The following is a 107376-nucleotide window of genomic DNA, read 5'->3' on the forward strand; positions in this document are numbered from 1 at the left end:
ATACAAAAGCTTCCTCATGTGGGAGTGGTACACCCATTCCCACAATTACCGGTATTCCCGAATGTTCGTTATCCCGAAGGTTCGTTATTCCGAAGGTACGTTAATCCAAGAGTGAAATAAGGTAATTCAAATTCCGAAGATTCGTTAATTCTATAATGAAAAGAGGTTCGTTATTCCGAAGGCTCGTTAGTCCGGAAAAAGGGAGAAGGTTCCTTGATAATGAATAATGGTATGGCAAGATATAGCTGTTAGTCTTGATCAATTGTGGAGCGAGAAATCTGGTACGTTAACTAAATCCCGCATATATAGGCGCATACATACTTCTCGACTTTCGCGTATACAGGCCCATGTGTTGTTCTTGCATTTGCAAGCGACTTTTCCTATCGTACGGGCTCAACGCCATCAAAAAGTGACAGGATTTCCGAAAACAGTAATGCTTGAATACACCGCTTCCCACATCCCTGGGATACACCCAGGGTTCATGTAGAAAAGAGGAGAAATCTCTCCAAACATCTGTGGATGCGAGATGATGGTAAGTGGGTATGAATTCCAGTGCACCATGCCACTGCGGTATGACAGAGACCTTAAGGAAATAGACCTTTGCGTCACAAAGACAAATTCAAACTCACAAAACATTTCAGGCTTATATACCTAAAGATATTATGCTGATGAGCAAACGGACCGGCAGGGTCAATTACGACACTTGCTTTCTTGAAAATTTCTTGTGGAATGACATTATGGGAGATGTCGCAAAATAAAAAGATACACATCAGCCACAGAAAGAAAAAAAACACGCTTCTGTTTCTCGAAAAATCGACCGTCACTTCATAAAGAAGTTTTAGCTAGCTACCAGTGCCAAGTATCATCAACATACAGGAAGTAGACATCATAACCAGTGACATGACCCAAGTGTAAATCATTCTAACCCGCTGCGTGTCAAACCTGGTGATTAATGAACTGAGGAAGAGGCGTAAATGTGTCTTCTCGTTGTTACCGTTCCACTTCCCAAAGTGCATTCAGACAGTATTTGACTTTTCCGGACTTCTCGGTGTTTCTCGACATCAGCCACTCCGGTGACTCAGAAGCCTGCATGTGTATCCAGGGTAAGCGTGTGGTATTTCGGTGAATGCACTTTCAGTCTATGCTCTCTTGAGATCCTTGCTCTCATCAATCTTTTTTTTAAAAGAAAAACATCATATAGCAGATGGTTTTCACATTGTTTGTGTTACATAGTGTGATATACTCGCAGTCATTATATGCACGTGGTACCACTTAGTACCATATAGGGTCATTTCATTGAAGTTTCTCGCAAGGATTATCTAGACGTAAACTATTGAGTTGCTATTGCGTCTGACACCAGTGATGATGGTTGAACTGTCAGTTGTGGAAATGGTGCGGAACGGAAATAGGAAATTTGATGTCTACAGTGGTTACCGATGGAAATCATGAAAAGTGGAGATCCTGCTGAGTGGTGTTAGTCATGCGATGTCATTTTTAAATGTGGTCCTTTTGTCGACCACGTAGGCCTCATGTCTTGAAGCACCCCTCGAGATGTCATCCGTTCACTATAAGTGACATCCTGATGCTTTCAGGGCACATGGGGTCCTCGTTGCCGATCGTTCGTTGCCGTTGCCGATGCGAACTTTTTTCGAACGACAAATATACGTGATGATGACTAGGTGACTGTACGCAGAAGGGTTGGCAGGTGGTCGGCAACTAGTTGGCGACTACTCGGCGACATCGTAAGACCACGAGCAATTGGTCGCCGATTGCATGGTTACTCAAGTCCGTTTGGGGCTCGGCAGCCATTTAAAGATTACTACGATGATACACTTTATTTTGGTGTATAATGCTGGCTGCACAAGTGCAGAAGAAAATACAGGCAGTGTAGATTAGATGTTTCAGAAGAGTGTTGGTATATCTCATACGTAGACCATGTGAGAAACGTAGTAAGAGAAAGGAAACTTCAGTGGTATGGACATGTAACAAGAACTTGCAGACTCTCAAAGACGCTTCTCCAAGGTTATAGTACAGGCGAGTATTTCATGAAGCGGTTTATCCGACAAATTTGACAAATGTGCTCTCAGTCAATCAGATGCAAGGATTTCAGCAACTTATAATGGTTTGTCAGAAAAACAAAATCTGACAAAACGCTCCTTAAAATACCCCCCCCCCCCCCCCCCCGGGAGAAAGAGAGGTAGACGGTGAGAAAGGATGGGCAGATAACATTGCCGAATGTACAGGGAAGAGGGAAGGACAGGGAATGGACAGTCCCTGGCTCGTGACCAAGCCAGAGGTGGAGACAGTTGGTGAATGAGGTCATCAAGGCAGTGTCCCTACGACCCTGAAAAGGGCTACAGGACCAAGGCAAGGTAAAACACAGGATGTTAAATATAGGCCTGCTCAGTAGTATCGGTATTCCACCAGCAGCTGTCAGTAAGAAAACAAGAATCGAAGTAGACAATTGCAGATCATGGATGGAATGTTTGATCAGGAAGATTGTGGTGTAGAGTACTCACTCATCTCTTAAGTCGAAGGAGGTGGAGGTTGAGGAGGAGGCATCATAAGTCAGTAGTGGGTGAATCCATGGATCTCAGGAGGGTGTTCTCATGGCAAAGCTGGGAAGGAAACCAAGGGGAGACTTTGCTGCGTACCTTAGAAGAACGGTACCGACCATGTTCCAGAAGCAGCTGGAGAGGCTAGACTTTATTCGTGATGATATCCATTTGCAGGGAAGTGCTATGCATGTTCGTCGCTTTCTTAGGTATTATCGGTTGCCTTCTGCGGTACATTGTACAGGGAAGGTGCAATTCCTGCCCAGCCAATCCCATCTTATGAAGCACAAAATACGATATCCTACTTATCGTTTTGTAAAGCTAGTCGTATCGTGAATGAAAGTCGATATCTGTGCAGTAATGCAGGAACAATATTTTACTCATCTGGCACTAAGGACCAAAGTTCGAACTTGAAAATAAGAAAATATCGAAAGAAAGTGATTTCATAGAAAAAAAGGTAAATACATGAAAGATAGCTGTCAAAGTTTATTTGGCAATGTCTTAATGTTCATACTTTTGTGGCATACTTTAATAGTGTGCATTTTCTCTTCCATGTGCTTAAAACAGGTTGATACCTAGGATCAGGAAGCGAGATTCAGCATGGGGGGGAAAGCATTGGACCCTGGACCGAAACTAATACCTTCCGGCTGGGCTTCCACTAGACGCAGTGGCTGTTGATTCCGTGGTTGTGCACTTGTCTATTGCAGTGGTAGACACTGGGGTTTTTGAATATGCGACTGGACAGAGTAATAAAGCGGTCCATATGTTTCGATGTTTGCCTCTTCTCTCTCCCTCATTCTCAGAGGGAAAAGTTTGCTTGGTCATGTATATGAGGTTGCGGTGACTTTCGTTTGGCGTTGATCTTCCAATTCCCTCACCATTTCCCTTCCTCTTCACTGATATTTTTTTTAAACATTTCTTAACAGTATTGTAGTAATCATTTTGTGTGTTTATCAAATGGAGAATGAATGAAAGTGGACTGCATCAGGAACGTAGGCCATAATATTTTGGCACGTAGACGTGTTGTACATGTTATGACCTGGTTGGCGACCAATGGGTAAATGGTTGGCTAGCAGTCTTTACAAATATCATGTCAGCAATTAGTCGGTAATGTGTGTCCGACCAAAATTCGAAAGGGTCCGATATCAGTGAAGGCCAGTCTGGATGGCAACCACTTGGCGACCGGTTGCCGACTTTTTTTGCGACCAATCATAGAAAAAGTATGGGGAAACCTTTTGCCTGGTCGGCAAATGCTTTTCGATGCAGCATCTACAAAATCTAGCGTGTAACGCTGGCTATCATTTAGCCTTGTTTTTCCCCAATCAGGCTTAATACTGCCGACTAGTAATTTCAGTGTTCGTAGAATGCAGTAGTGGCCGACCGGTCTGCGATTATGTGCGATCGGTGCCCTAGACACGATAACTGATTCAGGTCACTTGTGGAAGGTCGTCAATATGTTAGTGTCCAAGTAAAAAACTATGATTTTTTATTCGTTTATTTGTCTATTTATTTGTTCATTTATTTATCTATTTATTCACTTAGTACCCTTTTTTTGGTATTCTCGTCTCAATGTGATGACTATTTCCGAACATCATGGACTTGTCTTTGCAGACAGTCCTTTTACCAGAGCGCCAGCTTACGTCAAGTATCACATTGTTACCCTTTGTGACTCAAGCCTGTAAATGATCCTCCACATACACAAGTGTAAACAATAAAAACAAGAGCATGCACTACTATACTCTAGATTTCCAGGCAGATGCGATGTATTTCGTGTTTCATATCTAAGAAAATCAACCCGTTTCACTTCACTCCTAAAATTTGCAAAAAAAAAAAAAGAAGAGTTTTTCAGCTCCAATGATTAATCAAATCGTATCGAGAAGGCAGCACTTGTACATTGTATGCAGTTACTGCGACTAATCCCTACAATGTCTGACGGATTCAAGCGTGCAGTAGTAAAGGCCGGGATGGTATAGTATTGGTGGAGATGGAAATTGGGCTTCTAACTTTTTCGGAGATACCAAGAAACCACTTATGAAATAGTACAGAGCATACCATGTTAAGAGGAACTCAAAGTTTATTTGATGAAAATCAGATGAAAATTGGTTGAGACATTTTATTAGGATCGTTCTGATTTGGATATCTCAGCCATTTCAAAACCAATTTTCATCAAATATACGTTGAATTACCTTGGAATTACATGCTCTTCAATATTTCATACGAGGTTCTCATTATCTCACCACAAAATTTAGAAACCTGACGTTAGGCCTCAACCAAAACCATAGGATCCCTTCACTTCTTGCAATAGGCCTATATCATACATGCAATGAGAGAAAGGACAAAAAAACGCAATTTAGGATGGCCGCCAAAAAAATGAATTTCAATACAAGTTAAATTCCATGTACTGTGTATGTTGGTGCTAACTGCTGATAATTATGGTCATTGAAGGAAAACAGCATGTCATCCATGCATCGACCACATGGAATATTAATATTCAATGGTTCTTTTTGTGAAAGTGCTGAAACGGTTCATTGTTTGTCATGTTTCTATTTTAATTGTCAATAGTAAAAATTTTCAACATAAAAAATTACTAATTTCTATATTGATATTAATTCTTTTTTGTGAAAGTGCAGAATCGGTTTATTGTTTATTATGTTTCTAATTTGTGTTTAATAACGATGCATTTAAAATGTATCCAAATGCATGGAGAGAAATAACAATAAGCAAATTGTTATATGAAAACAGCAACAAACAAACAAACAAACAAACAAACAAACAAAGCTAGCCTGCGTGCATACATTTCACTCACCTGGAGCACAAAATCGTCTATATAGAATTGCTCATATTCAAACACTCCCGAGGGGAAATGTGTTAGATAAGATTTGTGTGTGTCCCACATTTTTCAAAGGATAACAGTAAATGGGAGAAAAAAATGGAAAATGAAAAAAGCTATATTCACTGATAAAATGTGAATTGCACCAAGGGGAAATATTAAAGACAGTGATATACCTCCTTTGACCGGATTCCACAAGAAATCATATACATCATTATCTCCGCAGAACGCATAAATCCTTCATCCCTCCCCACCTGTGGTCTACTCGCAAAGTAATCGCATTTCGGGTTGGCTTTCAGCACGGTATACCACTATTGAAGAGAAGACGAGAATCGCTCAATATGGGGAATACTGGGGATGATTAACTATTTTTGAGAAGCGGTTCGGTTTTCAATATTTCAAATCCCACCAAGGTTCTGCTTATACAAGAAGATAGTACTCAGGGACCTCAGGGTGCAGAACGTGTTCCAATGTACAATGTATGTGTTTGTGATGGGGGGGGGGGGGGGGAGGGGTTGTCAGGTATAGTGCTTCGTGGTTGGTACAAACGTCAATGCCTCCCCGCCCCCTTGATTGACCTCTTTTTCTTGTGACCTGTTTTTAGTTGTTTTTCGATCTTTTCCATTTTTTCAGAGCAAGAAGTGCGCACAGGTGGGGGGGGGGGGGGGGGGGGGGGGCTACAGGCTCATGGAACTAACCGCCTTCCAATGTCAATAAATGTTTAATCGTCATGACAACAGACGTCCGTGAAGTGAAATCTCGTAGGATACGGTAAATATCACCACTGTGCTAGCAAAATGAAATCTAAGAATCAATTGACCTTTTTTTTATCATTTGGAGACGTCACAAACTTGTCTGAGTGTCACAACATCTATTTTTTTATAGTGTCTTGTTTTTCACCTGACCTCGAGTGATGATATGCTACTGTTACATACCAGTTTGTTTAAAGCCAAAATGCATTTATTTATATTTCAGACAAACTTGCATTCCCTCGGCTCTCACGCAAACTTAAAAAACAACAACAGTTATTGCGACAAACACGACAATAATGATGACCTAGTTATATGTCGCGTGCACATGCCAAAGAAGACACCGATGGCGTATACAATCAATAAAGGAAATGCTAATGTATTTGACACACATCTTATTACTACTAAATAAGTCGTGCCAACAGGCAGTGTTTAAAAGACATCGAAATAGTCCACTGCTTTGAAATCATGTGACAGATAGATATCTTATCACATGTGAAAGCCAGGTTATTTTCAGAATATCGCTTTGAAATACATATCTGCACGAGAATATCGAAATAAAAAGAAATTGTCTTCGCGACCTTTAAAAAAATGCACCTGTTTTAAATTCAAATATTATGAATATAGTAGTCTGCTTTAATGGTATTCAAGAATTTCATCCTTTTATGGTTGTATTCAGTGCTTGTTCCAGTGACTCTTTTACAAGGAACTAGACAGAAAGACTAGTGATCATACAGGCACATTTATATTAGGCGCCTACATGAATATAAAATACAAATAATATTTTTTTTTTTAACAATTTGGTGGACCTTCACAAATGTTTATTGGCCCCGGGCAACAGGGCCAACAGCTTCTGTCGAGCCATGGATGATATTCATAATAGTCATTACTGCTTATTCACATTATTTTACCAGGTTATAGATTCAATGTTTTATTTCATTTTTCGACAAGAACATATAAACATCACCTTTTTGGGTAACAGAAAATCAAGTGCGTAGAACTATGTAGGATGAAAAGAATGTACAATGATTGTAGCACCTTATACTATAATCATACATTATCATAAAACTCAAATGATTAGAAGTAAGTAAACAATATGCAAAATTCGAAAAATAGAGGGACCCACTAAAAAGACAAAGCTTGTAAGATGCGGGCCCCTCGAAGAAAAACATCAATTGTGACCCTGCACCTCAAAACAAATAAAAAATTGCCAGACATGAATTTTTAGTTAAGACCATATTCTGAAAGAGCAGACTTTAAGCTTTAAAATGATGTATAACTCAAAACAAATGGACTCTCCTAACCTATCTAAATATTGGAAAGAAAGCACAAACTCAGGAAAAGTGTGAACTGAGAAAAGAGGCTTTGAAGTACAGTATCTATTCAAGCGCTTAATCTTTACCAAACCGTGCTGGCTGTGCGATGAATGGGACAAAAAACAGGAAGTAAACCACCAGAGTAACAACAATGAAGAGATTATCAGATTAAACTGAAATTAAGCATGCCTCATTAACACATTCTGTCCATAATCAATGCCAACTTTCAAAGCAGTAGCACTATCCTTTCAAAAGTTATTAGAGTTGAAAGTGAAGAGTGTGAGCAAGGTTTTTCAGAAATGAAAAAGGGATTCTAAAGACACACCTAATCACACTATTCTACCAAAAATGTTAGAAATAAACTGCTAAAAAAACACACTTTCCTGCCCGTTTTATGATACCGAATTTTAGCATACTGTAAAGGAAGACCCGCTCTTTCAGAAAATATGAAAAAGTCAAGTTCGGCTAGGTTGACCCATTTCACTTATTTTCAGTCCTCACGCAAAATCAGTGTGTGCGACTTTATGTTCGTTGTGAGGTGCACGGTCACAATTGATAACAAAGGAAAAGTCTGGAAGCCCACTATAGAGACATCAACAAAAACAGGCAGATATACACACAAATAAACATGAAACGGGACTGAAATAGGTGTATCAGTACAACGACGTGACAAAATGAGACAAAACTAACATAATAGTTAAAGAACAGTACAGAACAGATAGAGTGAAACAAAACAAACAGAACAAAAAAAAAATTCACTTTAAAAAGCCATTGAAGACCAGAGTTTATCATGTTTTTTACTAACTTTGATAAATCAGCTAGTAGTCCACTATGATTAAGGGGTGACGATCACCAAAGTCCCTAGAAATGTCACGTTACATAAGTGTTTGCAGGAATAAACACTGCAACTTCGAACTGAATTCTCAGTTAACGTTTATGTAGATGTCGAAGCTATGTGAAAATGAGTGTGACTTTATTAGGGATATATAGATGTGATAGGTCTACAGGGTTACTTTTGCGTCATCGTTGCCATAGTGAACAAAAAGAAAACAAAACATAACGCATGTCACACTGCATCCCTTGAGCACGGTAGTTAAGTGGCTTGGGTCTGGAATAAGAGTCGCTGAAGGTTCGAATCCTACTTGGAGCGCTTTTCCTTCGACAAATTGTTTTAGACACATCATTGTCAGTAGTCATGACAGCACCTTCGTGGAGAGCGTTACCTACACTAAAGATGCCTCGCAGGGAATAAAACCGCGCCGCGCTATTACTATCTATACCGTGATTCCATGGGTGAAAGGTAGAAGTATGTGCGGGTAATTATTTAGTCATCGACTCATTCGAGTGCGTCAAGTTACCTGTGTAATGCGTGTTGTATAAGGCAAAAAAAAATATTTGTTTGTTTGCCCTTAATGTCAAAACCCAAGAGGGTCGGTAGGTCGTTTCGTTGGTTTTTTTTTATATCCTTTTTACCCATGTAACTTTGTAACTTTGGCAGGGCATCTCGTAATACACTCATCCTTCTGGCAATGCTTCGAGTTCTAGTTCAACTTTGTACAGGATGTGGCCCAAGTTTAATGCACTCGAAACTCCAAGGGATTCATTCACATTTACGTCTTGCCAGGGCCCGGTAACCGTAGGCGAGGCAGAAACACTCACTGACAAACACTTATAACGTTCATCTTTGTTAAATTTTGCAAACAGCTCCAAAAAAAAAGTACCTTCCAGTGAGATGCTGGCAACTGAACTCCAAACAGTTTCGGTGCCATGACAGCTGGTAACGGATACTGCAAAAGTAGCCATCTTGGCAGTCGCGCTGCGCTGCGCCGCGGCCGGTACGGTAGCTAGCTAGCTAGCGCACTACCTATATGCACGTGAATCAAAAAGGTACGACGGGTCGATGAAATGAAAAAAACATAGCTTAAAATGGATAATTTTGGGTTTAAAAACCGTTCAAAAATTTGCAGAAGATGAAATTTGTGGAAAAAATAAATTTGAAAGAGCGAAAAAAATAAATTTGAAAGAGCAAAAAAAAAAAAATAAATGAATAAAAAACCCGAAATTTCCGTGATTTTCGGTCGGTCGCGAAGGGCAAACAAACCATTTCTTTTTTTGACCTAATTGTGCAAACAAACCATTTCTTTTTTTGGCCTAATTATGACACAAAGGTAGCACAATGTTCGGGTTTCGCGAGTCTTAGTGTTATATAGTTTTTATTAGGTTGGGTTTTTCTTTTATAACCGACATTATTTTGCTTTTCACTTTAAAATGTAGCATGATGAAAGCAAATGAGCAAATAAAGAAATTGATAATAGTGTTTTGTAATCATCTTGCTTTTTCCTTTTTGATGCGTTCCATGCTCTATAATCACATCATTTCTTTTTCTCATTATTCAAATGTAAAAACTCATGCTTAAGTTGCAGGTCATTTGTCTCTTTTTCTAAAATGTGAATCAGGTTTGTGTCGTCACTGAATTCTGAAATTAATTGTATTTTCTTTCCTTATGGAAACTTGAATGAGTGATATCATGCACATTGCCAATTACAATTCAATTTGTCTATATTCAATATCTTTACTGTGTGTGTGTGTGTGTGTGTGCGCGCGCGCGCGCGTGTACTGCTTCTATATAAGCTTTGATCTAGCATGAAAGATAGCTGAATGATGATACCTATAGCGATTTATGCATATATACTATGACGTTAACTCTTTAGTACCCAACACGCGTTTCTGTCTTTCTGTAAAATGACGCAAGAAATCAATAGCGTCATTTTCTATTTCTGTAATCTGTCCTGGCTTTAACCACAATGAGGGGACGTCTAATGAGAGAGGACGTTACCAAAGAAGGGCTGAAAATTAAAGGTAGAAATAATCCTGCTAGCATCGTCATTACCGGATTCGTTTCAGATATGACTCTTGTGGAAAGCAAAGTTCAACGATGATGCCACCGATGTGTTTGTTTTGCAAATCTTTTGTGATAAGCTCTGACAAGGTGTCTCCGAATCATCGAGGTTGTAGATTAAGTTGGGATGAATGAAATTGTACATAAATCCACCACAATGTTAACAACTTCCAGACCACAATTCATTTCGCTGCTATACGTATACATGGTGACATATGCGGTGGTTGATATAGTCGTAACGGTTATATCTTGCACATGCACTTTTTAAAAAGAATAACAGTAATTAGAATATCAAGAGCTTCTGGATGTCAAAGATTTAGAGCTCACGGAGCATAATTATGCACATTCATAGTCAGCTTTAAAGAACCAACAAACAGTCATATCAGCGGGGGCGAAACTTATTCACATATACAAGAGAGAGAGAAACTTATTCACCTAAGAGAGAGAAAAAAAAATGCACTCTAGAATTTGAATTTCCTTCCTGTCATTGGCCAGAAATTGTTAACATTATTTGTGCCAATCAGTCATACTTGCTCATATTTCAGACACATACCCATGGACAGGAAATTAATATAGTACGCAGAGGGTTAAACTGATCTCCATGATTTCTTCCATGTGTAATAGTTATCCACTAACCCGGACTGTATACGCTTACCGAACTGCTTCCGCTTCCTGCAACAGCTATAGTGTTCCGGCATCATAGTGGAAACGTTCACATCTGCATTGTCATAAACCGCGCTTTGTGTGACTTAACCAATTATTACCCCGTTGCAAAAACATTAATCGCTTCCTTTGTAACAGATACTGAAATAAAATAAAATATTAAAAACCCACGAACGAAGGTAGTGGCGAATTTCAGCGCCTCACGCTCGATGAAAATAGCACAATTACATATCAGGGGATAATCTTCATAATATGCGGAGTTCCACGAAAAGTTGACATCGATCATAGCTTCTGTTTCGGAAGAAGAAAGCATCACACCCGTCATCGCGGAAGTTGTCATAACGCCTCTTTCGCGAACCAAGTGTTCATTCTTCGAGCCATATTATGCTTATTGATTCAGTCCACTTGTTGCAGAATATCGAATGCAGTCCCCCCCCCCCCCAAAAAAAAAAAAAAATGAACGAAATGGAGAAGAAAATAGCATTTACCCTTTCCTGATTTTTTTCATACTTGATTTAAGATTTTTAGTGTCTATACATCATCCCATGATAACGCACGTCAAGTTAACATACAAAATATAATTTTATCAGCATGCATATTTCTAACGGTCACCAGATAATGGTTGATATAACATTATGTATTTTATCAGCATGCATATTCCTAATGGTCACCAGATATTAATGGTTAATATAACTTGCGTCCAGTTCGTCAAGATTTTCACATATTGCACCTGTTCTGATGAAGTTACATTGGTTGCCACTAAGGCAGAGAATTGCATTTAAGATTTTGTTACTTACTTACAAAGTACTGCATGGTCAAGTACCTGGTTATTTATTAGAATTAATATCACTAAAATCGTATTCATATTCGCGTGATTTGCGAAGTACACATGATAAGTTGCTTCTAAAGCAACCTCACTTAAAAACAAAAGTAACTTTGGGGGATTGTGCCTTCAGTTGTGCTGCTCCAAGACTTTGGAATAAATTACCTGAGAAAATGAGGAAGGCCCCATCACTTGCTGTCTTCAAATCTTTGTTGAAGACTTACCTTCTTTCAGAAGCCTTTGATTAATTTGTTATTCATTTTTTGTGTGTCTAATCAGTAACAATGTCAGAAGCCCTTTTACATCACGGCGCAGTAGAGTATATTTACATAGTATAGCTGCGCTATACAAATTTGTCTAATTATTATTATTATCATTATTATTGTTATTATCATTATCATTGTTGTTATTATTATTATCATTATTATTATCGTTATTATTATCATCATTATTATTATACTGTAGGAAGAATTACATTGCCATACATTTTGTCTATAAAATTTTTGTAAAACATTTACAATCTTTTTGACCTAGTCCCTCCATAAGGGTCTCTGTAGATAAAGTACACCAGCCGAGTTCCATCACTAAGTCTTTGTCTCTTTTTTTTTTTTGCGAGGAAATTAAGACATTGAAATATAAACTGAAAAAAAGAATATAAGGAATTATCCACACGAACCTGTTAAGAGGAAAAAAATGTTACATGCAGTTGATGAGGGTGAGTCCCTACACCATACAAATTTCATTTCGAGGCTGGACATCCTTTTTTTTTTCATAGGGCACTACATTTTTTTTTGCTCCTATAGAGATTCAGAAGACGTGTGTAAGTTTTTTTTTTTTTTTTTTGATGGTATGGTTTGGTTTATTTCTGCATTCAATCAAATACAAACTCAACGCAAATATTAACAAAAACCCACGAAGAATAGCAAATGCAATGATTAAAAATTATAATAAAGTATTACAATAAATAAGCATTATAAATAGTACTGTGCAATAAATATACGCAAGAGATGTGAATAGGATATAGTAGTTATTTTTACATTCAATATAAGAGAGGATTGAACATTGTGAGCGGTTAAGATGGGAATGGATGGGGCCTGAGTGTTGAAACTGTATTCTTTCTTTAAGGACCTCTGACATGTCTGAGAGGAGCTTGAGTTCAGAAAAAAATAATAATTATAAGTTGGTCTACTTAAAGGGGCATTCCAGACGATTTTCATGATTTCACATCAGGTGGTACATAAACCGACAGCTCTATGTACAGATTTTTGGAGTATATTGTGGTCCTTGAGCACAGATACGATACTCTGAAAAATCTGAAACAAATTACGCTGAACACTGTTGATGACATAGGAACCTCACATATTTCAGAAATGTAGCAGTGTATAATTCCATTACAATACCACTTGCTTAACAAGTTCACCTGTGTAGAATGTATGCATGCCATCTTCTTTTGTTCTGCTTCCTTGAGCCCCAACTCATGCATTCTTATGGTGAGGCTGCCATGTCATCATCCTGGGGGTGTTTCATCAACGCTGACAATCACCATAGTAACAGTCAGTGACCAGAGCATCTCATCCAATCAAAACCAAGGATTTTGCAGAAATTGTCAGCGAAACACCCCCCTGTTCATTGCAATTCGTTGTGAATTTTAAAAACATTCTTATTTTCTTCAACCCAATCACTATAAGTTATGAAATTCTGTACTCGGTATAACTAATGTATAATTTTTCAATTGTAAAAATCTGAAATCATCCGCAGGTCCCTTTTAAACATGAAACATGGAGGGCACTGCATTTATGAGTGTTTGTATCGTGTTTATTTATTTTTATCCGTAACACGACGTGTCCATTGATAATACGGGTGTGAAACATGAGTAATTGCTTTTCTCCCACCCACTTTTATCAGTCCTTCTGCACAATGATAAGCCTTCCAGCAATCTTTGGTAACATTCAGTAAATCTTATAAAACTTTTTAAAGGTATTGTCATTTAAGAAAAAGGGTGACTTTATTTCGGAGACCGTTGTTTCGTAAATCCACCAAACAGTTGCCAGTTTGCGAGATATCTTTGCAAAGCCGATATAAGATGATGAAAACCTAATATGAAATGTGTAATAAAGCGTGATATGTGCTGTGCATCAGACGTCATTAATCCATCGATACTATATTCAACGAAGTCGTTTGAAGTATTCAAGTGTTTCGCGAAATTAGTGTCACGCAAGCAGGGATACTCGCAAAGCACATTGACAAACCATTGATGTGAAAATACGTGAACATCAAATGAAAAACGGAAACTGATCATCATTATGATGTCATTTTGCAGAGTGTAGAAAGGGAAACCATTTGAATCCATCTCTTGGTTTTTGTGTTTGTTCCAGATAAACCCACTACTACAATATTAGAAGCGAACGTGCCATGCATCTCACCGGTAGTCATATTTTTAGTCTACTCGTCAGCTCGTAGAAAAAGATATCGTCGGAACACTTTTGCATTGTTCTTGATCCATGCACTCCTGCCCTTACACAGTGTTTTTTGTTTCTTATGTGTGCGTATGTGTGTGTGTGTGTGTGTGTGTGCGCGTGTGTGTGTGTGTTGTTGTTGTTGTTGTTTTTGTTGCTGCTGGTTTTTTATTCGCTGATCAGAATAACAACAATTCCGTCCATCCAATGTTTTTACGTATAGCTGACCTTCCGGGTTGAAAACAATGACAGTCAATGTCCCAGTAACCCATATTTACCGACCAGCTATAGTAGTCGGTAAATTGAATACGATGGAGAGTGATTGAGTGCATTGCTTACCCAAAGATATATGGAACATGTTAGGGGAGCTGAGAACATTCAACTCTTTGAGAAATATTTCTTAGAATTGTTTCGCCTTGATGGTAGCTCTCCAGATAAGTTGTTTCAGAGAAATTTAAATTGAAAAAAACAAAAAACTGATATTGTCATGGAAACCATTCTGTGAGCTACAGTAAATGAAAAGTGTTTGATTTTTGATTCACAGTTATGATTTATTACAAGATTTTCTCTCGATTGTTCAGTTTTCAGAATTTTGCGATATAACTTCAGTAAATTTTTCTTCCTTATTCTCTTTTTTTAGTACTGAAACCTAAATATATTTTTCCCTCCCACGTTGAAATAGCAATCCTTGTTACGTTATACGTAGAAACATATAGAATTATGACTATTTTGTGTGTGTGTGTGTGTGTGTGTGTGTGTGTGTGTGTGTGTGTGTGTGTGTGATTGTGGCCCTGGTTTGATTCCTAAGCCCAACTGTTTTGCTTACTTGATGGACAAGATTCCTGAGCGAGTTCACGTGACATGATACCTTATCGAAGTACTCCCATAATAAGCGAGCTTCTAAATGTAGAGCTTGATTAATTTACGGGGGTTTCACCGATTCTGGGCGTTCTGTTTGCGACGTGATCTACGAGAACAAATGGGGTCATTTGACGTCATCTCGATGTGGAGACCTTTTTTTTTTCTTCAAAATTTCCATACAGGAGTTATTTATGGCTGCCTTCTGTGAAACAGAACATCCTAGAGCAAAAACCAAAGGGGAGCAGAGAAATATAGAGATGAAGTTAGTATCCGGCATTTGATCCAAGTGTATGGTTAATATGCAAGTGTTTGTGTTTTACACTCCTTTGTTTCGTTCTTGTTTTTGTTTTTTACATGATAAGGATGTGAATGTGTATATATTATGATTAAATGGAGCTTGATAGTTCCATAATACTATATTCCTTGGAGGGTAACGGGTAACCACTCCATAAGACTGTCGACAATCATACGTTCTCCTTGGATTTGAGACATAATCATTCTGCTATAGTGATGACTGTATACACCTGTCTGAAGGGGTTTCTTCCTGGTAAGTAGCTCACACAATCTGCAGCAGGCCCAGTTAATGCGGCTCGTCCAAGCTCTCTCAAATTCTTCCCAAACATAAATTTCGTTTTTTTATATTCCATCTGAGGAGATGGCTGGGTAGCCCATATTCAGCTGGTATTTTATGGGGTCCAGTTGGATGTGACCCCTTCACTGTGTTGGGCGCCCTGCTCTTTCCGATGAATGAAACAAGGTGGCTGTTTTATGTGTAATCGGGTAATAGGAGTCGAGACTCTCTCACAGGGGACCTCGCATTGAACACTATGTTGTGTGTATGGTTACACACAATATTGCTCAGCTAGACTCGGGAATTGTTGATACAGTACTTGAATGTTCACTTTGCCGATAAGTGCATGCCCGGGAAAGGTTACAGGTGACCTTTCAATATCTATCTGCGCGCAGTCGCCTGTCATGATTGGATAATATCTCAACTTGAACATGATGGTTATAGATGTCGCCTGCATGCTGTTGACAGTAGAGGACTGTCTATAACAGTTTTCTCCGTCACGTCGTTCTGTGGGTTGGTTTTTATAAATGTATACAATTATAATTGCGATCATTCTACTGTCATGAGTCACGTAGGTAGCATGAGAAATTCATCAATTTCTCTGTGATTCCGTTATTTGTCTGTTTGTTTTTGGTCTTTCCGAGTTGAATGCGAATGAACACCGCGAAGCAAAATGTGTGCGTCAAGCTAGACCATAGTGAATGTGATCAAAGCAATTTTAACAGATATAGGGGACGTGTATCCCCCCCGCCCCCACACTCAACATGCGATATGGTTACTTACATGACGTTGTACTATATATGGTCACGTCACCCCCAGCAATCTATAGGAAATCTATAGGATTGGTGACCTATACTTTACAACATTGTCACTGTCGTGACGTCATGCACCGCTTGTTGTCCTAAATTCCTTGCTGCTCTCTTGTTTTCATGTCACAGAAATCGTTTTCATATTACTCACACCATACCCAGGTGTGACACATGACTAAAATGTAGAACGATGCAGAATCGTTAATCCCACTTAATGACTTTTCTGATATAAAGCAGTGTAGACCTGTCTGTGTATTCTCCCGGTACGTTCAGTATCTAGGTCTTTGGCTCTGGTCCAATTAAGGTATTGCGATCTTTTTTTCTTGCCTATGGGGGGAAGGGAGAGCAACAGAACAAACAAACCCGAAATGACAAAAATGTAAAAACAAACAAATAAAAGCAAACAAAGAAATGGGTTTGTTAACGGTAACCCAGGAGCGTATCACCATTTCAAACCCTGAAGGCACGAAAATATTTCATACACGAGCAAAATAAACTTTGACGGATTCAATGAAATCGCAGGTCAGTCATATATAGATTCAATTCATCATCTTGCGTGCCTGGCTTCATTGTTGAGGTATAGGCACTCATCATTCAATATCGGCCCTGATCACTGTTTCATTGTTATTTTTTTCAACGCTGTTTTCTTCCTGCTTGTTGCGCGGGAATAGCTGATATTGGGGAAATGCAAACAAATAATGCTATAACAAACTATCAGCTCATTGTGAGGCAATGGCACTGTCATCTAGATTTCTCCAAGAACCTTGTTGATGTAGATGGCGTTGCTCTTTTTTTCCCCCTTTTCAACTTCAATTTGCTGAGCTGCCTGAGACAGGAATTCCTATTTTACAAATCTTACTATTTCACGAAAAAGTGTCGTCAAACTTTGATGTAGCTTTCAGTGTTATTTTATTTGTTTAAAATTGAAGTGTACTTTAACGTTCTTTTTTAAGGTAAACATTCTCTATACCCTCCGAGGATCGACCTCTCAAATCGAACGGGCTAGGCATCGATATGCAGTTACATCATGACCTTAAGCCACGCCTTTTGTAATTTTTAGGCTACACACACACACACACGAACACACACAGATATGCATATATGTAATATTATGATTATGTGTGCGTGTGTGTGTGTGTGAATGTGTGTATTTGCTTAAAGCTACTTTTTTGAATCTCTTCCTATTGCAAGCCCAAACTATCTTCATATATTGTTCATGTCCTTCAGTATAGTGAAAATTTCAGACCTTTTCCATACATCCCTGTTATATTTTTAAGTGCGAATGGAATGATTTCGAAGACACCCCCTCAATTCTTACTATACAGGCAACTGCCTGACTGCAGAAATTTTAATTACACGTAGACCTACAGTAACAATAAGATCCTCTGTTGAATATTTTTTCCTCATTTTTCATTATGTATCCTATTTTTATCTATTTCTTTATGTGCCTGTTTGTCATTAATCTTTTTATTACAATTTGAATAAAAATGAGAATAAGAAATAACTTAAGATAGAATACCTGTGCCAGAAAAAGAAAATTTAAAGCACTTGCAAACCCTCAAAATTAAAAGTGTATCCATCTCTTGGCATCAGCAGGCCATGTTATACGTTTGAGCGGCAAAAACATGTTTCCATTGTAAAGTGGCATCATAAAATCAAGCAACTTAGTGAAGATAATGGTAATCATGGTATACAAATACCGGCTGCTTCGAGGGTCACGGTTAAAACCGTTTGCCCACAGGTGATGTCTCAACAGTGCTATGCCCAGTAGGTTACTGTTCGTTATTCCAAAGTTTCGTTAATCCGAAAATGAAATTAGGTTTGTTATTTCAAAGTTTCGTTATCCGAAAGTGAAATAAGGTTTGTTATTCCAAAGGTTTGTTAATCCGAAAATGAAATAAGGTTTGTTATTCCAAAGGTTCGTTATCCGAAAGCGAAATAAGGTTCGTCATTCAGAAGGTTCGTTTTTCCGAATGTTTGTTAATACGAAAATGAAAAGAGGCCCCTTCTTTTGAAGGTTTGATATACATGTAGTACGTATACCACTTTGCATTTTCGGATAAACGAACCTCTAGGTATACGAATTTATGTGTTTCGGAATAACGAACCTCGGGAATAACGCTCGTCACCCTGCTCTGGATACTGTTGAGAAATCACCGAGGGTAAATATATATAAAAACGTCGATACTTGTTTTATATACCGCATCCCACTAAATCTAAGATATTCATGCTAAATTGAGGAATTTCAAAATGAAGTTGTCGTGCTACCGGTCAGAGAAATTACGTAAAATATCATTTCAAAATGCGCAAACATAGATATGCGCGCAAGATGTAGGGGCCTAATCCCAACATCTTGAAAAGCTGTTAGCTGACTGCTGGGCAGTATAGCGAAAATTATTAAAATGGTTATATGGATCCTCAATCAAATATATTGGTTAAGAGCAATCACGTAACCGGTCTTTCATTTTGCTTATCATGCCCAGCGGGCATTCGATTTTACCAGTGACTAATGGTTGATATGGACTAACGACCGCACAGAGATATGCGCATGACTGTGGCTTGATGTACTAGTAATCACTCTCACTGACGTCACAATTGCATACTTAAGCAAAGCGCATTCAATCAAGTACAATCTAACACTTATTTACCGTGAACAAGTTCAACGTTCAGAGTCTTAGAAACATTTCTTCGGACATCTTGGCTATTGAGAAAGTTCTATAGGCCTATACATGTAGTTGATTGATATTTACCCACGAAGGTAAATGAAAAAATAGTTCATAGAACCTTTTTATAAAGCAGATAATGCACAGGTTAAAGTTCGTGGCGTTAATGGAGATGAACGTCACTCTCGGGTTTTCACAATGTTGTGCAACATGCATGCTTGTGCATGTTACACCGTTATACATACCCTCGAGTGCTGCATGTCCACTATCAAACGTCGTCTCACCTGTACATTATTTGTAAACTTGTGGCTGCAATGTTTGAATAATAAGAATCGAGGATTCCATCAAGATTCCATCACCGAACGAAAACGTTGAGTCCACCTTCGGCGCTGCATTTCGCAATAACGTCGTGATAAACAAACCGCCAAGCCTGTCTCCGGATCTGGTTAGATGGGCGCTGTCGGAAATCCTCTGGAAGCAGTTTGCAAGCTTGGTTTGTCTAACTACACTTTTTACGTCACCTCAAGGGAGATCCCCCTGTTGGTATCAGCATGACTTTTGACCACGTCATGTAATTTAATCGGAAGAACGTGAGGAACGCAAACACTCCTTTACTTCATTAAGTTTGCGAGATCTCACGTATCGACGGGGCACTAGCACTTCCGATATCGTCCGCCGAGTCATGTATTGCTCTCTGATCCCTAAATCAGTATAAGATCCTTGGAGCAACCTGCAGGACCGGTGTGAATGCGGTGTCTTTTGCACAGCATGCACGTGAGTTTGGAATACATGTACCTGCTGAAAGATATACGAGCAGGTGTTTGAGTTCGCTTTATATCTGTGAGATCAAAAATGAGGAATGAGAATCGCCCACGTTTTAAAAGTCTGGGAGTAATAATGCATGGTAAATGTTATGTGCAATTGGTCATGTACCTAAGTGGCATGAGTGAAACACAAAAATATGGTTTGAGATTATGTCAGCATGAGCGTTGGGAAAGCTGTTTTCAAAACTTGACTCCGAAATTCGGTAATTCCCCGTATATAGACTGAATACAATCGGTCATGTTAATCACGTTAATGTCAATTTCGGTAAGGAAGAGACAAACAACCTACATATTTCAGGTTGTCCTTGAACATTCTTGTCTCTCGAGTATGCACACATATTTTACAGTGGTTTGTTTGTACAGAGCGACTAATGTCAACGTTGAAATACGCCTGAATTCTGTGGAGCAAAACGTGCGTTCATTGGTCATTATTACAAGAACAGTTTGTCATGTTCCCTCACTTGAGCTTAGCGTCCTGTCTATTGAGACCTCCTTAGCCAAACAGTCGCAAGTAAAGGTAAATGTTCTGTTATACAGGGGGAACGGCGCACTGATTAACTCCATTTGTATTCATGATGCATTCACGGAGGTCTCGTGGTCATGTGGAACCTTGCACTGTGCTTTCAGTCGATAGGTTCAGAGTTGATAGGGTCCCGCCATATAGCAGCATGTCCAGTTGAGTGAGGTGCAGTCTGCAACGCTGCTCTGTAGCCACGTGTATTATGAGTGCCAAATAGCATGAATATAATGGTGTGCTATGTTGGATTTTGAGAAATGAGGCAACCTGCTCGGTGAAAAATCTTAAGGAAAGTGTGTTTCATTGCACTATAGATACGTGCTGGTTTGTGCTATTCACGTGTGAGTGTCTCAATTTGTTCCCCTTCTCCCATCTCTCAGTAGCTACAGATGAACGATTCCATGGCAAATGCAAAACGCTTTCAAAAAGTCTTGTTTGTGTTTTATGATCCCATCAGTCGCAGTGGGTCAGGTGAAGGTCATTGTCACTGCTATTCAACCGAGCGTGAGAAGGAAGAAATTATTACACTCAGGAAAGCCTACATTTGTTCAAGCTTTATCGGAAATTTTACCAACCAACCTAAATCCTTCCTTATCATGTCCTACTTTGCATCCTCGTGCACATTCTCATAATTATGTGCACCACTTCTTTTCTTCTTTTTTTTTTCCATTGAGTCTGTAAAAGCCCTAACCCATGATCAGTTCGCCTGCAGGACGTCTAATGAGCTGCTCATCACGTTGTGTCTTTTTTCCCTCACTACAGTTGTAATGGTACTGTGCTCAAACTGCACCAGCCTTGTGACAGCATTCCCTGCCTCTAGCTCTTCTTCGTCTTCTTCTTCCTCCTCTTCCTCGACAATCGACGCGGAACAGCTTCAACTGACAGCAAGACGGCTCCGCAACGAGTCGACGAGAATCTGTAGAGACTTCGTGAGTGTTTTTTTTTTTTCACTTTTGTCGCTCATAGTGGTAACGCGGTTAATGAACATTATTGAACATTATCCGGCCCTCACTTATCCGGACTCCAAGCACTGGAAACGAAAATAATGAGTGTTTTCAAACGCAATTAAAATTCCTGAAATCTCCTGCAATTTACCTATAATATTCCCCTCTTTTCCTTTGTGCTCTTCTCTCTAATTCTTCGTCCAGCTTGTATCACCTGTGTTTGCCTGGTCTCTGCCTTCTACTATCTCGACTCCCTGATATGATTGAACATAAAAGACGCTGTGTGTCATCCGATTCCCCTCCTCCGAGTCCTTTTCCTCTTCTTTTTTTTTTACGTTCCTCCTCCCCTCCCCCATGATATTATCTTATCCCTCTTGCTCGGCAAATTAAAGGCATGGTACCAGTTCGGTTTAGATAGAGGATTCAGATTTTAACTTTTTGTAAGATAATTAGAAACTACTTATTTTCGGAAGTAATAAAAAGCATGCAATTCTAAGAGGAACTCAAAGTTTATTTGATGAAAATCGGTTTTGAGATGGCTAAGATATAAAAATACAAATACAAATAGTAATAAAGATAATAATACCAAATTCTTATATAGCGCATTTCAGACCTAAGAAGAGTTTCAATGCGCTTTATAAACAAATAATAACATAATACAAAATATAGCAACAAAAATTACAATTTACCAAATACAATATATTACTTTACAATAATTATTTCTTATACATACATAAAGGGTCAAGCAAGGGGTTAAAGTTAAACAAAGTGGCCCTAGATAAAAGGTGGGCCCCACCTTTTATTAGGACCACTTTGTTTTTAGACATCTCAGCCATTTCAAAACCAATCTTTATCAAATGAATTTTGGATCCCTCTTAGAACTGTATGCTCTTTCATATTTCATAAGAGGTATCTCTTTACCTCTCTCACACACACAAAAAAAATGGAAACTACAACAACTACAAAACTACATTGAAAACTACAACATCCCTTTAATCTCGAATGTTCCCTTTTCTTCATATGGACATTATGTCTACTATCACCTCTGAAGGTTGTCCACAAAGGATGTTACGTAATAGATTCCGTCTACCCTCCAAACCTGGTCCGGTGTGCGTGGTTTCGCCTGTCTCCACGCAGCACAGTGAATTGTGCAGTGCTCGCGTCGATTAATTATGAAGAGGATATTCCAGACCAGTTGAAAGATATAGTATAAATGATAAGAAAGAGAAAAATTTTCTAAGCACAGCAATGAAAATTTGATCAAAATCAGATGAAAATAAAGGAAGTTAAGAAATTACGAAGTTTTGGTTATTTTCAGTTCTTGAACAGTAAATATGAATATGCAAATAATGAGTCGATGATGTTATCCCCTCACCACTTGCTGAGCAGTTTCTCCAAAGAAATTTTGAAATTTCTAGTTTTTCTTTCAAATGTTATTATGCCCGATCAATTTAAAATCCGGGTATATCTGACTGGTCATTAGTTCGAAGTTATTCAGCCACGAATAACACGATGTTTTACACTTTTACAGCAGAAAGTTGAATTTTCGTCTTTTTTTACATGATTGATGAGAAATTATGAGATGATGACATTAGCAAGTCATCCGCAAGTCATTCATTTGCATATTCATATCACCTGTTCAAGAACTATTTTGCAAAAATTGTTAACAGTTTCCGTTGTTCTGCAAAGGACAAGTCCACCATGAAAATCCGTCTCTCCAAAATAGAAACTGGACAATTAGAGGATCAGGATTGTGAACGTTTAAGCAAATTCTGATCTATAGTATGCTAAGGAAGTCATGATTTTTTGAAGTTGTGATCAATAGAACACAAATTGGCCATTGCGTGGTGTCACACATTTGCTCACCCCTTATTTGCTTTGTAATAAAGAATAAGAAACTTTCATTTACTCATCAAGTAACATTCCAATCGTACATGAGTCCTTGATATAAGCAGTGTAAATATTTTCCACACAACCCCTGCACGAAAGAACATATATTCTGTCATCAATAACGGGAAAAAAGAAAGATTTTATGGAATTTTATGCACAAGGCAAGTGAAAGATATGCGTACATACGTTCCCTTTACGACCATTATGAAATGAATTTAAAACCATGCAGGGCTCAAAAAACCAAAGCTCAAAAACTTATAAGAAGAGCTCAAAAGAGCTCAAAAACCTCAAGGTTTTTAGTGGGCAGGTGCTTTGTTTTCATTTTTCTGTTCTAAAAGCTTCGCATAATAATGCATGCAGTGGGTGGTGCAGAGAAGAAGAGGTTTCCATGATCATTTTGAAGGCAATAAAGACGTAAATCCAGGGGGGCTCATACACATTCCATGAACAGCAAGGAGAGCACCACAACACGGTGTAAAAACTTTGAATACTCACCCTGGTCTCCTGCGTTTCCGCTAGCCCTCCCACGGCAAGTCTACAGTTCCACTTTAACAAAAGCAAGTTTCTGAAAGTGCAACATCTCTCCTATATAGTTCACGCTGATTTTTTTTTTTTTTTTTTACAAGAGTGAAATGAACCAGACGGTTTGGTAAAAGTTTCATAAGAATCGGACCTTTATGATATGCATATGCCACCTCCTCGCAACTCCCCCACTGACCTTTGCACAAACCTCCACTTAAAATTCCCTTTCTTCAATGGAATATGAAAGAATAGCACTTTCAGCAAATTATGGTTAAGTAGCAATGATGAATGTAAGTTTAAAGGGTTAGGAGTTGTAGGGCACGGTGCAATGTACAATAATATGGCCTTGTGCGCTTCTGAATGTTCTACAGATAAATGGCAGAAGTGATTTCTTTGTTCCCCTGCTATCACAATAATATAATATGCATATGACTATTCAGTCAAACCTGCCTGTTTATTAACGGCCACCTGCCGTATACGGCCACTAAAAACAATTCCCCCGAGAAAGAAAAAAAACCATATTAAAGACCCTGTCTACAGCAGCCATCTGTCTACAACGGCCACCTTTCCTTTTCTCCCTTGGGTGGCCGCTATAGACAGGTTTGACTGTATGCACACACCATGATGGTTAACCTGTTTCGTCTACGTATTACTTCCTGACAGGAAAATATTCGCATGGAAGGTGACATGCCTACTGACCGTGCGTGCCGAACGAGACCCGGGACTATTGCGGAAGTATCTCTTCCAGTACTCGTTCGAATGACGGTAAGTAGAAGCTGCACCAAGTTATATTTGTGAGCACAAACACACACTCCCTCTATCCCTCTCCTAATTCTCTCTCCCTCCCTCTCTTTCTCTACCAAATTTCCAGTAAGATGAGATAGAACAGACGAATCTGACATTGATAGTATACCTAGCTCCATCCAAAGAAGGAAATTATCTTTCTGTGTCCTTTAGAAGATACAAACCAAGCAAGTCGATAAAGCATCTATGAAGACACGTCTTATTTCATGAATACAATATATTTCTATCCCCTTTATACGTACCTGCTGTATTACCATTTGAATCACAGTTCTTTCATTTCAATTCAATCACTTTACCTTCACTGAACAAAAGGAATACATAACACAAAGTGCATACAGGTTAAAATGTAAAGAAGTAGAAGTTAAATATATAGCACATGGAATACTTTATAAAAACATGTTTCTTTGTTTGCTATGTTGTATTTTGAAGAACTTCACTATGATGACACTTGTGGGGAAAGGCGAACTTCAGTGTCGTTTCCTTATGCGTGTTTATAGTCATGTATTTTCCTCGTATTCTCTTGTCAGAAATCAGACATCTTGGACACATTACGGACAAACCTGGCAAGACTCACGGACCCTCTGAGCGAGATGAGGACCAATGAGATGACGTGGCCAGGACTAAATCGCTTCTACAGAATGGCGAACAACCTGCCCGGTTTCGAGCATCTTGAAAGAACAACAGAAGTACTTATCAACCAAACGACAGCTATGGTATGTTTGTTTCACGGTCGCTATTAGCGAGCTTTAGATTTTGACGCGCGGATGTTTGGGACGACGCTTGCGCTGGACGTTCTCCTCTCCCCTGCGTCGTGCTGAAAAGTAGCTTTAGATTACGCTGGGACGCAACGTATAAAAAGATAAAATGGCTTCCCCATATGATCGACACATGAAGTAGCTCCCTACGTCGTGAACTGAGCGGACGTAAAAATAGCCCAGAACGCATTGTGAAAACTCAGGCACGCGAGCTATAATAGATCGACTTTGATACGCGATTCTGCGCATTCTCATACCAGGTTTTTTCCCCTCTGCACGTCCCCGTCGCGAAAATCTAAAGCTCCCTATAAATGTCTGTGCGTGCTAAGACTAAAAATTTTCCCTTCTGTTGCACCTCTTTTGCACTCTTGTGTGGCGGTGAGTTAGCTCAGTCAGTGGCGCGTCTGCCTTGCGATCCTAAGGACCCCGGTTCGATACCCGGCTACCACTGAGCAATGTTGTGTGTAATCATATCGTCCTCTCTAGTTAGAGGCAAAACACTCTGTCCCTTGGATAGGACATAAAATGGAGGTCCCGTGTGTGAGAGAGTCACAACTCATGCACGTAAAAGATCCCACTTCATTTATTCATCGCTAAAAGCAGGGTGTTTAACCCGCGGTGAAGTGGTGCTGCCTTACATCCAACTGGACCCCAGCATGTAAGACCAGCTACTGCAGCTGAATATGGGCTATCCAGCCATCTTCTTGGATGGAAAATTAAACAAACAAACAAACTCTTTTGATACAGCAGGGTGTATGATACATCAAACCCACGAATGTTTACACACTTAGATCACACACAAAACACCAGATATGTCACTCGATTTTGAAGATGTTCTTCATGAGTAGATTGAAGTCAAAGGAAAAAAAACCCCAGAACGATGGGAGTTTCGCTGATTAGGAAGTGAGATTAGAAAGTTATTGAATTTTATCTTTTTCCACATGCTCCCATGGTCAAAATCATGGTGTGCGAGTTAGATTGGTTCAAATTGTGACGTAATTCTCTCCATACAAATGTCCTATTTGCTTTCGGCAAAAATATTTTTCTAAATTCCTGCAAATATCTGATGACGAGATATTGATAACGTTTGACAGCAAGGAGTTTGCAGTTTAGCTCAGCATAAAAAAACATCCTGCGTATAACAATGTAGGCCTATTTACTTGTTATGTGGTATCATTGTATCGATGATATGTAAGGTATCATTGTATCCTTTAGATCACAAGTGTGGTTGCGGTCGATATCAGCACTCTGATAAAACGGGAAACTGAATTGATATTTTGATTCTTGTCGTGTGGCTTGCAATTAATGACAGTTTAGCTTCTACCGTTCCGTTTCCCTTGATTTCACTTTCTTGATCGAAGTCGCCAAGAAGACGCAGAAGGGTTCCACTTCAGGGCTCGACATTAGCGGTGACCCGGTGGCCTAGGGCCACTAAAAGTTCGTGTCGGGCCACCAAATTAAAAAAAAAAAAGAGAGAAGGTTATCTTTGGTGGCCCGATTCTCCAACTAAGAATCAAAATGGATCGTTACGTTTGATTTTTGTTTCAGGCCACCACATATCTTTTTTTCGGGCCACAAAAATATCAGATTCAATAATTTTAGTGGCCTGAACGAGCCATCAGATAAAATTTAAAGAAAAAAATCTTTTGGTGGCCCGATTCTCAAACTAAGATTCAAAATGGATCGTTACGTTCAGGTGACGTTTGCTTTTGTTTCGGGCCACTACGTATCTTTTTTGGGCGACGAAAAACTCAAGATTTAATGATTTACATGGCCCGAACAGGCCTTCAGAGAAAAACAAACAAACAAACAAACAAAAACAAAGTGTCGAGCCCTACATTTTGAAATATCATTGATACTCACTTCCTTTTTTTTTCGGTACAAAGGCAACGAAACTACAATGGATCCAAATTGGATCCAATACTGAATGTTACAGAGCATCTGTACCTCATGTTGTGAGGATCGTACAGTGAAAATCATTCTAAGCAATTATTGCTTGGAAAGATTTTGATAATCTTTGGATGTCACTTCCTCCTCACCTATCTATTGGATGAGAAAGGACCGCGTAGAAAGAAGCAGATCGCTTTGCACAGTTCATGATTTGTGAACCGCCAATATCGTTACCCGGATATGATCGCAGACGTGCTGAAGCCTTGAAATTTGCAAATTTGGTGGTATCTGTAGCAGGATAAAAAAAAATAAAGTTGTTTGTCAGAACTTTATCTTAATCTATGATGAATATCTAAACTAACCCCGGCAAAAGTTCCGAAGTCTAACTAGGCCTATGTGTCCTGCGAGGAGACTTGCAATGTAAGTTTGCTGAGACACGTTGTATATACATTGGTCAGTCTCTATTTACATGTAAAAGGAATACAAAAAGAACGATACCAATTATTCTTATTATAAAGATTTTGTGAATATTAGAACATTAGCATGAAACAAAGAACCTTTGTCCGAAACGTATTTTTCTTTTGATTGTTCTGGTCTGCATGTAAAATTTTGCGCGGTGTCGTATTCAAACTCAAGAAGTAAAAGCCTGCAAACTATGCTTATTTTGTGGCTGGCCTTCTATCCGTTTGCGAGACAAGTTAATATTTCAAAGATATTTCATTTGAAAAAAAAAAATGTTATAAGTAACATATCAAATTCAGAAATAAAATCATGTTTGATGCTTTTAGCAGGCTGTCGTGGTAAAAGGTCACATTATAGCAGAAAAGAACATATTTGTATTGATTAGTGATTAGAATGCATTTCTCTACTGTTCTCTTCTATTTCTAGCTCGAAAAAGTCGGCCAGCCGAGCAGACCTTCGCGCCAGATTGTCACCACAAGCGCCCTCTATAGTCCGGCCAGCAGTTCAGCTGTTGATACAGACATTGCAAAACACCAGCTTCTCAGAACTTTAAGACATTTCTCACACCAAGTGTGGATTCTAGCGAGAACGTATTACATCCTCTGCCAGCGGTCAACGTGACATTTGGGCCTGTAATGGACTTTGCACCGGTGAGGAAACATGGTTCCCTTTTTCATGCGTTGACGACAAAAGGAAGAACTACTGGACTGTTGCTCATTCACTGGTGCGCAGATATATTTATTGCTTTACTTCAGATACTTCTGAAACTATATGACCCCGTCCACAGTGATCGCTATGTTCATCGTAAATATTTCATCAGCAACATCGTACGTGTTTTTGTTGTTTTAATGTATTCACTCGTGGGAGAAGAATGGCAGAAGGCTGGAGTTGTGTGAAAGTTACCGCATCGTTATGGGGGACTGTGATCGGAGGAAACTAGAGCTCATCAAGACCATAGTTTCCACTGGTAAGCCGGACGGACGTCAAACGGGAGTTTTCTTCATGCTGAACAACTTGAACGCGAACCTTTCAATAACTACAATGTACTAGTATCATGTGGAACATCTCTAAGGTTCATCTGATGAGGGCGCACTTACTCTTCCACTCCCATCCATCGATGTAACCCGATTCCCAGTATTTTGCAATTGTTGTTGTTGCATTTGTTTGCATCATGTCGAATGAGGGGAAAGCCAGCAACCATTGAGAAGCTTTAAATTCCCTCTGGGTATGCTGGATGCTAGCGACTTTGTTATAGTAGGTTCTGTGTGCTTGAAAATGATGGAAATATTGTGTTAAAAATGAAATCAGTGGTATGGCGTATGATCATTGCTGCCTAATTGTATTCATCCCTCCAAACTAACCGTCTTTCTTTTTTCCTCATTCTTTCTTTTTTCTTCTTTTCCGCTTTTGTTCTGAGTGCAAGTTTACTATCTCCTCTCCCTTTCTTTCGTGAATCTTCCTCTTATCTGTCTGTCAATTTTCATCCTATTTGTGGTTTATTAGCTTTCGTTGTATAGGTAAATCCTGGTGCATTATTTAAGCTTCTGTTGAATGACTGCTCGGCCGTAATAAGGCAAAACAACGTAACTCAGAATATCATGTTCTGAGAAAAACGAGTTTGAAAATTCAGTTGGTTCCCATTTTTCCGTCATACGAGTAAAACACTCTTGAAGCAGCGAAGTCTCTTAGGCATTAATAAAGAATATCTCGGGAAAATTTCAGTAAAATAGGACTTCCCGTTTTAGAGTAATTGCTATGTTTAGAATAGATACAGCACTTTACCGAATCACAGCACTGTGCTGATGAGTAATTCTAGTTTGCCAAAAGAGCGTATCCTCACTTACGTTGTGCGAGAATCCTTACGCGGCAACATATCAATTAGGCAAAAGAACGTATCCTGACTTACGGCGCGTAAGCATTCTCCCGCGAAGCCACTTCAGTATGCCAAAAGAACGTATCTTGACTTACAAATGTCTGCGCCTCAATCCTTTCATCAATGTAATTAGGCAGAATGACGTATCCCGACTCAATGGCAACAATATCTATCATTTATTTACTCTGACAATTTTGTTAACTGGATGATAAAAGTCGCGTTATGTTTTTAAATATATATTACGAATAGTAAAACACAGTAGCTTGCAAAATTATCGATGCAATTGAACATTTTCAGTTTTTTTTTCTTTTCTGGAAACTTACCGAGTATATACTAAAATGTAATTAGTTGTTATGTACCAATTACCGTATTTTTTTTTATTTTACTTCATTTGCATAATACAGTTTACAGTTTATTGAGATGTCCATTCTTTTTTATTATCTTTAAGTGTATTTATTTTTATCCCTTAATGCAAGATTTTTCATTGGGAACATAATTGTATTTGGTTTATCATTCATGCTGATTTAACAAAAACATGGATTTGGATTAATATTCACAACTAAACTACGAGTTTGGGTAAAGTCTGTAAAATGGATTTCATTACACTTCTTATGCCATGTGATACAATCAAGATGAACTTGAAACAATATTATGTATAATTTTTAGCAAGACAATGCATGAGTGGCAACTATTATGACTGTATGAGAAGTGGCAAAAAAATGGTATAAAAAAGAATTGTATAGACATCTGTACATACGCTTCGTTTCAAAGACACATACACGCATTTAATGTGTTAATATTGAGACTCCTATTTTAATTTCTATCTTTTCTTTTATTTACTTAACGATTTTCATTGAGATGAAAGGATTTGAACAGAAAGAATAATATTGTGTACTTTGTTTATCGCTATAAGTTGTTAATGTTTGGTTGATTGCATGAATTGTATCCGTAAGGTTAAAACTTCTAATGATAATATGGCTCAATTCTTTGAACAACAATGATAACAATGATTTATCAGGTAATTATGAATCCAGGTTTTAATGTTGTTAAGTGTAACTTGACCACACATACACACACACACACACACATGCACACACACAACCAAGCAAGTACAAAAACACACAAAACACACACACACACACACACACCGCAGACTTGTCAGAGGTGTAAGCATTCTCTCAGTAGAATAACTTTGAGATAGACATGACAGAAACGTAGATACAGAGACTAATTTACATCTTCTGAAAGGTTTATAAGGAAAAATGTGTGTACATCTGTTTCTCAAAGACAACAGCATTACATAAATCATTCGATTATTTGCAAGTCTTAAAAATATGAAAGAGATATCTACGCTTTCTTTTTACAATTAAAGAGAGAGTTTGATATGCCATTATGTTTTTATCACATTGAAAGCAAATCAGCAGTAACTAAACATTATCATGATGGTAAATAAGAAATAGAAGAAAAAAATGTAATATACTTCCCGAGTAAAGTAGCTTACATACGTACCACAGTTGAACAAAACCCTGAGAACAACATTTTCAATTTCAATAGAACAGAACAAAATTGTGTTTGTCTTTTTTCTGGAGATTAGCTATACTATTACCATATCAGACCTTCGCATCAATTTTTAACATAACATAACATAACATAACATAACATTTTAATCCTTACTGTTGTTGAAGAGTAGTAATAAGTACATACTTGGGTAACGAACAATTATTAGGCAGCTGAAATGAAGGGAAAATTTGCAACAGTATTCACTTTAAACATATTTCAATAAACGTCTTATCACAACAGTGATTTGCTGTGCTGCAACACATCTGCGTTGTCTGAGAGCTCCCGGAGGGATTAGGCCCAAAATAAATCAAAATTACGCAGGAAATCAGGTTTCTATTTCCCTGGTTTTCTGAAATATGTTGACATGTTTCAATCGACATGATATTGATTTTGAGGGAAAGCATTTACAACAATATTTGATATGAACAAGTGATAGTTTTACCTAAGTTGATAGTCATCATTTCAAAGGGCAATGAGCCCTCATCATATTTTGTTTCGAAATAGAATCTTTAGTTTCAAATTAATATTTAAAAAAATCTTTCTTGTGCCTTCATAACGTGAGAATAGTCATTAACACTTCACAGTTGAGTTTTGCGAGTTCTTAATTTAACTGTGAAAAAATTACCTGATCCTATATAAACAATCCAAGTATTATTATTTTTCTTCTAGAGTTGACTGATCTAGTGCACATTCCACTCCATCTTTCATGAGATTCTAATGGGCGTGCACAGCTGTTCTGAAATTTGTTCAGTTGCTCTTTTCTCTGCTTTTGAACCGCTCGGTAGACCACTGCAGGAAAATGTAAAAGAAACGGAAGAGAATAATTAACACAAAATAAGGCACTCTGCATTTTCCATAAAAGAGAGCTAGTGAATTTCAACTCTGTTTAAGTTATTATTATATCTGATTAAATTCTTCATTAGACATGGTTGTGTGTAACACATTATCTCTCACAGACCCCCCCCCCCCCCCTCCAAAAAAAGCAAAGAAAAAATAATGAGAATGAGTATTTATGAAACACACTCACAATATATATTATTCAATATCATACAAATAACCCCTTGAGGATGTACAAAGCTGTGTGTTTGTTTTGAGAGAGAATGGTGATTATTTCATCAGTTTTCATTTAATATTATTATTTTTTTATCGCTAAGGAATAAACTGTGAAATGCGGTATTCTCAAATTATCAGAAAGTCATCATCATGGATTCTGCCTTCTTTTTTTTTAGTAATTTTTCCAAATGCCGGCTTGTGTCGCAGTGATAATGACAAAGGTGGGGTTCATTTCTTGCCCCTTCTTCTACTTTTTTTTTAATGAATTAATAGGAGATTATTCAACTTGTACCTTTTATTGTACTTGATACACTGCATTCCTTTTCTGTGCTTGTCTAGGCTGGCGGTTGGTGTGGACACTGAAAAGAGAGACAAGGAAATATGTATTTCTACACGAATGTTAATATCATCTGAAGTAGACGATTGGGTCTTAATATTTGAACTTTCCATAGTATTTAAAACCACCTAACTTAAGAATAAATGTTTGAATTCCATGAGCTTTTGCCCTCAACATTTTTATGGGGGAGGGGTAGAACTTATAGCATGTATAGGATCTACCATGGCTACAATGCATTATATTGTATCGAAATGAGAAAAAAAAATAAATGTTTTAAAGAATATGTACAGCTGACTAAAGTTGCACAAAGAGTAAAAAAATAAATAAATCAGGCCTCCGTAGTGAGCAGGTACAGAGTACCATTAAATATGACTTTATTTTTTAGGCTAATTTTAAGTGGGTAGATTCATGTATGTATGAAAACGCCACAATCACATTCTTCATCCTTTCAAGAAATAACAAACGAAGATCTTAAGACTACTTGTGTTTAACCAAAGATGTAGACCAAACATTATTGTTTGTCCTTACTTTTCTTGCCAAAGTAATGATGTTAATGACATTATCAGAATATATCGTCTGTCATCAGTTCAGGTTGCCACTGAAGACTAAATGGAATTCATCAGTACAATGTATCAAGCTTTACTGTCATTAGCTTGAAGTCGAGTCTACTGTTTACTATAAGGCTGTTACTTTTTTATACTTTTAGACGAAAACTGAATTTGAGGAAGACGACGTCAAGTCGAATGATGTCGATGATTATAAAAGTATATTGGGGTCCACTTAATTTATTTGCGCTAGGTAAATTTCTTTTGAGAGTCACTACTTGATCTACTAGACCACTAGTATAGTACGAGTATCCTACATTTACATACTACATAGTCCTTATTACATTAGTAGAACCGCAACCACAACCACACCAATGAGCCACGTTTTGCTAAGCCCAACGAAAAGAAAAGGCTGTCATACTCTTAGCTCTAAGTTTGCTCTTTATTTTCATAGCTTGCTGTATTTTGTTTATTTTTTTTTTTTACTCATCGTTTTCTTAAATGTTAGTGAAAACTATTATCGAAAGTACTGGACCCTACACTATCATAGCGTACTGTCATCCACTCTGTACAGCCCAATCGCCGTACTTCGCACGGCGTCTGGTCGGGCTAGATCAAACTTAGAACTGACAAAAAAAATAGATACAACGTACCGGTGTTACCGCTGATTTTCTTTGTGGTGGCATTAACTGGTCAGGAGAATGTCCATTCCATGACTGCAAAACAGAACAATGGGCATGACCTCATGGTTCACACTGCAGCAAAGCTTGCCTGCCCGTCAACCAGAGAGTACTTTGCTGCACCCAGCTACCCGCTGTTGTCGCAACCGGCGCGGCAGCAGCGGCGGAACTACATTCACTGCCGCGGCTGAAATGGATCTGCAGCACGTAGCCGTTGGTATTACACATAGAGTTATGCAGCGTAGCGTGTGTTGTGATGGCCACGATGTTGATACGTTGTTTTGCCGTGCTGACTGTAGCGCGCATGGCCCTGATTTTATACAGCAAAGCGCTGTATGATGACATACGTTCTTTTGGCGTCGCAATTTCTTTCTTTTTTCTTTAGAAACCACCATGAAAAAACAGTGTATGTAAAGATACGTTCATTTGCCGTAACAGCGAAAATGCTTTCTTTGTCATTTCTATACGTATCTCAGGTTACGTTGTTTTGCCTAGCTGGAAATGGTAAAGTTGTGAAAAAGGTGTGTGAGATACGCTTTTTATCTCTGAAATGGTAAACATTTAAGAATTGAGACTTTCACCATTAAAAAGAGCGCATTTTATTTAGGAGCCATATGCTCATAACTCAAAATGCCCAAATTTTGAGTTACGTTCCTTTGCCTTATCACGGCCGTGCTCGTATACTGTGTAGTGTTGTGGCGCTTAGAGCTTCAAGACTGATAAGCGTTTCTGCGGAAGAAATCTGACAAAATCGATGCTAAATGATAATACAGATAATGACATAAATACTTAGGATGACAGTAACAATTATGCTAAGGATAACGTTGAGTGATAAGAAAGCTCTCTCATCGGTCTCATTTTTGTCCTTGGTTGTCTAGGTAATGCAAATATTGTAAGGGAAGATGGCTTTTAATTCCGCCACCAGGGCCCCATTTCATAAAAAAAGTTGATATGAGAGCAACTCTTGCTGAAATCGCAATTGTCATGGTAACGACAAGAATTTAGCTTCCTGATTGGCTGTTGCCATGCGAAGATGCAATCCAGCAAGAGTTGCTATCCTAACATATTCTGTAATGAAAAGGGGCCCAGGAGTCAAAGTCTTCCAGGAACTCTCTTTGAATGACATTATCTAAGTGTGGGGGCGCTGTGGCATAGTGGATAAGACTCCCTACTCCCTGATCGGAGGGCCCGAGTTCGAATGTCGCCCAGTGCTCACGTCCTTGGACAAGATGTTTTACCCACCATGTCCCTCTCGACCCAGGTGTATAAATGGATACCTGGCAACGCCTAGTAGGGTAATACTAATGGCAGGGCCCTCTGGTAGAGCAGTGGCAACAAGAGGCTACCCTTGGTAAATAAGACCTCATTATAATTATCATTATTATCATTATTATTACTATCCATTTATTGCCCTCTACGTTCCTTGTCTGATTGTTTAATTGAGATTCTCACTTACAATCGTCATGTATTATCTTTGCCCATTGACCTGCGTCTAGAAAAGGACGCATGCGCCAGGAAAGTCCAGGTGTTACAGGCAAGCATGATTATGACGTCGAGGAAAAATGGGCCATACAAATACCTCAGTAGATTGCGTACCCTCGTATGTATATATATATATATATATATATATATATATATATATATATATGGACTTTTTCATCGAGAGAAGTGTTGGAGGATGACTGAAGTTTTAATGACGTAGAGGGACTGTGTTTGCACCGTATATATTGAAATACTTTTTACGTGTCATCTTCTTGCCAGTACGTAAGAAAACTTACATTATTGTTGAAGGAATCTATGATGCATGCAAATATACGTGAATGTTTTATCCCCCTTCTCTTCATCATTTTTCTCGAAAGATACAGATTATATTCATACATAATATCACACCCGCAGAGGCATGTCAGCATATATTCAGACGAAAATATATGCTTGCAAATAATATCGCATGGCCATAGCTACATACAACGTAATGAAATGTTTATTGAAACTAAGATATAATAGCGTTTTATTAGAAGTCAATCAAGTATTCTTCCTTGCGTATTCCCTGTCGGTCTTGAATCCGTAGACTGGCAGGTTAGTGCGCATAATATTGTAAAGCAGTCACGAGCGCTGCAGTTTTTCCCGTCACCGTATATAGTACTACAGAAGACAGTGTCCGAAACGTGATGACGGAAAATGCTATGTAAAAGCAGACAGGCTTTGAATTTCGTCATAATTTCTTAATCATTTTCGACATCATTTTTGTGTTCTTGTACGTGGATGTGCCTTTCTCTTACTTAATACTGATCAGGGTGCACAAAGCTATGTATTACGAAAACAGTATGATATATGTGACAAATTTTTGCTGTAATTAGCTAATCTTCATTATTTATTTATTGTCGTCTATTGTATTCCATTTTAGAATATTGATATTTGTAATTTCGGCGTAAGTTTGTAAATGTTGAGCAGATGAAAGTGTCACAGTATCTCTCCTTTTCCGTTTTCCCATCTTTTCGTGTGATTCGTGTGCACCTTCACTATGCGAAAGTCCATTGTTTTTTGTCGCAAATGCAGAATGTGAATAAGTTATATGATGAACCATGAATGTATGTGAACTATGAATCTTGTAAAGATGAATATATCTTTTCTATATATTTATACCTAATATAATTAAGGAGAAACTCTACCGCAATCATAGAATAAAGGACAGGGGTATTAACATGCCGTGATTTTGTTCGGTCTGTTTTACTTCTGTGTGCGCAGAGGAGAGTGCAGAATTCCGTGAATGTGTTGCAGTGAGTGATTTCGTTTAACGAGGAGTTTGTTCATACCGATTTCTTTACCAGAATCACAATGGAATGCCATCTGATGTTCGAATTGACTATATATATATATATATATATATATATATATATATATATATATATATATCACAATAATAGTAATATGATAATAATGATAATATTAACAATAATAATAGTGCTACTTTTATATCGCACAGGTCCACCTTTGAGTGCTCATGGCGCTTCAAAAATGAAAAGATAGATGTACATATAGCACATTACTCAAATGGGATGGTGGAGATTTCAACGAAATCGGACGTAAAAATGAGAAAATTCTAGAAATTCTAAAATATGTATCGTATTCTTATGTAGATTTGGTGTTCATATACTACTTCTTAGATTATGCAAATTACATGACGTCACAATGTCGACATAGCATCATTTTTTTTTTTTGTTATTGGAATTTATATGCTAAAAACGTGTTTCTGGCTAATAAGTTTGCGACATTCAACCAGCCCCTCCTTAGATGCCACAATTGGTATATTACAACGGTTTTACAGTAGTTTATGTGAATTAAACCAAAAAATCTTTTGAATTAATTTAATGAAAATTTGTAAAGATGTCAATGAGAAATGGATTGATGATAGCCACATCTAACCTGCACGATAATAATGATAAATTGGCCTAACGCTATTTTTTAGATCATGTGAAAATTCAGAATTGAGTAAATTGCCTGTGAAGTATCATACGTTTTTAACAAACCTATCGTACTATTCATTTGATTTATTCTATCCTTCAAAGTCATTTCAACGAGTGACATTTCAGATAGATATATTTAAAAAGATTAACTTGAAATTTTATCCGTACCCTGAAATTACATCGCGTTCTAATGATATTTCTACCAATGTGTTTTTTTCTTCAATTTCACCTTGATATTATCAAAGTCAAGTATACAACGTCAGCGTCATTTCCAAACACGCAAACAGACACACCACCGAAAAAGCTTGACACGTAAACAGACAGATTGTTGAAGAGATGATTTCCAATTATGAAAGCTTTCACCATGAATCAAAACCTGATGCTGAGATACAACGAAAACCTGTGTGGCATCAACTATATAAGTATAAAAATATAAATGTAAATATATATATAGTACATATTGCAGTTTATGTAAATATATAATGCGCGTAATTATAGACCATAACACACAGATTACATGATTATATTTGTATTTGTATTTCAGTATTACAGGTGAATGCATTTCCTTATTATAAAACATCTACTCATTTACACATACACATACACACACACACACACACATATATATATATATATATATATATATATATATATATATATATATAGTATATATATATACAAGTTTTATTCGACTCTTATATAAAGACAGCTAATTTGTATACAACACAGTCACTGATAACATATATTATAATATAACATTATGACCATAGGTTCTCTATTATGACTCACTACACACGTCATATCTATTTTGATATCCAGTTTTACAATATCCTGCGAAGAAGCTTGACTGCAATTTTAATCAATTTATTGAAAACGATAATATTTTGAATGTTATTGCATTACTTTTGAATGTGTCGATAACTTCGTCTGTAAATGCATTTCATGCATTGTTATTACGTACTAAACACAAACACCGAAATTTATGAGTGTTCTGGAGACATCATCGTTTTCATAGAGTGTATTCTTTTATTATTGCATCATTCACACGGCTATCTGCAGATACGTACAGTGTATTATACATAATGTGTAAATATATACAATCACAATGCACTTATATCTTTTTTTTTACAGTACTCTTTTTCAAAGAGTATTTTCTTTTATCATTACATCTTTCACGCATATACCTGAGTGCGGTGGTGCAAAACTCGACTTTGAGCCTGTCATGGGAGCAAATGTACATGGATGACGTCAGAGGGTGCTATCCAAAACTTTTCGACAATAATAGTGCACTTTCAAAAGCTGCAGCGTGCAACATTACATTTTAGTCACGTGACCAATCGAGCGGCAAGGATCGTTTTGGATGTTGTATAGCAAGTCATAACTTTCCCAACGTCTTGCACACATAAAAGAATGACCAAAAGGGCAGGAGGTAATCTCCTGACGAAGAATGCAGAGTTCAATAAACAGAAACGTTTTAACTTGTTATCCACACCCCCGTCTTTAAAATTATATGATAAACTCATATTTCGAATCGTCTACGCCACTGTATAAACTCATAAGGAAAGGTGGCGTGAATTGAAACTGTCAGTTCACAGGAATGGTGACACAGCGGGAACAGCCGAAATGTGTAATGCACTTGGGGAATGTGAGAAGATTAACGCCACACTTTTGACAAGGAAATGACCTCAGAGTGACTCCAGTGCAAACCTGCTGGCCCCTGTGTACCTTAGAACCATGTCCCTCTCCCCTTCCCTCCCCTCCCCCGCCTCCGTCTCAACCAACGATGTCCACGGATTTAACACTCACTGTTTTGCCGCTGATTTGTTTGTTGTTGTTTTTTCGTTCTTTCTTGTTGAACAGTAATCTAAATGTATGAAACACGAAGGCAGTGAACAGAAGAGTCATACACTATGATATAACCGGATAATGATATTTGCTGCAGGAGGAGTGTGCCAAAACTTGTTGGTAATCGTTCAACTTTTCTAAATTCGTTGTGGACAAACTGTGCGGGAATGTTATACATCCCGTTCATCTGGGAAGGACGCCCTCTTGTCTTTATAACTGACAGGGAAAAAATACATATATGTACACAGCACACAGTTTTGCTTGTTTTATCTTCTCATTCGTACTAAGTCCGACAGAATAATGTGCAAAATGTCCAATTTCTTCTTCTTTTTGTCTCAGCTATTCGTCAACAAAAATCCAAAAGAGGGGCAATATTTTATGACGTGCTGATGAGAACAAACTCTAGTCTAGTACCAAGTACAGAAATATCACACTGTATTGCATAACATAATGAATTTCAGTATGAAATCCCACATAAGAGAAGTTTAAAAGCACACAGGCCCGGTTACTTTAGACAACAATGCCGTATAAATGCCGAGATTCTGACCTTAATATAGACTTTAAAAAAAATACATTTCTTTATGCTATTGTTTGTCTGTCTGAGTGTTTGCTGTTGTTGGTTTACTTGTTTGTTCGTTTGTTTGTTTTTGTGTGGGGGAGGTCAACTTTGCGATGGGTAAAAAACAAACAAACAAACAGACCGATTCAGTATTGTTTGCCAGTGCCCCAAATTACACAATACGTTCTTCCACTCAAACTGTGACCTGTCTAGGTTTATCACCATCACATTTCATGTAACAGCGTTGTGATCAACAGAACAGTACTGATCATAACAATGATAAATAATTCGTTTCGATTGCACAATAAATATTCATGTTATGATATGATATGCTGTAATATGATATGATATGATAGGGTGTGATATAACATGATAATATACAAGTATATTTGTGTACGTGTACACTTATAAACACTGTCTTACAGTTACACTGGTGTATACACATATATACACGATTTTGTTCTCGGTGGCTCAGTCCATATACTTGGCATTGATGACTCCTTTGTCTGTTTTTTTTTTGTGTGTGTGTGTGTCTTTTGTTGTCTTTTTCGTTGTCTTTCGCGCGTCTTCCATTGACTTGAGGTCTCAGTTGACTGACTCGTAGGTATCTTCGTTCAAATATTCCAGGAAATCCACCGGATGCAGTACGAGGGCAATGTGCGGCTTGGCCCGATCCAGCTTCAGCCAAACCTGTTTTGAGGAATGCAAGAAAGACGCCAATGTTACCCCCGGTTAGTTGCCGATGTGACCTTTTCATTGCTTTCAATTTCCCTATGTCTCTATAGTTTTGCAAAAATCAGCCCTCACATCAATTCGGCAAAGCCTTACTTGACAAGACATTGTATAGTGTGTCGTGTTGATGATCAAGAGATTGATTTCCTTGAGTGTAGGGGGCGCTGTGACATTGTGGATAAGACTCCCGACTCCCAATCGGAGGACCCGGGTTCGATTCCCACCCGGTGCTTACGTCCTCGGACAAAATGTTTGTACCCACCCTGTCCCTCTCGATCCAGGTATATAAATGGAGAATACCTGGCAACGCTAGGGTAATATTAATGGCGGGACCCTCTGGTAGAGCAGCCTGGAAATACTTAAGAGGCTACCCTGGACAAAGAAGACCTTGTTTAATTATTGAAGAAGGATTTCTATTGTATATTGTGCACCATATTCCTTTCTGTTTTGGTATATACATTGTTCAGTGGATACTGTTCGCTGCAAGATACAACTGCTTGTCTGAAATTTTGCTGTTTTTCATGATATCGAAACATAGAAGGTGGGAACTCAATCCTGGTATAAATCAACCATTTGGAACCGTCCCTAGACAGCTTACCCTCTGGAAAAAATGTGTAGACCACTCGCAATATTACCATACAAGTGTACTTGCCCTTAAGCACTTACGAATGGTGACAATAAATTGACGCGAACAGAGTTTTGATTTCAATGACTTAAAATTTGCCATCTCCGTCCTTTGAAATGCGGTGCACTGTCTAATCTACCATATAAGTCCATTCATCATTTTTTCAAGCATCCATGTTTAAAGCAGTGCAAAAACGAGCAGTTTGCAGAGTTAATCCTCAGAATAGGAATGAAGGCAAATACGTAGGCTATAATTAATGGTATGCTTGTAACATAGGTCGTTGACAAGGGCTGATTTCACACAAAGTTAGATATGGTACTAGATCTGTTACTATATCATTATGACGATTGTATCGTTATACTAGTATACAAGTCATATAAAACGAAGTGACAGCCGATTGTCGATTCCTTAACCTAGAGGTGCCGGTTCGAGCCCAAGGCAGCTGCGTTAGTGCCGTACGGCACGACATTTAGAGGGATGGTACAGTTTCGGCGGAGAAAGGGCTTCAGGTTTCCATTTTTTAAATGATGATTCTTTTTGTTTTAGATAATTAGACACCTCTTGTGAAATATGAAAGAACATACAATTCTAAGAGGAATCAAAGTTTATTTGATGAAAATCGGTCTTAAAATGGCTGAAATATCCAAAACAAAGCAATCCTAAAAAGAGGTGGGGCCCAATTTTTATTAGGATCGCTTTGTTTTACTTTGTGTTTGGATAAATCAGCCGTTTCAAAACCGATTTTCATCAAATAAACTTTGAATGCCTCTTAGAATTGCATGCTCTTTGATATTTCATAATGCCATTTCTAAGTATCTCGATATCACATCTGTCCACTTACTTCTTCTGTGGAAGAGCGCGCATCCACAGGGTCGAAGTTGATTTCGGTTATGGCAAAATTGCATCTGACTCCCGCCGTGGTCAGTCCCGCGGTATCATTGGATTGCAGACCGTGGGATGCCTCAAAGAACCTGGTACTCATCTCAGTTATCTGAGTGAAGAGGGGAGTCAGGTAGGGAGAGGTTTAGCGGTAGGTTCAAATCTAATTCAGGCTCTTGAGCTGGAATTGTTGTTCGTGATAACTGTTATACTGCTTGTCGTATATTTCTCTTTTTTGTTTTTGTATTTGTTTTTTCAAAGACTCTTACGTCTATTCAACACTAACGCATTCCGATGTTTGTGTTATTGGACTGTTGTTGAAATTATGCATGCGTGAAATGACATCAAACAAACGATTAATAAGATGACGCGTATAAAAACCATTTATGATTTGGACATTGACGTTAGCAACCAGCATGCATGCCCACTTCTTATAAAGACTGTGCACAGCGTCCTTACAGACATACATGAAGTTGATACACACATACATTATATACATACTGTACATAAGCACATACTGCATATCATATTTTTCTATGAATATCTTGTTTTCTATTAATTGATTTTGTTAATCATTCTATGATCAAAGGTCCCTAATGAAGATATTTGTCGTGAATTGTGACATCTTAAAAAGGAATTTGTATATTCATATTCTTAATTTTGATTGTTTGTTTTGATTTTGATCAAACTTCCCCGCTCTGGCTGGTAAGATTTTACTCTTTCTTTTTACTCTACTTTTATTTTCCCAGATTTCCCCTTTAATTTCTGCTCAGATATATTTTTACCTCGGGACCCTTGAGTTTAAGACCCACGTCTATCCTGTTCTTGGTCTTCCAGTCAAATTCGCACACTGTTCCATTAGGAATGCGTTTCACGGTCAATTTCACGTTAGCCTGAAAGAACAGGAAGAAATGGAAATGTTCAGATGTTATGATTAGGTATGTTTAGGTATATCATGAACGCATGGATACAAATAAAAATTCATGAGTTATATTTGAATACACGCACACGTACAGACTTAAGTATATATACATTATATACACCTACACATCTACATAGGTATGCAGAATTATGGACATGCACACGTACATCATACATGGGGATACATACCTACATACAAACATACATACGTACATAATTCATGCACACAAGATATCCTTGCCATCATGTGTGGAATTCACAGTTTATATCACCGTAACAATACCAAAATGTAGTGTAACCACGTTCTAAAATCTACAGCGAGTTCACTTGACTTCGTCGGAAAATTCCGCTTGTGGCTGTCGCGTCGGTGACGTTCGTTATTCCGAAGGTTCGTTAACCCGACAATGGAGTATAAGGCTTGTCATTCCGAAAGTTCGTTAATCCGAAATTCACAGACGGTGGGTACGATTTTTTTTTTCCGATTAACGAATCTTCGAAATGACAAACCTCATTCTGTTTCCGGATTATTGACGAACCTTTGGAATGATGAACTGTATAAAATCCTTAACGATCAAGCTCCGAAATATTTAGACGCCTGTTTGACTTTATATACACCTACTAGAAATTTGAGGTCATCTAGTGATCCGCTTCGTCTCACATACTCTGTTACTTCGCACCTTAGCCGGTGATAGGACATTTACTGTGTCTGCTTCAAAGCACTGGAACAATTTACCACTTACCGTTAGACAGTCTCCATCAGTCAGTGTGTTCAAAAAAGCCTTGAAAAACACATTTTTTCAGTAGCAACTAGTTCGTAGCTGTATATATAACATTTATCCAATTATACATACTGTCGTACATGTTTTGAATTGATTGTAAGCGCTTTGGGCCTTGTGGGAAAAGCGCACTATAAATAATAGTAATAATGATAATAATAATAATATAAACCCTCGAACCTTGAAACTTTTATCATTAACCATCGTGCAGTCGTTGTGGTTATTCTACATCGCAGTGTTTAAAGCGGATACAAATGGGAAAGAAATACAGAAGATTAGTTATCAGAGTGCTACAGTTGCTTAGAATTTCTGACATCCGAATATCCACGGCATTGATAATATTTGTCGTCTTTGAATGCGAACTGCAAAAAAAGAACCTGCATACGTTATAGTAACTCATGCAGTTCTATGAAGTTGTCGCCACACGTACTTAGTAGGCTTAAATTTAAGTAAACACTCACATTTCTGGCTTGCGACATATTGATGCATTCTCTGCGAACTCCACACCGTCCAGCATTTGGTCATTAACCATCACCAACTGATCGCCAACCGAACAGATGAGATTTCAGCGCCGGTGGAACAGCTGTTACTCTGGGAGGGGGGAGGGGGAGGAATGCGGTTACAAGTTGTATTGAAGTGACATTACGTGTCACCTTCACATCTTCAATTCACTCCTTCGTATAGTATTCATATTGATTGTTCAAGAGCTGTTTTGATGAAACTTAAAAAATAATTTCATAACTTCTTTATTTCTTATCCTATTTTGATCAAAGTTTCCTTGTTATGCTTTTGAAATATTGCTCGTTCCTTATTGGACAAACTTATGATTACTTGTAACTGGTCCAGAATGACCCTTTTAATCAGTAATTGACTACGTCATAGGTGGCAGCGCAGTGATATCGTATTTAGAGGGTTACATCATCCTGAAAAGGCAGTGTTTATTGGCTTATATACAATGAACATGGGTCTGTAAGTGTAAGAGCGACGTAAGCACAACGTTTTGTAATGATGGAAGTAGGCCTATACTTCACGGCTGACATGAAGTAACGTGGTACGTATTTTTTGTCTATCCAGGCAAATCTCTTTACTTGTAGCGATAAACTATGAACAGAATATTGCTTGAAACAGTTAAAATCTCTCATGAGACATCTATTTGATTTTACTTTTTATTTGCCGTTGCAATCATCTCGTATGAACTCTGAAGCGTTATGTTTCGTATGTAATGTCGATTATCTTTTTCATGCAATCATTGGGAGCTTGTCACAATGTGAGTCTTCGAGGGCGCCATCTCTAGGTTTCTGACATCCTAGTTTCTTGATCGAAATAGCATGGTGCTTACAGGATGCTGTCGTTGACAGCTCTCAGACCTAGGCCGTGCCTCATCATTGCTTCCTTCGGGATGCCCATCTCGACCGAATCCTGCCTCTTCTCTTTCAACAGTTTCCTAGGAATGAGATCAACAAGATTATTATTTCCATCTGAACAGACACTTTCCGGAAAATGAAAAACTGTTACTTTCGAAAAGGGTATTGTTATCATCATTATTGTTATCATTATCATTATAATAGTTGCCTTATCACTTTCAAAGCTTAATTGATCATCACCGTTATCATCTTGTCATCATTATCATCATCATCACCATCGTCATCATCGGCGCAATGCTTGTTGTAATGTTGGCCTACCAAAGCCTTATAATTGCTGTTGTTAATGTAAACTTGGCTTACTTCGCTTTGCGTTCACTTTCAGATGCCTGTCTCGGGCGAGGGAGCGGGGGAGGTGGCTGTCTCTTCGACGGGAGCGCGTTTGCGCGCCTCAACCTTGACGTAGGCCTACTCGGCAGGTTCTGGTAGACAGCTTCCATGGTCGTAGGATCTCTATAGCTCTCGTCCACGCGGCCCTCCTCCGGACTAGGCAAACAAAGACTCGCTTCGGGCTCGGGCACAGTACACTGCGGCAGGCCCGTCGACAGTCTCCTGCTGTTCAGTTTCCCCTCCAGTTCGAGTCTGAAAGCATTGCTACATGCGCTGCTGGGCTCCTGCTCTTCAGAAGGGGACCCGGGTTCGGACGGGGGCCATGATTGCTCAACGGGTACCTTGCGTGGCTCGAGGGAGCGCAAGGGCAAAGGCCCTTCTTGCGAGTCCTCTTCCGAATTGACACTGACGCCGGAAAATCGCTGTTCCAGACTCTGTTCTGCGCCAGGAGGTTTTCCATAATAAACAGGTTCATACTCGTCTTCCTCGGGTACCTGAGACTGCAAGAGACAGACATATAGGCTTGAAATTTTCCGAAGCATTATCTACTTGGTACTTTTCGATGTAGGCTATCATCATGATTATGCTTAGCTTCAGTTGTTTGTCATCATAATTTAGCTCAGTGCAAAAACTGGGTTTGGTATCAAAGTGGAAAAACTGATGTCTTATCAATACCTATTAGGAATGCAAAATAGGACAAGCTGTATCTAGCATGTTTTCGGCACATAAAGTCTTGTCAAGGTTTTCATTATTGCAAACTAAAACTTTTCATCTCGAAGGAGTAACCTTTTTTCTTTCATAGTACAACTGTAGTATCAAAGAGAATAATGCACTCAATTTAGCAAAATTATATTGCAGTGTTAAGAGAACTTGCATGCAATCAATTACTATCCTACAAGCTGGTTTATTGCCAAACCCGGTTTGCCCGCGTAATGTGACAATCTAGTAGAGCAATGAAAGGCGACAATTATTACTATATCCCGATCTTTTTCGGAAAATGACAATCCACATCATTATACCCAAGTTGATTTTATTTCTTTTGTACACAGAGTATTATACAGCGAACAGAAATGTGACTGGAATTGGATGATCATGAAATCCGTATAAAGGTTGGCAGGATGGGGGAGGGGGGGGGGGGGGAGGAACGGCGAGTTGTGTTTCTACCATGTCTACCAGATTGACTCTTCAGACTAACCACACAGGGGTGGAGGAGAGAGGTCTTGTCGCCTCTTACCTGTAGGCTGGCGATCCTGTGAAAGTCGTTGTAGAGGTCCGCACTCTGCTTCAGCGCCTCCCTAGAAGTGTTACTGTCCCGATGGAACTGCTGCAAGTCTTTTACCCAATGGATGTTCTGGTATACTGGCTCCTGCCCGTCATGACCTAATACCAATAATCACGTGCAACAGCAATACCAGTTTTGTTGTTTTTTTTTATTCCGTTGATAACCAAGAATTAAAATGTAATAAATGTTGATTCGCTCTCCCCGCATTCTCTCTCTCTCTTTATTATGTATATGTATATGTATATGTATATGTATATATATATATATATATATATATATATATACAGTACAATATATATAAGTACAGTATTTCCACCTCTCTTCTACCAAAAAGATGTACAAACTTATTCACGATTCAAACTCAGATTAAATCTGCATGATAAAGATGATATTATGGTATTAATTCGCCGAGCACAGCAAATTGGGTCATAGATATACGTTGATCATCCTGCATAGTAGTGATGAGATAGGTTTCTATGCGGTTCGTTTTCAAATGTAATGTTAAACTCTGATGAAATGGCTAAAACTTACCAATTTCCCTGTGGTGACATGGGCAACACTTGTGTTCCGAGTCCGCGATTTGTTCCAGTTTGCTATTTCTTACACTCTGCGTACAAGAAAAATGATTGAAAAACCGGATCTTATCAAAGGAATTCCTGTCCCATAGAATCAAGCATAGCTTTAGTTATACAGTACTGTGCTCGGATGGCATTTCATATAATTTATTGAAACAGTAGGAGTATTAACAGCAAGCAGACTTTGTGAGCAAAATGAGGCCACGACGTTTTCGACAGCTTTTCTCACAGCTCGCACAGAAAAATGCATATTACAAATCTTTTAATTTGCACAATCATGTTGCTCTAATGGACTCTGTATACTCGTGAAAACCTGTATATCTATACAATTCTATATACCAAATTGCAATGACTTTATTTATGCACGTAACAATTACTGATCCAGTGATGAAGTACTGAGATATTCAATTTACTTTTATCATGAACATGTCTATCTATCTATCCATCCATCTATCTATCTATCCACCTATTTATCTCTATCTATCTATCTATCTATCTATCTATCTATCTATCTATCTATCTATCTATGATATCTATGATATCTATCTATCAATGTATCTATCTATCTGTCCATCTGTAATTATACCCATTGCCTCATTAAGACAGAGGGAGGAAGAGGGGGAAACGCTTGAGATGTAGAACAGATCGCTCACCTGTACTTTCTGCTCAAGTTCTTGTTTGAAGATACCCTGAGCTGAAGCAGGAGAACTCTTCACTGACCCCTTTCCTCTCGGGTCTGTCCTCGGTGGCGGCCTCGATTGGGCGTTTTCAGTGTTGCGCCTGGTGCGTGATAATTCCACGTACCTTCCAGCTTGGGAGTGGTCCAGAAGACGCTGAAGTTGATCGAACCACTCATCTCTCTGCTGCCTGTTTATGGCGGTGGGAAAGGTCGGGAATATTACAAACATGAAGCCTTTCAAGAAGAGAAGGTTGACTTGGCGTTATGGAAAATCAGTAATGATGGACTTGTCCTAGTTTTTCAATTCAATTCAATTCAATTCAATTCAATTCAATTCAATTCAATTCAATCCAATTCAATTCAATTCGATTCGATTCAATTCGATTTAATTAAAATCAATTCAACTGCTTTTAATCAACAAAATGTTTTCCTTTTTAAAGTCCGTTTAGCTCTTACGGTGAGCAAGTGAGTGTATATCACTTTATCAATATCAATGTATCGTAACGTCGGATACAAGCTCAGTGAGGGATGCCAACTCATATCAGACATACTTTTTTTTTAAACAACACATGACGCTGATAAAAAAATGTACACACAAAAATGATAACGCTGCATTCCAAATCTGTGCCTTACTTTTTGTTTTAATACAGGCACATACACTCAACTCAGATCAGAAAAAACTAAAATCAAACTGAACAAAAAAAACAAACAAAACACACACACACACACAAGACAAAAAAGTTGTTTATACATAATCAAATTATTGAGCCGACTTGACAGTTTGTAATTTATTTCTAGATGTAAAGAGTGAATCATCATTCAGAGAACACTTGCCTGGTTTCTGTGCGCAAGTACATCTCTTGTCCTCCCACGCCGCGCACGAGGAGGTAGTTCTCGTATCTCGCTTTTACCACCTTGGGGACTTGGTTGTGCTTCTCCACGCAAGACAGCGACTTTACCTTCAGAACGGACTCAGGCTCGGTGGACTTTTGTTTCTCGAAGCAGTGAATCTGTGGAGGCTCGCCTGCCATACCATGGTATAACTTGCAGTAGACACTCGACTCAGTAAATTTCTGCCAGTCGCCGGAAGGAGAATTGAATGATGAAAATGTATATTATATCCAGCATATCCTCAGAAACATACGATAAGACTATTCGCAGTTATGACTCAATTTTATTACCATCTCTGTAAGGATTTCTTGTTTTCATCATCACATCGACATCAGAATAACATTATTCTTTAATACGTAAACATTTAAGTTCCTATACATCGCTATTTTAGTTTCCTACTATTCTTCTTCATAAAAGAATTGCGATTTCCATGCCAAATGACCTCAAGTGATTTCCTCGGTCATAACATATTCTTTTTGCGTAGTGTCATAACTTTATATCCATGACAATAATTGATTACAAAAAATACCAGAAAAAAAGATCTAATTGAGCATCACAGTTTGAATTTTTTACATTTTTAAACCTCATTCGGTTTTAAAGAATGGTTCGATTTCTTGATCTGTTTGTCACTGGCATTATAAGTCAAGCTGATTATGATAATGTCATCGATCAACCATCAAGCTGTAGAAGAAATATTCTAGCTGAAAGAAAAAAAAAATGAAATGATGTATGAGGGGGAAAATGACGAAAGGCAATAGGCAAATTACCGTGAATTTCCCCTGCTTCAGCTTCAGCATGTTCATCTGTAGAACTGGCTCCATTGTGCTTTTTCCTGTCAACATGAAGAATTTTAAACACATTTCATAAAAAATGTTTCCTGTTATACGTATAGGCCTTTTCTGTCGGACGTTATCGTAATTCGTTCCTTACGAAAATAACGCACACACACACACACACACACACACACACACACACATATATATATATATATATATATATATACACATATATATATACATATACATATATATTATTATTATTATTATACATTCATGTACATCTGTAAATTTGTAACAGAGGCAACCAGGGTTCTGCTATTTTTCTTCAAAATTCAGAGCAATAATGTAAACTATTTATGTCAGTGTCGCAAATGTGTCGTCTGCAACGGTCTTTTAAGTCCTTCTCAACTTGCCTGCATCTAAGAACCAACTGATTTATAAAAGACAGAGAGCCAGTAAAGGGCATACGCGTATTTGCTGGCCATCATCACTGCGAAGGTACATTGATTTGTTATAACTGATAAAGGTGGCTAATACATAATAGGCGTTTTCACATCAGCCCGATAAAAATCCAAGCTCGAGATATTTTTTCATTTCCCAAGTCAGAAAATAGCGCGCTATTTCGAAACATCGGGCTGATGTGAAAACGCCTAATGAAAGCACGGGGACCAAGAGTGAAAAAAAAAAAACTCTCGACAAAACAAAGCAAAACTAAACATTCAGAAATGTCGCATAAAAACCAATGGCACTCCTCTTCATTTTAAACTTGCTCATACTAAAGAATTGCTGCGTGATCTATTCAATCTATACAATGACTTGTACAAAGGTCGAGTTACGGCTGGCTGCATTACAATTCGACATTCATGGGGGCGTGGGCGGGGGAGCCCTGAAATAAGAGGTACCCAGAAGGGGATTTTTCTGATCTAAAAGGAGAAAGAACATTGAGTGAGGATTATTGAAAATTGTAGATGTATTTGTTTGTAATTGAATACACTCTGGAAACTTCATTATTATAGGTCACTTGGCACAGAGAAATGCTCTACCTACTCGCTTTGGTTGACTATAAGTATACTTATGTATGTATGTATGTAGGTAGGTAGGTATGTATGTGTGTGTGTGTGTGTGTGTGTGTGTGTATGTGTGTATGTGTGTGTGCGTGTGTGCGCTTGTGCGTATTTGTGCGTGTTTGTGTGTCCTTGTTCGTATTTGAGTGTATGTGTGCGTGTGCATACTGCATACTTCAACTGATGTACCTCCACTGATGTGATTGCATTTCGTTAATAGGCAGACGCTGAAAATTTCCCGTATTTAAGTATTCAACAAACTTTAGCAAGAACTGTTTAGCTGTAGTACCCTCGCGCCCCTGAACACAAAGAGACCGAAAAAAAAAAAACTGGTTCAAAGAAGAATTAACGACCGTGCCATAGAAGTCGCCTCAAAGAATCACTTCCTCTTTTGTTCCGCTACGTCATCTACGATGTCTGTAGAATTTCGTAATACTTCCTGAGTGGAATCACTTTTTGAAGGGGGGGGGGGGGGGGGAAGCTGAAGACGTCATGATATGAACTCTTTGCGGTCTTCTCAGCACAGATTTTTGGAAAGTACCACTTCAGTTCCCCTATTACGAAACCTACTAAGTTAGTAAAAGAGGGTATCCATGGATGACCCTTGTTCAACAACTATAAACACTAACATATGCCAGTTTGTACATGTTTGTATACATCTTATCTCCGTTATCCGCAGACGTAAATATTACGCCTCCTTGTCTACATTAACACCGAACAATCTTAGAAACTCAAAGGTTACAATTTCAAAAGTTTGATCGCAATTATGGCAGAAAAATGTTCATGTTTTAAAGTGTCATTGCTGTTAATGATCGTTGAAAGTAATCGCGGTAATATAGCTTTGAGATATCTTCCACTGATTTTGCTGAGAATCATGTGCATTTATGGAATCCGAAGCATGGGGGAAAAAAAGATTTTTTTTTTTTCCGGCAATTTTCTGTGTACTTGCAATAACGAACTCACCCTGTGGGCCTCTCCTCATACAATTCGTTTAAACTCCCATTTAAGTCCAAATAGAATCAATAGCTTTATCCATCTGATTTCTCGACCACGTCATCGACACCACCTATAAATAGCCTTACTCTCCGCCATTTTTCGTTAGTCTGATCTTGAGTTTGATTTTCTCACGACCTCCTCAGAGAGTCAAATAAGTCGGCTGTCACGATGACAATTGGCGCGAGAGTGCGTTGCGTGATATTCCCCGATTTCGTTTGAAAACAACTACTAGTATCACTTTCTTTAATCATTTAACTTCGACATTTCTATTGTGATCTCCTTTTTAATTAAGCTTGCGGATGCACGTCAAAGCGTAATGTGAGAACTGAGTTTTCCAATTAGCGAGTTAAACAAAAGGGCTACTTATAAAGCCGAAACTACTAATTCTCTTGGAAAGCCAACATGAAAGGAAACTTGTGCAGACACAGGGGTAATTATACGCACGCCAATCACTTGTAATTAACGTATTATTATTTGGAAAGTAATTACCGTCATCACAACACTGCGCAAAGGAAGAGCTCCAGTATACATTCATATTTATATTAATGAAATCGAAAGAGTCAGTAAGGACATACTATAAAAACTTTTGTCAACACTAATATTGCAAATTAACATGTTTATTATTCATATATGTGATTGAGTCACAACCCATGCACGCAAAAGATCCTTCTGACTCTTCTCTGCTATAAGTCCAGGGTACTGCGGAAAAAAATCTTCGAGGTTGAGCGTATTATGTACGCACATTCCAACTCTTCGAGAAGGAAGGTTTTTTTTTTTTTTCTTCAATAAGTTCAGATATTGATGACACATCCCCAGATAAACTTTGGTAATCATATCATTATTTTTTTTTGCCTTGTATACAGAGAAATCGTGCCGTCTAAAAGTTGACGTAAGATGCCATTTTGTGTTCAATGTAGAGGTTATAGAAGCAACAAAACTTTTACAAGGACAAACAAAAAAGAGATGGAAACTTATAGCATTCTGATAAGACATGATAATACCGAGATAAGATATCCAGGTTGTCTTTTCTAATGTTCGTCAATTGAAGTTGAATCTTGAATCTTGAAAAATTGCAATGTCACATACATAGAATCATCTGAGTTGAATATGTCGTTTATATTTGACCTGCACACAAAATTCTGCAAGTAAAGTCAGTCTGAAATGAAAATGAAAGGAATAAATTGTGCCGGAGTCACATTGTATTTCATCTATAGTAATTGTACCAGATTAAGTCTTTCTGTGCCACAGGGACTTCGGACAGCTTGTACAATGCTAAGACAATCGGCACTCATAGGGTTAGAACGCCAAAAACCTTGATTGTGATATTGTGTAGGCAAACCATCACGAATATATATATACAGTGTATATATATATATATATATATATATATATATATATACATATTCCTTTATCATGTAAAGCAAAATTGTTCACCTCTGTTCCGTTCATTTGATTTTATGTTATTCATCAAATCGAACTGATATTATTCATATCACGGTTTTTACTCAAAAATATTTGCCCTTGAGTCGTCTGGACATAATCTACATTTATCTGTGGGCGGGTACATGCAATGGTCTTGTACTCAAGGAACTTGTATAAGCCCCAGTTGTATCCTTTGGTTAGAATTGGCCTTGTTTGGAATAAGGATATGAATCAGAATGGTTTCCTGACTATTTTTCTTTTCAATACTCTCCAATAAATTGATGTCATCATTTTTTTAAATTCATTAATGCACCGTATATTGAATCATTTGCGTGTGTGTGTGTGTGTGTGTGTGTGTGTGTGTGTGCAGGTTTCCGCTGACAGTTTGCCTTGTGCCAGGACATTTGAGATGGCCTACCAGTTTCCTAGTCTATAACACTTGAAATGTATTGATACGAAAGTTTCTGCTCCTAATTCTCATCCAATACCATGAAAACATAGTAGTACCTTCTGTCTCATGTATGGCAGAATGGTTTCATTTGGACCTGCTGAGGACCGCTTTGCTATAATCACGTCCGTACATCACATTATTATACATTTTATTCCTGTATATGGGATCGAGGGTTCATAAAGTGGGACATACTCCAAGCAGTGTCAATAGTAATACCTCGTATAAAAAAATAATCCTACCAACTACAAAAACATCAGTATTAAGTGCGACAAAAAACAACAACAAAACTTTAAACCTCTCCAGGTTTCGTTTATAACCCATGAAGGCATATTTGTACAATCTGTTGTGACTATCATACAAGGCATTTGTTACACTTTGACCCGTTTTTCATGCACCATAATTATAGCTTCTGTAGTGTTGATTGATTAGATAAGAATCGACTAAATGATATAGATTATCAAACATAGACATTATAAAATCTGCATAGATCTCAGCCAAACAACATGTAATAAGAGATTATGGACAAATATTATTGTCAGTTGAAAGTTGAATTGCATGATGTCAAACCAAGATATAAATAAAGGAGGCTAAGTTTGATAACTTCAACTTCTTATTTTGTTTGTTTGGTTGATTGTTTGTTCGTTTATTTCTTTCTAGATCTCTCTCTCTCTCTCTTTCTCTTTCCCCTTTTCTCTCTTGGCGAGTGCAAGCTTAAAATGAGTAGTTTTTTTTTTAACCTATAAAAGAGGAATTCCAGTCCTGTTATTCTGATAAGTTAAGTTAGTCTGATAAGAAATCAAAATCGTATATATACGAGTACAACTGTGAAATTTTGATCAAAATTGGATAGAAATTAGGGAAATTATGAAATTATGAAGTCTCGCTAATTTCTGCAGAACAATTTATATGAAAATGCAAATGAGTGAGCTTATGATATCATGACCTCGCAAATTTCCATTGATCGTGAAAAAAAAATGAGGAAAATTAAATGTTTCTATTACTAAAGTGTACAACATAATAATTAGTGCTCCTGGCTGAATAACATCAAAATAATGTCAATAGATACAGTAGATAAAATATACAATCCAATACAGAAGATACAGTATACTTAACTCCGTTTGAATATAACATTATAACATTCTCTACTTGCACATAAAGCATATTGAACTTCATTTTCTACACATAATAAGGCAAAGGAGCATGAATCCCATCCTGCTATCAAGTTAATTCGTCATAAAGTTGACATGATGGTGCAATTAATTTTGAAAGGGAAGAACGGGGGGGGGGGGGGGTAAATATTATCCTATGGATTATGTTCGCCATAATCTGTCCAGGGGGTGTTTCATAAAGTTGTTCGTAAAGTTACGAACAACTTACGAGCGACTGGTGATCAGTTCTTGTGCTGAATTATTGAAATTCTGATAAGTATAGCACATCAGAACTGATCACCAATCGCTCGTAAGTTGCTCGTAACTTTACGAACAGCTTTATGAAACACCCCTGGAATATAATACGAGAGTTGTGGAATTACAGCATCATCTCCTCATCTTGCACAGGGTGAATGTGACTTACATTACCCTTTTTGGCAAATATAATGAAGTTTCAACTTGCCATTTCCACCCAATTTTGATAAAAAAATTCACAATTCTGTTTGTTTGACTCCGTGTAGTTTTCTCTCTCCTCACTTGTTTAATCTTAATATTCTGAACAAACGAAGCGGTGTAGGGGCTTGGGATTTGCTGGAAATAGACATGCATAATACCATGTATACATAATAACACGTTTGGATACAAGTATAACATAAGTAATGTGCATATAGGCGAGATATACTATGGTCAATTAGCCCTTCAGAAAGGACCTTCAGAGGCTCCAATCACAAAGCTAGGTGATGAATCGAACGATCGATCGTACGAGGGAATCTACATGCACATCAGAGCCCCTGCGCCGTTCAGAAAACGAAATCTTTTGAGAAACTGCTACCACTAGCATTTATAGCATTTAGCTGGCAGCTTGATTTAGCTTTGACGAGGTTCGCGTTTTAACGTTATGAACCTATATACTTCTTTCAGTTCGAGCCAAAATCATAATAAGGGGAAGTTTGAGAAAAACTTTGACATGTTGACATGCACTACAGCAGCATGCTTGACTGCCCCAGGTCAAGCATCCAAAGTGGGTACACTGAAATGGCGCAATACAAGTCTCCGACTCCCATGCACCATGGATCTATGCTTGCACATACACAGACACAAAAGTCACACGCATGAACAACATTATCACGCACAGAGACGTTTTCACGAGCTTTTGTGATATCAAACACGTAGCGTGTGGGGCATGATACTATCGTGATGGTGAAGGCAAACCACGCAAACTTGATAGAAGTTTCCACTAACCTGTTCGTGCCGACCTGAGGAGATACTGAAGCAAGATGAGCTGCTTTCAATGTGATTCAAGTCACACTAGCAAGTTATATGCGCTTCATGCATGTAGTTAAGTCAAGCAGTAAAGTTGTCCGTAATGCTGCCTACACAAAGTTGTGTCTTCTATATAAATGAGATAGTTTTACCAAACTTTTTTTTTCGACTTCTGTACTTCCTCGTAGCAATCAGCCAATGAGAATTGGAGAATCCACAACTCAGGGAATTACCCACTTGTGGGCTATTATAGTATGTGACGTAATGCACCCCTTTGTCATATTTAGCTACGTCCCTCATTCTTTTCGCACTGATTTTTTCTTCTTGATTTTAGCGACGTTGTGGTGGCAACTGATTAACAAATTGGCCTAAATTGCTTGTGGTTGCTGGGTATGGATGGAACTTTCAATTTTCAAACAACTCACTTACTGATTTGCCAAGCTGAGGTTTAATGTTAAAATGTGACATCAAACGTCTCACCCAAAATTTGGAAAAAAAATACTGTCTCTTTCAAGATTTTTTTTTCTTCTAAATAGGTTTTATTGCATGCATGGCATGTGACATAGGCCCCTATGTTTTTTAGTTGCAAATTCTTAACTTTATAACGTTATTCTCGAATAAGATTCTGCTTTTCTTTCTCATGTAGGAATCATTGCGGATTGGCTCCCACCGACTAGAATTGAAACACGTGGACGTAATTTACGGAGTAAAAATTTGTTCAGTGAGCTAAGTGCAGAACAAACAGGTACCGTAACAGCACTCTTCCATATGTAATACAACTTTTGAATAGTAACTTGTGATTATAGTTTTTGTATCGTCAGAGTAGGGTAAGGGAGGTGTTGAAAGTGAAGGTGTTTTATAGTCGTCATCCTGGATGACATTGGCGATGACGGCAATGTTAGTGTTTAATCATCCATCCAGTTTTGAATGTTTCATTTGAGTTTTTGATATTTGAAAGGTACATGTGAGCACTTTGATATTTGGATACTCACAGTAAATTTTTCAGGTATTGATAGTGTGTTGTTATGATGGCACAGAACAGATATGGATTGCATATGCTTTCTCGGTTTATAAGTTTGTGGCTAGGAATTCAGGGCATGTGCCAGACAGCCAGAAAGCTCTTTGTCACTAAAGTGAAAAACCATTTAAAGAACATGACAAAAAGAAGTACAGTGGTTCTAATCTTTTCTCTCTCTCCCTTCATCCCCCCTCTCATTCTTTCTCTCGATGATTTATCGTTATAGATACTATGGACATTATACATCCAGTGTTTCATTTGAGTTTTTGAGATATTTTAATTTTGATATGTATATTTGAGCACTGTGATATTTGAAAGTGTGTTGTTATGATAGTATTTTTTTTTTGATAAGGGGCAAACAGATATGGATTACTTGTTTTTTCTCGGTTTATAAGTTTGTGAATAGGGATTCAACGCATATGACTGTTATAGCAGATTGGGTGTGCGGGGTTCATCTTCTGTCGTTGCTGGAGGTATGAAGCCTATAGCAGTTTTTGGGATAGATCTGGCTCACTAAGAGGTTGAGCATTTGATTTGAGTTTTGACATATTATGGTTACTATGGGGCGTTGATGTGTTTTGCCGTTTCTCACCACTGAAAGATGTGTTGTTATGATATTTTTATATAGTAAAAATGATATGAAATGGTAGCTGATTCGGCTGACTCCCCGATATTTTTGAGCAGTTTATTCAAAGTTTTGCGTGGAGGATTTGCATAGTTTATTGTTTCCTCTTTTTTGTGTGAAAAAGTTATCAAATATTAGCTGATAGTAAAGTAAAAGGTAGATAAGTATATTGTTAATTTATGTAGTGTTTGAGTATTCGATTCGAAATTTGGTAAGAGTTATTATTATTGTCAACGTGGCACATTTATGTCATGTATATGTACGGGTATAAATTGCAGGTCTATTTGTATCTTTTGATATTCTAAATCAATTGCTTTTATTTTCTGTTGTAATTATTTATGTGTAATTAGTTGTTAATGGAATATTGTATTTTGAAAGAGAATTGTATTTGTAGTATATGTACATGTGGGGTATAAGGCTCGTTTTTGCATTTGTTTAATGTGAATGATTATTGTATCGTATTGTTTTGTTTCGTTTGTATATTTACATCAAGAACACGCAATTCAGCCCCTGCGCTGCTATGTATTTTCCTTTTGATAAAATAAACCAATATCTATCTATCTATCTATCTTTCTTTCTTTCTTTCTTCTTCTTGTTTTTGTATTACTTGGTAATTGAATGAGAGATAATTATTACAAGCAGCTGGAGTGAATACGTTGGCAAACTACATTGTATCTTGTTTTGTTTGGATATGTATTGTGTAGCGTCCTATACAGGGAGGACTTGAATTTTTACAGCTGATCTGACGCCCTCTCCCCATACCTCGATATTCATGGGTCTAACTCTTATTATGTTTCAACTTACACTAACATTCTTTTATGAATCTGGCACTGAAAGTTATGTATGTTGAATTTGATGACAGAGTTCCTGCTCTGTACCAGAAGGACGATACTAATCGAGTGATAATATATTTACATGATTTTTTTTTAGCCTAATGCTTTTATTTGTCTTCATAAACATGTCTCTGTGTATACTATGCCTGTGTGTATCATATCATGTAATAATAGTAATAATAAACCATTTTTCTAGAGCACAACTTACATTTAAGTCTCTATGCGCTTTTTTAGAAACGAGAAAAGACACATACATGTATAAGAACACACACACAAAAAACCCCACCAATACATCAACCTAAAACACATCATTAAACAATTTCAAAACAATGACAGTTATTTTACAAACAAATAAGACTTCAATAAGGACTTGAACTGATCTAATGATGAACATTCTCTGATCGTAATAATAAACCATTTTTATAGAGCGCAAATTACATTTGAGTCTCTAAGCGCTTTTTTAGAAAAGAGAAAAGACACATACATGTAATAGAACACACACACAAAACCCCCCACAGATATATCAACCTAAAACACGTCATTAAACAATTTCAGAACAATGACAGTTATACTTTACAAACAAATAAGACTTCAATAAAGACTTGAATTGATCTAATGATGAACATTCTCTGATTTAGGGAGCTGATTCCAAAGTTGATGTATTAAATATTGAAAAGATCGTTGACCAAAATTATGACTGAGCGCAATGTAGTGCTGTAGTCTTTGACAGGGGTAACTTTATTTTCGAAAATAGATCATCTAAAATTTCTTTAACAAAGGCAAGTTCTCAAGTTCTTATATGAGAAAAAAAATTATGATTTGGCAGCTTAAATCTTACATAATTATAGGATAAAGTCGTGGCTTAGTATATCGTATTCCAGTAAGTATTTCTCACAACGGTTCACGTTTCACATGCTTTTGCTAAACAGTATAGTAATAGTAGTTACAATCATGCATGCAAAAGATGCAGGATGATAATTACCATTATCTTTGCAAGTCTCTTATTGCGAGCAACCCTTCACAAAATTTATAACACAACTGAAATTAAATGAAATTTATTAAATCAATACGCTAAGTGACAATAACAGTATATTCATAGTACTTTCAATGGCAGGGGATTATCCCTATCGAAGGGGGGGGGGGGGGGGGGGTTAAGGGTTTTTAACCATTTCGCCGATGAGAATAGCCCTTCATCGTCTATTACAAAGTTGGATAATAACACGTAAGATGGCACCTGTTTGATGCATGGAGTCACGGATGAAGTTGCAAGAGCCAGCAAAACGAATTTTACAAAGTTTGAAAACTTCGAACACTTGTCAACTGCTGTGTTTTCAGTCTCCGATGAGAGAAATCTTTTATTTTTGATGTGTATTTATATGCCATCTAAATATTCAGTGGTCATTTCACTTTGCTTTGATGCAGGATCGTGTTTTAACATAGTATTATATCGACACAAACGTCTCCTGCCTTTGCGACAAGATAGGATGTTGGAGTAGTGTCAGTGTGCAGTTTGCCCCACTAAAACTTTTGATGTAGGCCTTTCTGTACAATACACTGTAATGGCTTAGACACAAACACACGCCCAAACGCATTGCCCACACTTCATCTACAGACACGTATTTTTGTACATACATACATACGTGACGTATAGACGATCTCGATACCAAACATTACGACAGAGCGTAATCACAACAATTAGGCAGAGGCAAACTTAATCATCCAGTTATGCTTACCTTGTTTTCGACCAGGTGAGCTTGAAGAGATAATGAAGCATGCAGAGACTGAGCTGAAGTCAGCTTTATAAGTCAAAATAACGATTAAACCTTCTTAGTGGTGTTTTGGCTTGCAGTATAAGCTCTCTGCAAGGTATCAGTAAACTACAACATTGCCGATACCATGCACGTTCTGCAATCGATCTACAAATCTACCGAAAAAAAAACATTACTTTTCATAACTTCCTCCTTGCAATCGGCCAATGAGAATTGAGAATGTCACGTGGGGAATTACGTATAGTAGCTGTGGGCTATATTGTGTGAGATACTGCACCCCTTGTTTATTTCTGTTTGTGCGTCCTATTATTTTTTTTCAGCAACAACAGGCCTGTATGCATTATACGCACCACAGATGTGTTTAGATCTCATGTGTCAGATGTGTTAAAAAAACAGAAATACCAATAACACACTAGACGTATTGCACAAGGAAAAAAAATCTTTCCAGACTTCTCAACATAATGTTTATTATCAGAGGTCATCACCCCTCAGTGTGCCATATTAAATCCCTGACCATAGATATGACAATGTGTGTGTAAAATTAGTGCATACATGTATTTCACTCACTGGCACAAAAAGGGTTGATAGCGGCATTAGTCTTTCTCAGAACAGGCCATACACTGAAAGGAACCACACCATTCTTAACTCTCTGTCACCGAGACACGTACACACGATGTGCACACGTGGCTCTGTACAAAATAATGCTATTTATATACGTATAGGCATTAACACCATCTTCCAACCAAACACAGTGCATACAATAATGGCGAAGAAGGCAAACAGAGGCACGCTCATATATACCAATCTGGTCCAGCCAACGATGAGAGAGGTTATAGGCAAGAGGGGCGCAAACTTACTTTTTCGCTTCTTCACTTCCTCATAGCTCGATCGACCAATGAGAGCCGCCGACGGGTCTTGTGGGAAGTCCCTAGAAATCACTGTGGCAGCATGATAGTTATTGTGATATTATCCACCCCCTCTTAACTTGTTTACATTCACTCATGGCCTGTATTCTTTGCCCTCTTACATTTTCAATGTCAGCAGCATATTGATGTTAAAGAGATGTCATAAATTTTGACCCAGTTTTGGTACTGAAGGATCATTTTCTTTTTTGTGTTATTTTCGTTTGAAAAAAAAGATTTCATTCCTGTTGTAACGAATTTTCAGTGTGTAACCTATGTATATATGTATGTATGTATGTATGTATGTACGTATGCTTGTGTATGCGTGCGGTTTTTTTTTTTTTTGGGGGGGGGGGGGGAATCCACGTAAGACAATGTGATTTTCAAGTAATTTTTATCTGAATTTCCTGCCATATCGGAAAGTGTTTGCGTGCGTGTGTACTTTGTTTCATCTATTTTAACGAATCTTGCTTTCGTATATATATATATATATATATATATATATGTGTGTGTGTGTGTGTGATATCAAGTCACTCCTTGTGCCTCTAGATATTAAAGTTTGTTTCCGTTGTTTGTTGCAAGCCAACTTATAAGCTCAAGAAAAGTTTCAATCCTCATAGATGTAACGAATGACATCGCGGGAATCTTATTTGTTTGTGTTTAATGGATTGGGATATGGGTTTCTGTCCAAGTTGATACACGCCTGCTGTTGCTTTTGGATTTAGCACAACGCTGAATCTGAACCTTGGTTACAATCAAAATATCAGGAAGTCCGTGGTAATTATCATCAGATCATAGCCTTTGGACATCCGAATTGTTGCGTGTTTATAGATTTGTTTGTATTTTTCAGTTTGATTTCATTTCAGCATTTTCCTAATTAAAAGTCATACATTAAATACATAATTCATAGATTTGTACAAAAAATCACAAAATAAATAAGCAGCTTGCGGTGCAGGTCACTATAATTATTGTCAAAATATTTGAACAAAATATATTGAAGAAATCAGAGAGAAAAAGAAACCAATGGAGGATATAGAATGGGAATAGACACAATAACCTCGAAATTGTGGCAGCGAAACTATAGTTGGTGGAACAGTTACATTAAGAGCGCAACGAAAAAACACGAGTGGGACAGTACCCATAACATGTAAAAGATGATACAAAATATTGTAAGAGTGAAGGATAGGTACATTGTAAGAGGGCATATACGTAGGTGAGAAGGTATACCGTCTTGCATTCGAAATGTATACACAGAATATTACTAATCTTTGTACCTATACGTTATGATTTTTCTTAAAATTTTCTTCTATTTTCTCTCTCATTGCTAAGATCGGGTTCCCTTTTCGATATGATTAAAATTTCATTTTGCTAGGATAACTTTGTGGTTTTGTCTTCAAGCCACCAATCAGTTTATCAATATGGTTTCTATTCTGCATTCATAAAACATACCGACTATCTATACTCAACCCAGCCATAAAACCAATGAAAACGGCAAACTATAAAAGTGTAAAAAATGGACTGAGGGAAAAATCTCTAAGACAATGCTCGTCATGTAGACGAGTGTGGTAGGTCTGTAAATGTTGACTGATTACCCTTTGTTTGCTTTTCAAACTCACCATCCCATCGAAATAAAAAAAAAAGAATGAAAAATCCTAAACGTTCAAGTTCGACAACATGCGCGGTTAGAGCCACTGATCTTCTTAGCTGCAAACTGTGAATGACTGGCTCCTTGAGAGCTACTAATATCAAGAGATTGAAGCATGTTTTTGTTTGTTTGTTTGTTTGTTTGTTCATTTCCATCTGAGAAGATGGCTGGATAGCCCATATTCAGCTACGTTAAGCTGGTCTTCCATGGGGTCCAGTTGGATGTGAGGTGGGACCACTTCACCGGGTTAAACACCCTGCTCTTTGCGATGAATGAATGAAGCGGGATCTTTTTCGTGCTTGAGTTGTTACTCTCTCATACACGGGACCTCCATTTTATGTCATATCCGAGGGACAGAGTGTTTTGCCTCTTGATAGAGGGGACGGTATGCTTCACACAACATTGCTCAGTCCAGACTCGGGTTCGAACCCGGGCCCTTAGGATCGTCAGGCAGACGCGCTACCGACTGAGCCAACTCACCGCTCATGTTGACGATCTAGACTACGTCATGTGGGAATTATTTCTAACAGCCAAGTCAGCTGCTGCCTGCTACTATGTACCTACAGCAGGACAAGTTTCCTCTCCAATTTTGAGCAGTGGTGTAGAGATTCTTGCATTCAACTGAACACTCTTAAATGCAAAGTCCTCCTGCTTATTCAAATTCCAAATCAAATTCTTTCAAACGCAATTAACACCTCGAGTCACAACTTAACTTCGAAGACGCAGCTAATACCTGAGTGCCAACAAGTAAAACTATTGCATGGGAGTAATCACCAGGGTCGACTTTAAGTGGACAGTTTAGTGTATCACATAACCGGTAACACATCACAAAAGTCGAATATCCTTGTTTCATGAGATTTGAAATATATGCTCCGGACCTAATTGTATTAAAGCGTTTGTGTCAAATACATTTACCGAAGCTTATACAGTAAGTGCCATCGACTGACAGAGAAGACGAGATAATTCCTCACTTTTTACGTTTTCAGGTCCGAGAAGGCGACCAGGCGAGATCCACAATGTCGTCTTCTAGACTTCTCGGGTCCGAGAAGGCAAGAAGGTGAGGTATGAAAGCTCGTCTCCTCAACCTCCTGGGGTCCGAGGAGGCAAGAATACAAAGAACCTCATATTTATGCCTGGCTTTTTTGTCTTCTTGGACACGAAGAGTCGAAAGACAAGATCTCAGGTCGGCTTCTGAGATTATCAAGTCGAAAAGGTAAGATAGTTATCTTGCCTTTATTATCCCACCCGAGATGTCTAGAATACGAGATCTACAATAGCTTGCCTTCTCACTTTCTCGGACCGAGAAGTCGGGAAGATGAGATCTCAGATCTTGCCTTTTCACTTTCTGTAACCCGAAAAAGCGAAAAATTATTTCGGCCTCTCGGTGGCACTTATAGCAGTTCCGTTCACAGTTCTTCCCATACTATATTGAGTACTGCTGCATTATTTGGCATTATTGTATAACCCAACAGCAATCGTCGGTGCGACGGATGCGGGATGGCTCAGTAGGGCTGAGCAACCGTGGCTCGACGCACAATATGTCTGTACATAGCTCCATGTCTTTTGTGGCCTGGACAGCAGTGGAGCGCCTCATTCCAGTCAAAGCTGCCACATCATCTATCACCCTCGTTCATTGCCGGCCCAAAAACCATATCCCTGTGATGAAATCAGACACAAATCATTCTGCTCTCATGACATAGCCAAGGTACTGCAGTTTCAGTTTGTCGCAGAACTTCATCGCATTCCAGTTTTCACCAATCTGTTTTTTCTCATACAGCTGCAATATATATAGTCGTTGGTCTTCTCTCTGTCAATACCCTGTCCAGCTGATTATCAGCAGTCTGCGGAATCACCAGTTACGAATTTTGTTTTATTCTTTTCCTGACAGATATTGTTAGCTTCTATGACTCGACGCCGTAGGTGATCAATCGGGAACACGAGTGACCGAGGAAGACGTCCGCGACCCTTGTCCGCTGGCTTACACTCGGCCTATCCTTCAAAACAGGAACCAGGCCGATAACTGTCGCCTTTGCAAGTACCCAAGCAACGCCGAAGACTATCTCGGTGGTGTCGTTGCTCCCATTGTTGGACATCACTCAATTAAAAGCATTCACCCCCCCCCCCCCATTGCTATCGTCACCCTGGGGTTGTCCTTTCGTCTTTTGTATGTCAGGAGAGACAAACCTGCTTCCTCACTGTCCACTTTCACACATTCCAGCAAGAATTATTCATCCATCTACACTGTAAGAGCGCGCAACCAGAGCCATCATCTGCATAACGCAGGTTGGTAATACAGTCCGACCTCTCCCATCTGGCCTGTCTCTATCCGGATTTCTCTAATATCCGGACTCAATCTCGACGTGGCACGGGGAAAGGGGGATTTCAAACTCAAACAAAATTCCCAAATAAACTCACATGAATTACATACTATTCTCAACATTATTGATATACATTCACGTCAAATTTTATCTAAAAGGGCATAGCATTCATTCAGACATTCAATATCATTCATTGATAGCAAAGAAAGAGTTTCAGCGTACGGTACCTGCAAAAGGTTACATGTAGCTACAAATGGGTATAGAAGCAGCTGCGTGTACTAAACATTGAGTCTCCCATATCCGGCCAAATCCCTTGTCCGGATGAGATCCGGTCCCGACATGTCCGGATAGGAGAGGTCGGACTGTACCAAGGAGGTCTAGGCGAGCACTCCTCGTATACATGTAGGAGCCTACCTCGTTGGAAATAATACCTTGGACCCACCACACATGGACAAACACTCGCTCGTTTATTAATTCAAACGGACCACCGTAACCATTGTGAGACTATTATTCACAAACTGTAGTGATAAAAGGTCCAGTGCTAATGTCGGAGTGGTTTCTAACTTATAATGAATGATTGAATAAAGAAGTAGACAAGTAACTATAAATAACTGAATAGGTAAATAATCAAAGCAATACATTAATTAATAATTTCTTGTTCTTCTCCATTGAATGTGATATTCATTGGTCAAGGCAAATAATAGTAATTATGTGAGAGAGCGCAAACACTTCATCAAGACGATCAATAGTAAGACATCAATTTTTTTCCCTTTTTTATAGAGCAACTTGTATACATTGGCATTTAACAGTCATGTCAAGTTGCTATGCTTTGGTATTTGTGCTTTAGTTTTTTAATTTTTTTTTTGTCCTGTCTGCTCTTTAAAGCCTGGGTTACACCAGAGCCAAATTATACCGATTCTGCCCGAATATGGCCTGAATCGTATGGATTCGGTGGATTCGGAACCTATTCGTCTCTGATTCGGGGAGGCGAGGGAGCTCCCCGAATCAGAGACGAATAGGTTCCAAACAGGTCCCCAATCAAAATCGCCAATATGGCTATATTCGCGAGGCTATTCGGGTCATTCTGGCCACTCAATTGACCTATTCGGCTGCTATTCTGGCCGTATTCTGGCTCACTCGCCTGTATTCTCCTCTGTATTCGGGTACTCTCTAAAAAAATCGAGTGAAAATATTCACTCTTAAAAGAGTGAATACAAAAAAGAGTGAATTTCGAGTGAAATTGGAGTGTGATCCCTGACGTCACTCCAAAATGAGTGAAAATGAGCATTTTCACCCAAAATTCACTCCAATTTTACTCGAAATTCACTCTTTTTTATATTCACTCTTTTTAGAGTGAAAATTTTCACTCGATTTTTTTTTTTTAGAGAGTAACGATTCGGATGGATTCGGGGAGGCATTCGGGGCATTCTGGGCAGATTCGGCTCTATTCGTGATATTCGGGTCTATTTGGCTAGATGATTCGGGCCGTTACTCCTCCTGATGATACGAATAGGTCCGAATCTGCCCAGAATGTCCCGAATGCCTCCCCCAATCCAACCGAATTCCATCTGAATGCATCTGAATGTGGCCGAATGAAATTTGTCGGGGCCACATTCGGGAGTAGTTTTGAGGGTATTCGGCTGGTTTGTAACATTTCGAAACGATTCAAAACGAGCCGAATCCCTCCACGAATGTTCCAGAATCCCTCCCGAATTTTCGCCCATTCGGGGAGGGAGAACAGAATGCTCCCGAATCCACTCGAATACGTGTATTCGGGTGGATTCGCAGGTGATTCGGCTCCGATGTAACCGAGGCTTTTAACCGTAGGGCCTATCTATCATGTTTTGAATTACTTTATTTAATTGCAGATAAGACTGCAAAGGGGATCAATTAATAATGTCATCACAGACTGTACATCTTCGATTGCGATATCCAAACATGATATTCATTATTCTGCAACTTATTGCGAGGAAATGCATTCTATCATTCATTAGCTGAACTGAGTTTTAAAGCCCATGTTAAAAAAAAAACAGAAAAAAGATGAGAAATATGGCAAAATAAGGAAAATTGCAATCGATGTTTATTGTCACATATGATTATAACATATAAGGACAGCTCCATTTGATTTTAATGAAAGCAAGTAAGTAGTGTATTTTTTTTTCTCGGTGAATTGTATTTTCTTTACTAATGCACTGTTCCTGCTGAAAATACAGCTTGGTTTGATTTCATTATAATTGTGTTTTGTTAAATCGTGGATTCTGTAATACGTATGATTCGATTTATCATGAAATTGTATTGAATATGGAATCAATAAAAGATTATGGAAAAACAAAAACATATAACGACCTACAGTTGTGGTTTCAAATTCAGTTCATTGATTGCATAATGAAAACTTCAGTAACTGTTATGTTCATCCTATAATAGTCATTATTGTCATGGGGACAAACATCCATTGTATCTGCACAAAATCGGGGGGAAAAAAAAAACCCAACACACTTTTCATTTTGCAGATTAGAGACAGACTCGTGAGTCACCTATGTGTTGCCAAGCAAAGTATCTGATAAATCTATCAATTTTATATTTTTCTATTATCCCTTTTTAGTATCACAATTAACAACACTAAATAACTATACAACTAGTAAAATCAAAGAATGTATTACAAGCCAGTAACGTGAGGGGGGGGGGGGGAGGTGATGATCACACGTGTGTGTAGAGCTCCGTGGTGACGATTATGGATTTTCTGAGCGAATGAGAGGTCCGCGCTACAGAAGGTCCGCGCCCGCGCGAGAACGGCCTCGGACACACGTGCACGCCGGCTTTCGCGCTGCATACGTGCATGATACACATACGTCGATTACTAGTACCTCGAATGTTTACGCGGTACGTACATCCACATGCTAGCGCCATGCTACGGGTGTAAACGCCGCGCCGCGCCGACGAGGATCAAACATAGAACAAGGTATCTTCATTTCATGCGTATGATTGAGAACCCCGTTTGATTCATTCCATGTTAATATTGTGCCAAAATCTTGGGCATATAAATTCAACGGTCTTTAATTAAGCCAATTCAGGTAGCCCTGCACATGTTGTGAATGTTACATCTATAAACCCGTTATTGTTGTCCCATGCATACACATCTGTGTGGGAATTCCTTTTTTTGCTTGGTGCACGCAGCATAATGAGCAGTGGTCTAAACTTTTACATGTGATATTATAAGATCTGTGTGAGTAGGGAGCCGGGCAGGGGTAGCTGTATAAACATGCACGTTCTGCTTAAAGAAAAAGTGAGATACTGTGATTCACAGATCACAGGATTTGGTGACTTGTAATGACCTTGAAATGTGGCACAAATGTCGTGTAATTTAACAATCCTAAATACAGCTGTACCAAAATTACGGGCCTACGTCTACGACTAACGTTACATACTACATGTAGATACAGTAAATTTATTATACTTACAAGTCACAGTGTATACTATACATGTAGCTCTAGATTTCACTTCTAATGTCACTGCTTGTCTCAGTCTTTTAATACCCGTGCCATATATTGATATAAATGGTCTTGGCAAGTTTTTACGTTTGAATGTGGGGTATGTTTTTTTTTTTTTTTTTCTGTCTTGTCACTAACCTTTTTAATAGTCACAGTGTTACACATGAAATACAAATACAACCTGCAAATACAACTTACAAGTATAACGGAGCTGAAAGAAGAAGAGGAACATAAGCTACATGTAAATTAGACAGAAAGATCCGTCTGTCCGGAGGACTCTTTTATATTTTGCCATTAACGCTGTCCCCCGTAGACAGACGGAAGGTTGCAGTACCCATTGCTGTGTGGATGTTCTTAACCACTGTCTCTATGGAAAATTGGGTGAGGTACCTCACCCTTCTCGATTGCGTCTAATTCACGGCCCTAGGTCGGCAAATTTAAGCTTGTATGGTGAATTTATTTTTTTATGAATACGTTACACTCACCAGATTAATGAATAATCCAACATTTTAGGAGAATTTTCAACGTAAAACACAGCCTGTCGCGTCGTCACATTCAAACTGCAGAAACATACACTATGAATCTATTAGCCAATCACATGCGAGGTAGTTTCTACGTGTTTGTTTTACTAAAACACGTACCTCGCATGTGATTGGCTTAGCAATTGTTACAGATTCAAAATGGCGACTTACTGCTCGCGAACGGCGATGTTGCGATATCGATAAAATTTCTGCATTATAACCGAGGTTATGTGAGTATTTCGATTGCACAATGTGAGAAATTTATCCCAAATATTGCTGCATAATGTGTCATGTCATGTCATACTTGTTTGAATGTAAAAAAGCTGTCTGAAATTTGGTTTATCGTAACGTTTGATCTGTGCGCGACTGCTCCACACAGGAGCCGCAATCATTGACTTCGGTCTGTATACGGAGGGGATCCGTGAAGCCAGACGCAGTCTCCGTGGAACATTCCCCGACGGACAGATACAGACCGATCTTTCGGTCAACATGTAAATACAAACCCATCAGGCATCACTGACAATTCATCACAGTCACAGTATGAGTGGCTGGCTAGTTTCATCAGTAGGGTATAGGGTGTTTTCAAGTACAGTGCTAATGCTAGTGGAAGTGCTAGCCCCTAGATTAAGCTTACATATCAGCTCTGTTCAGCCCCCCTCCTCAAAACATTTCTGTGTTTTTCTGCACACATCTGTTTTGCTGTTTTGGGGAGGTACAAGTCTACTATAAGGCAATATTACCTAGATTTGCTAAGATTTTCTACAACTGCCTAGAGTCGGGGCACCAGTTTGCTGCAGGGGTCCAGTTTGTGGCACCCCTAGGAATATCTAACCATATCTTCAAAAGTAGAAGGGTTTTATTTTTCTAAATTGTTTTACTTGAAGAGCAACTGAAGAGCTTTATTTTGATATCCAGAATCATGAAATAACTCGGATGATGGCCTTAATAATTCTAATTTAAACCGTCTGTGTCACTCTGTTTTTAAAATAGCATGACTTTCTTAACAAATCATTAAGATTCTGTTCTGTTGCTAGACAACCACCATCATCCCTTGTTTGTATCTTTATACAAAATCTTACTATCAAAAGAGGCCTGGCATGGTAAGGATTCCTTGTGTATCGCATGGAAACTGTGTGTATATTCTAGAATTCATTTCCTTTGTCAGTTTTGAGGATTGCAACAGTGACCAAAATGTCGGGGATGGGTCCGGTTTGCGGCACCCCTATGGGATTTACACACATACACTGTAGCGCTATTTTGTATGTCAAAATGGGTGGAAATTGATGAAATACATGCGATCTTGAAAAACTATGAATTCGTGAAGGATCGAGATAATGAATCCAAATAAAGTGTTCTAACAAGCTGAAACTACAATACTGTAGTTGGACTATCAAAAAATATTTTGTTTTTGCAAAATTTTAATGTTTGAAGAAATCAGGGGACATATTTGTGTGGGGTGCTGCAAACTGGACCCCCTGCCGCAAACCGGGTCCTCTTGGTGGTTGCAAATTTTCTGCATAAAATTGATTATTATGACTAGGGTAATTGTCCACCATACAAAATTGTTATGCAGTATCAAGAGGCCTTTGTTACCTCTTCCAATAAAAAAAAAAAAAAAATATATATATATATATTTCTGTTGTCCGTTTTACCAGAATACTGCTAAATACCCTTGAAAAGGCCTTAACCTGCCGCAAACTGGGTCCGCTACTCTAGTCCAGATCCATACAATGGATGTATGCCATTGATCTACAGTATCTTTCCACACATACAATTTGTATGTACATTGTACAGTGTACGGTTGTCCAATGCAGTGCATTACAAAAGTACATGTATGCTACAAATGTAGCAAGATATGCTTCAGTATTAGGTTGTAGACATACATGTACATACACCGTACAATAGTAGTACATTTGTACATCAGATGTTGGGGACTGCATGCTACTGCACGTTCAACATTGCTACTACAATGTACATTGTAGTCGATATTTGTGAGAGGTCACACAGGTCTCGGTCTGCTGATTTGCTGTGTGAGCAGATATGGACCATGTACATTTACATATGTGCATAGTACATGTGTAGGAATTTCCGATGGCAATGCAGACATGTACAGTACAAGTTGTAGTTCTACTTTGTATTATTGTGAGGGTTTTTTTTTTTCCACTTAATTGTGTACAGTTTTCTTCATGTTACAGTTTTATACACATGTATTGAATGTACAATGTACTGTATAGTGAGTTTCAGGTGTCCTTTAGAAGGAGACTTTGTCATCTAGGTATATTGTAGGCTTCAGCAGAGGCAGATCCAGTGGGGGCACACCAGGCGCGCGCTCCCTCTTTATTTTTGGTTAAAACAAAAGAAATAAAAAGAAAACAAATGGGGGTGCATGCACCCACCCCCCTTTTATTTTGTAAAGGCCCCTCCCCATAACGGCATTTCTGAATCCGCCCCTGTTCAGTACACTGTTGTGGTATCATTTTGTCCCCAGCTTGCATTGTGTATGTTGCTTTTAAATGTCAGAGACTCCAACCCCAAGCACCTTTTGATCTAGAGATTCTCCAGCCTGAAACCCCTAGCAAATGGGAGACGCCAAGTTGATGTGTGCATCACAAGCATGAAGCGCAAAGTTCTTTGCGGCCAGGGTCAAGGGCCTGCTTAAGGGCCCTGAAAGCTGTAGGGTTCTACATGCTCTCGTGCTATCTAAGGCTTATTTTTCAACATACGATGGCAGTAAGTAAGAAAGTTAAATCTCAAGCGGGAGAAGGGGAAATTTTGCAAAATGGCCTTTCAGCGGGAGAGTTGGAGTCTCTGAAATTTATGTGTGTGTATCTACACTAAATATCGTATTAGGGCTGGAAGTTTTAGTTTGCCTAAAAGCAATCAATGCAACTGTACATTGTGTTCAGCAAATGTAGACCTGCAATGACAGAGTATATCACAATGTGAGGTCAATTCAATGGTGGAGTATCTTCAGTCTAAATGTGCTTTTATTGGTGCAATGTTTTTATTTTTTGCTCAGGTTACAAAGTCAGGTACAGTGTGTCTGATGAGACAATCTTGCCAGAATGTCCGAGTCTTCTACGCCGGACCATGGACTCCGCTCCAGGCTGTGTTCATCTTTTCTCTCCCAGCTCTGCGGGGACTATCGGGAGTCGGACCTGGTCATGCTGGACCATTCGTACTCCAGGGCCTGGAACTCGCATCCCAACGCCAGCCATGCCAAGCCAGCCCGCATGCTGTTTGTCCCCAAAGCTTTGCGTCTGCAGCCTTCAAAGCGTAACCATGTGTGAGTAGTGCCTGCCACTTTTTGCCTCTTCTCATACAGTTGACCTTGATTAACCGGCCATGTCAAGCCCGGCGGGTATCCAGATTTATATTCGTATTTTAAGCAATTTGGCCGGATAAGAGAGATATGCTCTAATACCATTGTGACAGAGCAACAGGCTTTAAACAAGTGCCAGTATTATAATAATAAAGGGAACAATAATTGCTCCCTTGATACCTATGTAGCAGCTGTCCGCATTTACCATAACACTGCTGATAAAGGGGTCTCAGATACTGGCTGTTACATGTACAGCTGTAACTACAAATCTCTATAATCTCTGCTTTGAAAGCAAAGTGTTGATTGTGTTATGTCCATTTTCGTGAGTCTGTTTCACTCCCTGCTTGTTTTGAGTGAGATTTGACACCGAAAATTACATGAAAACATTAAAAATGTCAGCCAGTCCACATCCAGATAACAGAATCTGGTTAATTGATGGCCATATAATCAAGGTTGGACTGTAGTGTAAAACTAAAGGGGTATGAATACTCCATAATACTTTAGCCATTTATCTGTGGGACAACACATACATAACTTATTCATTGCAAATATCAATTTTTTTTTTTCTTGAAAATTGTTTCAATCGCTGGCCAAGAACAGGAAGAAAAAGAAGGTATGGAAGAAGAGGTGAATTCACGTATTGGCAGAGTTCTGAGGAATGAGGTGACTTCCAAATTATCTGTGTCTTTTTCTTTCCAAGTGCAGGGCATGATTCTGACAAAACTGTTTGCTTTCAAGAGTTTGACTGATGAGGCGCAAGCATGATGAATTGCACAAGAAACATAATGTGATGGGTGGGAGAGTGCATGCACTGCGGCTGTCATGGTCATGTAAACCATGGTCAGGCAGGGCTGGTCAGTATTGAGAATCAAAAAGCTGTCTGTGTACCATACGTATATGCCAAATATGCCAATATGCCTTCAATTCCCAGAATATCCTTTCTCCGTTTTTGTGCTGCATGCTTTTATCTTATTTTCTTACTTTTTATTGTTAGTGTTTTATAAGATGGAGCAGAAATAAATAGATGAATGAATTTATATAGTTCTCACATTTCATCCCCGTCTCATTCATATTTGATCGTTTGGTTTGATTGCAAAATTTACAAAGGCTTCGTGATTGCTGAACTTATGAGTAATCAGCAATATACAATGTACAGATTTTGGAGGAGAACTATGCATGTTTTCAAATACGACATTTCTTTCTGATTTCAATTTTGCAAAGTAGATGAATTGAACAGTTATGTATAATCTTCTCCAATAAAGGATACTCTGTGTAGTGAAATTTAGAGGTACAAGATGATAACTTCTGTAACAACTTTCCCTTGACTTGATTGGTTGTACATTGTAGGGTATGTGAAGACAATACAAGTACAACTTGTACTTGTAGCTTAACTTTTGTTTCAATGACTTTAATATGTACGCTGGAGATTTAGGGGAAAGCTACAGGGACTATGGAATGGGGGGGGGGGCGCTGATGTCTAGCCCCCCACCCCCAGCTTTTGCCTCTTAAAGGGAAAGAATAAAAATAGCACAGATGAATTTGAACTCTCTTTTGAGGGTTTGTGCCTCTCCATCAGGTCAGGATGGGGGGTGGGAGGGGGGGGGGGGGTTTCACTGTCAGACCTGTGATATTTACTGTGTATGCCATATTTGACCCATTGAGGATGGACTGATTTTGCTATAACACTCATTTCCCCCAGACACCTGCCTGAGTATTCTCGAGACTCGTCTTCAATGGGTAAATAGTTGGTCTAATTTATATGAGAAACGGACTTCCCAACTATTTTGTGACTAGTTAAATTCATGATCGTGGAGTACAGTACTGAATGGAGAAATATACATATGTATGTGTGCAGGTCGCATGTATGTCAGGATCATAGTCAATATTTTTGCGTAATATGCAAATAGCACCTGACTCACAAAATTTGCAAATATAAAAACTTCGCTAATATTTTGCATATAGAGTTTGTTAAATATTTAAAGGACAAGTCCACCTTCACCATATCACATCATGTGGATTGAGTGAATGCAGCAATATTACGTGTAGTAGCACATCAGTGAAAGTTTGGGGGAAATTGGACAATCCATTTAAAAGTTATGAATTTTTAAAGTATCTGCACAGTCACTGCTGAATGAGAAGACTACTACCGTTTATGATGTCACATGCATCGAACGATAAAGGGAAATACAAGTATAAAGAGAATTTTACCTAATTGTATTTTTTGGAAAAAGTGCACAATTCCTCGACTTGTCCCTGATGTAATATTATTCCCCCTTGCCTTCTGAAAGAGGCAAGGCAAGCGTTTTTTTATTCTGCAAGAAAAGTGAAAATATGCTGAATTTTCTTTATATTTTCTTTGTGTTGTTAATGTACACATGTGTCATCACAAGCTGTAATAGTCTTCTCATTCAGCAGTGACCAAGCAGAAACTCAAAAAATTAATAACTTTAAAAAGGATTGTCCGATTTTCCTCAAACTCGTACTGATGTGTTCTACTAATATTGCTGCATTCACTCAATCCACATGTCTATGAAGGTGGACTTGTCCTTTATAACAAAATATGGGCAATGGGCCCAAATTTTGCTGTGGAAAGTTATGTGCAGTAAGCTTTAATGTATGAGTTTACAAGTATGTATCGTCGCTGGGTTGACAAGACCTTGTATCTGCAATTTTGGTGAAAATGACTTATTTGGATTAATGGGCAAATAATGGGTTAAGCGATGTCCTGTCCAAATCCCAACTGTCTTACTCCGAAAATGAAGCCACCACGGCATGTCAAAGGAAAGGCTATCCCATTTGCCACAGTGCTTTGGCCGCCATGTTTTTTGGCTCTCCTGAACATTTGACATTTTGTAGATCATACGAGGTCTCGTCGCCCCAGCGACGATATAGCGTAATAGCATGATATCAGCTGTAATGATGTGAATCTTGTTTATGTTGAACACAGAAAAGCGTTACACACAACATGTACATGCACATTGCATTAGCCTGATGTACCGGTAGTGAGTGGACATTTTTCCTTCCTTTCTTTCACTCTCACAATGTGGAGTTGTGATAATGCAAGCGCCTATGCACTGCATATTACCCGTCGAGGACGAGTCCCAAGTATACTCAGGCAAGTGTTTATGGGAAATGCTTGCAGAGCTACCAAGTCTCACGCATTCTGCGTGAGACTCAAGCATTTAGGGTCTGTCTCACGATCTCACGCATGGCACCCATTTTTCTCATGCATCTGGTGAAGTCTGCAATTTGGGCCAAAAATAAGGAGCATAGCTCAAAAGATTAAAGTGATAGTTGCAATTGAAGGTACAATTGTATATTTCCCTTTTGCCTTTCAAAATTAGTAAAAAATAGTCACTTAAGTATGCACCAGATCGCATCATTAAGAGCTAATAATTTTAAAAAGCTCCCTACCATGGGAGGGGGACACCCTCCTCATTCGCATGCGCATGCGCGCGAGCGCCGAGACGCCGAGTCATAAAATTCTCACTCATAAAAGTTTTTTGAACTTGGCATCTCTGTGCTTGTTGTAGCAAAATCAGCCCATCCTCAATGGGTTATTATACTGTAAATACATGTAGCAAGTTAAGTACACACAATGTACATGTACTGTTCATCATGGGCCCTGTGGTGGAATTATATTCTATTTGTGAACACATTGTATACAGTACACAATGTGCAAGTTGTACAAGTACATGTACATGTACATGTGCACTGGTGCAAAGCCCCGAGTGTGCATTAAAGGGGAAATTGTCCAGATGATTTGTACAATTTCACACCTTACAGAGTGTAAATTGACAGAGCACTACGTGTATAGATTTGGTCCTTAAGCAGAGAAACCAATACTCTGGAAAACCCCAAACAAAGTGCATGTACACTAAACAAGGATGATGACATAGAGGCTCACGTATTTCAGAAATGTAACAATGTACAATGTAATTCCATTACAATACTGCTTGCAGTGCTTAACAATTCACCTGTTCCATTCTTTTGTTCTGCTTCCTCAAGCCCCCTCTCATGCATTTTTATGCTGAATCTGCTTTGTCATCATCCTTCTTCATTGTGATGTGTTATAATAGATTTTGAAAACTTTCTTTTTCCTCATCCAAATCACTACATGTATCTGATGCATTACGAAACTCTGTAAGTGTACCCAGAATAACCAAGTTATACAGTAGTTGTTCAAATGTTAAAGTCTGAAAATCATGCAGAAGTCTCCTTCAAACAAGTCTGCGGGGAGTGGGTAGGGTTCAGAAATGGGTCACTGAATGGGTTTTCCCCCTTTCCCAAGTGATGTCATTGTGGGGAATCTCAGTGATAATCAGTGACAGAATTTACTACGTACATAAAGAACTTGTTTGTGGAGCATTAATAACATAGTACCATACGGTGTGCTGTTTTTGTACGTGTATTAGCAGGGGCGGATCCAGGAATTCTGTAAAGAGGGGCACCTTTACAAAATTAAAGGGGTGCACGCCCCCCCCCCCCCCCCCCCGCATTTTTCTCTTTTTATTTCTTTTGTTTTAACATACACTGTAAAGTAAAGGGGGGCGTGTGCCTGGTGCACCCCCACCTGGATCCACCATTGATTTACGTACTACTGTACTTCCTACAGCATTTACCTGAAGACATCTGAGCTTCTATTAAGCACCATGAAGCTGTATATGTACATGTACAAGGTACGTACAAACCTGTATGTACATGTACATGTAGAGAGGAAAACTCCTTAATCCAAAGCTTGTCGTAATTATATCAGTGACTGTGCATCACAAAACCAACAAAAATTCACATGACCTCAGTTTACATGAAGACTCAACATGGGTGAATGGGTCAACCTAGTCAATTGTTTATGTGATTACGAATTTTTCTTTCTGAAAGGGCAATTCCTCATTAACATACATACAAAAAAGTATGTACATTGTATGAGATTGGATCCCTAACCTTATCTTAATGGGGGGGGGCAGTCAAATTGATCCCACCCCCCTTGACATTTCATGTGATGACTCCGCAATGTGCAAAGATTTTGCTGTGCCATTTTTAAAGTCTCCTGCATATTTTGAGACCAAATTTACGACGCCCGGGTACACCGTTTTGAAAAAGCTGAAGTTACATGTTTTGAACATGTACATGCATGTCAGCCCGATGACAGCTCAAATTTGTGATATTGTGTGCAAATCCAATGCAAATTGTGTTTTTTGTTAAATTGATATAAATGAGATTATTTCAACTTTTAATCATTAAAATTAATCAATTCTAATGTAGACAAGCTGGAAAAAGTGTGTGCGACAAATTTTGCAAAAAAAAAAAGGACAGAAGGCAAAAAAAAAATACATATTCTGAGAAATTGACAAAACAATGAAAAACTGTTTCTGAGCACAACTTTTGGCTAGATGTTCTATAAACTTGTGAGTTAAATGTCTTTACTCTAAAATGTGCTTTGTTTCAAATCTCAGTATCATGAATCGTAGTTTTCTTGGACCCTGTTTTACAGTGCGGGGCCAGGCTCGGCCGCGGCTGAGCCCGGCCTCAATTGCGCGGCCGAGCCCCGCAATTTTGTCCGTTTACACTGCTGGGCTCGGCCGCGCTTTTGATTCAAACCTTTCAATATTTTGTCGTAGTGGCGCTCTGCTTGTAAACAAATGCAATTTGGTATTGTCTGGTTTTCAGACCCTTTGCCAAATGAATTCCGTGGCGACGAAGTCACCATTCGGGCAAAGGCCTTTGCCGAAGGAAAGAATCCTTTGCAGGACAAAACGACCTTATAAACTATACTAGTTTTCGACGTTGAGGGGGTTAATATCCTGAATAGCGAAAGATAGAGGCAGAGGGTTTTGAAGCCAGACTAAAACTGGCCGTGCAATTGGCCGCGCATTTGGCCCAGTTTGCGTTTACACCAAGAAAAGGCAGGGCTCGGCCGCAGCTCGGCCACGGCCGAGACCACCTCTAGAGCGAGGCCAAATGCGAGGCCAATTTTGGCCTCGCATTTGGCCTTTTGCGCGTTTACACTGAAGCGGGGCTGAACACGGCCGCGGCGAGCCTCGCACTGTAAACGGGGTCTTAGTCACTCTGTCAAAAAGAAATCTGATCAGCTCTGAGCTGCATGAGTATTCTCAGACTCTCCTTCAGAATGTACTCAGGTTCTACAAATGTTATGAATTTGAAGAATATTTGGCAATAAGAACAAAATCTGAGTGTGCATTTACTGGTCTGTAACAATGAACATGTGTCATTAATGCAACCATACAGGAACTTTTCTTTTTCTTTTTCTTTTTTTAAGAGCAAAGTCACAGGAGCAGTGTGTGCATTGTATACATGTACATTGTAAAATCCATACCAGTTTTGGTACCTCAGAGGTAACCTGGAACAGCATTTCATGTCAAACTTGGATCTACTATATGACTAATTCTGAGTCTTAAAACTTTAAAACTTAACCCTAAAAAGACTGGGCTATTTTGGTGGCTCGAAAGACTGGGGGGGGGGGGCCTAAAGGGCCCCCCCTTAAGATCTCGGCCGTGGATCGCGCGATCGCCGCGGAAATTTGCACAATGGTAGTGTGTGATGTAATCTACAAGATCGTATATTTAAATTTTCCAAAATAGTCTTCTTTTATTTTATTTTGATTAATTATGAGCTAATTTATGCGAGAAATCAGACTTTTTTATCTAAATCAGTAAATAAAGCTCCAAAAGTGCTCATTTCTGGTCTAGATATTCTTTGTAGCATTCTTAGCAAATGTACTTGAAAAAAAATTCGATATCAAAATTAATTTCTTATCTATTTTATTGTTTTATGAATTTCTTATGTATTTCCTTGTTTTTTCGACCTTTTGTTTTTGTTGTTTTTTTCAGCAAAATTTGTGGCAGACCCTTTTTGAAGCATAATACTACTAAAACAAATTGATTTTAGCCATTGAGAGTAAAAATAAGCATATTTATATGAACCATGTGATAAAACTCAATTTGTATTGACTTTGTACACAAAATCACATTTTTGAGCCATTTTCGGTCTCAAGTGCATGTACAAAAAGTTATGTAACTTCAGAACCGTACCCCCGGGCGTCACAAATTTGGTGTCAAAATGTGCGGGAAACTCGAAAGAAAAAAGTCATAGAGCATCGCGGCGAGAGCATTGCGTGTTGCTGAGTAATCAAGCGAAATGTTGAGGGGGGGGGCCTTTTAGGCCCCCCCCCCAGTCTTTTTAGGGTTAAGGTACACAATTGTGCAAATACAATGTCATGTAGTTGATTTGATTGATGGTAGAGAAAGGTTAGTTTGTTTTTTTGCTATTATGATGTTTTGATTGAAGATCTGATTTATGTTTGTCACATATCTGATGCAAATGTTAATTGTTTGGAATGAATATTTCTTCTTTTTTTTCTGTCTTTCTTCCGATATCTGATAGCTCAGGATTTGATACACAGTGCAGAGGCGATCCAGAGGGGAACGCAACTGACGCACGCCCCCTCTTTATTCTTAGTGAAAACAAAAGAAATTTAAAAAAATGGGGGGGGGGGGCATGCGCCCCTGTTAATTTTGTTAAGGCACCTCCCCTTTACATAATTTCTGGATCCGCCCCTGCAGTGTTTACTGTCTATGCAACAATTTGTATTTCGAATGCCACAGAGCCGAAGTGCAAATATACAGCAGAAAAAAAAAGAGAAGAATTTATTTCACTGTAAACTCCAAACTGCTTAATTCAGCATTTGGTAGACTTTGATCAGTATACATACAATGTGCTGTACATTGTAGCCAGTATGACTGTTGTTTGTTGCTGTGAAACTACATGTAGCCTTTGTCAAAGTCTCATTGTAGTTAGTGCAACAGGAGCAAGCAGAGCATCAGTACATTAGACTACTAGTCGAGCCGTAAATGAGAGCCATTACGCCAAAAGAAGGTCAGGCTGCATTTGTACATGACTCACTCCGACAGCTAATGGGTGTACATGTATGGAGCATTATTCACTCCGACAGCTAATGGGTGTACATGTATGGAGCAATTTCATTGGTTGGTACAACTGTTTGAATACAACCAACTGAATCATTCAGTAAATTCCTGAATTATTGAGTAGGATCTTAAGATCCTAACATCTAATTTTTTAGTTAGCTTGTTTGAATAAACATTAATTAAATGCAATGAGTGTCTGAGTGTCTGTATACATACAATTTGTATTCCACAATTGTACATCATAAAAACTTCCATGTATTCTAGATCTTTGTTTATTGACTTTTGTTTTTCTTTGCTTTTTTTATTGGAAATTATCAGTGACCACCATTGTGCTATAATTAGCATAAAATTTATCAGTCAAAATTATAATAATGGAAAAATCAGTTTTTATGAGTTTTATGACAGAGCATTGTTTTTCCATAGGAAATGTACACAGATAACTTAAAATGCCCATTACTTGGGGATGACATGCAGTTCAAATGGTCGTAACAGTATGCCTGGGCATAAAAAATTGGGTCTAAAAAAATTGGGCAAGACTTGAAAAAAAAAAAATCAAGAAACCTCATGATGAGGCCTTTTTTGCATGGCAGATTTATCGTGTGAAACGGGGGGTGACATTAGCCCTATAGGGTTGAAAGCAATCCATTGTACCAGAAAGCTTACACATACAGTACCTTCTAAAAGCAGGGATTCCCCTATTTTGGGGGGGTGTTTTCTCACAAGACATTTATATTTGCACATTTCACAACACAGACAAACAAACTTTGTGCATGGCATTTTGCATCCTGCACCATTTATGTATGGCATCCATGCAGATATTATTACCAGTGTGTGAAGGCTGTAACACCCCCCCCCCCCCAATAGGTACATTGTACCATGTATTCGGATAGCCTGCAAGAATGCTGGGGAGGTGAACTCACAATATTCAGATACTCCGGTGAACAATTAATAGACCCCTGGGCTTCTTGGCTTGATTTTTTTTTTTTTTTTTGGGTAGCCACCAAAATCAGAGTGCATCTTATTGTGCTGCCCTTTTATTGCAAGCGAATATGGCTTGCTATTTTGGAATTACACTATTATGGATGCATGTTGTGCATACACTGTACATGTGTAGAGGAGTTTAGAGCAACTGTGATACGCTGTAGGGCCTACATGTACATGTAGGCCCTACGTGCATGATGTACATGCCCTACATGTACATTAATGTACACAGTACACAATGTGCAGATCAAGAAACCTTGTACAGTATTCATTGTCTTACTGTAAAAGTGGAAATTTTCACGCATTTCGTGCAACTGCAAGCTAGCGCGAAAATGAAAATACGCGAATATTTTTGCGTGCCATATGTTCCAGTTGTTGATGTCGTGATTCCGCGGAATTAAAAACACGCGAAAATCTTCTTACATGGCCAAGCGTGAAAAATTAGTCGCGCGAAAATATCCACTTTTACAGTATACATGCGTACTTGAAGCATGGTGGCATTCTGCAAGACAGCTAATCAAACATTACAGAGCCAGTCAAGCATATCTTTTGTTCACTGGATATGGATTTCAAGCAGCGATTGAATAGTTTGAAAGGAGCAGCTTCACGTGAAGTGAATAGAGTACTGTACATACCATAAAGATCGTTGATAATGCTTGGATAATTGAGCAGACTGCATCAAATCACTGCACTCCAAGCCATTATGAAATGCTGAATGCCATTACTACATACCTGTACATGTACATCCTGTAGGTCCTACAGTGTGGTCATTGATTTCTGTGTAGACACACACTCCGGCAATACACATTACTGGGCTTGTAGCAGGACTGCACACTAACCCATTTTTTTTTTTTACTGGTCCTACTACCTGTCCATTAGATCATTAGGTACCCAGTTTTTTCCTATATTTACTGGTCCATTCCTGAAAAAGTTACTGGTCCTGCAGTGATTTTTTTACTGGTCTGGACAGTGGGACCAGTGCCAGCGTGCAGCCTTCCTTTCTATGACAGTACGTAGGCAACTGATCCTACAAATGCTGCATACTCGTTGAGTAAATGTACAATTACAAATTTACAACAGATATAACAATAGAAATACACTAATATTATTATGATAGTAGTATAGTGTATTTCCCAGCAACTTGATGGGATTAAATCTCGCATAGAAGATCAATGAATGCTGGTGTGACCCAATCTGTGTTAAAGCGAACTATAAAACATCATGTCACAACCATGATTGGATATGTTATATGCTCTGCGATTTCAATACTGTTGGTGTACCTTTTTGGCTGATATTTTGCGTTTTCTGTGTTACCACACTGAAATTGTATTATCACAGCATTATAGTACACATTTCTTGAATATGCATAGATCTGTCTATTTAGAGCACAAATTGACAGTTTCTGCAGGCATATGAGATGTACTATACACTGTACCTTTAATGCAGGAAAGTATGCTGAGTTGTTACATGTACTACCACATGAAGTAGATAGAGATCTGAAATTGTGGAACATTCTGATATTGTGAGGGATTACTATCACGGCATCATTACGATCAATGTACATATGTATAAGTGTACACTGTAATATGTGCATGTGCACTTCCCACTCATAAACAAAGCACTTTTACTGTATTGATAATGAAAGTCTTTTTGACTTCCCTACACCTTTTCTATGAATGTCCCTTTGTCTCCATACACTGCAGAGAGCCCGATGCCGAGATAGATGTAGTCGATGTCGCCCCCGTCCAGCCGATGCCCTACGACCTCGCTAAGGCCCAGTCTGTCATGAACGAGTGTGAGCGCTACGTGAACTTTGCCCGTACAGACCCGGACGACATTCGCAGTGATGAGGACTGGGAGGACAAATTGTCAAGGTGAGATAGAGTGCCGCATCATTGGATGAGAACCACAGCCTACAGCCTGACCTCTCTTAGGGTGCGTTCGAGCGCTTTCCTAAAGCGAAACGTTCCGTACCGTACCCGCGCCAGAGGAGCGCTCGACCGCTCCTAAAGTGTACCGTACTGTACTGTACCGAGCTAAAAGTGGACCACTTCCCGATGTGCTCCAAAAGCGTACCAAAAGTTCGCTGTAAAGCATGCGGATATCATGCGCTTTACGTCACTATGCAAAGACATCATTCTCTTTGTTCGGGACAGCTGTAAGTAGTTCAAGCGCCAGGTGGATGACATTCTTGCTACAAAATGCATGACCTTTTCTCAAAATAGCTCATATGAGGTATGCTTTCTCGACTGAGCGCTCGAACACTTCAAATTTGGCACAGTTCGGTAAGGTACGCTTTGGTTCGCTTTAGAGTGCTCGAACGCACCCTTATCCAGACATGTCGGGACTGGCCCTCATACAGATAAGGGATTTGCCAGATATGGGAGACTCAATGTTTAATACTGTACATGCAGCTGCCTACCCAATGGTAGCTACACTCATGTACCTGTATCAATTTTGATGAAAATGACGCATCCTCATCAGCTGGTCTGTGTTCTAAATTTTCAGATAATTTGCTCTGTGAACAGTCTCCTGTACCGTGCCCTGATTTTAATGAAAAGTTTTCTGTCCATGTTCTTGCTGTGATTTGGGGGTAGTGAATATCTGAATGCATGTTACGTAGACAAAAATTTGATCTGAACTTGATATTTTGGGAATATTATGTAATTCATATGAGTTTGTGCAGGACTTTGTCTGAGTTTGGAATTCCCCCTTTCCCCATAGTTATTAGCTAAAAAAAGATAGAAAAAAACAAGCAAAACAAAATTAATCATGGTGAGATAGCATTCGGATAATAGAGAGAACCAGATACAAATTTAAAGGGATGCCAGATAGGAGAGATTGGACTGTATTGAAAAATTGGTTTGAGTTCATTATTCCAAAGGTTCATTAGTCCGAAAATAAAGTAGGTTTGTTATTCCGAAGGTTCATTAATCTGAAAACAGAATATTTGTAGGATTGTTATTCAAAAGGTTTGCTAATATTGAAATGAATGAAGGTTTGTCATTCCGAAGGTTTGTTTTGTTTGAAAATGAAAAAAATAAAGGTTGCTATTCTGAAGGTTAGTTAATACGAAAACAAAATAAAGTTCATTTGTTCGCAAGTATAAATATTTGATCAATAATGACAATAGCACACTGATTTCTTACGAAGTAGAAATTTTAAGCTTCTTTTGAAGATTGTAATGAGCTTGAAAACTTTTCTGAATGGTGTCATTCGACTGTTGCCTACCAGACATAACGATGATCATGCTGGCATATTTTGTTATCATCATCACTTAAACCCATTGAGGACGAGTTGTGAGTACACTTGACCAAGTGTCTATTGAAAATCAGTCCATCCTCAACGGGTTAATCACCCTTCATGTTCAGACTGTTTGCCTTTACTTTGCCTTTACTTCAGGGCTGGATGGACGACTCAGCAAACCAAGCTTTTCAACAAGATCCTGAAGCACTTCCAGGCAAATCGACTAGCAAGGCTGGCTCATGAAGGGGTATGTTTCACTTTTACATGTACGCTGTAGACTGCAAGGGCATGTCACTATCAAAATCCCCTATTAATATCTTAATGATGTCATTGAAGGTTTAACGAAGAGTAATTTGTGAAATTCTTGGAGTGTTGTGAGAATCTAAGTGAGTAAATAAGTCACAGTCAGAGCAATGAAGGAAAAGGTACAAAGTACAAAATAAATCGTAGTGTTGCAAATGTCTCAAGCTGCTATCATGGAGGCTGCCATTCAGAACACGACACTTAGCCACTAGGCCAAAAATCATATACATGTGTAAACAGGCCCTTCATGTTTCCATTCATTCTGCATTTACCACCAGTGTACTTTGTGGCTGTGGTTCAATAGCCATAGAGACTATACCTACTGTTAGTATTGATTTTCAAAAGAAATTATTGACTGCCCGTATTCGGTAACTTTCAAGTTGTGAAGTAAGGAAGGAAAACTTCCTTCTTCCTTTTCCCTTTTTTTTCTATGTCACCGCTCAGGAAGGATGCTAGAGGCTCTGTCTAGGGCTTGTCAGCCACATGCCACACATCCTGTTTTCATGATATGTAAGAAGCTGTGTAGTAGGTTTTCTTGATATTTGGCCCAGATTTGCTACTTTATACTAGAAGGAGTAGTTGTAGATGTGCTGAGGAGATTAAGGGCAAATCCTCTGTTATGTTCGTGTCAGAGGTTGTTGAATTTTGGCCAAAATGTCATTTTGTACACAGAACTTCAGAGAGGAATGTCCAATGGTCATATTATGAAGGTGGAAGCTAGAAAAAGAGAAAAAAAAAAACCTGGAAGACATTTCTTTTGATGACTTGACAACTGTGAAAGTCAAATGTCTTAGAAGTTTTGTCCAAGTGGACAGCAATGTGATTATGTTGTGTAGAAATGCAAAGTGCAAAGAAGAATTACAGGTGAATTTGCAATGTCAGTTGTTGATGTAAAAAGTAGAAAGTTGGTATTCACACTTTATGCAAGTACAGATATCAGATATGAATACCAGTGTGTGCAAGAAGTGCCTACAGCTGACAAGTACAAATGTGTACAAAGTGTATGGCAAGCACTTACAAAGTACATGTACTTGGGGACCTTGCATAAATGAGAATGTTTTGAAAATTGGTTTATTTTATTGTACACAAGATTTTATGGGAAAGGTGATAAAACAAATGATATCTCAACTTTCAGGATTTCAAGCAACTGGTCAAGCTTTCAAATTGTAAAGCACATTTGTTCTGCAGGGCAATTACAATTGTATGTAGTAAACTGTGTGTGTGTGTGTGTGTGTGTGTATGTATGTATGTGTGTGTGTGTGTGTGTGTGTGTGTGTGTTTCATTGTGGTTATTAGTCACCTTGGAAACAAAACTACTGTTGTGGTGGTGTTGACGTCTGCAATTTTCACCAAAGTGCAGGGGAAATCCCTGCGCAGTCACAGATTGTGTCCTTACCTCTGCGAAAATTGTCCACATTTCCTTATATAATCTGTCTCTCATTCATGACCATCAAAGAGTGAGTTGTTTTGTGGGATGATGCAACTGATGTCGCATATTTGTAAATTACCCCGTCATTGCAGCATTTTCATATTGGGATAAACTACGCTCACCTACAAAAGGCCCTTTGATTGGTCCATTGCAATGTAAAGTTTGTGGAGCAAACTTTCTCCAGTTCTTAGCTGACATGATGAAACACACATTGGTCTGTGCTGTAATTGCTTCCTTTACAGAAAAAGTGTCATATAATTTATGTATTGTTTATTAAAAAGTGTCAATTGTTTGTTTGTTTGTTGTTGTTTTTTTGGTTGCCATAGCAATGCTTTAATATATGACTGAAACAGCTGTTTTGAGATCACATCAAAGGGCAGTATTTGATCAGAATACTGTGTAAACATGATTTCGATTGTACAATGTACACCAAAAGTAAATCCTTGATCTTTCTCATTCAGGTACAGGTAGATTCTGCCATATCTTATCACAAAAGCTAGTCATAGTGTTGCTTGTAGCAGTTACAGATGTGTACATGTAGTTAAAGATTAATGGACCTAGTACAATGTGTAAAATTTTTGGACTTCATACCTCTTATGCTCTCTTTGAGATATCACATATCCATGGTTTGTACACTGTACACTTAAAATGCATGCATGTGGGGGGGGGGGGGGGGGGTTGGGATACATATTCCAGTAATGCACCATGGAAAAGATCAAGAAGTTGAGAAGTTGAATCAGACATGAAAATGCCTACGTAGTTTTACAATGTAGATTTGATTGATTAGGTACTTTTGATAGAGAAATCTGAACTGTAGTGAGGTGAAACCAATTCATTGGCTGTGTATTTTTTTTTCTGTTTTTTAAGCTCTAGTAACAAACTGTTGTTTTTTTTGTTGTTTTTTTACAGTTACCCAACGAGCCAGTCAAGAGAAGAATACACGTAGACAAATGTGCAAAGCTGGTAAGGCGTACGCTGGCATCAGTAGGATGGGTAAGTTGTTGTGTTTCTGTTGCTTCATGATGTGCAATTGTAGCAGGCATTGGCTTTTTCTTTTTTGTCCCCTAAACATACAGTATGGACATTTCTCTATGTATGTCATGTGACTGATATTTCATTACTGCCCTTGCTGTGGCAGTGAGAAATGGAGAACATGTTGTAAGCCTGTACACAGACCATACTTGAGAAAAAAAGAATTCTATAAACAAAGCATACATGTAGATACTCTATAAGCCATAGTTAGCAAGGTGTTGCTGTTGTTTGTTTGTTTGTTTGTTGTTGTTGTTAATTGTTGTTTTGTTGGTGTTTTGTTGTTGTTGTGTTTTTTTTTTTTACAAGACTGACTTCCCAACAATTCTAAAAGTTAGTGAGTGGATACATTCACAGTCACAGAGTTTAGTATTATCACACACCTTTGTTCATGTACTGTGTGCTGGGTACCTGTACATGTACATGTCCTTGTGTGCATGCATGTCACATATCGTGTTGGGATGAGAGTTAATATGTTTTTTGCATGTTCTTAAATTCACGAATAGCACCCAATTCAGAAAGAAATTCAAAAAATATGTGGCGTATACAGTATGATACAACTGGGGGTTAAAGAATGTAGGATGTGACCAGGCCCTTCGATGTTTTTACATAAATTATTATAATGACTGATCTGGTATAACAAACTCACTATAAAAAGCTTGTGTTGTGATGGTACTGTCACCTGAAATGAATCAACTGCTGCACCTTTTTCAATATGCACTCACCATTGAATACAATGTACATTGCATGCCCATAAACTTGTTTGCATAAATGACAACGACAACATTGCTTTTGCACACAGGACCCCAAGTTGACCCAGTGGTTGCATGGTGTACTGGTAGCCAACCTTAGCTCTTCTCTGCTGGCCATATATCTTGATGTCCTACAGAGCTTGAAATCAAAGGTCAGTCTTAATAACTGTGATAAATCTTACACAATTCTAACCATGTGTACTTTTTGCACACACAAAGATTAAATTTAATTTGTTGTAGGGTGTCCATCTTGAGAGATATGTTTAATACTGGCATTTCAAACAACGTCAAACCATGAATATGATTTTGAATGGTTCATATAGAACATAATGAAGACCTTCCTAAAATGGTGATGAGACTGGCAATGAATGTGATGTCAGTAATGATAATAATGGTGAAAAGTGGAATAAATCATAATGTTGATGATTATACCACTGATGATTAAAGGAATATACAATTTTGGTTTAGATGGGGATTGAGGGTGTTTTCACCAGATAAACTGTTAATTCCTCTAAGAATGGTATGCTCTATGATTTTTCATATGTGTGGTTTGTAATTATCTTGCAAAATATTAAAACCTCAATCCCCAACCCAATCAAAGCTACACTGTACATATACCGTGCCTTTAATGTGGCCATTGTGTATTGTATATCATGTAGATGACAAGTAGCTTGATAAGATGATGATTTTGGTATGAACAAAAAATCAGTCATATGATACTGTATGGGGTAATCTGTCCCAAGACTGGAAGAGAACAAACTGATTGATGCAATTAAGAGACGTCCATGTTCACTCTTTGTCTTCTCCCTGTGTAGGTAAGAGGGGGAATGAAATGGCAATTACGGACCTGTTAGAAGTTAGTCTAAAAGAAACAAAAGTAGGATTTCATAAGCACAGCAATGAAAATTAAATCAGAATAGGATTGAGATTAGGGAAGTTATGAAATAGTGAAGTTTTGCAAATTTTCCCAAACAGGTCTTGAACAGTTGATAAATTATGCAAATGAGTAAGCAGATGATATCATCACCTCATATTTTGCGATTGATCCTGTTTAACAAAAAAAGATAATGATAATAATTAATAAACTAGAGAAGCACTCTGAGATCGCAGACCTCCGCCAAGCATGCAGCTCATTTCCACCACTGATCTTGTTCTTCCATAGAGATTTCAGTGATTTCTATACGTACTTATAGGATTGTGTGCTGAAAGTCGCCCGATTTCCGAATTTAGAAACCTTTGTTATGTCATAAACCCTCAGCTGCACAGCGCGCCTTGCCCTAGCAGAAACTGGAGCACGCACTTTAGTGCGCGCATGGAAACCTCAAATACGTGCAGCCTGAACTCCCAAGTTCATTGACCCTACCTGCCAAAATATCAAAAATCCTTCATAAATTCCCCCCCCCCCCAAAAAAAAAAAAAAAAAAAAAGAAAATCTCGGATCACTATTAAAATTTTATCATCTGTTACTTGTATCATTCTAAACCTTTCCTGCAAGTTTCATCCAAATCCGTTCACTACTTTTTGAGTTATTTTGCACAAGGACAAGCACACAAACCAACGGTAACGAAAACATAACCTCCTCCCTTGGTGGAGGTAATAAATATTGTTGTTGTGTCTGTGCGCTCTGGAGGGTGTAACATAATGTTATTCCTGGCTGAGTTATTTCCGAATAATGACTATGCACATATATCAGGATTTGAGACCGGGGCATAATTGCACTTGAACAAAAAGACTGGAAATTTCAAGATTTGCGTACAAACTGTATGGCAAGTTATGAGGTGATAACATCACTCATTTGTACGTTCATGTTGACTGTTCAAGAAGTTTTTTTTTCCATGAAAATTAGCAAAACTGTATAATTTCATAACTTTTGTAATTTCTATCCAATTTTGCTCAACTTTTTACCATTGTGCTTATCAAATTTTGCCCTTGCTTTTCAGGCTTTCTTTTTAGATGTTCTGGAATTGCCCTTTAAGCGTACATTCCATGTACATTGTATCCTTTATTAAACTCCATTCCACTCTGTTTTAAATCAATGCAGGTACCAGCTCTGATCGACAAGATGATACACCCATCCACCACCGGCCGGGGGAACACCACAAGCTCAGAGGCCCTGTCACTCCTGCTGAAGAGACCCTGGGATCCTGCGATTGGTCTCCAAAGCTTCCACAAACCAGTAAGACAGAGGCAATGTTCACACACCTGGGAGGGTTTGAAAAGTCACTCATGTAGCGTGATCAGTGTAAATAGGAATGGTACAGTGGCCGAACTAGGCTGGAAAACACAAATCTTGCAAATTGTACATGTATATGGCAATCCAAGGAAATAGATTTTACATGTATCAGAAGCTTCACTTTTCATATGTTTCTGTTAAGTATATCTCTGTACAATGTATACATAAAAAACAAACACACTTGGATGTGTGTGTACATCTGTATGTGTGTGTTTGCATTAATTTCAGTGAGGGCTAACTTTGCTTTATAAATGCACCTGATAGCTGTTTTGCATTTGTATTGGGAAATATAGTGTAAACAGGTAAACCGTGATAGAATAATATGTAGGCCTATCACACTCCAGGCTTTGCAAGAACACTTTTGGACACATTGTCCATTATATTTAGTGATTCATAGTCACTGCATACTCAGTCTTATGAAACCATCTGTCTTTTCTTCTTTTTTTTTTGTCTAGGAATTCTCAGGTAACCCACAAAATGTCAGAGTATTTTGGGATTTTTGCCATTGTTGCATTTGAGGGTATTCTGCAAAATTTGCATAATGCTGTAAAACCAGAAATGTTTGTGTGCATTCAATTCTGTGAATTTTTGCAAGAGTCAAGATTTGTGAATGTAGAATGCATGTGAAAGTTTCTGTCTACACTACTGTATATGCCATATATTTAGCAAGTCTAATTTTTCGCGAATTGGGACTTTCCAGTGGTTTTGCAAGTGGTTAAATTTGTGATCATGGAGTACAGTAAAATGGAAAAATTAATGCACGCAAGTCACATTCGTGTCGGGATCAGAGTCCATATTTTTTGCATGTCTTTATTCGCGAATAGCACCCGACTTGCAAATTTACGAAAATAAGGACCTTATGAAATATTCACCATATACAGCGTATGTTTCAAATGCCAGGGGCATTTTGCAAAAATTTCATGCCGGGAGAACGGCTGTCGGCTCCAATTCACGAAAATTTCATGCTGCGAACATTTCTCGCTTTACAGTATTTAGTGATTCATACCTATTCCTACTCAGCCATTATCATCATAAATACAGTTTTCAGTGTGTGTTTTATTTTAACATTTGAGATGGTAGATGTATTACAGTTGACGGTGCATGGTATATGAATTGCTCAAGATGTTTGTTTGCTTTTTCTTGTGAAATGTTACCTCATTCTCTTCATTACCAAGGAGCTTGCCCTCATCGCTCCATTGATAGACAGACAGATACTGTATACACTATATATTTCGCGGGGGTTTTATTTTCGCGAATTTCGCGAGTCGGGAGCTATTCGCGAAATTAACAACACGCGAAAATATTACCTTAAAAAATGAATCCCTTGCCTTGATGATACGAACATTTCAGTACTAGTATACCATGTCACGGCTTACCGAACAGACCATACTGGCTAAGCTTGTTTACGTACATATGTGACCCTGCACCACAAAACAAACAAAAAGTCGCCAGACATGGATTTTTAGTTAAGGACATATTCTGCAAGAGCAGACTCTAAGCTTTAAAATGATGTATAACTCAATTCAAATGGACTCTCCTAACCTCTCTAAATATTGGAAAGAAAGCGCACACTCTGGAAAAGTGTGAACCGAGAAAAGAGGCTCTGAAGTAAAGGGTCTATATGTGTCTATTCAAGCGCTTAATCTTTACCAAACCGTGCTGGCTGTGTGATGAATGGGACAAAAACAGGATGTAAACCACTGGAGAAACAACAATGTAGGGATTATCAGATCAAATTGAAATTGAGCATGCTCTATCAACACATTCTGTCCATGATTGATGTCAACTTTCAAGCAGTAGCGTTATCCCTTCAAAAGTTATCAAACTTGAAAGTGAAGAGTTTGCAAAGAGTTATCAAGAAATGAAAAGGGTCCTCTAAGACATACCTGATCTCAATACTCTACAAAACATAGGTTGTAAAAAAACTACTGACAATGCACCTTCCCATTCATTTTATGATCCCAAACTTAAGAATAATGTAGAAGAAGGGTAGCTCTTTAAGAAAATATGAAAAACTAAATATTGACTTGGTTGACCTGTTTCACCTTTTTTGAGTCCTCACGTGAAATCAAGGGGTGCGACTTTTTGTTCGTTTTGTGATGCATGGTCACATATAGCACGTCCACGTCTACTTACGAATACTGTAGAGAGCTAATCCATTATCGCAAGGGGACCACTCGTCAGAAATCTAGTGCAATGGACCTAACCACTTCAAAAATGTTGAATTCTAACTTACTAGTTCGCAGAGTTTGGTAAGTTTTTTTTCATGCAGTGTATAACTAGTATCATTCTTATTTGCTACATGTAGTAAGTTGAAAATTCACACTTTCTTTGCCACTTCATATTTTCTCTGGTCCCCCAATCGCGAATTTAACCACTCGCGAAAATGTGTGACCGTGGCAATTCGCGAAAATTTATGTACGCGAAAATTATAGCGTATACAGTAGTCAGATAGTACTTTATTACGATATTCATGTCTTGCAGTCATAAAACTGAATTGCATTAAAAGTTACATTGTAAAAAAAAAAAGACCGCAATGGTGTTAAGTATTGATTTTAATAAAGAAAGAGTTGAAAGTACACAAACATAGATAAAGTGAGATCTTTAATATCTCAGTGGATACTCAATGGGCAAGCCGTAAAATGTTCCCTTACATTTTGTTATATTCACTTATTCAACCATTTATGGTTGATATTGATATTTTGATATTTTAATGTGGACATTTTGATATTTTCAAATATTCAAATATTGATATTCTAAACCCTTTGATCTTCAAACAGAAAAAGTTGCCAGGAGCCCCCATCCTCCTCATAGCTCCGAGTGGCCCCACCCACCCCACCATGCCCCCATCACGCCGCATCAGGTACTGGAACTCACAGCTAGGCAACCTGGGGAAAGTGGTGCCTGTGTCGGTCCATGCCCCCGAAGGAGGGGCAGGGATCACCGCTGCACTGTGTCTGGAGCATATGATTGGAGCTGTCCGCACCAAGGTGTCTGAGGTAATGAAAGAATTAGAATTGATACAGCTCATATTTAGTAGCAGTGGGCACAAAAGTGATAAACAATGCATTTGTCTTATTTCTATGCACCTAAGGTGTCTAAAGATCAGTTTACAGTTAATGTATTTCCTTTTTTTTTCCTTTGGTGTTGTTATCTAAATTCATAATTATGAATGGAACCTTAGTGAAAATTTGATAAAATTGTGGAATCATTACCTAAAAAACAATGACAAAACAAACAAACAAACAAACATATTGTTACAATCTGACTACAGTATTCATCTCTAATCAGGAATATTACACTTTTTTTTTGTTCCTAGTGAGGGTTGGACTAGTTTGGATTCTGTGTTTTTGTTTGTTTCATATTGTTTGGAGTTGCAATTTTCAGAATCCTGAGCAAGCCATGTGCTCTTTCTAAAAAGAGATGGGGGAAAAACTTTTCTGGAGATGACAGATTTGCAATCTTTTATGAAATGTCTATGAACTGGTAGTGATTTGTATTGTTGCCAAAGACCTTCAAGAGATCGTGTTGTGTCTTTCTACAGCTGCGAACAAATTTTCACAACAGGCCCATCGTGCTTCTGGGCTGGTCAGTTGGAGCCCTCGTAGCCTGTCATGTGAGTATTTTACCAACAAATTATTATCCCTCATGGGTTTGTTCACATTTCCAATAAATAAACCCTTTATTGCTCAGGAACTCAATGGCTATAACTTCCTGTGCTTCATCAGTATTCAGTGTATTCCTCCTAAAGTGACATACTTGTAAGTTAGCCAGCCCCCTCAGGCCTAACAATGTGCCTCAGTCCAACAGGACAGCCATGGTGACACAATTAGGGATTAGAGGGATTAGATAATCTCTAGGAACTGGCAGTTAGTTTCCAGACAGTTGTGCCGATCAGCAAAGAAAGTGCTCCAGCAGACATTCCAAACAGTGAATAAAGGACAATAAGGATTATGTTAAAGCTAGGCCTATTCAAAAGATTGTACGGGGTGACAGGAGTATTTTCAGAATGATCACATGATGCAGTCACATGTCACTTTGTGCAACATTTCATGTCGTTAAAATGACAAAACTACGTCTCTTTCCTGACGCAGTATTAATATCAAACAATTATGACCAATTGACATCACTCCAAATCTCAATGCCAGCCGCTCTTTTTCCCCCTCGTGCATACTGTATCTTCTGCTAATTGGTACGTTTGACAATATCTAGTATGTATTTACTTAATCAAAATTAATAATCTGTGTTTGCCTTTTGTTTGATGTAGCATGCATATGATTATAATATAATTTTTGCTTTTTTGAACCAAAATATTGTAATTTTGTATTTGCCCCTGAAATGTGTGAGTTTTCTTTTTAAAGTACATCAATATGTGTTTTACTTTTTCATCTGCTGAGGTTAGCTGCTCTATTACCCTATTTGCATCAGACAGAAAGAAAAGTTAGGATCAAAGAGTATAAAACTTAGCTTGTCTGCTACTCCACAGCATTTGCACTCAATTGTCAAAGTGTTTTTCCCCACATAGTTTTTTTTTTTCTCTCTCTCCTTTTATGTGTCTAATGAATTTCCCTTTCTTTCCTTTCTTACTCCTCGTTGTCACCTATTTCACCACTGATTTATCATCTTGTCTTGTATGACTGCACAATCTAGGTGTCCCTTGTGGAAGCTGTATCAGCTATGGTCTGCCTTGGGCTTCCTATGCGTGGAATGAGTGGAGACAGGGGGGTAAGTTGGACTTGCTGCCATTTACAAAGCAGGGGCCACAGAACATTTCTTCTTTTAGAGTGGGGGGGGGGGGGGGGGAGGGGAGGCTGCGAGTCAGTTTGGGGTCAAGGGTCATCGGATTTGTCTCTCTGTCAGCAGCAGTCCCAACCTCAACAATGGACTTGGAGTGTGTTGTTTTTTTTTATAAACCCAACTGCTTTTAGTAAACTATCAAGTCGAGTAGCTGCTTGGAATCTTTGCACTCGAATTTATCTCGGTTATAATCACAGCAGAAATTACATTATATACATTGAAATTGGTGAAGTATTAGTAATGACAGACATAACAGAGATGCAATGTGATTACAGTGGACTCCTGTTATAGCGAAGTCCTTGGGACCGCCAGTTTTCTTTCGTTATATCGAAACTTTGTCATTCCAAACAAATAAACAATAAAAAAATGTAGAGCTGATTATTTTGCGACCAGGATTTTCATTTTGCTGTAACCGGAATTTCGTTATAACCGTGTTTGTTATAAAGGGAGTGCACTGTATAAAACTAACCAGAACACTGGCAGAAGATGAAATATAAGAGATGGCATTGACAACAATGCATCAGTGTGTTGGATATCCTAGGGAAAGCAGGTGCTTGTGAATATGGCATATTCAGGGAAGTAGTGCATTTAGTGCTGTACTTCTCCTTCATTGCATGCAGGACTTGGACGAGCCTCTCTTCGACAGCAAAGTTCCGACCTTCTTCGCCATCGGCCAAGAGTCGAGCCAGTGCAACCAGGACGGCTTGGAGAATCTGCGGGAGCGCATGAAGGCTGAGACCACCCTCGTGGTGGTGGGCGGGGCGGATGACAGGCTCCGCCTCTCTAAGACCAAGAAACTCCACGAGGGCATCACTCAGACCATGGTGGACAGATGCATCCTGGTGAGATAGGACGCCCTCTGTTGACAACACAGCATCATTAGTCCCTCCTCTATTCCTGACTTTTACAACCGTAATTCGGTTATTTATCATTTTTGTGAGGATAAAACATAGCATCCATGTGCATGCAGAAACTGTGGATTTTTTTTTTATTTGCTTCCAAAATGGACACATACGCTTAATAAATTGGTTCAGTAGTGCTGTGATAACAGATTTCAGCTGTTTGACTTTGAAAATATTAGCCAAAAATGTACACCTGCAGTATTGTACTCTGAGAACATATCTGATCATGGTTACTACATAATGTTTAAAAATCACTCACAAACTAGGCAAAAGCAATATCATGTGATCTTCAGTGCGAGAATGAATTGCATGCAGCTTGTTGGGAAATACTACAGCTACGTAGGACATGATCGATTACCATGTGACCTTCTACCTACTGTACCCTTTACCAATTGGGAAAGACGCTTCAGAAATAAAAGTTGGGTACTTCGACCTAATTCATTTGACCCTGTGATCTCAAAATACTCCAAAAACAACTCACTATCCTGACAAACAGTGTCAGCCAGACAAGTTCCTTGGTAGACCCTTTGGATTTATCACAAGCAAATTCCAAATGGTGGAAGATGTGCTTGTAGTCCTTCTTAGATCTATGTTTTACATAGTTTCCCCTTCTCTTTATGGTTCCCCCTTTCTTGCTTTGAGAAAGGAGGCAGGAATCACAACTCAGTTTCAAACAGGAACGATACAAATGAAATGTTTTCTTCCTTTTTTTATGCTTTATTATCTATCTGTTGGTTTTTGTTTGGTTTTTCATTTTTTTTTTGCATGTGTAGGATGAGATATCAGACTTTCTGACAGGGGTACTGTCTGCTGCCTACCATGGGTCCGGTGAGGGGGATGGGGACCATCATCACCACTCCAAGAAGAAAGAGAAGGAGCGCAAGAAGAAGGTGCAGAGGGACCTGAGCGGTGAGATGAAGGGGCGCAAGACACCTCCTGTAGGGGGCCCCATCCCAGGCCGCCGATCCAGCACCCCTTCTACTCCTGTTGAGGTTGGTTAGAGCTATCAGCCAATACCTAGTTCTCATGAAGATAACAAGAGTTATCTTCCTTATCTTATCTTTTATGGGGGATTTTTGACATTGTACAAGTTTTTCCTGGTGACACTTTTGTTTAACCCTATATATGCCCAGGCACCAATCTTGGCAAGCATTTTCACCAGCCATCCAAACTTGCAATTGTAAATAAGCAAGCCCATTCCAGGTGCAGCAGCTTCCATTATAACCGAGTCCTTGGGATCGGCAGTTTTCTTACATTGTATTGAAATTTGTTGTAAATGAACATTGAACTACATAAAGATATATGGGTGAAATTTGGAGACCTACATTTTTACTTCATTGTAATGAGAATTTATGTTGTAGCGATACATTTCACCTGTATGTTTGTTTGATTTTTTTTTTTACATCTTCACTGGGACTGCTTTATAGTAATTAACGTCAAATATTTCTTGCATACTTGCATGACTTATTCATCCAGTCACACCTTCTAACCTTTGTGTTGTCGGTACTTTTGCTTTTCTTTTATCAGCATGGGATATCTACCCTGCCTGCCACTCCAAAGACTCCAAAGGGGGGCGACTCGCGTGCCCCTACACCCACTACCACCTCGTCCACAACAGCCACTGCCCTCACTGCTGCTTCCACCATGGCACCCTCAGTCACCTCCACTGGAACGGTGTCATCAAAGCCCTCCTCTTCCTCTCCCTCCTCCTCCTCCTCCTCCTTCTCCTCTTCCATGGCACAGCCAGGCACTTCTGGGCCAGCCACATCTGCCGCGCCTTCATCGGGGACACTGAAGACGTCCTCGTTTGCAGCTGCTCTGTCCTCCGCCAATCAAGCCAAGCAGTACACCACCTACCTGGCCAGGGCAGCCAGCCAGAGTAAAGAGGAGAGTAAGACTAAAGGCAAAGGGGTAGTGCGCTTTGGTGGCTCAGAGATGGCTGGGACAGGAACAATGTCACCCGCGGAAGGTAAACTGTTAACTCTCAGTAACGTTTAGGGAAGGCAGAATTTGGGGTTACTTTAAAGGTGTAGGAACCTGGGATTCCAGAAGGCACTGTAGGATGGCATAATGATAACCAAAATAATCATCATAAGCTAGATAACTCTTTATGTGCTATGTTCGCACTCCTGACTCAGTCGAGGTTGTGCCAAGTTTGTATATTCTGCTCAAATGCACAAGCTCGCCCAAACTTATAAATAAATAAATGATGCCACAGTACAATGAAAGCGTTTCTCGCGATTCCATTCCTATCACATGTAGCTTGCATTTTATGTGGTGATCGACTATCAAACAGTGTTTCCAAGTGGATTTGCCAGTTAATTTGAAGTTTATGTCACTGTTTTGAGTGCAAAAGTCATGTATCTACAATAATTTAGCTACTGGTCATGTGGAAGAGAAACAATCACAGACATGTCATTCAATCTACATCAAAGCAGCGCTTGGCATTTTATCTTCTTTTTTGCTTATTACACTTCTAGGGTAACAAAAATCTATAAAAGTTACATAGATTTGAAAAACAGAATATCGTCCCAAAGCATGATTATGTTGCTGTTTTGGAATAATGTGGCACGCATGTGGTTAAGACCATGGCACATAAAGAGTTAACTGTCCATCAAAGTACATCATGGATGCATATTGTGCGTACTCTCCTTTGTACAGGATCAGCAGTCATTTAAATTTTGCTGAATCAGCCAGGAACATTGACTGAATTAAGAGACAGACTTTATTGACATTATTTTGGCCAGTTTTGGCTGATTTACTGCACAAATCAGTTTTATCAGACATTTAGAACATGGCAGATGTGTTAATGTCAAAATCATCTAACAGTGCCCCCTTGAGTTCTGGGTCTGAATGGGTTTACTTGAACTTGAATTTAATTATGATATGAAGATATAGCAGTGTCCATGTTTCAGTAGATATGAGAAATTTCATTATAAACAGCCAATAGTCCAATTGAAAAGTCATGGGCCTACACTGTAATCTCCACAGACTATCCACTGAAACACCGGGATATTAATTTGCCTTGAATTACTACTTCAAGAAAACACATATCCAAATGAACATAACCAGGCATGTGTCTACATTGTACCCTGTGAATATGTCACAGCTGAAGGCATGCAATTTTATGAAGTTTGCCCCTCTTTCTGACAGGAGTTACTTTCTTCACCCTCTTCATTTTCTGGCCAAAGTTGTCAAATATCAAATGATAATGCAATTTGCAGTTTCTTGCTGTGCAACACTGAAACTGCTCAAATGCTTTTAGTGTCAGTTCCCTTCTACACATGTGATATACTTATGTTACTTTTTTGATGTAAAATGTCACGAGCACTCTCTCATGCATTTCTTCAAACAGGAATTGATGCCACAACTATTGTGGTGAAACAAGCTCCAAAGAGAAGCCAAAGCCAGAGTCCAGCCACAGTGCGGCGCAAACAGATGAAGCTTGCTGATCTCCCTATCATCACTGGGGAACAATCCTTGACCTCACCCACTGTGACCTCTTCGGGTCAAATCAAGGGCATGTCAGTGCACACTCCTACACAGCGTGGTCGTCCTCCGACCACTTACACACTGGTGGCATCAGGGTTAGGTGTTCCTAGCTCCAGGACGGCTACCTCTGGTGCGAGTACGCCTCCTTCATCTACAGATGGGAAGGCCAAGCAGGCTTCAACCAGCAGGGTCACATTGGACTCCGGACAATCATTGTCCCAGCTTCAGCAGATGAGGGGCACATCCTCCAGTGGGTCACACAGCAGTCTCCTGCATGGACTAAGCTTTAACATTCAAGGTAGTCAGCTGAAGGAGACAACAGGGTCTCAAATGCAGGTCCTGGAAGGTGTCTTCTCCCCGAAGCAGAGCTTTGGCCAAGCTCTTGCAAGTGCAGACAGTGGGCTGGTTAAAGGTCCTGGGCCGACTAAATCCACCCATTCCAAAGGTACGTCTTCCAGCAGTGGAACAGCATCTTCCAGTGGCTCTTCAGGGAAGACCTCTAGCGTCCATTTCTCTGTAAGCTCCAATTCAGACGTCAAGACATCCAGTTTGGCCATGCACTTACCACACCTGATATCCACAGCACTCAAAGCAGCCCAGTCAGCACCAGCCAAGTCCACCTGTGTGACACTAGTCACCACGAAAGCATCGCCAGCACAAGCAAGGAGTACTGGCGTCAAATCCAGTACTCCATCTGCTGCAGTTTGTGGCGGCAAGAGTTCAAAGGTTACATCAGATGTTTCCATGCTTGGTCTGATTGGCGCTCAACATGTCACAAGTAGTGGTGGAAAGATAGTGAAGAAATCCTCCGAAGACGAACGTAGTGCACAAGTCCAAGCAATACAAAAGCTGCAGTTCCACGACTTTCCACTGACTACTGCCTCGTTGAGTTACACTCACACTGGTCATATAGTCACTGAGGCAAAGATTCTTAAAGACTTTGAGAAAGGCTCGATTCCACTCACTAAGCTTGACTCGCCGAGCTCCCACAAAACCAGTCCCCCTACCAAGTCACCGTCTGGCGTCAAACCCACGATGAGAGAGATTTCTCTTGCGAAGCCTTCTCCTGGAGTGTCATCGACGGGCCAGATAGTATCAGTGTCGTTGGCATCACCAAGTGGTTCAGGGAACATAGCAGAGACTACTGGCCGAGGGAAGATCGTGATTGATCTGGACACCATCCCCCTGTCCAAGCTTCGCACTCAGCAGGCTCCCAAAGATACCTCTGCTCCGATTGTGGTGGACTTGGACACAGTTCCTCTGTCAAAGCTAAAGGAACACCTGAAGGACACAAAGCCTCCGTCAAATAAGCCATCCCCCTCGCCATCCACCACCACCATTAAGATAGTGTCGAAGCCGGTGGATCCTGCTGCAACGGCCTCGCAGAAACCCAAGCTGTCCACGTCTGCACCCTTCATTGCCTTGTCTAGCAGCTTGAAGGCAAGCACAGAGAGGGCAGCGAAAGCACACAAAACAATGATGGTGACGTCAAGCTCCAAGCCATGGCTTTCGTCACCGTCTGTAGCATTAAAGACCACCCCTCCTCTCTCCTCCTCGATCCTGCCAACGTCCACTCCAGCTGCCTCTGCGGCTGCACCTCGGCAGCAGCCAGTGATGCCTGTTGAGAAGGAGGATCTTGCCTCGACAGCAAAGGTTGGGAGCACACTTAGGATGGATGAAGAATTGGGAGACTGTGAGGAACCCATGGAAATTGGTCAGCCTTCTGCCAACACCCGCACTAGGCGTGTCAGAGCACCAAAGCAGCTCTCGGACTTCACTGAATGAAGAGGCTAGGAAATTAATTGGAGATATATCTTTATCCATTCGACAAAAGGAATGCTGCTTTGTACATATTTGTGCCCATAATGTACCATGAGCTGTTCAGTGAAAGTTATCACATTCATTTGTATTTGCCAGTATACATATTCTTGCGTGATATGTAATGTTGAAGTAGCTGCAACAAACATGTGTACATTTCTGTATACTTCTAAATTAATAGATGCTATTTCAGTATCGCTGAATTACAACTTACCTGTTGGGGTTGTATGGGTGTAAAACAGTCCGTGTCTGGAAGTGAAACATATCAAACACTTACAGACATTGTAGAGCTTTTTATGGTGCTGTCTTGAAATGGCACTGGAGGCATTGGTCCGAATTCACGAAGGTGGTCTAAATTTAAACCATGGTTTATGTAAATTTTTACTGCGTAGATATGATTGATAGATTGCGTACGCTAACAGGCATCCAGTAAGAATACGGGCATTAATGCGCGCATGTATTGGTACGCCTATTTAACGCTTATTTTAGACCATGGTCTAAATTTGTACCATGGTTTAAGTTTAAACCACCTTCGTGAATTCGGGCCATTATGTTTTTGTGTTGTCTGTTTGAAGAACCGTTTGAGGCCTCCAAATAAAACTTTGCATATGTTTGTACGAGTTAACAAAGCTGTGCCTATCAATTTCTGGGTAGACACGCTAAAATGGTTTAGGGTCAAATGCAAATATTCACCATTTCCCTCTGTACTTCTACAATGCTTGAATGTATTTTCGTGAAACTTGGTGTATGCATGTATTACCCGATTGAGATTATCTATTGATAGTTTTGGGTCATAAAGTCAAAAGTCAAGTGGAAATGCTGAAATTTCACTTTTCACCCCCTTATCTTATAAATTGCTCAAGATATCTTCACGAAATTTAGTACATATACATGTACATGTATTGCCTGACATTGATTCTCTTTGAAGTTGTGGGTCATGAAGTCAAAGGTCCAGGGTCAAAGGTCAGGTTAGAATGGTAAAATGACACTGTTCTATGCTGAAATTACCCAATTTTCTCCATTCCCTGGAAATGATTGCATGTACTGTATACGCCATATAATTACTGAGTCTAAATTTTCGCGAATGGAGACTTCCCAACAATTTCGCAAGTGGTTACATTCGCAATCATGGAGTACAGTACTGTACAGAAAAATGTACACGTGCACATCACACTCATATTAGGATCAGAGTCAATATTTTCGCGTGTCTTTAATTTCGCAAATAGCACCTGACTCCCGAAATTCTCGAAAATAAGAATCTTGATAGATATTTGGCGTGTACAGTATACTCTCAGCAGTGTAATTTAACTGGGTATAATATATGATTTTGAACATATTGTGCATTACCTGACTGTGAGTATGTAGGGAATGCTTGGGCTATGAGCTGAAGCGAAGATGTTAACATTTTATTTTTATTTTTTTTGATGTTTTGAAAGTGGCATGAAATATTGTCATGAAAATTGGTGCTTAATGACCAGATACTGATTATCTGCCAATGTGACATTGTCATCTCACATCAGTAATATGTACTGTAGAACTATTGGGAGAATGATGCGATATGGTGGAGGCATACCAGATGCCACAGGGGCATTTCTACTTTCTGTCATGGGAAAAAAAAAGACAATTGAAAAAATTATTTACTAATATTCCATGTAATGAGACTTGCATATTAAAAACAATGTTTGTCAACTGTGTAAATTATGCAGTGGTTCATAACCAAGAGTGAAACAAATGACATGATTTGTACTAAATCTGCTGATTTGTGATAAATCTGTTGATTTGTGAGTACAATGTATTTGTATTTGGCATAAGTAAAGCTGACAGCTGACATTCAATTCAAAAGCATTTTTATTCTTAAAGAAGTATAAATCTGTTGATTTCTGAATGCATAAGAATGATTTAATAATGGTGAACTCCCCCCTCCCCATTTTTTTTCCCAATTTTTTTTCCATTTTTTTTTTCATTTTTTTTTTTGTTGTTGTTGCAAAATTGCACTTATGCAAAAGATATTTTCATTTCCATATGTTTGTTTCGTATCATTCTATCCCAGCTAGCATTTATATACAAGGCGATTAAGCACCACATGCTCGTACATGTATGTTAACACTGTGGCAATTACACTTTGGTATCATACCGTATGTCCCCCCAAAAAATAACAATGGGACCCTTCGCAATGATATCTTTAAAGATAGTGAATCAATCCAAGTACAAATTCAGGGTATGAAACTATAACTCACTGCCCACATCTTACAGAAAACCCCATTCGATTTGCTTCATTGGTCCAAGAGAAATGAGGAATTTTGTACGGGATGTCAAGAATCTCTTCCCTCCAAGTTCTGTCTATTGTATCACTCACAAAAGCATTGAAGTGCTAAACTTGGAAGAATCAGACTCATGACATGCTTTACAACATTCCACATTTCTCTGTGACCGCTTAACCAAATTGAATGGGGTTTTCTGCAAAATAGAGCTAAGATGTTATATTTTAAGACCCTGAAGTAGCATTTAGACAGTTTAATCATATTGGGTGTTATCAATGCAAAAATTTGATTGTAATTTTTTGGGGGACATACTGTACAGCAAAATTGCAATTAGAAAGAAATAGAGAAAGAAAAGGTATGACATGCCTGTATGTATATTTGTGTGTATGTGAATATACCTGTATATTGTATATACCTGGTACAATTGTAATCATATGTACAGTATAAGTTGATTTCTGCTGGCACAGTTTCAAACATTGTAGCGTGGTTTTGGTTCTTACAGTTGTAGTCCTGGAATCTGTTTTGAGTGAAGATTTAGGGTTTGTATTGAAAAAAACAAACAAACAAACATGCATATGCCTACATATGCATTCTCAATTAGTTAGTTGATCTCGATTAATATTGATTTCTGTTGAATAAATCATATGCAGCCAGATTACCACCTTATACAAAGGGGTGTCTGCCCATATGTTTTGCACTTTAAATCAGAGACAGACGTTTGATTGGTGTGACAAGTTGTATGAAAACTGAGTATACACAGAGTCCATGTGTGTATGTTTGTCTATCTGCCTTTCTGTGAATGTGTGCAGTTAAACAATGAATAGAGTTGCATATGTATGATTTCTGTGTGATCCTCACTATTCTTTCCCACTTCTGGCTTTCTGTGACTGAAAAAAATCAGTAGGATTAGTTGTCAAAGCACATTTTGTATTCATTAATGAATCACAGACCTCAAAATGCAAAACTTATGATGGAGGTGTCGGGATCTAGTGGACTGTGAACTGTTCCGTCAGTGGGAAGGTTTAAGGTTCATGCCTTCACAGGCACATCTTCATGAAGAATACTCTTGATATGTGGAATGTGCTTTCTGTTACCCAAGAGTACAATGTTTAAGACCCAATAGCGTGGGAAGAGATTGACCTTATTGAATCAATATTCATTCGCTGCTCACAATAGATAATCATGACTAGCGCAAGCCTGCAAGAGTAGAATTGCCCGTCAGCAAATTACACATGTACACTGTATACACTGTATTAAGCGTACTACGCTCATATCGATAACGTTCAATTCCAGTCAAGATTCTTCAGTAGAGTGAGTATTTACATCAAGATCAGTGATAAAGCTGTACACAATTCGTTGCAGGGGTTCCAGAATACATCGGAGCCGAGCCAGCCATCCCATCGCACGGTGTGTCCCCACACTTCAGGGTCGTAAAGGTCTTATTACCTTTGGGAGCAGTGATTTAAAAATGTTCAAGATATCACTTTTGATGCATATGTGTAGGTCAGTTGTATCAGAAAACATCCTACCATATAAAATCTTTGCAATAAAGCCTAAAATATAAGGAGATATCATTATTTTTGTCATTAAACCATACCTGCAGACGGTTTAGTCTGGAAACATTTTTGTTATGACTGTTCTTTACATTTTGCATATTTAACAATACTTAACATCGATTATACTAGTTCAATTTTTTTTACATTAGTTGTTTCTATTCCTACCTTACATTTTAGAACTACAAATTTTGAAGAACTAATGCTGGGTTGTTTTTTATCTGCAAATGGTAAATTATGCCTTTAATGTGTTCCTGGTGGAAGATATAAGCTGGTTCCAAGACATTTGCTCCTGCGAATTATTTGCAAGCTAAGCCAAACGTGAATTCTACCCTCAAACATAAACCTAACCCTAATCCTAATCCTCACACCAAACTAAAACTAAAATCCTATCACAACCCTAACCCTAACCCTAACCCTTGATACATGATGAAAATAAATAGGAGCAATTATTGTCGCAGGGGCAAATGTGTTACCAAAATATAGACCAGTTCGGATTTCCAGTTTGCGCATGAGCCGAAAAAGAGAATTTGTACGAACAGGGGTGTTAGGTTTTAAATTCACTGAGATAAAGCATCTATGATACCAAGAAAAAATGATCGTTTTTGTCCGCACTAACTTTTATTTTTGGTGGCCCAAAGGCAAATGTTATATCCGACCTTTTCTGGTGGCCCGACCAGGCCACCAAATTCTTCATTTCTGAAATTTTGGTGGCCCCGGGCCACCGTTAGTGTCGAGCCCTGGTTTATGTAATTCTTATGAACTGTGCTTGCCAAATACATCCACCTGACAGCCAAGCATGGTATTTGACAATACCAATAGGAAAAAAAGAGTGAGTTAGTGCATTCAGTGCGATACGATAAAACGGATGCTTCCCAAAGTGTTGATCGACGGATTATTCTGGTCAAACGGTCAATGCAAGTTCATTCTTTGTTTGAACATGAATTCCGTAAATTGTTGTGTCGGGCAAGCTTGTGTATTATTGTTGCTTTGATGACGAGTGAAGGTACCTAACCAACTGAGAAAAAGAAAAAGAAAAAAAAAAAGAACGGTTATTTGTATCAATGTGCGCGTGATCTAACTCCGAACTGGCGAATGAAAGGGGGGTGATGTGTGACAAAAACACATGTCCTAGCGGAAATGAGCATGGAAGATACTACACCGTATTGCTCCGTGGTATGAGTGAGTAGTACTGTATGTATAGGCGTAGGTTTTAACCCCAGTGATCAAAGTAATGTGGTAAACTATTTTTTTAAAAAAATATTTTTCTTTACATCATGGCCTTGGCGGAAGAGCGCTCTGTAAAACTAATCTTTTATGATCATCTTCAGGAAGATGGATGTATGCGAGGCGACTTTTTTAAGTTACATCAGCAACAGATCCGAAATGAACAGATCAGTAAAATTGCTTATTGAGGTGTTCTACGATACCCTTTTTTTCATAACAAAAAGAAGAAGAAGAAGAAGGAGGAGGAGAAGGAGAAGAAGAACAAGAAGAAGAAGAAGAAGAAGAAGAAGGAGGAGGAGAAGGAGAAGAAGAAGAAGAAGAAGAAGAAGAAGAAGGAGAAGAAGAAGAAGGAGAAGAAGAAGAAGAAGAAGAAGAAGAAGAAGAAGAAGAAGAAGAAGAAGAAGAAGTAGTAGTAGTAGTAGTAGTAGTAGTAGTAGTAGTAGTAGTAGTAGTAGTACAAGTGTAGTAGTAGTAGTAGTAGTAGTAGTAGTAGTAAAGGTGGAGGAGACAATGATACGAGAATACTGAGGAAAAATTCTTGGATATTCGACGTACATTATGAAGTCAAATACTAATTCTTACCGTTGCAGAAATTGTGATTTACACACCTTTTCAGGCAAGAAGTTATCTTGCATTATGTGAAACAAGTCTATTTCTTGGTCTTGCACTTCAAATATCACCACATGGATGGATGCCGAGATAATTGATATCTCTATATTTGGATTGACTGAATTGTTGGGCCACCAACTCAATATTTTGGTGGCCCAATCGGGCAACTAAGCTGATTGATAATAATAATGTTGATTAATAAGATTAAGTTAATAATGATAATTAACAAGATTCAAAATGGTTCTTTACTTTTGCTTTTATTTCATTCATTCATTCTTTTATTCATTCATACATTTTATTTCCACACTGTCACTTGACACACGGTCATTTCAGGTCACTACATATCTTTTCAGGCCACCCAAATTTTAGATGTAAAGATTAGTGGCCGAAACGGGCCACCAGACAAA

General features: G+C 38.7%; 4 protein-coding genes across 4 annotated transcripts; 2 read left to right on the forward strand and 2 right to left on the reverse strand.

Moving 5' to 3' along the window:
* The first annotated feature begins 21303 nt into the window (after nucleotides 1-21303).
* On the forward strand, nucleotides 21304-28605 carry LOC139715679 (uncharacterized). Its single transcript, XM_071627228.1, has 4 exons — nucleotides 21304-21465; nucleotides 24556-24657; nucleotides 25224-25409; nucleotides 28230-28605. Exons 1-4 carry the CDS (start codon nucleotides 21304-21306, stop codon nucleotides 28422-28424), a joined length of 645 nt encoding a protein of 214 aa, XP_071483329.1. The 3' UTR covers nucleotides 28425-28605.
* Nucleotides 28606-40268: 11663 nt separating this feature from the next.
* Nucleotides 40269-44152, reverse strand: LOC139715645 (uncharacterized). The gene is made up of 4 exons (XM_071627203.1): nucleotides 44114-44152; nucleotides 42741-42848; nucleotides 41918-42067; nucleotides 40269-40409 (listed from the first exon to the last, which is right to left on the reverse strand). Exons 1-4 carry the CDS (start codon nucleotides 44129-44131, stop codon nucleotides 40305-40307), a joined length of 381 nt encoding a protein of 126 aa, XP_071483304.1. The 5' UTR covers nucleotides 44132-44152; the 3' UTR covers nucleotides 40269-40304.
* A 24-nt stretch (nucleotides 44153-44176) lies between these two features.
* LOC139715680 (uncharacterized) lies at nucleotides 44177-60289 on the reverse strand. Its single transcript, XM_071627229.1, has 9 exons — nucleotides 60163-60289; nucleotides 49598-49662; nucleotides 48770-49012; nucleotides 47914-48123; nucleotides 47217-47292; nucleotides 46638-46783; nucleotides 45377-45903; nucleotides 44992-45096; nucleotides 44177-44243 (listed from the first exon to the last, which is right to left on the reverse strand). The coding sequence occupies exons 2-9, from the start codon at nucleotides 49649-49651 to the stop codon at nucleotides 44177-44179; spliced, it is 1428 nt and encodes a 475-aa protein (XP_071483330.1). The 5' UTR covers nucleotides 49652-49662; nucleotides 60163-60289.
* Nucleotides 60290-72099: 11810 nt separating this feature from the next.
* LOC139715646 (uncharacterized) lies at nucleotides 72100-101657 on the forward strand. Its single transcript, XM_071627204.1, has 13 exons — nucleotides 72100-72358; nucleotides 83022-83192; nucleotides 84721-84811; nucleotides 87206-87289; nucleotides 88128-88229; nucleotides 90119-90253; nucleotides 93091-93309; nucleotides 93855-93926; nucleotides 94961-95035; nucleotides 95728-95949; nucleotides 96783-97001; nucleotides 97537-97978; nucleotides 99365-101657. Exons 1-13 carry the CDS (start codon nucleotides 72138-72140, stop codon nucleotides 101284-101286), a joined length of 3975 nt encoding a protein of 1324 aa, XP_071483305.1. The 5' UTR covers nucleotides 72100-72137; the 3' UTR covers nucleotides 101287-101657.
* Nucleotides 101658-107376: the final 5719 nt, after the last annotated feature.

Source organism: Diadema antillarum, unplaced genomic scaffold, assembly GCF_040938485.1.
Source record: "Diadema antillarum isolate AM-2024a unplaced genomic scaffold, OU_Dant_1.0 scf00000053, whole genome shotgun sequence".
Lineage (NCBI taxonomy): Eukaryota > Metazoa > Echinodermata > Echinoidea > Diadematoida > Diadematidae > Diadema > Diadema antillarum.

Bases quoted from the DNA above. Each gene is read 5' to 3' on its own strand.
- LOC139715646 (XM_071627204.1), top strand. From the start codon at position 72,138: ATGTCCGAGTCTTCTACGCCGGACCATGGACTCCGCTCCAGGCTGTGT. The intron at 88,230-90,118 runs GTCAGTCTTAAT...AAATCAATGCAG, and splicing joins TACAGAGCTTGAAATCAAAG to GTACCAGCTCTGATCGACAA. The intron at 90,254-93,090 runs GTAAGACAGAGG...ATCTTCAAACAG, and splicing joins TCCAAAGCTTCCACAAACCA to AAAAAGTTGCCAGGAGCCCC.
- LOC139715679 (XM_071627228.1), top strand. From the start codon at position 21,304: ATGGTACTGTGCTCAAACTGCACCAGCCTTGTGACAGCATTCCCTGCC. The intron at 21,466-24,555 runs GTGAGTGTTTTT...ACTTCCTGACAG, and splicing joins CGAGAATCTGTAGAGACTTC to GAAAATATTCGCATGGAAGG. The intron at 25,410-28,229 runs GTATGTTTGTTT...TTCTATTTCTAG, and splicing joins TCAACCAAACGACAGCTATG to CTCGAAAAAGTCGGCCAGCC.
- LOC139715645 (XM_071627203.1), bottom strand. The intron at 42,068-42,740 runs GTAAAAATATAT...CTCTTCACTCAG, and splicing joins TTAAACTCAAGGGTCCCGAG to ATAACTGAGATGAGTACCAG. The intron at 40,410-41,917 runs GTAAGTGGACAG...TCCTCAAAACAG, and splicing joins CGCGCTCTTCCACAGAAGAA to GTTTGGCTGAAGCTGGATCG.
- LOC139715680 (XM_071627229.1), bottom strand. From the start codon at position 49,651: ATGGAGCCAGTTCTACAGATGAACATGCTGAAGCTGAAGCAGGGGAAA. The intron at 49,013-49,597 runs GTAATTTGCCTA...GGCGACTGGCAG, and splicing joins TGAAGCAGGGGAAATTCACG to AAATTTACTGAGTCGAGTGT. The intron at 45,097-45,376 runs GTAAGCCAAGTT...TCTCATTCCTAG, and splicing joins GAAAGTGAACGCAAAGCGAA to GAAACTGTTGAAAGAGAAGA.